Below are 143,205 nucleotides of genomic sequence, written 5' to 3'. Positions count from 1 at the left end.
GAACCCGTGTCCCCTGCATCGGCAGGCGGACTCTCAACCACTGCGCCACCAGGGAAGCCCCCACACTCCCTTTAAACCACCAAAAAATTTCAGAAACTGAAGTTCATGTACAACTTTCAAAGGACTACTACTCAGACCAGCATGTAGCACCTGTTAAGTTTTATTTTACTCACAGTTCTAAGTAGTTTGACAATATATTTTCCAGCCAGTTAGGAAAGAGATGAACTAACATGTACCAGGTACTGTGTTTATGGTTTACAGTTACTGTAGACCATTTGCATCCAACAAAACTCCTCTGATTTAAAATGTTTATTCCAACGTTTATGATAAGTTGTATCTAAGAAGAGACAGGGATTCCAAGAAAAATAGTACCCCAGAGTAAATAAAGGGAAAATCTTACGTACATAAACATATCCTCAGGGGACTACGCATTTCAATGCAACTTAAGGGTACATATGATGATTGTACAAATATCATGAACATGAAAATAACTTTCAAGGAAAAAAGTTTTTCCATCTAAGAGCACAGGAAAATGTGCTCCATTGCTATGAAAGAATCCATCAAGAATAGTATCATTCTAAATGTAAAAGTTTAAAGGAACCAAGTTTTACCGATTCCAAGAAAATGATTCACTCTAGAAAACGTAGTTTCCTGAGATTCAAGAAGGTAAGCATTGTGTGAACTCACATTACCATGTTCTCTCCTGCAGTATTACTTAGGCATAATCACCTGGAGAACAAGGCAAAAGAACTAACGTTACAGTGGTGTAAACAGTGTTCCCAGGAAGGTCTCACGCTCCTAGGTCTCCAAGATACCAGAAAGGACATCTCCTCCAGTCCACCATGGTATTTGGAAATAAAACATAACCCCTGTAGTCATCTTTCACAAATGTTCCCTATTTGATGAGTTATCAGGAACCAAGTACAAAATAAAACAACAAAGACCCAAGAGAGTGTCCTGAAGAGAGACTAGGATGAAACAACACAAGATGGGAACAACTTTTCTCAGGACATAAACTTGGGTGCAAAATAGGCAAGTCTATTTTTCTAGAAATCAGCTACATCTTTATACCTTTGCACCTGGTGGCTGAAAACTCCAGCTAGGCACTTCCAGGTAAACATTGTTGTGTTAGTTTTCTGTGGCTGCTGTCAAAGTACCGCAAGTTCCTTTCATTTTCTCATAGTTCTGGAGGCTAGAAGTCCAAGATCAAGGCATTGGCAGGGTTGACTCCTGGCTGTAAGGGAAGTATCTGCCACAAGCCTCCCTCCTTGGTTTGTAAATGGATGCTGTTTGGGTGTCAACTGTATCCCCCCCAAATTCACATGTTGAAGCCTTAAACCCCCAGTGCTCCAGAATGTGACTGTATTTGGAGATAAAGAGGTGATTAAGTTAAAATCAGGTCCTATGGGTGGGCCCTCATCCAATAATATGACTGAAAGAGGAGAGTAAGAGACAGACACAAACCGGGAGACTGTGTGAAGACACAGGAAGAAGACAGCCTTTGACAAGCCAAGGAGAGAGTCCTCAGAAGAAATCCACCCTGCTGACGTTTTGATCTCAGACTTCTAAAACAGAATCATGAGAAAATACACGTCTGTTTTTCAAGCCGCCCAGTCTGTGGCACTTTGTTATTGCAGCCCAAGCAGACTAACAGAGTCATCTTCTCCCTCTGTCCCTTTAACATTGTCTTCCTTTCACATGTGTCTGTCTCTGTGTTAAGAATCCTTCTTTTTACTGGGATAACAGCCATATTGTATCAGCGGCCACACTGATGGTCTGATTACCTCTGTAAAGACTCTGCCTCCAAACAAGTTCGCATTAAGGGATATTGGGCGTTAGGACTTTAACACGTGCCTTTTGAGGTCACACTTCAACCCATAACAGTTATTTCAGCTTTAAACGCTGTTGAACGATTCTTTTTCCCAAACTACACAACTTGGCCAGTAAACATCATAAGAGAGAGGGCTTTAGTTTCTTCATCTATGAGGAAATGAGGGGAGTGAACGCGTGACACCGAGCTCTGAATTTCTATGACCCGAAGCCACCGTGACTTTCCTTAAGTGCTTGCACTGTTTCTCTTCAAGACAATGAACCTGATTGATTCCAGCTAGATTTAAGGAAATGGCCTCTGGGTTTCCCTTAACTTTAATTTAGAGTGATTCCAGTGTGGTAAAGGCCCCGTTCATATTAGTGCTTGGCTGAGGGCTACGTACAGTATGCTTGCTCACGAGAGGAGGACAGGAAAAGTGCCAAGAACAGTATCACAGGAGGCAGGTTAGGGCAGTGAGTCAGTGAACAGAGGCTAACGCCTGCAGGAGGGATTTGTTGGAGAGTTTGGCTGACATCCTGCCATCAGTTAGGGCAGTTACCAGTGTTAATATCTCCGCTTGGCAGGGTGTAAGTGAAGGAAACCCAGGCTTCAGAATCAGACAGCCCTTAGTCACGTTCCTGCTCTGAGATGCTTGAGGTCTGTAACTCTGTCCAGGCCAACTCCAACCAAAATGGGTTAGTGATTCCTAACCCATTAAATTAAATTAAATGAGGTATGCTCATTGACTTTTAGTAAATGTCAAAAAACGTACCAAAAAACAAATACTGTGTCCTTTCCCTGTCGTGCAACTTACGTGAGTCTTCACTGAAGAATCAGTACAACTTTAGGACAGTTATAAAGACAAGGAAAACACACTAGCTATACCTTCCCTGCCTCCGTGTTCACTGCTCCCGTATTAAAAGTCTTCAATGAGGAAAGATCAATATAATAAGCCATTCAATTATGAATTCATTTTTAAAGCAGGGAAAGCTGATTAATTTGTTAATGGATGAGTGTACTCACTGGTTAATGAATTTTATGACTTGGTTAAATTCTGTACCTGTTCAACGAGGTTTTATTTTATGCATATTCACTTAGCACAGACATTCATTTTGTAAATGGCATTTAATGAATATTTATTTAGCAGAGTTTCACTTTTCAGCATAGCAATGTATTTAGTGCCCCTGTATGAATTTTGCCATTCTATGGAAGCAGTAAGAACGGGAGCTGTGAGGCCTGTTCTGTGCCTCTACCCTCAAATTGAGGGGTCTGCTTTTCAGAACATTGCCTGTGTCGTAAAAACAGAAACAAAAACAAAACACAGTGCAAGCTGACTATTATAGGAATGAAGGAAGGAACGTCAGCAGCTGGGCACAAAGGTGGGATTCTTAAGAGAGCAGACCCAATATACTGTGGGTTCAAAGATTTATGTAACTCAGTTTTGCATACATTTTGATATAAATTATTGAGTAGCAATGCTGCCGGGAAATTTTATTAAACGCTTAACCTGAATTAGCTCACGTAATCTTTGCACTGCCACTAATGATGGTATGATACCCCTTTTACAGATGAGGTAAGTAAGCTGCAGATGAAATAAATTTCCAAAGTCACTAAAAGTGGTGAGGTTCAGCATGACCGCATGAACTCTGAGCCAGTGGGTCAGTCATTCTTTGCACAAGAATGGGGACAGGCTTGAAGCAGAGTAGATGGATTGTGACACAGTAGCAGGGGCCACCTGGAGGGAGAGAAAAAAACAATAATGATGAGAGTTTACATTTATTGAGGGATTATTATGTATCAGGCACTTTACATGTAATATCCTGGTTAGTGCTCAAAGTAAACCACTGAAATGGGCGTTATATTCTCATTTTACAGAAGAGGAAACTGAGGCACAGAGAAGTTAAGTAATCTGCCTAAGTTCAAAGAGCTTACAAGTGATGGAGCCAGGATTCCAGGGTCGCTTCCACTCTGCTAGACTCCCACTGGAGTCTGGGGCTGAGGCTGCAGACACGTTTCCTGTCCTGAGCAGACATAGCTCAGACACAGGGACAAGTCTTGTTCTTAAAGGATGCCCTGGGGTCCATTCAGGAGCTGGAGTGTCACAGACTCAAAGGTAGGGCTTACAGATTCTTCTCAGGAGCTGAAAATAAATATTTTATTTGCTTTTAGTTTATTTCTCACTGGAAGACGCATGTGGGAAGAATGTCTAAAATGGCATACTATAGTATAGAATAGTATTGAAAAGCAATTAAGGGCTTCCCTGGTGGCGCAGTGGTTGCGCGTCCGCCTGCCGATGCAGGGGAACCGGGTTCGCGCCCCGGTCTGGGAGGATCCCACGTGCCGCGGAGCAGCTGGGCCCGCGAGCCATGGGCGCTGAGCCTGCGCGTCCGGAGCCTGTGCTCCTTAACGGGAGAGGCCACAGCAGAGGGAGGCCCGCATACCACAAAAAAAAAAAAAAAAAAAAGAAAAGCAATTAACGCAATCGTATGGTTCATGAAAGCCACCAATTATCATAAGAGCACAGAGCCCTTGCACCCCAGCCATAAGTCCGTCTCACTGTGATGCAGTCACCTACTCAAGGGCCAAAAATTCCCATACACTTAGTATTATGAAGGAATCGTGGCACATCACGTGCATATACCTATGCTTGTCAACATCAGAGTTTGTCATGCAGAGAGACACATTAAGAAGTAAGCTAGAGAACAAAAAAAATTTTTAAGGTTTTTAGAAATCATGACATATTCAACAAAATCCCTTTTAAGAACATAATTCAGTAAGATGCATTGTTCTTCAGAGAATGGTATAATTCTTCCAGAACTTATAGGAACAGGAAAGAGTACCTGCTGTCTGTATTTCACAGTGCAGGTAATACCTGAGGGACCATCCAGTGGGACTTTCCAGGGGTTCTAGTATATTCCAAAGGAGCCCTTTAAAGACCAGATAAGCAAAGAAATGAACACATCCAAAGGAGTACTGTGTGGGACCTAAAATTTGATTTCTCAACAGAACCTATATTTGATAGAGATAATTAATAATTATTTTAATTTAAAATAAACAACCAAGGGAACAAAAACCTATAACAGTCTATTAATTATATAAAACACGAGTGGAACTTCCAAGTTCGAACAGGCCATCCTAGACTTTCTTGGAAATTAAAACAGTGGAAATTCTTTGTTAGAAGTTCTTGCAAACCCTGAAGAGCTCTGAACACTTAACAATATGGAAAGAGAAGAAATGGGTACCAAATTAATGAAAATATCACGGACAGTACCAACAACCATTTATTTAGGTGTTCTGCCTGTCAGCAAGGAGGGACTTCATTCACAATTTCATTTAATCCTCCCAAGAAGAAATCCCAAGAAAGGGAACGTTATTATCCTTCTCCAGTGGCAGGAAACAGACACGGAGAAGTTAAGGAAACTGTCTAAGGTCACACCGCTCATGACCAGTACAGCCAAGTTCTCACCTATGTTTTACTCTAAAGGTCAGTCCAGCCCCCAGGATAGCACACTGCTTCTCATTTTCGATTTTCAAAATGGCCTAAAAATTGTTTTATTTATTTTTAACTTTTTAAGATGGATTCAAGTAAAGCATGATTAGAAATCGTTGAAAGTACAGTACTTTGTTGAAGATCAGATCATAATAAGAAAAAATTACCTCCATGACTCACTTTTTTCCCTTAGAAAAAGCAACTTCTGCCATAAGCTGGGACTGTAACTCAAGTGCTTGTATGAACTTGATTATCAAGTTCATAAGATGTTCTGGGAATGAGATAAACAAGTTGGGAAATCAAAATGAATTCTCTTGAATCCCAGGAATACAAGGGAAAATGTCAAATCTAGACAGAGCTTCTGAGTAGGGTGTCCTGAGTGTATTCATTGGCAATTTCATGAGGGGAGGAGTATTGCAAACGATAATATCTTATGCACTTGTGGGCAATAGATTCAAGAGCAATCAATTTAAATAAATCAAAAAGTGGGTCCAAATAGAGGAGAACCGTATTATTTATAAATGGCTTTGTGGATCAGCTAGTGTCCTAGACCCTTAAATGTTCACTGAATCCTCCAAGGAACCCATGAGTTGGGAATGGAGATTCTCATTTTTTTTTTTTTTTCATATAATTAAACAAAGCCTCAGGGCAGTCAGTGTGTCTGAGGTTTCACAGCTGGGAAATGTTAGAGCTGGTTACATTCACATCTGTCTAAGTTGCCTCAGGAGAATGAGAGTGAAGAGGCATCTGAACACTGCTCCATCATGAGGAATGAAAGGAAGTACCAGAGGTGTTTTCCTGAAGTGTAGAAGTCTCGGATCAGATACAAGAGATGTCTGATTTCAAGTCAGGCGAAATAGATAAAGAAAGCAGAAATGCTTTGGTTAAATGAGGATAGAAGGGGTTCCAAAAAGGTGTTCCTAGGCAGGTTAAGCTAGTCAGTAACACAAGAGGCAGAGTAGTAAACAGGTAGTTGAGTCCAACTGCCTGGGTTTGAGCCCCAGCCTAGGTCTGTGAACTTAGGCAAACACCTGAAACTCCCAATGGCGCATGCATTAGTTTGGGTCCACTGAGAACCAGATGTCAAGATGGGATTGTAGGTGTAAGACATTTATTGGAGGAGTGGATTTGTATCAGCACAGGCTGCCATAACAAAATACCATAGACCGGGTGGCTTAAACAACAGAAATTTATTTTCTCACCGTTCTGGAGGCTGGGAAGTCCAAGATCAAGGTGCTGGGCAACTGGGTTTCTAGTGAGAGCTTGCTTCCTGGCTTTCAGATGGCCACCTTCTCGCTGTGTCCTCACATGGGAGAGAGAGCGAGAGAGAGAGAGAGAGATTAGGAAAAGGGGAAGGGGATACAGCACAGTCCATAGCATGGAGGGAGCAGAAAGTAGGCAGAGCCTTCCCCCTATGTGGATCTGATATCTGTGAAAGAAGAAAACAGAGGAAGATTTGAGTAGGAAGGATCTTTTACTACAGCCCACTTTCGAGAAAGGTTTGGCCAGGCCAATAAGTATTTATTTTGTTCTTTTTTTAGCTTTATTGAGTTAAAATTGACATATAAAACTGTAAGATGTCTAAAGTATACAATTTGATGATTTGACATACATAGACACTGTGACAGTGCCCCCATTAAGTTAATTCGCACATTCATCACCTCACATATATACCTTTTTAAAATTTTTCTTTATTTTATACTGGAGTATAGTTGATTTACAATGGTGTGTTAGTTTCAGGTGTACAGCAAAGTGATTCAGTTATACCTATACATACATCTATTCTTTTTCAGATTCTTTTCCCCTTTAGGTTATTAGAAAACATTGAGCAGATTTCCCTGTGCTATATACTAGGTCCTTGTTGATTATCTATTTTACATATCAATATAATAGTGTGTATATGTTAATCCCCAACCCCTAATTTATCCCTCCCCCGCAACCTTTCCCCTTTGGTAACCGTAAGTTTGTTTTCTAAGTCTGTGAGCCTGTTTCTGTTTTGTAAATACGTTCATTTGTGTCCTTTTTTTTTAGATTCTACATATAAGTGGTATCATATGATATTTGTCTTTCTCTGTCTGACTTACTTCAGTTAGTATGATAATCTCCATGACCATCCATGTTGCTGCAAATGGCATTATTTCCTTCTTTTTTTTATTGCTGAATAGTATTCCATTGTATATATGTGCCACATCTTCTTTATCCATTCATCTGTTGATGGACATTTAGGTTGCTTCCATGTCCTGGCTATTGTAAATAGTGCAGCTATGAATATTGGGGTGAATGTATCTTTTTGAATTATGGTTTTCTCCAGATATATGCCCAGGTGTGGGATTGCTGGATCATATGGTAGCTCTAATAGGTGTTCTTGAGATAGTCACTCTCTGGAGGAGTCTTGCATCTCACTATGCAGTAGAGTGTCCTGTCATTGGGTTGGGAGTAGCCCAAGGGAAGTGTGCTTTTGGCACACATGGTAATGAAAGCAAAGGGGCAGCAGCTGGGACCATCAGCAAATTGTGCTCTTACAGAAGAAATCTTAGTGGTACATTTCCTTGGCTGCTTCTGGGCACAGATTGGAAGATACCAACAATAGTGCATAGTTCAAACAACACTTGGCAGGATGAAATGAGTTAATATGAAGTACATGGCTCAATGCCTAGTGCATGGTGGCCATTTAATATTCATCAGCTCTTATTAAAATGTGCTTCTCATACACCCTGGTCTTTGGGTGACAAATGTAAAGAGGTTCAGTTACATATTCATCCCAAGTTGTGTTTGTTGATCCTCAACACCCACACTTCAATTAAATATATCATTGGTTTTATTGCTTTGTAAAAATCTTCCAAAGATAATCAGTGTGAATGCTGAAGATTGTTATTGCACTGTAAAAGGAATAAAGAGCTCAATTTTCCTGACTTAAGGCTGGTGATCATAATACACAATTGCAGCTGCATTGGTTATTTATATGTTTCTAGGTCAGTGGAGGTACCTTAGAATTACAAAATCTCAGAATTAAATGGAAAATTTTAAGCCATCTGGTCCAAACACCATGCTCTGCTTGGATTTCCCAAAGAAATGCTCCTTCAGCCTCTCTTCACCAACAGCAATGATGAAACACATACTCTTTTATATGGTTGGCTATTCCTTTGTTGACATGCTTTTCTCCATGAGGATGATCTCTATGGACCATATTCTTGTTTCCAGTTAGATTGAGCCAATAGGTTTAGCCAACATCCAGCAGGATATTGGTAGGTGAGAGGAGAGGAGTCAGGCTACTTCTCTCCTTGGGTCCTGTCCTAAGGGTGATGTAGGACAAGCGAGTCCCCGAATGAAGTCACCGCTCCTCTCAAGCTAGTGGGTGCTGATAGCCATCTCATCATGCTCTTTTACTAGCCGTGGTTATCACATTATCTTTTGTGGTTCTTCCATACCTTTGTAGTTAGCTCCATTTGTAAGCCCATTTCAAATAACCCCAGTTTGAATTTGCCATCTGTTTCTCATTGGTACCCTGACTACCACAGACTGTTCCTTACTAATAGAAAGGTCTCCCTTACCAAGGTGATGGGACCCCTTGTTCCATTCCTTGGAGTCAGGCAGAAAGGGTCCCATGTACCTTTCCAAATAAAAGTTCTTCAAGTCCACAAGGCAGATCTTAATAGAAACCTAAAAATCTGGACATGTTCAGTCTGAGGCTTTTGTGATAAAGATTTCGAAAGCATTTCAGGAAAAATCCAATTTGAAGCTAAGTACTTTCCTTAAATATCCTGCTGAGCTCAACAATCCTTTGTACACCTTCCATTCAAAAAATGTCTAAGACTTTTAATAGTCTACTTATATTTTCAGTCTTCACATCTTAGGAAAACACATTCCCTTTGCTCATTCTTTTGTGATGCTAGATGCTTCCTCTGTGTTGAATAAAGTATTATAGCCTTTAATTTGCCCTCAGTTGACTATGCAAAAGCTTCCCCTGAAGACAAACTCTACATCTTTAATATTATTATATGTTTTCATTTTAAGAGACCAGTAAAAATCGGGGTTGGGGAGAAAAGGAGAAAATGGAAAAAAAAAAAAAAAAAAGAAAGAAAGACAACAACTTCACTATGCAAACCACCCAGTTAATAGTTTCCTGAATAATTTATAGTCCTCTGAATGTACAGAGGAGTATTTTTTACATATAGTAATCATATATTTATTTTTAGCCTGCATTTTCTATTTAACTTTACGAGCATTTTCCCATATTTTCATGTAGCTTTCTGAACAGCTGCTTAAAGACAACATAATACACCATTGCGTGTCTAGGTCACAAGTTACTTGACCATATCCCACCATTTGATAGGTAGGTTGTTCTTATTTGATTTTTTAGAAGCTTTGAGTATTATAATATTTGTTACAATGAATATTTTTGTAAATAAGACTTTCCGTTGTTGTTGCCCTTGTTTTTAGTTTTCTTCCTCAGGTTTCATTCTCAGGATTAACCCTAAGTACCAAAATGTTTAACCAATCATCCATCTCTCCCTGGAATGTGTAAGAATTTCTGTACAACCACATCTTGGCCAGCAAGATGTTGCTATCAATGCAAACTCTGCTAGTGTTTCAATTCCAATATTTCTGGAATTGTTGTGGTCTTGGCTAATAGTGAATCAATTACACAAATGATTACTGACCCAGAGGCTTGAAAAATTAATGGTTAGAGAGTGTTTTCTTCACATCAGGATTTATTCAGACCTTATGCCAGCTGGGCTGATGTTTGTAAAATATTCAAGCAAGACCTCTCATTTTATATATTTTGTAATAAATACATTTTAGATTGATAGATAGCACATGTGTGTCTTAATAGACACACTTAGTTGCTTTCAATATAACTTTTACAATATCTGTATTACAATATCACTTCAATGCAATCTTTGTTCATAAGTCTTTGCTTCAGGTATTGCTATTTTCTTCAAAGAGATTTATTGCAGCAGAATAGTGAGCAGAGGACTCTACTCATTATTAAGGACCTTGATATATATTGTTCAATTGCTTTCTGGAATGTTTTCACCATTTGAACTTGAGATTGTATGAGCATGTCCTAATCTATCCATAGATCTCTATCAGTGTTAAACATTACATACATATAAATTATATATGCACATATATATTTAAATATTTAATAATTTGGTGGGTGAAATCGTCATTCACTTTTATTACAATTAATTTAAAAAATATTCCTGGAGTGTTGGAGCAATTATCTATATTTTTGTTTAGTAAGTATTTTACCTCTAGGGAGTATACATTTTTCCCTCCTGCTCCTGGAATTATAGGTGGACCTTGATAGAAAGTCTCCTTATTCTACATATACATTTCTTAAATTTGGCTACACAGCCCCTCAGTTTCTCACTTTTCAAAATGAAGAGAACAAATAGCATAGGAGCCCCAGGAGAATGTCCAGCTTGCAGCTGGCTGGTGGTTATCAATGCATGTCTTGCTAATATTCTAATTCCTCCCTCTCTGGTGCTGTTTGTGGTTTTAGCTAATGCTTGTTCACTTACACAAATGGTTACTGACCCAGAGGTTCAGGGTATCAAGTTTTGAAGTGTAGCCTATTGTGGGCTTGGGATGCCCCTGGATTCAAAAGCAGGTCCTTCTCTCAAAGTGGAGAAAGAAAATATTAAATGAAGGCAGGTAGAAGAACACCAGTATCTATGAACTGGTGTTCATAGATATCTATGAACAAGAATATCTATTCAAGAATATCTATCAGATATTCTTTCACCAAACCTTTTTTTAGCACTTCTGCTATGAGGTCGTTGCTGTGTAAAGTGCAAGGGAGACAAGGTAACACAGGAATATTGATGGACTTTGTACCTGGTCAGGGACTCTGGCTCAGAATTGACCATGACACTGAATGGTCAGGCCCGCCCCATGGACGATATTCTTAGAAAGTGCTTTGAGGATGCCATGGAGGTGCTAAGTCCTTCCACCAGTGAGGACCAGGGGAAGTTAAATCCAAGAGGTGGCATATCAGCAGGGCTCTGAAAGCCATGGAGGCCACTGCTGGGTAGCAAAGGGAGGAACATGTTTTGAACAAGGCATAGAGGCATGAAAAATTGTGGCCTGTTTGGGAATCTAGGCTAGGGTGTCTGGAACTCTTGTGTCTTAAAATATGGCCAGGTAAGTAGACAGGTAGAGAAAGAGGACAAGAAGGTGAAGTTGGACCAATCTTGCAAAAGGCTTTAAATGTCACATTTAAAAAGCAAAAAGCAAACTTACCTTCCATCAATGGGCAGCCATCAAGGTTTGTGAGTGGGAAATAATTAATACCCCTCCAAAGATCACAGTCAACCATAGATAACTTGAACTCCATGCAAATGCCAGCCAGCTACAGAAATGGAGCTCCCAACACCATCCACCTGCTTTCTGCATAGAGGTTCCCATCCCTTTATTTACTGACTTTTATCTAAACCTCAAAAACACATTCATGTTTATTAATGACTGTCTATAGTTTATCACAATTGTGACATTTGGAAATCTGAAGTCATTTGAATTATGAGATTGCCAAGGAAACAACAAATTCCTCTACATTTGAAAGCTTCCCAATTCTATCAGCCCCCATGGTGCTGGAACAAGAGCTTAAGGGTTTTCAAACTCCAAGAATGTTTCATAGGAAGAGGAACCAAGCATGAAGTATTTCAAACATTAGCTGTTGTTGTTGTTTTTTACACTATGAATATGTCAAGGTCTTTAACAGGAAAGGTCCATTGTCTCTAGTGTAGTGATAGTAAAATACATAATGTGATATGATTATGCATACATTAAAATGATGCATATGCAGGACAGGGATGAGAACAGAGCAAAAGGGAAGACAGACTCAGTGCTGTGTGATGGGGAGAGTTGGCTGCAGGGTGAGGCAGACCTGGCTCAAACTCCAGCCTCAGTGTCCTCTCCTCTAAGGAATCATTGTCAAGGTTCAAGGGGACAGAATATACCAAAGACATTAATGCTGAATCCAAGCAAGATCTCATTTACATGCAATCTAAAACCATGGTGTCATGAACCCTACTGACTTGATTACAGGGTCTCATTTCCTCTCATCAGCATCTTCCAATTCTTTATTGGATCCCCAAAAGGAGTATATCATACACTCACAATTATCAACTAGTTACCACAGCCTGGTGGGTTGTTTGTCTGGTTAAGCTTAGCTTGTATCATATAATGTAAGGTTTCTACAATAGTGACAGCCCTGAATCTCAAGGGCTTGACACCCACTGTCTGTATGGCTGAGGAGGAAAGGGTTGGGATGTGGACACTGGCCTCCCCCCCATTCAGAGTCACGTTTTCACTGGATCCTAAGAAAACCTTGCTCCACCCAGAATTCCACAAAATCTCCCATGAAATCAACTCCTTCAGCTACCCTCTTCCATGTCTCCTCTCCTGCATGCAAGTCTCAGAAAACAAACTTTCAAACACCACCTCCATCTCTCCAATGATAAGGTATGGTTTGCAGAACATTCTAAATCCATTTCCTCTCACTAGTCCCTTGCCAGGCTCCAGCTCTAGACCAAGACAGCCTAACTTAGCCACTCACACCTCACCAGTGACTGACCAACATAACATGTGAAATGGAAAATTTGCATTTCTAAACCCATGCTGAAATCCTTTCTCTAAATCCTATCAGGATGGAAGGGTGACTTTTCAAGAAATAAGATTTGTAAAAAGATGCTCTCAGGACAGAGGCAGCAAAGTTGTCCTCCAGTTTCCTCCTCTAAGAGCATAACAAAATGGTTATGGTTTTTAAGTGATTATTTTTCTGGCTTCTACCCAAGACAATTTCAAAAATTTAAGGTACTAATTTCAGCCAGAGCAGCCTGTTACTTAAAATCTTGGCACAAAGAAGAAGAAGAAAAGACAGAAAAAAGAAAAAGAAAGAAAGGGAAATGAAGGAAGGAAGGGAGGGTGAGAAGACAAACCTTTCTTCTTTTTCTTACCTAGGAGAAATTATAGCATTCTAGAACTTGTCAGGAACATAAAGGTCATCTAGTTCTATGACCTTTTTCAAAGAAGGAAATCTGAGGCTCAGAGAGGTGAAGATATGTATGTAAAACCACAGAACCAGTGAATGGATGAACTGAAATTTTGTACAGCAATTTCCACAGCCCCCTGTTGCCTAGATAAACAACAGCTTAGGTAAGAGGTGATTTTCTGGCCCAAATTTGAATTGCAGAATCCAGCCGCCCATTTGTATAATGGTACTTTATTTTTATGCTCAGAGAACAGTGCTTGTTTGAGCTCCTGGCCACCCGCCAGAGGAGCTGGGCTCTGGACAGGCATCACGGGACTGCAGTGAATGGGAGGGAGGCGCCCAGCTGGGAGGAGAATCTTGGCTCTCTACTGAGGAGTGTGTAGGAATACTGCACAAGAAACTATTGAGAAATCCCTTTAGGATGGTAAACAGCATCAAGTGCAGAATTGCAGGCCAGGATGAAATACCGATGTGAGCAAATAGTCAATTAAATGCCCTACTTTGTTACTCTCTTTGTTCTTCCTTCTCTTCTTCCTCCTCCTCCATCTCCTCCCCACCCTCCTCCTTCTTCTTCTTCTTCTTTTTCTCTTTCTTTCATAAACACTGAGGTGATTTATACTTTCAGGTATCTAAACCTTAGCTCTTTAGATGTCTACTTTACATGGAATGTGTGGTGGTAGAGTGTAGAGAAACTGTGTGTGTAACTGAGGTCTTTGCCAATCCTTCACTCTTTCTTTTAGTCACTAATCGGTAAGCTTGTGCTGCTCTGAACAGATACAGTATATAGAGCATGGAACTGGGGGTCAAATAGACTCTGTCCCAGTCTAGCTATGTGTCATTGAGGAAGTGATTGGATGTCTCTGATTCCCACTTTCCACAGCTGACCATAGGGACAAACACAGACCACAGGAAATCATGAGGGTGAAGTATGAGATGCATTCCATCCCTTCATTCTCTACCTGTCAGAGATCTTCAAAATTTGTCCCCCTTTTCTCCCTGGGGTAAATTTCGATGTGACAGATTTGAAAGATCATTTGTTCATTCATTCACTAAGTGTTAACAGTAGGGCTCAGGCACTGTCTGGCTCTGAGGGTTCAGGAATAAACAGAAGATGCAAAGTCCCTACTCTCATGGTGCTGGGATTCTAGCAGGGAAGGGCGGTAAACCAACACCAAAAGAAAGCTTCATGATGGAAGAAACTTTACTTTTTTGTTGTTGTTGTTTGTTTTGTTTTGTTTTATTTTTGTGGTACGCGGGCCTCTCACTGCTGTGGCCTCTCCCGTTGCAGAGCACAGGCTCCGGAAGCGCAGGCTCAGCGGCCATGGCTCACGGGCCCAGCCGCTCTGCGGCATGTGGGATCTTCCCGGACGGGGGCACGAACCCGTGTCCCCTGCATCGGCAGGCGGATTCTCAACCACTGCGCCACCAGGGAAGCCCGAAACTTTACTTTTTATCTACTGTGGCATTCCCTGTCCTGTGAACAGTGCCTGGCCCACTAGGTGCTCAGCTAATATCCATGGAATAATTGAGCAAATTACATTTGGCACAAGAAAACTGAAATAAGAGAGATGAGTAAAATATATATATTTTGGGGGGCTTCCCTGGTGGCGCAGTGGTTGAGAATCCGCCTGCCGATGCAGGGGACACGGGTTCGTGTCGCGGTCCGGGAAGACCCCACATGCCGCAGAGCGGCTGGGCCCGTGAGCCATGGCCGCTGAGCCTGTGCGTCCGCAACGGGAGAGGCCACAACAGTGAGATGCCCGCGTACCCCAAAAAAGAAAAAAATATATATATATATATTTAACCTACAAATAAATGTATATCATCTCCAGTAATGATCAGTTCTATGACAGACTTCTAGAGCCCTGTAGTAAGCTGAATAATGACCCCCAAAGATGTCCACACCCTAATCCTCCAGAGTCTGTGAATAGGTCACCTTCCTCAGCAAAGTGACTTTGTGGATGTGATTGAGTTAAAAATCTTGAGATGAGGAGATTATCCTGGGTTATCTGGGTGGACCCATTATCTGGGTGGACCCAATGTCATCACAAGGACCCTTGTAAGAAGGAAGCAGAGATCACCTGAATAAAAGGTGAGGTGATATGGGCCTGCTCGTCAGGGAATGAGGACAGTCTCTAGAAGCTATAAAAGACAATTAAATGGATTTTCCCCTCAAAGCTTCAGAAGGAACAGGTCCTTGACAACAGTTTGATTTTAGCTCACTGAGACTGATTTTGGACTTCTGAGTTCCAGAAATTTGAGATAATAAATACACATTGTCTTAAACCATTAATGAAGTTTACACTAATTTGTTATAGCTTCCATAGGAAGCAAATATAAGCACCTTGATGGGTCTTCTGGCTTAAATCCACATGTAGGTGAACAACCCGTTCGTACACAAGGCAGACACTGATTACATATATTATCTGTTTTTGCTTGCTAAGGAGCTTTTTTTTTTTTTTTTATCATTCATTTCCAACTGTTTGGTCAGTTAGGCTCAACTCATGATGGGAAATTTTTGTCAAACAGAACTGACAGAGTCATGGGTTAATTTTCACTCCAGAGAGATCTGACTGATGATGCTGAGACCCCAAGTTTGTGATGTTGCACGTTTCACAGGTAGATTGGGTACAATACAATTTAGAGAGGCAGTAATGTACTTCTCAGGATGGGAGGAATTGAAAACTGTGTACAGTAGCTTAAATTATAACTGTAAATAGTTTATTTTGTCTGAAGATAAGTCATAAGTTAGGTACATGAAAAGTGGGGCTAATTAGGTCTGCTTTACATTAAGTATCATGTTTATTTTCCATCTATAAACTGATAAATAATGCAGTAATTGGAAACTAGAATTGTCATGCAATTGTTGGTGACTCGTGAAGTTAAACACTTTATGAAGGTCCTTCTGCATAAACTGCAGATGAATTAAGAACACAGCTGACTTGCTTGCAATTAAGTAAAAAGTTAATATAGAACCTAAGGTTGGATTTGTGTCCTTTTCTATACGTATCTCTCTCTCTCTCTCTCTCTCTCTCTCTCTCTCTCTCTCTCTATATATATATATATATATATATATATGTGGTGAGAAATACAACAAAACATAAATTTTAACCATCTTAAGTATACAATTCAGGAGCTTTAATTAAATTCAAAATGTACATCAGCCACCACTGTCTATTTCCAAAACTTTGTCATTACCCCACCAGAAATTTTATGTTTATTAAATAACAATTCTTCATTTCTCCCTCTCTCTTCAGCCCCTGATCACCTCTAATTTACTTTCTGTCTCTCTGAATTTGGCCATTCTAGTTATTTCATATAACTGGAATCATACAATATTTGTTCTTTTGTGTCTGGTTTATTTCAGTCAGCATAAAGCTTTCAAGGTTCATCCATGTTGTAGCATTCATCAGGATTCATTTGTTTCCATGGCTGAATAAATTTTCATTGTATGGATAGACCACATTCATTTATCCAGTAATCTGTTTATGGACACTTGAGTTGTTTCTACCATTTGGTGATAGTGAACGAGAGTAAGACTGGATTTTAATAAATAGATGGTCATGGCTAAAATGCCCCTTGAAATTTAAAACTCTTTCAAGTTTCCTTTTCAAATTTGCCATACCCCCTGGGTCAGGGGGGAAGGGGGGAATTAAGCAGGACATTGTACATTGGGAGATGGAAGAAACTGAATTTTTTTTTTTTTTTTTTTTTTTGTGGTACGCGGGCCTCCCCCTGCTGTGGCCTCTCCCGCTGCGGAGCACAGGCTCCTGACGCACAGGCTCACCTATATTTTCTTTTTAAATTACCTTTAATCTGCATCTGTCATGTTTGGAAAAGAAAGGAACAAAGAGGCCATTCAAACTTATCTTCTTCATTATTTGAATATTTCAGGAAAACAAATAGACTTTTATTATTCAGATAATTGTCTCAAAAGCTGTGTTTGCTTGTCAATGGCCTGGATTTATGTGAATGTTTATGTTTAGAGGCACAACAAGATCTCACTGATTTTGGATGTGTTGCCCTTGATGTTCATAATGGGCAGTGCTACCTCAAGGGCTGTTCTATTCCAAAAGCCAGTTCTTTATCTCAGACCCTTTGGAGGGGTCCATAAAGAGGGTATTAAAAGAACAGTGAATGCACAGGTGTTGAATGCCTACTACGCACCTGGCTGTGCTCTTGGCCTTTAAGATAAATAAATAAAAAGCTGTGCTCTTGGCCTTTTACTTAAGAATTCCTTAAATAAAATCTTATTCCTATTTAACATATGAGCAAACTGAGCCTCTAAAATAGGTAATCGAATCTGTCGAGTATTACTCACAACTAAAGTCAAGATTTGAAACCTAGTTTTCTTACTGGGAAGCAGGTAAACAGATAAACAGAGGGAAAAAAATGTAAATCACAGCTGAGGTAGAGTCTTTAATTGTGTGGAAAATGTAAATTGTTACTAAAAATAGAACTTCCAAATTAAAGAAAGTAGAAATGGAATCTGCCATGCATTCTTTTCTGAATGTTATACACAGTTTCTAATATGCAGTGTTAAATGTCTCAGCAACTTTCTTTTCTGTTTGACAGATTTTCTAAGAGGTTCTGTAGGTCTGCCTACATTAGAGGACAAAATTTTCCCTGCTGACCAGAGTCCACAATTTGTTCTAAGTATAACTTTTTCTCATATGGTTTCATTGGGCTATAATAAAAATACAGTGTAAGCAACATGGAACAAATGATTCATGCAAAATCACTTAACACCATCACATGTGATCAAAAGATTGGACTGAAAATAGGCAAATGCTTTAGGTCAAATTTGCTGAAATTATATAGTAGGCCCAAGGACTTGTAATAATGATAGCTTACATTTGTATAACGGACTCTAAGGTTCATGAAAGCTCATACCTATATTAATCTCCCTTTTAAATATGACCAAAAATCCACTAAGTAGGTGTTCTGTCCATTTTATTGTCAAGGAACAACCAAGCATGGCAGCCAGTCCCCCCCAGTGAACTATACCTCCTATTATTCAGCTCTTTATGTAGTACTTTCCTACAGAATCTGGGCTGGCCCCATTGGAACAATACAATGTAGCAGTAGTTTCACTATGTAACACTTGCAACTTTTGCTTCGTTCTTCTAGAACAACCACTCTCATGGGAAAGTCAGGTACCATATAAAACATTCCACCAATGACATTAAGAACATGTAATAGGAAGCCCAAGTTGGCCACATGGTGTGTGTGGGGGACGGGGGCGGGGAGGATGCCCAGCCAGCCCCCAGGCATTTTAGTCATTCCAGCTGAGGCATCAAACATGTAATTGAAGAAGCCATCTTGGGCCTCCAACACAGTCCAGCCTTCAGGCAACTTCAGTCCTAGCCACCATCTGACCACAACTGGGTGAGCACCCAAAGAAGAACTGGCCACCCACAGAGCTATGAGTGATAATAAATTGTTGCATTAGGCCACTGAGTTTTAGAGTAGTTTGCTACACAGCCACGGGTAACTGTAATACCACATCTACCTAGCTTTTATTGTTTTTCCCATTGCTCTAAAAACACTGCTAAATGAGGACCATAACTCTAATCAGCCACTCTCACCTAGATATCAGCTTCCTGCAAGACACTGTGAGGCACTGGTTTCATAGGAAGCGCAGGCCTTCACCTGGGGAGCAAACTGTCTGGTGGGGGAGTTAGACAAGTGATTAGACATCAAAAATACAGTGTGGAAGGTATCAGGAAGTAGCTCTGAGTTCTCATATAGATTCAGCATGAACAGTGACTTGACTCCTCCAAACCTCACATCCTTCTTCCATAAAACAAGAAGATTAGCTTAAAGGACTTCTAAGATCCATTTCAACTCTATCAATGGATAGGTACCAGCTGATGTTTACTCTCAGGTTGCTGAGTTATCAAAAAGATGTCATTTATTTTTTAATACACACACACACATTCAAGTGTTGGAAAAATCTGAAACTATACAAATCAAAATGTTGACAGTGATGATTTCTGAATAATCTTACTTGAAGAATGGTTTTCATATAATGGACATGTATTGCTTGGGTAGCAAAAAGTCACGCATTTTGTTTGTTTTCAAGAGAGAGTGATAGAAAAGTGAGTATAAACTGAGAGGATGGCTAAAAAGTAGATTTAAGTCTCTGTATTAGTTTCCTAGTACATTAAAAAATTACTACAAACTCAGCAGCTTAAACCAACATACTTCTACTATCTCAGTTTCCATAAAACAGGAGTCCAAGCAGGCCCTCACTGGGCGACAGTCAAGGTCTCAGCCAGAAGTGTTTTCTTTTTTTTTTTTGTTATGCGGGCCTCTCACTGTTGTGGCCTCTCCCGTTGGGGAGCACAGGCTCCGGACGCGCAGGCTCAGCGGCCATGGCTCACGGGCCCAGCCGCTCCGCGGCATGCGGGATCTTCCCGGACCGGGGCACGAACCTGTGTCCCCTGCATCGGCAGGCGGATTCTCAACCACTGCGCCACCAGGGAAGCCCCAGAAGTGTTTTCATCTGGAATTTGGGGCCCTCTTCCAAGCTCACAGCTTGTTGGAACACTTGAGTTCTTTGCAACTGTAGTACTATGGCTTTTGTTTCCTTGCTGGATGCTGGCTAAGGGACACGGTATTGGGGGCCACTGCAATCCCTTTGCTAGTGCTCTCACATAGCAGGTGAGTTCTTCAAAACTAGTAGGAGGGGGCTTCCCTGGTGGCGCAGTGGTTGAGAGTCCGCCTGCCGATGCAGGGGACACGGGTTCGTGCCCCGGTCCGGGAAGGTCTCACACGCGGCTGGGCCCGTGAGCCATGGCCGCTGAGCCTGCGCGTCCGGAGCCTGTGCTCCGCAACGGGAGAGGCCACAACAGGGAGAGGCCCACGTACCGCAAAACAAACAAACAAAAAAACAAAAAAACAAAAAAAACTAGTAGGAGAGTCTCTCTCCCTCCCCAGTCTGCTAGGTTGGAGTCTTAGATAACCTGATAGGTCACATCCCATCATCCTTGCTATGTAATATAACCTAATCAGGAGGGTAAACATCCCATCTTATTTACAAGTCCTGCTCACATTTAAGAGGAGAAGATTACATGGAGTGTGTACACCAGGGGCTAGAAATCTTGGGAAGACATTCTTGAATTCTGCCTACTACGTCTTTTTGCTGATTTTTATCTTAAGTTCCTAATCTCTATTTTTTTTCTTCTTTGTGCTCTAGCTCTTTTCATAGGCAGATATGTTGGAGAAAGGGTTCTCTTTTGCACTGAAAGGTAGGATAGCCAGGAGGTTAAGTATGCTAGCCATGAAGACAGACAGCCCAGGGAACAGATCTGGCTCTGCTATTTACTAGCTATGTGACTTCGGGAAAATTACTCAATATCTCTGTGCTTTGGATTCCCCATCCATAGAATGAAATTAATAGACATTGACCTAAAGATAAAGTGAGATAATACACACCCAGCTTTCATTAATACTCAGTAATTATCCCATTACCCTCTATAGGGGATGACACCAGTCATAAGATCAGAATTACTTTTCAATATTAGATGAATTTTTATAGAATTATGATCTCTTATATTTATACATTGGTCAGTAACCATGCAATACTCACAGAACCTCTGTGAAGAAGGCAAGATTTATCCTGTTTTGCAGAAAGTTACCAGAATTTCAGAGAAGCTAGGGAAATTGCCCAAGCTCACATAGCTATGAAAAATCTCTTAAGTTCAGGACTTCAGAATCCAAGGCCAGTGTTTTATCCAGTGTGCCAATATGAAAAAGTGGAATGAGACTTGTTCTTCATGATGCCCTGTGGTAGAACTCATTTCTATTGGAGGAAGCTATGGGAATAGAGATTTAGTTACAGGAAGTGTGAATTTTAGTAGCCAATTTGGAGATGTAATGGGTTGCCTTAGAGAATACTGGATTCTCCACTAGTGCTATATTCAGGAAGTAGTTGTATAGTACTGCAGAGTGGAGAGAGCTTGGGCATTAGAATGATTCATTTAGTTAATAAATATTTGCAACTCCTATGTCAAGCATTGTTCTATTTGCTGCGGATATGATGGTAAGAAAAAAACAATGAGCTTGGATTGATTATTTCCCTAGGGTTTTCTAAGGATTAAATAAAGCAGTATATTGTGAAGTGCTAGCAGTGCCCGGCCCAGAGAAGCTGCTCCCAGGAGGTCAGATCATGAAGCTGGGATATAGTAGAGGGGATTTTCACATCAGATTGACAACTGGGCTAGAATTACAATTCAATCCACAAACAAGTACTTTCTGTCTACCATGTGCCAGGCACTGTGCTAGGTGCCAAGTTGTTGCAACCAAGAGCAGAAAACATTCATGCACAAGCTCGAAATGAAATACTTATCGAACAATAGAGATACGATATCCTGTAACATAAGATAGCGTGATGCCCTTATATTTGTGAGAACCAGAAATCTTTCATGAAGTTAAAGTTTGATGTTGATGCATGAATACTATGTTGATAGTCTGATAAGACAAAGAAGAGACAACTATTGTACTTGGTAACAATTGTGTCTATTATTGTAGTTAGCTCTTTTATGTGTCAGAGAATAAAACGGACTCATTCCTTATTGTCTGTTATTTAACTGGAAAAATTATAATAACCCCGTGAGCTGGTCATATTACTCATATGAAATATAGAGAGAATAAGACATGTATGCAAGTTTACTATCTTAGGTTGTATGCCCTGGAAGCAAACCTGAGATGGGGATTCCTGTATTCTTGGGCAAGTCATTTACTAAGAATGGGATTACAGAAGAAATGGGTAACAAGGGACACAGGATACAGTAGAAGAAACTAAGCAAAATTGTGGTTTCAGAAGTCTAGCCTCAGCCTGATCCCAGGAGGAGTTCTGGAGCATAGGTTGTACCATAGAGGTTGCCCTGCCCAGAGACCAGGAATCTGGGCTGCTTCCCCAAGACCCAACTCCACATCCCACATCAATCAAGTGTTACTCACAGGCAACCCCAAAGAGAGTAGAAAAGAAGGGTGGGGATAACTTCCCAGGTACCTCCAGGGAAGGCAGCAGCTGACAACTGAGAGAAATGCTCCAGAACACAGTAGAGGGTGAGTTTTTAGTAGCCAACTCTTCTGATGGTGGGGAATGGGGACACTTCCCTGGTAAATGGGTTCTGGATGGTGCACCAACAGCAAAGGCTACAGTCCCGAAGCTGGGAAATGGATGGAGAAACCAAGGCAGTGGGTGCCTGCTGACTGTTTCAAAACCAGTTTTGGTCTACTTCCCAAAGTTCTAAATGCTCTTAACCACTAAGCCACATACCCACAGATTTTACAGTTTTTACTTATCTCATTGAATTCTCCCCAAAACAGAGTTAAGCCCATTTACATTGAGAAAGAAATTGAGCTTCTGAGAATTTGAACCTAAAAATTAGTAGAGGTGGGATTCACATCCAGGTCTCCTGGCTCTACTTGATTTTTCTCTCAGGTCACCTAACTTGGAAGTTGGAGGAAAATGGAGTAAAGATATTGATATCAGGGTGAACTGAAGAACCAAGGCCATTTCTTACATCAAAATACTTCAGTCAACCATCTCAATCAGAGACAGTCTGTAGCTTTGGTCCTCACCCCTTGCTTGCCATTTGGAGAGCTCCATTGTGTTGCTTTGGTCTTTAGCTCAAGCTTAGACTTTCTAAATGAATATCTGCCGGTGAGGAACATGCTTTATCATGTGTCCCTTGTATCAGGTCCCAGCCACTCTTGGCTTGAAGATGATCTGATCTAACTCTCTCTGTGCATATCCTGGCATTCTGGATGCCCATCATTCTTCCAGGCTCTGCCTAATAGACAGATGCCTATGCTTTGTTTCTTCCTCCCCTGTCCCACAATTGCATAGACTGAAAAGCAGCAGAGCATGGACATTAGACCCTAAATTCCAGTTGTGGCAATCAATGGCTCTGGCATCGTGGGCAAGCCCTTTAGTGTCTGAGTTTGAGTTTCCTCCTTTGTAAAATTAGTACTATGCCACTTCCTGCCTCTCAGAATTGTCACATGGATTAGAAGCAACATATTTAAACTGCCACGCACATAGCAGGTATGCAAAAAATGGGAGTTATTTTTATATGACAGATATACGTGCACAGGAGACAGAGACACATGGGTGCCTTCTAAGCAAGCTTCCACCACTTGGAAAGCAGATGTCAAGGCCACAGAGCGAGTTCCCAGTGTGCTTAACTCACTCCCATGACCAGTAGACAGTCTCTTGCCTGCATCTCTCTATTTCCTTCCCCTTCCTCATCACCGCTGTCTTGATTCCTCAAGCTGCCCTTGTTCAGAATGCCCTGCTCTGGTTATATCCTTTGCCTCCTGTGCTCCAGCTCTATGGCAATTTCACCAAGACTTCCTGTGGAAAGAACAGGGTCCTGTGGCCCACAAGATAAGTGATCTGGTTCACAGCTTTGCCATGCGACCTTTGGGAAGATTTCCCATCTCTTCCTACTCCTGAGTAATGGTGTAATGAAACATGTCTCTGTCATCTCTCACTTTCTGTGTATGATCCTTAATTCCAACATTCCCCATCTCTGGGACAACCATCCCCCTACTGTGAGTAGGATTCCTCTATTTATTCTAAAACAATGAGTGCAGGTCCATTTCTTATGCCCAGTTTAGTCCTCTCTATCACAGGGCTAGCTGATTTGTCCCAGGGATGATCTTGAATTCAATGAGAATGGACTGCACTGGTCAGTCTACACACAGTTAATACTACCTGCCTTTCTAGACTTTCCATCCTTTCCATGTGTGTCTTTTTGTTTGTTTTGTTTTTAATTTAAACACAGAACAGCCTTCCTAGCCCTTCCATATTGCTGTTGTTTTTAATTTAAACACAGAACAGTTAATGACTATTCGTTCTTGCATTAACAGTTTCATACTCCTGAGAGCTTAATACCATGCTAAGCACATAGTAGGGGCTCAAAAGAAAAATACAATTTTAATGAATACCTGAACTCTTGGCAGTGATCTCTGATTCCACCTCTGTAAGTAGCAGGCACCCTGAGCAATGGCCTCTTCCGCCTCACACCTCCCTTCTGCTAAGTACAGCCTCCCAGGATAGAAAGAGCAAGGCACTCTGTTCAGAGGCACATCATGATTTTTGCTAAAATGACAAATTTTCAGGCTGTGAGCTGATAACCAAATAGTGTTACCAGGGTTTCAGCACTATCCAATTCCTGGAGGATGGGAGGGGGCTGTCCTGACTCAGAAGCATCAAGTGAAGTGAATATTCCAAATATAATAGCTGAGGCCCTGCTCAACTGCCCTCAGCCACCTCTCTGGGAGGCTGTCATCCGGAGGCCCCCAGGCTGCCCCTGAGCCTGGACCAGTCCAGGCAGCAACCTCACTCCCTCAGCATCTCTCTCTTTGTTAATAGCCTTAGTATTAAGTGTGTTTGGAGAGGGATCAGGTGCCCATCTGACTCCTGAGTCATTGCATTTGGCTCTCTGTGCAGGTGGTCTACTGCAGGACCTCCTCTGAATTTGACAGAGCTCAGATGAGATCTAAGGTGCTTAGGCTAGGTCTGGAGCGATAGGCTCATACTGCTTATCTCTTCCAAATGGCTGGCTCGGGTTGTACCATAAATAGATGAATAGAAATAGCTACTAGGGCCCCTGACCCCCTGCCAATGGTGGACCCCATGAATGCATTTTTAGTCAAGACCCATACCTCCAAACCAACAATGATTGAATTTATACCTTCGGATCACTTTAAACTGGATCATCCCCTACCATCAGCTGTGTGAGCCACAGCAGCTAGATGTGTCACCAGTGCTGGGTCCTCCCCTCCCCTCCTCCCTCCCCACTCACCACCTTTTACCCCAACAGTGCAGGCTTTAAGCACACCATCCTTATCAGGGCACAGGCATGCATAGGTATTTTGCAAAGAGCACCCTCTTAGGAGTCAGAAAACACACATTGGAGTCTCCACTCTGTCACCCAATTCCTGGACAAACTTGATAACTCAATTTCACCTTTGTTAGTCTCTCATTTTTTCAGTCTTGAATGAGTGTGATAAAAGTTAAGACCCAATGATGGGCTACAGAGAGAAACACTCTGCAGACGGCAAAGTACCATGTCAACAGGAAACCTGCTATGTTTCTGCCACACCCTCTGGGGAGTTGGTTGTTTAATGACAACCTTCATAAAGGAGGAGGGAAGACACTCTCTGCTGTCTGTGCAAGGCCCAGGCTGGGGCATGGGCCATGCTAAAGTCAAGCCAGGGTGCAGCTGCAAAGCATAACCAAGGTGACTCATTTCCCTGATAGCACTGCTGAGAGAACCTCAGGCCCATGCTTGCCCTTTTCCTCTGGCTCAGGCTCACCTCTTGGGATGGAAGACATTTGGCACCAGGGAAGGAATATGTCAGGAAGAACTGTCTCTGGGTCTGGGCCTTCCCATTTGAATTTTGAAAAAATGGGGTAGAAAAAACAAACAAACCAAAAACCCTGTGCTTTGGCTCTAAGTGGACTCTGAGCTCTGGCTTATAGCCAGCGTGAACTCGGGCAAGTTCCTTATCTTTCTCATGCCTATTTCTTCCTCTTTGAACTTGCTGCAATAATTCCTTCTTCCTGGGGTTGCTTGGGGGAAATTTCAATGAGTTCCTATATATAATGTCTATTTCATTCATAATAAGAAAAAAAATCCGATTTATTGAATTCTGTAAAAGGCTGACTGAATGAAGAATGCATGAGAAAACTGAGGCACAGAAGGGCTTATTCTGTCACTTCTAACAACCCAGTTGTTCAGGGCAGAAGTGAAACTGAAATTGGGCCTCTCGCCTCTCGAGGCAGGTGCAAGGGATTCTTTACCTTTTACCATTTGCTTTGCACTTTTCTCTTTTCAATTTCAACCCTTGGGAGTTTAAATTTCCTTTCACCTTCAGGACTCCAGAGTTGATTTTTAAACATACATACACCTATGTCTCAAAGTATATGGAATATAATATTTATATTTCAGGAAATAGATTAATAGGCTCCCAACTCAAGGAAACAGTTACCCTTTTAGTCAGCTTTTTACAAATGGGGACATGCATACTTTTTGCAATTCCTCTTTTCTATTCTAAGTGGCTTTCCAGAGACCCACTGCCACCTGGGGCAAAGTACACAGCCCCAAGATCCTTCTGAAGGCCAATGGTTTAATTCCCTTTATTGTAGTTTCATATATTGCTGCAGTCAGAAGTAAGTGCAAGCACTCTCTGAGGCAAGCCTCTTGCTGGTTAGTAACTACTTCTCCAGCTTAATTTCTTTGTCCACTTGGAGTTTACATGGGGTTAAAATCCACATTCAGGTACTTGCTGAAGTTGGAAATAGATTAGACGATCACCTCCAAAAATAACAGGGGATCTCAATGAAGAGAAATCTCACCATGCATGACCACAGCGAGCCATTAAAATTTTTAAAAGGTAATGAAGAAGGGAGAGAAGGGGAGAGGAGTATAACAGCTATGAAAAACTTTTTTTTTTTAAAGTAATAAAGGAATATGTGCAGTGAGTGAACACAGACAGCTATCTTGAGTTGGGGGCAAGTTAATTACATTCAAAAAAGACAGCGTCTCCAGAATTTTTTTTTTCTTTTTTGCAGTGAAATATTTTAGTTCCTTCATATAGAGACATATTACACATGTTAACAACCATGAAAAACAATACAAAATGCCCTCAATTTAACAAGTAGAAAAATATAACTAGTATATATGGCAATTGTGAATCTAATACTGTACAGAAGTAATTTATGGATTTTACAAATAAATTATAGCTTAAATGCCCTTTTAAAATTCTTTTTCCCCCCTAGATGTACACTAGAACTTACAATAGGAAAGGTTCCGAGCCTAGCTTATCGCAAATCAGTGCCAGTCAAATGTTCTGCCGACAAGCTCGAAGAATTTCTTATTTGGCTCGTGAAAATATTCATGCAGTTTATTGAGGAGCTTGGGGTCGACTTGGGGGTGCGCCCGGCCTTTGGACTCGTGTAAGCAGCGGTCCCGGCCGCTGTCCCGCAGGCAGTAAAAGCCCTTGGTTTTGTTAAAGTAGAAGTTCGAGGCATTGATCTGCGGCGACAGCCTCAGGAACCTCTCGACCTTTTGGATCTCGGGGAAGGGGTCCCTGATGAGGCGGTCGCCGTCCACGATGTGGATGCGGCGCAGGGAGAAGAAGCGAAGCCAGTTCTGCATGTGCACGTGGTACAGGCTGCGGTTGAGAGCCTTGTAGCCCACGTTGAGCCGGCCATCACGCACCAGGAACTCCTCGATGGACGGGTAGGGCTTGTGCTTCTGCACGTGGTTGTAGAACACTTGGGTGTAGTCGGACAGCACGCGCTCTGACGGGTCCCGCAGGATGAGCAGCAGCCGGATGGACGGATTCATGCTGTGGACCCGCTCAGGCACTTTGGGCGACGTGAAGTACGCGGGGGTCTTTTCCACCGTGAGCTGGTGCGGGGAGGAGAAGGGCATCTGGCTGAGGTACCAGCCCAGGCCTTGGCTGTAATGCTCCTCCCAGTCGAAGAAGTGCACCTCGTTCTCGGCGGCCGCCACGTCGGGATGCAGGCTGAGCATCTCCAGCAGCGCGCGCGTGCCGCCCTTGCGCACACCGATGATGATGGTCTGCGGCAGCTGCTGGGCGGAGCCGTTGGGGGCCGCGCCTTCCCGGATCTCGCCCTGCAAGGTCGCCGCTTTCCTCACAAGCTCCGGCTGGCCCAGCTCGGCCCCGGGCACAGCGGGGCGGGAAGGCACTAGCTGGAGCTGGACCACCAGCATCACCGCGCCCAGGAGCAGCGCGGCCATGCTGGACACCACGGTGGCTTCACTGGGCGGGGCGCCGCTGGGTCATGAAGAGCTGCCGCGAGGGATGCCTCCAGATCAGTGACACATGGGTGTCGCAGGCTTCCGATTACTAGGAAACAAAGGGGAGAAGTATTAACCCCACAGAAATACTGGGCTTAATCAAGCTGACAACTCTGTCGTCTTGGGCACGACATTCACCTCCTGGGGTTTTCTCGGTTCCTTTATCCTATGAAGCAGGGGCGGCAAACAGTTTCTGTACAGGCAAGAGAGTAAATGTTTTAGGCTTTGGGGGACACATAGTCTCTATGGCAACTCCAACTATGCTATTTTGCTCTAAAGCACCCATAGACGATACACAGAGAAATGGGTGTGGTAGTGTTCCAATAAAACTTTATTTATGGACACTGACATTTGAATTTCATATAATTTTCACGGGTCATTAAATATTCTTCTTCTTTTAAGTTTTTTCAAACATTTGTATTTTTACTGCTCTGTTGGCAGTAAAACCAGGCCAAGCTTTGGCCTGCAGTCATAGATTGCCAACATCTGCTCTAAAGGAAAAGGTTGGGAAGGACTTTTGGACCTCGGCAAACATCAGGGAATATCTAATAGCTGCCAGCCCCAGGCAGAGGGGCAAGTGATATGGGAGCAGGCATTGTTTCTGTTCCCCAACCCACTAGGGGCTCCTGATCTAACAGGGCAGGTGAACCTGTTTGAAAGATTGAATGATTAACTCCAATTCTTTACTCTTCCCTGCATCCAATTCTTGCTATAGCCTATTTATAGGGGGAGTGTACTTCCCAGAAATTTGATTTTGGGTTTTTTTTTAATTTGCCACGAGAAGAATATGCCCTGGCCAGCCAGCTGCTGGTCCCAGGAGGAAGACGAGAGACATCTGCAGTAGAGCTGCCCCATCAGTCCCCTGTGTGCAGCCCAGCCATCTCCCTCAGGAGTGAGAATGCATGCTTGTGGTTTTAAGCCAGTAAGTTTTGGGGTAGTTTGTATTACAGCACCAATTTGGCAAAGGTTAATTGATACAACCGGACTGCAAGCATCAGTGCGATATACGTTACGATTATAATTTAGGCAGAGTACTGTGAGGGCCTATGTTCATTCATTTTGCCTGAAATGATTAGGGATGTCTTCCTAGTAAAGCAAATGTTTGAAGTGGGCCTACAGGGATAAACAGGCGAGGTTACTGGAAAGAGCAAAAAACCTGCATGCAAAGGTTTACTATTTATAAAGAACAGGTCTTGCAGTCTGCTCAGTGGTTTGTCATTTTAACACTACAGTGTAAGGTAGAAATGCAGGACAGTTATAGAAACACAAGGATACAAAAATTTAGTCCATTTCAAAATTCACAGTCCAAATTTAAAATTCGAAATTCAGGGCTCTTCCCGTGAACTCCCTGCTTTATACTTTTTTCTCTTTAACTGAGATTTATCACATTTGGGCATTAAAGTCCCTCAGGAACACGGGCACTGCTGGGCTAGATGGCATGGAGTTCCCAAAGACACACGAGCTATGGTTGTTGTTTTTAGGGGGCTGATAAGCAGCAATCCGTGTTCGACCCTCTCCCGGAAGGAGCAGATTGGAAACTCTCTTTTTTTTTTTTTAAAGTTTATTTATATTTATTTATTTATGGCTGTGTTGGATCTTCGTTGCTGCGCACGGGCTTTCTCTAGTTGCGGCGAGCGGGGGCTCCTCTTCGTTGTGGTGCGCGGGCTTCTCATTGCGGTGGCTTTTCTTGTTGTGGAACACGGGTTCTAGGTGCGCGGGCTTCAGTAGTTGTGGCGCACGGGGCTTAGTTGCTCTGCGAAATGTGGGATCTTCCCAGACCAGGGCTCGAACCCGTGTCCTCTGCATTGGCAGGTGGATTCTTAACCACTGCACCACCGGGGAAGTCCTGGAAACTCTTTTAAGTAATCTCTGTCTAAACACAGTTCAGGAAGAGTTGCAGAGAGGCCCAGTTTGGGGACTATGGGATTTACAGAGCCAGAAAAATGTTTTCTATCAAGAGGGTCCATCACCTTCTTTATGCCAGGTTTAAAATTCACTTTATCAGCTTAAAACTTGTCTAGAATGTGTAAATAAAGAACAACAGGCAGGACTTTCGTGTTTATGATCGGATCAATTGATCTACCTCCCTCAGATATTAACTGTGACAGCCACTTTGTAAAATGTATGTTAAAGATCAAGCAATTAAAAAGCTGAAACCTTTAGAAAAATCACAGAACGCTAGAAAAGGGACTTGCCAAATCGCCTGACATACTTATTTAGGAAAAAGAAAAAGATTTAAGGAGGGATGGCCAAACAAGATGGGGCTCAAGGCTGGTCTTACTGATTGGATGAGCCCAATTTAATGGGCCATTTGCTTCAGTCAAATGAACGTTTTAGTATGTTTCAGTGAAATTCTATTTCCTTCTCAACTGCCCATGTGGGTTGACCAAAGGGACCAGTGTGCTTGCCTTTTACGTGTTTGGGGTATGTGTGTGCATGTGCAAGTGTATGCTTGTGTGTGTTTATGTATGTATGTGTGTACACGCGTGTACACGCATGTACACGTGTGTGTGTGCGTGTGCAGGGGGTGGGGTGGGTGAAGTGATGGAGAGAGTAGCTTCTGCACACTAAACTGCTATACTCTCTGTGGTGGGTATTGTCATCCCCATCATACAGCTCTGCATCCAGACTTAGGAAACAACCTGATCCTGCAACATCTAAGGCTCTTTAGAGTCAGAGCCCAGATCTGAGATTCATATTATCTGACTATTCATGCTCTTTCCATTCTGTTATGAGGCATCTTGATTAGCACAGTGCACATCTGAGATCTTTTTCCTAAAGGGAAATTACCAGCAGACAGCAGAAACAAGAAACTAAATATAGTTTGTCCTTTACAAAAAAGCAAAAAACAAAAACAAAAACCCTCCAAAACAACCAAAAAACTGGGCAGTTTTTAGTTTAAAAGCTCCTCCTTTATAATGTAATAGTTTCTAAAATGTATATTTACTTATTCTAAGCCATCTACATTACATTCCAAAAATACTTGAGGTATATGGAAAAAAAAATCTTACCTAAATTCTCATATGTACACGTGTGTGTGTGTATGAAACTTTACCTAAGTTTTATGTATATATATATATATATATACACACACACACGTATATAATGTATGTATACACGCATATATTTGTACATCTAAATATATATAAAATGTAGTTACGCACAGTGGCCATTGAGAGCCAAGTTCTTCCTGTTGTAGTTTGCCAATGTGAATTTCTCAGTGGTACAGATAGAATTTTTGTGCCTTTTAGTAGCATCCTCAGAAAAGGAAAGATCCCCAAGCTCAGGTGAACCTGTAAGCCAGGACATCTGGGCCAGCTGATCTTGACAATGGAATTATGAGCATCAGAGCATCATGTCATTAAGTCCCTGCTTTTCATTTTATGGGTGAGGAGGCCCTGAGGTGACAGGCCCAAGGTCAGGTAGAAAATCAGAGCCTAGAACTTGTGGGTCCTGAGTTCCAGTTCTGTGCGCTCTCTGCTATTATTGCTCTCTCCCTAGCATGTGGTCTTAAAATAATGGCAGTGTTTTGGGGATCCTAAAGAAGAAAGCCCCCCCGCCAAAAAACCTACCTAGCAGTGACAAGCCCTGGCTGCCAACTCCAGAATCAGCCGGTACACAGGGGATATACATAATAGCACGTGGGTGAAACTCATTCACTTGTTCTACTCAGTAGAAGAGTTAAAGGAATCACACAGGCTATGGAGTCAGGAATCCTGTCTCCAGTTTTGACTTTGGTCCAAGTGCCTTAACCTCTCTTAGCCTCAGTTTCCTCATCTGCAAAGTGGTAATAATTCCACTTGCCTCAAATGGCTACTTTGGGACTGAAGTGAGATGGGTTATCAGCACTGTCAAATAGAAATGTAACGTGAAACACATATGCACTTTTTTTCCCATTTACCAAACAAATATTTATTGAATTCATGCTACATAGCTAGCATTTTAGCTAAGCTATGAGATGAATTCCCCACTTTCACCAATACTTTCTCCCCTCCATTATGCCAACCACGGTGCCTTCCCCATAGGAGTTATTCAGCAGATGAGGTGTGTAAATAAAGAGTGTAACACACAGTTTTACTACATTCTGCGAAAAAACTCAAATCTCCATAGGTGATCAAGAGATGCTCAGGAAAGAAACAGCAACCCCCCTCAAAGGTAACAGAGCAGCCACTATTTATGTAAGTCTCTGACACTCAGTCATATCTTACCCAAAGGCAGATCATGTCTTATTGTTACTTTTATTACAGGTGTTAAAATGACCCATATATGCACTTGTACATTTTCCAGGAGCTCCTTTTTAAAAAGGCATCTTTTATGTAAGTCAGTATTTCCAAAATGTTATCACTCCAACACATAATCACTATATAAAATTAAGGAGATATTTTGCATTTTTTTTTGTCTTCAAAATCCAGTGTGTATACATTTACTCTTACAGGAAGGACATCTCAAGGCCACATGTAGCTACTGGCAACTGAGGTGGACAGCAGAGAGATATTAGAACACTGAGCAGTGTTGCAATTCTTACTCTGAAATCTCCTTAATTGTGGAAAGTGCTTTCTTAATAAGTAAGATACTCTACCCCATTCACAAATTAGGAGCTTCCCAAACAGAAAAAGGACCAGGAAGGCAAGTTTGAACTTGCAAGCAGCACAAAGATAAATGGATTATTCTCCCTCTGGGAGTAAACTAGGTATATCAAAGGAATCTTCTGAAAGTCTGGAGCCCTGAGCTGGCATAGGCACAGACAAAGACTGTTCAACAGAACCTGGAGCCCGAGCCACATTCCTCCCAAAAGCAATGATGGCAGCTGCCATCTGCGGCCCTCGCTACTAAGCGGACACTACGCTGGCAACTTTGCACACAGGACCCCTGTGATGCTCACTGCATTCTCGATAGAACGGATATCATTATAAGACAGTGAGTTTCAGAGAAACAGAGTGGTTTGTCTAGAAAGTTAGAGACAGTACTAGGACTCAAACTCAGTCTGAGCAGGCAAAGCCAGGAACCTCACCACCCCCTACACTAGGTGGCAACACTCAGAGTTAGTTAGTGTATAAGTAGTTACTGGGCTCCTTGGTTTGTCTTTGGTCTTGTTGAACCATCATGCCAGGCACTGATTCTCTGATGAAGAACAGGATTCCTTGGAATGACCCAGACTTGCTAGAATGAGCATAAAGTGAACCCCATCCTTCCCTTTGTAGATGGGTTAAAAGGTCCCCAAAAGAGATGGGAGAAGGACACAGGGTTTTCCAGATGGAGATTCCCTTGAATTAAGAATTAAATAGAAACTCCTCTTCAGGTCAGGGAAGAACCTAGGATGGGACCTGCCTGCCCCTCCCGCCTCACTGCCCCTTTAAGCCAAGCCCTGATTTTTCTGTTCATCTGAACACACCACGCTCACACCAGCTCTGGGCCTTGGCATTTACTGCTCCCTCTTTCCAGGATGCTAGCCCCAGGCTTTGCGAGGCTGGCTCTCTCTTGTCATTCAGATTTTATTTCAAATGTTGGCTTTCCGGCAATGTCAGCCCACCCACTCTCCTTTAATCACTTTCTTTGCCATCATCTTGTTTTATATTCCTCATATACTATCCAAAATTGTTTGCTTGTTTTACTGTCAGCCTCTCCACCCGACAATGTTAATCCAGAGCTTCCTTATCGGTGTCCTGTCTCTTTTTGCTGCATCCTCTGGGGCTGGCATGATTGCTTGTACACAGTGGGTGCTAGAGATGCTATTTGCTGAATGAACACACTGAATGTTGTGGAAAGTCAGGCAAATGACTGAAGGCACTGAGAAAGGCTTTTAATTCAGCAGAAAGAGAAACTTAGCAGTCTGTCCATTTATGAAAAAGACTGTGTCAAAAAGTGCTGAGTTTTCCCTCCCTTGAGGGTCAAGCAGAAACCAGATGTTAAGAGGGGGACTCAAAATTTCTCATGGCGATTGGACAAGATCACCTGAGAGTCTAAAAACATACTTTCATTACAGAAGGAGGGGAAGCAGTGAAATAACCCTTCAAAAATATTTTAATTTTCTCCTTGAGTCTTCTTACTACATAATTCACATCATGACCTAGATTTCAAATGTAACTAATAAAATATATTTGCTCTCAGTCCCACCACTGGAGTATATTCGTGGGTAAAATGAAATAACTAGAATATTTAACGGGAGGGAAATTCAGTGCATCGGGAAGTGACGCCTTCCGTCCCTGTGTCTGCAGGTAAAACATCCCAGCCTCTCAACAAAAGACGGTGACCCAGCTGGCACAGGTGAGAATCTCCTCGGATAACAGGGATGATCAAAACATGGGGACCCAAGTCGTCCAAGGGATCTGGCCCAGCTGGCACAGGTGAGAATCTCCTCGGGTAACAGGGACGATCAAAACATGGGGACCCAAGTCGTCTAAGGGATCTGACAAAAGGGTTGGAAAGAAATAGATTCCTCCCTGGGTGCCCACTGTGTTTCAGGCGGTAGGCACTCGTGTATAAATTATCTCCTCTAACACTTGTAACGATGGTAAGAGGTGGTTAGTCTCCTTTTATTTTATATATATTTTTAAGCAATGAAAAGGCAGTGTGCAGTAGTAGAAAAGCAAAGAACCTTTTGTACTTGGACAGACCCAGGCTAGAATTCTTTTTTTTTTTTTTGTGCTTTTTATAAATTTATTTATTTATTTAATTTTTGGCTGTGTGCGGGCTTTCTCTAGTTGTGGCGAGCGGGGGCTGCTCTTTGTTAAGGTGCACGGCTTCTCACTGCGGTGGCTGCTCTTGTTGCGGAGCACGGGCTCTAGGTGTGCGGGCTTCAGTAGCTGTGGCACGTGGACTCAGTAGTTGTGGTGCCTGGGCTTAGTTGCTCCGCGGCATGTGGGATCTTCCCGGACCAGGGCTCGAACCCGTGTCCCCTGCATTGGCAGGCGGATTCTTAACCACTGCGCCACCAGGGAAGTCCCTAGAATTCTTATACCTACTTGACCTCAGGTAAGTTTCTCACCTCTCTGGGGCTCAATGTGCCGTTCTGCAAAATGGGCTAAAATCTACTTCACAGGGATGTCATCGTGACTCAGTAAGATCACCCTCGCCAAAGAGATAGTGCAGTGCCTGGCACTCAGTGGGCATCCAACGAATGTTAATGGCCCGTCTCTCTCCCCAAGGCAGACATGGAAACATGCTATTAAGGTTAAATGACCTTCTCAAGGTCACAGAACCAGGAAGTGTGATGACTAAAATTCCGCAGGCCATCTGTAAAGCCCACTGTGCTGCTTTGCCTTTGAATGGAGATGCCTTCTGTGGGCAGCGCAAGTGCATTCCAGGCAGAGGGGAGAGCTTACTCCAAAGAATGATAACATAGCAGGAAGGACAAGAGCTCTTGTGTGGCTCTACAAGAATTGTTTCTCTCCAAGCATCCCCGAGTACTGAGTGATTTAATTTTCTGGAATGCACTGATACCTGAGCCAAGACAGTTTGATCAGAACTGTCATTTCCATATCCAACCAAACTTCTGCGCAATCAACAGTATACGATCTTTTGTTCATCTTTAGGAGAAAAAAATGTCTTCACTTTTACCTTTGCACTGCTAACTTAACAGCGCATGGCAGAGCTGTCAAATTTCCATCCTTGGCAGATCATCTTGGAAACCAAGAAAGAGGAAACAGATTTAGCTCACGCCTGTCAGTCTACAGAAGGACAGTGAGATCTCAAGACTAGCATTAATATTTATTTTCTTGAAATTGCCTACACATGACACTTGTCATCCAGTGTTGACATTCACTTTGGTTTGGATTTACTTACGGTAATTGCTGTGAGGTAGGATGGGGTAGAAGGAGTCCAGGGTAGAAAAGACCCCAGGTCAGTCCACATAATGTTAATAAGTTTCTCTGGGCCACACTGGCTACCAGGGAAAAGGAGGAGTAATTGGCCCTGTTTTCCCCTTGAAAAAGATCAGGACTCTTCCAACACTCCCGCTTCCAGACTTTCTATGCTCTGTTGCTTCCATGGCACGGCTGGGAGGTTCCATATATACAAAAGGTTACCTGCATAATGAATGTAATTCTTCAGGACTGAAGGAAGGAGGGACCTGGGTCAACCAGGGAGGGCAGCATGGTGGGGGCAAGGCTTTAGGGCCAGAAGATTTCAGTCACAGTGTTTTGCCGAGCTTCTGAGAATTCCATGATACCATGAGGATGATAAAGGCAAACTGCCCTAGAGGTAGTCTGAAGTCAACCCATACAACGTTGTTTTCCCAATTAGTGAGAGATTAGGGTTGAAGCATCTAGAAAGGAGTTGCTAGTGGGAGGTGACTAAAGCATCCCCCCAGGAGCTCTGTCTGCCTCAGGACAATCACCAGGAACAGTGCTTTGAAAACTTATACGTGCACACCGATCCGCTAGAGATGTAGTTCAAAATGCAGATTCTGATCCAAGAGTTCTGGGGAGAGGCCTGGGAGTCTGTGTTTCAATAAGCTCCCAGGAGAACTGGTCTGCCCACCCATAGCCCTCGGAATGGCAAGAACTCAGTGAGCTTGGAACAACTGTGTTCATTCACATTCAGATGATGATGCCCTGGGCCTTGGGCTGTGAAGGCTGACGCGCCTTTGGATTTTGTTTCTTATGATTGTTGGGGCAGTTTGTTTTTAAATCCAGGTTTGGAACCACCTGCGGTAGACAAAATAGAGAGGGATCAGTCCGGTCACAGAGGTGATGTTATCTGTGGAGGGGGGCAGAGGGGAGATGTTGGAATTCAGAGGATTAGAGCCAAGAACCCAGGCTCAAATCTCAGCTCTCTAACTTAAAATCCACAAGACAGTATTGAAATCTCAGAGCCTTAGATTGAATGCCTTGGCCCAACGTATACCAATTTTGAGGATTAAATAGAACAGTCTGTGTGGTGCTTACGAAGTTGCCATATTGCCTGGCCCAAGGCAAGCCCTTCAATCGTGGTAGCTATTTCTGTCCCTAAAAAAGGAAGGCTGTGTGGTATAAATGGGAATCAAGGATGATAATTAGTCAAACGCATTTGTTCATGATCCAAAGTACTGCAGTGACTCAACCAGACAGAGGCTTACGGAAGAAAGGAGAGTGACACAGAGGAGCAATCCAGGCTCTCTATCTGGGGAGGGGGCACACAGAGGGTCCGCTATGAACACCCCCTGCCTGAGTGATGTGCAGCCATATGTGTGCAGTGGGGAGGCCCCCAGGGGGGCTGAGGAGGAGGGGCTACTTCTCCTCAACATGTTTAATCTGCGGTGCTGTGCACAGAAGGCAGCAGTGACCTAAATAAATCCTTCATTAGAAGCAGAAACACACTGGCACAGGCAGAGTTCTGTGACAGGAGGGCGGACAGGGCCTCTCTTATTACTCAGTGCGGCTGAGTGGAAAAGAGGGCTGTGCTAGCAGACAGGAGGCAGGAGCTGGGCTGCCTCAGTGCACTTGGATATGCACGGCTCGATCCCTGCTCCAGGTGTGACCCAACCTCCCAACAGGTACCATCTGACTGTGGGAACCTCCCTGGCTGAGGTGGATGGTCATCATCACCCCACAGATGGCCAGCAGCCATGAAATCCATACATTTCCCCAGAAATGGCAAGGAAAGACACACACAGCATCAGAGGCCAAAGAACCCTGCGCTGTCATCTTGTCCTGTCCGTATCCCTGTTGATGGGGAAACAGGTGGGCACAGAACGGGAACCCCAAGGTCAAGTGTGTAGGGGCTGAAATGAATCAGAAAGCAAGGTCTCCTGATTCCCATGCCACCGGGGCCCAAACACATGGGAATCTGTGTTTCTTTTATGTTGGGACAGGGAACAGTAGAATACTTTGCAGCTGAAAATACATATACAGAAGCCAAAGTAAATTCTTCCCCTGGGTGGGCAAAGGTAGAGGGCGGATTTGTCTCATTTCTTGAGCCAGACTGTACAGAGTGAATTTTGTTTCCCCCCAAAATTCAGAGGTTGAAGCCCTTATCCCCAGTGTGGTGGATATTTGGAGATGGGGCCTTTGGGAGGTAATTAAATGTAGATGGAGTCCTGAGGATAAGACCCACAATGGGATGAGTGTCCTTGTGAAAAGAGGAAGAGAGATTGGTACTCTGTCTGTCACTTGAGCACACTAGGAGACAGCAACCATCTGCATCCAGGAGAGAGCTCTCACCAGGAACTGAATCTGTTGGCATCTTGGTCTTGGACTGCCCAGACTGGAGAGCTGGGAAAAATACATTTTTGTTGTTGTTTAAGCCACCCGGTCCATGGCATTTTGTTACAGCTACCTGAGCAGACTCATACATAGCCCTTAGAAGAAACAGTAAGGAAAAAGAGTCTGCTTGGGACTGCTTCCACTGTGTAAGTTTTCCCAGGGGTAGCACACAGCCGTCTCCTGGATCAGGCAAGTGGTATCAACCTAGGAAGCCTGCTGGCCAGTGGGGACTGCAGACCGTGTGTGTACGTGGTCTGTCTAAGGAGCCAGCCGCTGCCAACTCCGGCAGATGTGGTTGGAGACAAGAGACCCATGTGGGCTGGTCTTTGGATTTTTCAAGATTGAACTATGGATATTTATGTGAAAACTCATGAGTATTATTATTTATGAATGTAATAAATGGCTATCAGTTGCCAAGACAGGTGAAGATGAAAAAAAGAAAAGATTAGAAAGCCAGTCTGCAAAGACCGATGCCTCAGGTCTATACTTGGCCCACAGGTGCCCCCCTCAAACTTTTACAAGGCACCTATGATGTTTCTAAGATTGTACTAAGCTCCCGGGGACACAGAAATAACCCAGTCACCGTCCTCAGAGCACCCTGTAAAGCAGAAGATACAGGTGGAAGGGGACCTATTACCGTGTTCAGTGTGGGCAGGGATCAGGCACAATTGCATCAGAGCCCAGGGGAGAGAGGCCACACAGGTAGAAGACCAGCGAGGGCCTGGTGCCATTCTACAGAAAGGTGATCAGTGGCCGGGTATGACCCAGGAGGAGGCTTGGGGTCTGCTCAGCAGGCAGTACCCCCAGGGAAAATCATGCCACATGGCGTTTGTAGCAGAATCAGGGCAGGGCAAGGCAGGTTGCGGGGACTCGGCCCGTGCTGGGGTTGGCTGTGGAGGTACAGTCTATGGGGGAGGGTGACAGATATGAGGCTGAGGGAGCCAGCAGGGGTCACAACTTGAGATTCGGAAACACAGTGGAGGGAAAAGAGCCATGGCAATGGAACAAAGCAAAAAGTGCTGAGCTTGAACCCCAGCAATGACGCTCACAGACTCCAAGATGGGGCAAGTTAATGGAAAATCTTGGAAACTACTGCTCACTTTTGGTCCAAGAGCTTGATTTTGTCTTTGCTTTGGATATGCATGTTCTTGGCTTAATACGATCATTTAAAGGCAGACATTTAAGTGAGAGCTTAGTACTGACCTTGAAACACACCGGGGGTGCAGTGAGGACTAAGACATCCCTGCTTGCAAGTCTCTGAGGGGGAAACAGGCATGGACAGAATTAAAGCATGGTGCCATGGCTGGTTTTGATTTTACACTGTATTTTTTTTTTTCCTTTTTTGAATTAAATTGCTGCCGTTCCTGTAACAGCACTGAATACAGCAATGGTGGTGCATGGCTTTTTCCTCCATCCCCCCGCATACACATAGGGCTGTGATTTCTGTTCATCCCTTACTTAAAAATTTTTTAAAAACACTATTCAAGTTAAATATTCCTTTATTCTTAAGCTTCAGGTTTTACAAAATGAATTAAGTGTCTCATTTGCCTCTGATTTGAGCTTGAACTTATCTATAATGAATTTACTTTAAACAGGAAACACCTACCTTATTATCTCAGTCATCTTGAAATCTTTAAATGCCATTTAATCTATTGAAAAGATCTTGCACTTGACACAAGCTTCTCTGTGATCTCTTGTTATCTCTCGTTATAATTTCAGTATCTTCAGATTGAATATAACACTCTACAATAAGTTCAATCATCGTCGGCCTGGTCATTTATTCTTTCTGAATGTTGCTGCAAAGTGATTTATGGTTTCTTCTTTTAAAATATTGTCAATTTCTTATTACTTAAATAACATATTTGAAACGATCTGGCATCTGAGGGAGACATTCAGGAATCCTAAGATGAATTACAAGAGCTCAGAGGGGGCAGGTTGGTGGTTAAGAGTGTGGGTTTGAATCCCATCTCCATCCCTTACTCCCTCTGTGTGACCAAGAGCAAGTTATGTGTTCTCTGTGTGCTTTGTTTTTGTTTGTTTGTTTTACCTGAAACGTAGGGATGGTTACAGTATTAATTTTGTAGGATTGTCATGAGGCTTAAAGGAGATATTTACTACATGAGTGCTAAGAAGAGGGCCTGGCATATAGAAAACCCTCACCAAATGTCATCATCAGCCCTGGCAGGACTCTGTTTTCCACTGTAGTGGCTGATAAAGGTCTTATTCAGGTAGTCAATATTGCTAACATTTCGGGCACATAAAATGCATCTCCACAAAGTCACCTTTGCTTGAAAGGACCAGTGCACAAGAGTGAGCATGGTGCTGAGCTGGGGTCAGGAGCTGGGGTCTAGTCCCAAGTTCTGTCCTGACTTCTGTGTGACCTTGGCCAAGACAAAGAAATACTCTAAGCCTCTTTTACAAAAGGAAACAATCGGACCACAAATGCTAAGAACATCCGCCCTCTTATATCTATCTACAACGCAAAGGCTTTAGAGAATTAAGAAACATTTTTGACTATCAAAGCAAGATACTACTATCCAAAATTCCAAACAAAACAATTACTGTTAAAAATAAATCATAAAGTTTTGTCACTTGGCATCAGTCTAACATTTCATGGGTTAAAGGTAGCAACATGTCTTGAATTTCTACACTGCTAAAGTCCTTTTGATACAAGGGAAAATAATACAGCTTCTAGCAGGAAAGACTGTCCCCTTGGGTAGGGTCTCCCAAACTACCTGCTGCTCTGGTTCTATTCAGATCGTATTCAGCATTCATTCAACAAATATTAATTGAACGTAGCACCTGATTAAGAGGTGGATCAGCTAGATTAGAGAACCATCTCCAAAGGATGCTTAGTCACCACCAGAACAAAACAAGATGAAGAAAAATAGCATTATATAAAACGCTTGTCAGTGATAAGAAGATATACAATTAAACCAAGCCCTTCAGGCTGGGGTAGGGGCTGAGGGGTTGTGTGTGGTGAGATAAGCCTTCCCCACACCCAACTCCAAAGGGTCAGCTTCAGGACCTTCTAGGCTGGATAGAAGCAGTGAACTCTAGGGCTTTTGCTTGTGTAAGAGAGGGATGTAAGTTTGGGAGTGAGCAAAATTGCTTAAGACAACAGAAAAGGGCCGAGGGCTGTCACAGGGGTCCATTTTCTTGGTTCTGACCACACATAACACTCAGTCTCTCCCTAAATAAATGAAGATGCAACCTCTGAAGAATAGTAGGACGTGCAAAAACCCAATTATCAGCCTGCTCAGGGTAGCCACAATTCAGCCAAGCCCTAAATAGACTTGTTGTGTATCAGGCACTGGGGAATTGGAGATACAGCTTGCATCCTGTTCCCTCCCTTGAATAACTCAGGTACACGCAGCAGTGTAGGGTGTACTGGGAGGCAAATGGAGGGAGAGGGGGCAAAATATGTGATGACTGCACTAAGGTTAGGGCTGAGAAATGGCTACAGATATGCTGCTTATTAGCAGAAAGATTCATAGATAACAGAATAATGGGTAGACATACATCATACATCAAATTATTCTGGTCTTATTAATGTGTCAAGAGACGAGAAGAATTGTAACAGAGTTACATTTAGAAATAGTTTGTTTTGTGTTTCAAAATCAAAGATGGAAAATGGGGTGGGAATGAGTTATCATGTCCCAATAACTGTATTTCTTTCTCCAATTCTTAGTGAACAAGCAGGAAAAAGCAAAGGCATTGGAAGAGGGAGGGAACAAACAAGAGTCTTCATGTGATTTTCTACATTGCTCTTTGTTTTCTGGTGTTGATTAGATTTGATGGAACTTCAGTAGGGCTCATCCATGGGATTCCCCATTCCAGTTCCTTCTGAAAGGAATTTGCTACATAAAATTGTGTGTGTGTGTGTGTGTGTATGAGAGAGAGATAGCTCCAATGATGAACTAAGTTTTCAAGACTTCCTGCAACTTTCACACCCTCTCAAGGCCATCAATGCACTAATGAAGCTAACACGTGTCTTGAGGTCCTGCCCATGTGATGCTTCCATGACAATGAGTTTCCAAAGTTGTCAAAGAAAAAATATGACTGTGTCCCCCTTGATCATTGAGCCACATTGCTTTCCCACTTTGACAACTACCTTCATTCCCCCATCAGCTGGTAGGAACATGCAGGCCTGGCTTTATACTTCAGATTAGGACCAAACTCAAACTAGCACTGGTGTCCAACAAGTCAGGGAAAAGGAGGGGCTTGGCCAAAGCACAAGGGTTCAAATTAAATGAGGTTTTGAAGATTGTGCTGAAATTCATGGTTTGGCTTTCCACAAGTCTTCTTCAAATGTTTAAGAGTCATAGGGAGAAAGACATTTAGTGTGAGTCACTAAATTAGGTTTCAAGAAGATTTCTTCTTACACATATTACTCTCCCTTCTTCCCTCAGACACCACCCAGGAGTCTATGTGATTTGCTCAGGACACAGACACCAGGCCTCCTGAGGGCGGGTCCCTTCCGGGCATTGCCCAGGGATACAGGAAGGAGACAGGTCCCCCCTCAGCCTCCAGGAGACCACTGTGGAAGGGGAAAGATGGATGTGGAAATATATACTTACTGCCCAATGAGATGGAAGACGCTCTGGGGTAGACACTATTTTAGCAAGTTAAAGGAGGCCAGGAAGAGGAAGTTTGTGACACGCTTCATGAAAAAATACCTAAGGAACATTCAGAGGTCTGATGAGGACAAAAACCAAGCTCAACGGTTTTAACTGACATCCAGGGTAAAGTATATAAACAGAAAAATAGAGAAATAAATAGAACGGTGTGGGAAGATCAAAGCAAGTGAGTTGATATCTGCCGGGGTTTAAATCCTGGCTTAGTTATTTGATCACGGAAAAGCTACATGCCTCCCTGGGTCTTATTTTTTCCCATCCAAAGATAGGGTATGCTTCCTACCATGTTGAGTGGCTGTAAGAATTAAATGAGATATTGCAGAAAAATACCTTAATCCACCTGACACAGAGTTAGACCCTCAATACATAGGAGTCCAATAAAATTAGTTCAATCAACAGTAGTATGATGAACTAGCTTGAAGAGAAAAATAAAAGGACAATAATAGCAATTAAAATTCAGATTTTTATAACAACTAGGCTGCTAAATAATTGTTGTAAGTAAAGAAAGGAATTGCAACATCCCAAAACTTGACAAGGAAAAGCATTCTTCAGAAAAAGTGGAAAATTTTGAGTATTGAGAGCTATGCAGAGAGAGATAGATGGCACAGAAAACAGCAGAATGAAAAGCACAAAGTGGCTCAATCTAATGTTTTTAAAGGACAACAATTATGAGATAATTACCCTTTGCACCATCTTTGCAGAGGACCGTAAAGAACTATTTAAGCAAGAAAAGGCGGCAGGTGAAGGCAATTCTGAACACATGAGGTTTGTTTAAATCAGCAGGGCCCGGTGGCTTGTGTAATCAGAACCCTCACTAAGGGCTCCATGCCAACCCCAAGCCCTTCTGCTGCATCTGAGGGAATTTGTGTGATGGAGGAAGCTTGGCTGGGATCAGAGCAAGGCCAAGGCCGGCTCCACTTTCAAGACTAAACAGTGTAGAGCCGTCCCTGGGACAGGGGCCTCCCAGGCTTATGAACACAGGGCTGCCTGCAGTGAGAGGGCTCGGGAAAGGACAGAGAGCCGGGTGGCACTGACTTCACCCAGAGGACATTTTCTGGGGTCACTTTCATTCCTTGGTGGGTCACTAAGGACAGCTGCCCACGTGAGCTCAAAAAATCTGAACTAAAACATCAGGCTTCTCTCAAAGACTGATGTTTCTGTTTATGATAACGGTACTTTCACTTCCCAGCGGTACATTCTGTTAAGCAATCCTGCACTGAGATCGGGGAGCAGGTGGGAGCGGATGCAAAGCTCTAAGAGCAGTGGTTTATCCGGCTCTCTGGGGGCAGCTGTTTCCTGAGGGATGCGTTTAAGCCCACAGCAATCACAGCAACGTCACGGCGCCAGAAGGAGCCAGGAGAACTGAGAATCGACCCCACATCTCAGTGCCTCCTCCCTCGGCGGCTTGTCCCAACTCAGGTTGGTGGCAGGACTCTGCCTTGAGGCTCTCAGAGACCTAGAAAGACAGTGCAGGCCATCACGCCAGAGTGGGGAGAAAATGCACAGAACCTCAGCTGGCCCTTCAAGCTCCAGGAAGTGACACTTCGCTTCCTCTTACTTTCACTGCCCACAGCAAGTCACAAGGCCATCTGATCTTCAGATAGGAAAAATGCAACCCTACTCTGTGCCTGGAAGAGAGAGAGCCGCAGAGCTGCCACATGCACGTTATTTATTATGGATGGAGCTGGGGAGGGGGGGTGGTTGGAGAGCATCCAGGACAGATCTAAGGGAAGGACAGAGTCTGGAGCTAATAAAAAAGGGGGAAGGGCTTCCCTGGTGGCACGGTGGTTAAGAATCCGCCTGCCAATGCAGGGGACATGGGTTTGAGCCCCAGTCCGGGAAGATCCCACATGCTGCGGAGCAACTAAGCCCACGTGCCACTACTACTGAGCCTGCGCTCTAGAGCATGCGATCCACAACTACTGAGCCCGTGTGCCACAACTACTAAAGCCCACGTGCCTAGAGACCATGTTCCGCAAGGAGAGAAGCCACCGCAATGAGAAGCCCGCGCACCACAACCAAGAGTAGCCCACGCTCGCCGCAACTAGAGAAAGCCCGCGCGTGGCAACAGCAACGTGCACAGCAACGAAGACCCAACGCAGCCAAAAACAAATAAATAAATAAATTTTTAAAAAAGCGGGGAGGCTGTCAGAGGGAACAGCATGGGCAAAGGGTGGGATGTCCACGTTCCTGATTTTTCTGGGGAAACAATGGACAATCCTGTGGTCAGAACACAAGGTGTGTGTCAGAACAGAGGATGGTGAGGGACGAGGCTTGAAACATTAGAATGTGAATGCCATGCTGCAGGACTTGAACTGCATCATTACTTGTATTATATTTTTTAAAAAACCAAAACAGCAAAAGAAAAGCTAGGTTGTGAGCACCCACTCTGGGCATTAAATGTTCCCTATGCACCACCACATTTAATCCTGACAAATCAGAATTAAAAACAGAATATATTGGGCTTAGGTTTTTTTAGTCAACAGTTATTTCCTGGGTGCCAACTGCCTACCAGGCATTGGTTCAAAATTGATCCAGGGTTGAAGCCTCCATCCTCCTATGATTTAATCTACTGGAACAGATTAAACATTAAATAAGTGTATGAAAAAATCCATAATTAAGAATCACAGAGTATGTGAGGTTTAGAGAGACGATTACCTTGCCCAAAAGAATATTGTGATGTAGCAACATGGCTGAGCCGAGATCTCATCTATGTTTAAGTGTCCTGCACTCAAACACTAATACTGTAAATCAAGGGGATCCATGGGACATTCTTCATCAAGGGACAGGGCAGGGACCTGATTATATTTGTGTTTTGCAAAGATTGTTCGGATCAGGGCTGGAGAAATTAACATAGAGAAATACTGCAGATGCAAATGGTTGTAAAACTTATGGAGCTGGGGAGAGAAAGAAAAGCATAACCAGAAGAATACAAGATTTGTATTTCAGCTGAAGACAGAAATAAAAGATGTTATGAAGTGGAGCAGGACCCATTGCCAATTGCAAGATACAAACATAAATGTAACAGTTGCTCAAAGGCAAGGGGGGGGCTTCCCTGGTGGCGCAGTGGTTGAGAGTCCGCCTGCCGATGCGGGGGACGCGGGTTCGTGCCCCGGTCCGGGAGGATCCCACGTGCCGCGGAGCGGCTGGGACCGTGAGCCATGGCCGCTGAGCCTGCGTGTCCGGAGCCTGGCGGAGCGGCTGGGCCCGTGAGCCATGGCCGCTGAGCCTGCGTGTCCGGAGCCTGTGCTCCAGAGGGATCAATTCGGGATGACCATATTCGATTAATTGGCCTCTTCCACAGTTTCAAATGCCTGTGCCTTAGTTTCTCCTTCTGTAATTCTGGCCTGTGGGCAAATTTTTGGCTAATGGGACCTACCGGGGAACCTTCTGCAGGCTTTTGAGAAAGGTTTCCTTCCCCGATTAAAAGAGTTCCCCAACCTTGCTCCCTTCCTACGTTAGAGCAAAGGGATGAGGGCGGCTGCTGGGGACACCATGGGCTTCGCACCACCTGGACAGGGAATCAGCGGAAGGAGGAGGTGATCTGGAAGGCAATACACAGCTAGAGTCTTAATAACATTCTTGATCTGCTTTTCACACAAAATCAGGCTTACCAGCAAGAAAAGCTAATGATCACTACTAAATGCAGCATTATACACACTTCCTTGGTACCAGACTCTCAAATCAGTGTTTCACATATGTTATCAAATGTGATTCTAGCAGCAAAAGGTCCATGAAGAAGTGTAATTCCATTTAACAAGGCAACCAAGGTTGGGAAAAACAAAATCATTTTCCCCAATGTCAAACACCTCAGATAGTACACTACCTTCTGGAGCAGGGGCAGTTCTTTTTTGTGACCTCCAAAGTGCTCTGGCCCCAAGGATGCTCCCACCCTGCTGAACAACTGAGGAGGACCGAGCTATCCCCGCCAGAAAAGGTCAGTTCCTCTGATGTGTGGTGTGGAAAGTGCTTGAAGATCGGAAGGGAGGGAACCATTTCACAGGGAGAAATAGGGGCAGGAGAGATGCCACCCTGAAACTCTAATAAGAGTCCATGTTTAATGAATGGCAATGTAAAACTAAACCCAAAATAACAGACCCACCCCTCGCAGCAAGAGGAGGACCAAGATGGGCACGGTGGCTGTTCTCTCCACACAACGTCACTGGGTTCCCTTGTGTTCAGCTGTCATCTAGGACTTTATGCTGTTACAGAGGAGGGGGGGAAAGGTTCTCAGTTTCTCAGTTTCCATCACGTTCCACATTCCTTCCAGTTTCACCTTTACAGTTCTCGCGTCCTTCCCTCAAGGTCATAGGTATTAAGTTGGGGTCCTGAGAAGCCTTGGGAGAGGGAGAAGGAGTGGCATTTACTTAAATGACTGCATCGGGATGGGATTTAACCAGGGACTTACTGTTATAAGACGTCACTGCACTTCCCTGGGCTTCAAATCCTCTGTCTTCTTACAATCCTTTTCTGCCCTGCTTCTCTCCCTTCTCTTCCCTTCCCTCCCTCTTCCCCAGGTTCTTCCTCCCTCCCTTTCACTCTCTGTACTTTGTGTCTTCCCCTAACAGTAATACCTTTTCTACATTACTGCTTCTAAGCTACTGGCTCAGAAAATGAAATAATAAGATTTGTATGGATTATATAAATAAAGACTAAAGAAACAAAGGGCAAAAGACTCAGAGAGTCTCCCATGAATATGATGCATGAGATTCAGTCCATCGTCTCTGTGACATGACACTGAGTTTGCAATCTCAAGGTCTACACTGCTTTCTTTTGTCGTCTTACTAATAACATTTTTTTAAAAGCTGACTATGAGCCAGGCACCATGTAAATGCTTGACATTACTTATTTGGTTTAATGTGCGCTAAGCAATCCTCTGCTATAATTTTAATTGTGCCCAATTTGAAGATGTGGAGACTGAGGCTTAGGGAGGGGAAGTAACACCTCCTACTGCATGGCTGAGAAGTAGCAAAGTAGATCTAACCAGATCTCTCTGGCTGATTAAGACTACATCCTCACCACCATGCCACTTTGCCTTCTTTCTGGTCCATATTCCGTATAAACATAATGCTAGTAAGCAGCTCAGGTTAAATGAGGAGTTAGTAATATAAGATGCAACAGAAACTGATTATTTTGGCATGAGCAGTATCTCACTATAGAAGAAAGCATTAAATTCTGCTTGGGAAAAATCTACCGGCAGCCAAAGTCTTGCTTATTGAATTTCCCAGCAGGTTATTACTTGAAATGGAAACACATTTTCATGGCCATCCTCAGAACAACATATTCCAGCAGTCCTGGGGAGATCTCGGACTCAATTCATAACCTGAGTTCATCTACTTGGGAGGAGCGGGTCTGAAAGGCCCTCTCACTGTTTTATGAGCTTTGGATTCATCTGATGAGGGAGAAATTGCAGGTGTGAGTTTTCAAAGCACAAAGTATTCCTTCAGTGTACTCAGTGGAACCCTTGTGTGTGCCTCTTAGTTCCAACTCCAGCCCTGCAGTAAATGAGCTCGGAGCAATATTGTTGAATGATGTGCTGCGTTAGCGGACTGAATGCTCCCCTGGTAGCCTCACGGGATTAAAATACCTGCTTCCCAAAGGGTATTGGGAATAATCTGGTGCATGCATGGGAGATATCTGACTAACTTATTAAATGCACTCAGAGATCTGACTTGTCCACAATTCTGCTTCTTTTAGCAAACAAGTAAGCTTGCCTTGGTTTAATCTGTTGCTAAGCTCATCAGAGAAAACAGCCCTTCCTGCTCTCCTTGGATCCCTGGCTAAGTCATTTTACCTCCAAATTACTCTATTCTCCCCCCTGTAACTGCCTACAGCTCTGGAACTTTCACCAAAGGCATCACCCAGAACTGTCACTGCAAGAATAGAGATGCTTAATAAAATATAGGACTTCTTGGGCTTCCCTGGTGGCGCAGTTGTTGAGAGTCCGCCTGCCGATGCAGGGGACACAGGTTCGTGCCCTGGTCCGGGAAGATCCCACATGCCACGGAGCGGCTGGGCCCGTGAGCCATGGCCGCTAAGCCTGCGCGTCCGGAGCCTGTGCTCCACAATGGGAGAGGCCACAGCAGTGAGAGGCACGCGTACCGCAAAAAAAAAAAAAAAAAAAAAGGACTTCCGGTTAAATTTAAATTTCAGAAAAAAACAATCAATCATGTCTTAATATTGAGTATCTGGGATATACCTATGCTAAAACAGTATATGCTGTTTATCTGAAATTAAAATTTAACTGGGTGTCCTGTATTTTTATTTGTTAAATCGGGCAACTCTGCACAAGATGAATGTAAGTTTTCTTGAGCATTACGCTAGGCATTTGATATGGGCAATCTCTTTTAATCCTCATCAGAATGTTGAAAAATCTGAGACCCAGAAAAACTGTCTATTTCTCAGGGTGATACAATCAGTAAGGAGGGGATCAGAAATGCCAACAGACATGACTTCAAAAGCCATGCTGTTTCCACCTCAAGAATAACTCCGAAATCTAATACCAGAAATCTGTAATTGACACCTTTTCTGTCCTTCCTATCCGGGACACTGGGAAAAATCTGGTTGAAGACGTAGTTTACATCAAGTGCAAGTGAGTTTTCCAGAGACAGTGCCAGCCTGCTTTTACTCCATGCCACTTGAGTATGTATTTTTCTGAGCACAGCTAGAAGAGGATGCCTTTTCATTTCAGCTGCATCTGCAATCACCTTTCTCCCACTGTATTTTAACTGCTGATGCAGGACTCTGATTTACTCTCCTAAACTAAAGAGTGAAGACATTTACATAAAGCAACCCTATTGCAGGGTGTACCTAATCTGCAGAATTCTAGGGGAAATTCAGCAAGACACAAAACGCATCTCAGAAAGTGCTGAAATGGAAGTTCTTAAAGAATCAAAGGAGACGTGAATGTTTGAAATCTAAATATATTTCTTCGCTTATAGAAAACTCAGTCCTCCAGGGATTTAACCAGTCTCCACCTTGAGCGATCTGCTCACTGCAGGCGGAGAAGCACAGCCCTGGATCCAGGGTCTGCTGCCTTCATTCTGAGGATCTAAGAAAAGTAGCTTCACTTCTGGACCTTTGTTTCCTTAAATACAAAATGAAGATGCTAAGAGCTCCCTGTCTGCCTTGAAGGACTGGGTACAGAAGAAAAAGGAGACAGTGGGTATTAACGTACTAGATGGAAGTAAAGAGTTATCATTTTCACTCTTTTCTTTTTTTTTTTTCCTTTTTCTTCAGCCTTTTTTAATCATTTTCATTCTTTTCATGCCAGACTGCTTTGGAGCTGCCAGGATCTAATCAGGGAAGGGTTTGTGTTTAGCATGTCAGCTCTTCACCTGGGCTGACCACACTAGGAATCCCTAAAACCCACAAATGAGATCGCACCTGGGCTTGGGGCCATATTTGGATTATCTTGTATCACCATCGTTCTTTGGCTTTTCTCTGCAAGCCTCTCTCTTTCCCCCATGAAGCCTTTCCTAATTCCCCCAGGCAGAAATGTTGCCTCTTGTTTCTTTTCTGAGCAACTACTTGGAACCAGACACACTGTTCTGGAAGCTGGTGGGAGAAACAAGCCTGCACCTCCAGATGCCTCTCACACAGGGTGCATATTCTGATGGGGGCGTGAGAGATAGTGAGCAAGTGAAGCAATGAAGTAATGAGAGGACTCCAGATAAACATTATGGCTACAAAACCATGCTGTGGGAGAGAGTACTGAAATGAAAGAAATAAATAGGGTGATCGTAAAGAAGGTGTTCTCAAGGACAGGCTTACCTGATGACACAGGCAAAGGCTCAAACAGGATGCATTTCTCCGCTCATATGCGAAAAAAAAAAAATTGCTAATTTATCTGACTGCCATACTAAACTGTAAGTTCCTCAAGAACAAGAAATATTTTTTAAATTTTCTGCACAACTGCCCTGGCAACAACAGTCACTATCAATGGCTGGGCCTACTGGGGAGAGGGTGTACTAGAGTTTCAAAAATCCTAATTAGAACAGATTTTTTAAATACTTTGTTTTCTTGACACAAAATGAAATTTGGTAATAACACAAAATGTCATGGCCAGGTAAAAAAAGCTTTAAAAAACTCTTCACTGATGATGGGGTCCAGGATTCAAATAGGTTGAGAAGCACAGACCTAAACTGTTCCTGACACATATCAGATGCTCCGTTAAAAAAATGCTGAATGCCAGCATTCTGAATGTCAAAACTCAATAGTTATGACACCCTTTCCACCCTCCTTGCTCACTTTAGCCATCTACTCTTTTGCTATCATTTATTCATGTCTTCTATGCTGGTCTACAATTTCCCTGAGGACTGTCCCTTGATTGGTTTCGTCTGTTAGTGGATTCTAGCACCTAATCCAGTGCCTGGTACCTGCTGGACACTCAATGAATGGGCTCAATAGTTGATTTCATTAAAATTAAGATAACAGTCTGTTATTAGGGGTTTACCCACAATAGCAACTCCCAGAATATAATCCAGGGTCCAAATTCCCACACCCCAAAATCTTTTATTTCCGACAGTGAAACCTGACTTTGGTTATGCTGAGTCAGAGACTGAACTTGGAGATTCCTGCCCCGCCTGCCACGGGTCTTACCCCAGCACCCTGACACTTCCTCTTGATTTATTTTTATTCTTAGCACATCTCGATGTAATCTAGTATAGATTGTCCTCACCCATCTTGCTTTTTACCTGTCTCTTCCACTAGAAGCCAAGCAGAAGGACAAGGCTTTCCCTCTGTTTTATTCCCTACTGCGTCACCAGTGAGAAGAACAACTCTCGGTACATGACTGGAACTCAATAAACAAATATTAAAGGGATAAATGCAATTGGTGTAACTGCTTACAGGACAAGGAAAAGGAATACCGCAAACACAAATCCTGTAGACATGAAATTTAACTCACTGGAGCACTGTCTACACTACACTCCCAACATACCCTTGCCTCAATACTCCCAAGAACTGATCTTACTTAGCCTCATATTCCAACCAATTTCTTTTCTATCCCCGGAACCCAGAGGCCATAAATTGGAGGCCTGTGGGATATAGATGAGGAGGCCTACTTATAGAATTGTTTTGAATTAGCGGCTGGCACTTAAAAGTCAGTAGATTCTACATAAAATTGTGAACTTGCAGCCTCTCTTGGGAAAAAAAAAAAAAAAAAATCAGATGTGGCAAGACAGGGCCTGAGGTCCCAACTTGTGTGCTGGGTCAGAGCTGCAGCCCCCCACCGCCCTTACCCTGATTGTTCCCAGGCCTGTTTTGCTCAGGCTGTTCCTTGCCTGGCTGCTGAAGGCATTTGAGTGAGCGACCCCTGCTGGAAAGTTACCAAAAAGCATGTAACATGAAGAAAAAAAAAAAAAAAGAAAGAAAAGAAAAGATGCCCACTGGGATCTATTTCCGTGATGTTTACGCTCTTTCTTGGAAGAATAATGTATTCATTTTTCTAGAACTCTGGTGGTATCACATAACAACTGACAAACTATGGCCCAGTAAATATTATTCTAACGGCCTGAAAAAGCTATGAGCTTAATTCCCTGTGGGTAGAGGAAGCTGAGAACGCTTCATGCCAGAGGCAGGCCTGAAGACAAACTGTGAACGGCTGAGCATCAGCTGGTTACAATTCTGGCTAAATCAAACAGAGAAAGAATTTACTTGAAGACTATGCGTTACCTCTAGGAATTAATGAGAAGCTGAAAAGCCAGGCTTGGAAATGAAAAGGAATGGAAGGAACCTGGCACCAGGGAGCGTCAGGATAATGCCATAGGAATGGCATCCCTGGGACATCCAGTGACGTTGAGGCTGCTGCTGACACCACCTGATTCATGACCCATGGTCATAAATAAATGCTCAATTGACTTTTTGTCCTTTAGTTAGTCCCTTGAGATTCCAAGTCTCAGGTGGTATCATCCAGCTGAGCCCCAGTTCAAGGCCCGGAGATGTGGACACACAGAAAGAGCCCCACCCCCCCATGGAAAAGTCCCTCCATGAGGGGAGGGTGGTACCCCCTGAATAAGAAGGGTGTTTGGTTGTTGGGAACCTTCCAAAATGCATTAGTCCAATATGGATTAGGAGGAGATTTTAAGTGGTGATGGGAGAGAGAGGGCAACACAGGCAGTACAGCGGAATGGAATGAGAACAGACAGACCTGAACTCCAATCTGGAATCCTCTGTACCCTCAGAAAATTAATTAACTTTTCTAATCAGCAGATTCCAAATTTTTAAAACAGAAATGATGCCATCTGCCTGGATACAGCACAGGGTTGCTGTGAAGATTCAGTTCAATCGTTCATTCACTCACTTCAAAAATACTTATCGAGCATGTATTAGCCACTTAGCTAGGTCCAGGGGACAAATTTTGAACACCAAAATGCAACAGAGAGACACTTTATGTTGATGACAGAGGTAGACAAGGGAAACCCAGGTCATCTCCTGAAACTGATCATGTATCCCTTTTCCCCAACTGATACACTCATCTGCAAGTTCCTCCTTTTTTTGGTTAATCAATGTCAGAGCCCTTCCTGAAACATACATTTCCTGAAGACAAACGAAATGCATTAAGCTAAAAATAACAAAAAACACTCAAAAATTTAACTCTGGTTCTACAAACAAGAAACTAATAGTTCTCAAAAGCCAGGAGCCCTGATGCTGGTGAATTTCAGGTGGCATAATCACAAGGAGATACTGGTCCATTATATGGAATCCTCTCCCTCATTTAATGTTTGGCATATGTAATTCACAAAGACATTCACAAACTATAATGAAATTTAGCATTAAAATAGACCAAATGAAATTGGCAGGAAAAGCAAATTAAGTAACCTTGTACATTTCTCACCAGTGTTTGAGAACTGCCCAAATGCTCTTCACATACATTTCTCACTTTCTCGTAATCTTTCAGTCTCTATTTTGCAGAGGAAAAATCTGAGGCTTGGAGAGTAAAAAATAATTTGCTTAGGGTCCTGGGGCAAGAAGCTGGCTCCAAATTCAGCTAGCACTCTTGCCATTCCCCACTGGAAAATGTTGGCCTTGCTAAGAAGCACTGGATCATTAGTGAGGTTGAAGGAAGATACTTATATCAAAGTGATGGGGAAAAACACAGATCTTTTCCAACACCAGCTGGAAAGTTACTGCACTTCCCACAGAGCAGCTAGAAGGTTGCTACTCTCCAAAGCTGCTACAGGCCTTTACTCCTCCAAGACTGTCTCTCACACAAGGACCCTGGCTTAGAAGCATGCCCTGGAACCTGGATTCTCAGCTGTGACCCTGAATACAGGCTCAGTTCCATCAGGACATCACTACCTTTTACTGTTCCTCTCTCCAAACTGGCCTCAATAGAGAAAACATGAATCTGTACTCCCTGTGGGTATAGGCCACCCTGGGTAGATGCCCTGTTCTGGGAAAGGCACTGTTTACCCATCAAGCAATTTTACATCAGCCAGTCCACATCCCTAGCCCATTTCTATTCGCCATCAAATTTTAGTTCAAGATAAGAAAAGCTTCCACTTTGTGTTTCCCTTCAAGGAGCACTCCAGACTTCTCCAGTAAAAGGATTTCTTCTTTTCACAACAAAAGTGCATCTCCAATTATATTGTGGAGTCCAAGGGTTCCTGAACATCTACAAAGTGGAGGACTTGAAATTTCACACAAAGCACACCACAACACAGCTAAGAACCACGGGCTTTTTCTGATGCCCTTTGCAAGTTCAAGGTAGCACTTTCTCACCAGTTTCCCAAGCAAGGAATTTCCCATCTTAAAGCTACGGTGCCCTGAACAGCCCGCAGCTTCAGCCTGGATCTCTAGCCCGGAAACACCGCTCAAGATGCCTCCGTAAGGGATCCTCACTGGATGTTACCTCCATAATTAATTGCTTCGACTTAAGAGTGCTTAGTCACGAAGTTGCTGATCCCAGTCAAACTCGGCTGAAAGAGTTAGAAAGGACCCACTGAAGCCCTGAAAAGCTCCTTGAGAAGCTGATCTTTCTCTGCCTAGCGCTGGAGAAACCTTATGTAACACAATGGTCCATTTCAATGTTATTTCTGCTATCCTATGCGAGGGAAAAAAGACAAAAATCTAAGCACTGGAAACACAAAGAGTAACTCGGGGATTTGTAGCAGAAGCGTCCATCTCCTGGGATTTCACTGGGTCACGCTTATTCGAATCGCACTCAATCATTACTGAGAAAGCAGAAGGCAACAATAATTCTGAAAGCCGAAGGATGGGCGTTGGGTTTTAGAAACACATTTCGAAGTGCAGAGAGGCAGAAGCTGGGTTATCTCCCCCTCCTTTTTTTTTTAACATGAAATTCCTGAAATTAACACTTGAGTGGAAGTTGGTAATTACATTTCAACAAAATAAGGTAAGATTTTGCAGCAAGGCGAGAACGCCCGTGTAGGACCCAAAGGATCCTGCGTGTAAAAGGGCTGTGGCCACTAAAGTCGGTCAAGCACCTGCGCCCGGGCCCTAAGGAACCCTCCGGGGATCGGCTCCCGCAGCGAGAGGCGGGCAGAGCAGCCGAGCCGGTGGCGCCGGGGCTTCGGGAGCTCAGGCTGCAGAAAGCGGAGTGGGCGCACTCCATCCTCATCCCTTGGCTGCTCCTCGCGGCTGCTCCCTGCTAGCAGGGGACCGCTTCGGGGAGCGCAGCGAGAAGACAGTAGATTTGGAGTCGCCTCCCTAGAATCCCCCCCAAAGCATCTCTGTACAAGTAGTGGATAAAAATAGCCGGCGGACAACGCTGGGGGGAGGAGCGAGACTCGCGCAAGACAAGGAACGGATACAACTGGTCCTGCAAAGTGGAGGGCGGAGGAAGAGGGATGCAATCCCCTCCCGAGAGAGGGGACTGGGAGTGCGAGGAAGCGTGGACTCCCGCCCGGCGGAGGGGATGAGACTCAAGACTCACAGAGCCGGCAAACGTCCGCGGAGCAGAGCACACCTCACACCCCGCGCCCTGCATCCCAGCTCTTGCCCCAGCTCACTTCTCCGTCCCATTTTTTTTTTGCCGGCTCTGGAAGCGGCCCTCCGGCTCCCGGCACAGGCAGGGGCCAGAAGGGGGAGCAGCGCGCAGTCGGCCGCCTGGCTCGGAGGGCGCACCTGGAGACACCAGGCTCCGTGAGTGTGCCCCAGGTTCTGAGCCGGGTTCTACGCGTTCCCACCGCGGGTTGGCGCCCCTCCTCCCCTCACCTTCATCTGCCGTCACCACCCAAGGTGCTCGAAATAGAAACAGATGCAGGAAAAAAAAAAAAAAAGAGTAGAAAGTAACACGACAAATCAGAACCGTGCATAACTGGCATTAGGGGAAACGGGTACTTACTGTCTGTCGCCTCGATCTCTCTCCTCCCGAGCATCCCCGCCCCTCGGGAAATGCCCCATCTCTGCTCCGCTCCAAAAGCAAACCAGACCAAGGTTTCCCCACCCTGCATGCTCCCTCAATAGACTGACTTTTTGCTGACTGTATCCGCGCCCCAAGTTCTCAGCCAGAGTGGTACCCGGGCTCCGCTGCGCTTTGAGCTCCTGCTATACCCCTCACGGTCGGTCCTAGAGAGAAGCCTCGGGCAGGAGCAAACCTCCTGACTCTGCTAGGGGGTAAGGGAAAACAAGAATCCAATCCACCAAACCAGAAACCCGGATACCTGCCTGTAAAAACCAGTCCCTGAAGACTTGCACAGCTGAGAGACCAAGTCAGGTTAGGAGGATGGGAAAACCTCTGGCCTCTCCTTCCTTTTTCCCCCAATGTACACTCCACTTGCTCCAGCCTCAACTCACCTTGGGCTCTGCTCTTGCCCTAAGTCCGGGCTGCCAGGTCAGGGCACCTCGACGGCCCCTGGTCTTGCCACTCCCCAGACTGACGGCCCTCGCCTCGCGCGCTCCTCACTCACCTGAGCCGCGCCACCTTCCAGCCGGTCTGGCGCCCGAAGTCGGCTCTCGGGCTTGGCCATGGGCAGCGCCGTGGAGCACCGGCGGCCGGCGGGGCGAGCCTCGGGACGACCTGGGCAGGCGGGTGAGGCACGGGCGCAGGCACCCACTGAGACCAGGCAGTGGCGGAGGTTCGTGGCTGCCTGCGAGCCGGGGACTTTGCAGGCGCGAGGCTAGGCTATCAGACCCGAGGAGGGGAGGAGCAGGAGGAGGAGCAAGGAGAGGGAGGAGGGGACGGAGGAGGCGGGCGCTGAGGGAGAGCGCGCTGGGCAGAGGAGGATCGCGAGCGCCCACTGCTGCCTGGCCCGCTCTGGTGCTGCCCCGAGTCGGGTCCGCTCGGTGACCGGCTAGCTACGTAGCGCTCGGGGCGGCGGGGCTGGGCTGAGGACGCCCGCCGACAGGTATTGCAAGAGTCAGTCCCGCCCACCTGACACGGCAGTTCCTCGGGTTTTAGTCCCGGGAGGCTTGGGGGGGTGGGGATGGGGGCTTGGGGAGGGGACCAGCGCTACCGGGAGGGTGGGGCCTGTTGTGGGTTGGGTGACTCTGCCGTCGCTGCAAACCTGGGAAGTCCTGTCTACTCCGTCACTCTTGCTAGGGAAAGGTAGGTCCGAACCCCGAGCCCACCTCTTCCTCCACTTTCCAGCCTTGCAAGGTCCCCGGCACCTGCGCTCCTCCCACGTGCGTCAGCACCGCCGGTTTGCTTCCCGGCAGGTGCCCACTTTAGGCGTCGGTGCTCTCTGCGCCGCCCAGGAAGCAGGGGGAGCCATCCTCACACACCGCAGCCCAACCGGGACGCCAGTGGCTGGGCATGCCGGGCCGGGATCAGCGCGAGGAGTCGGCTCCCAGGCGCTCCGTGTCGCCATGAACACGCCCTCCAGGTTCGGTTTCGCGTCCGCGAGCGGATGCCGGTTCACCAGGGGAGCGCAGAGCGTTGAGCTCTGCCTTTGCTAGTGCACCGGGATTGCAAATGTCAGCTCTGAAATTAAGCAGGTCTCCCTGCCCCCTACCCCGCGTTCCTGTAGCTGGGAAGTTTTGTGTGAGAACTAGACCGGCCTTCAGTTCAATTTCAGATTTAAGATTTCCAGGGGCCTGGAGTTGGAATCTCCTTGGGGAAGCTGGGCTTCCTGCCTAGCCGAGCCAAAGCAAATCGCCCTCAAAGGCAGATCAGCAAACACGTAAAAAAAAAAAAAAAAAAAAAAAAAGAAGGAAAGAAAAATGCCAGATGAGCGTCAAAGTAATTTATTTTAGATGAAATTTCAGGAGCTCTTCCATATCTTAAGTATTGGAAGATAAATACTTGGAAGAATTCGAATTTGTCCTTTAAGTTAAAAAAACATCATTAACTTTGCTTAGATTAAAAATACTCTCCCATCTAAGTAATTAATGCTGTAGGAAATTGACTCCTTTCTCACGTACTGTTGTTACCCAGTGCCTTTTTAGAATAGAAAACAAGATAATGACCAACATTATCTGGCTGTCTAATAAAGCTAGTAGCATTTGGGAGGCCAAGGCCAAGTCTTATTTTGGAAAATAAGCTTTTAGGGGTTTTAATGACCCTGGTTACTTCTTTGAGCCAGACTAATTTTAACATGCCTATTTTAGGTTGAAAAAAAAAAGGAAAAGAATATATATATATATATGTATTTATGTTTTAAAAAATCACTTTAATCAGACTTGTGGTTAGGGGCTGGGATTGGAGGAAGGTGGTCAAAAAGTACAAACTTCCATTTATAAAATAAATAAGTACCAGAGGTATAATGTACAACATAATGACTATAGTTAACACTGCTGTATGGCACATAGGAAAGTTGTGAATAGAGGTAAATCCTAAGAGTTCTCATCACAAAGTGAATTTTTTCTTATATTCGTTTCTTCTTTCCTTTTTATCGTGTGTATATGAGAAAATGGATATTAGCTGAACCTATTGTCGTAATCATTTCACAATATATGTAAATCAAACCATCAGGCTGTATGTCTTAAACTTACACAGTGATGTATGTCAAACTTATACAATGATGTATGTCAGTTATTAATCAGTAAAACTGGAAAAAGCGAAGTCAGTTTAAAGCCCCACTTTGAAAAGCCTTAACATTCAAATTTATATTAGCTTTAAAAGAAGTGCTTTTTTCCCCCTATTCTATGAAACCGTGTAAAATCACGTATGAGGCTGTGCGGGTCAAATGGTAGTTTAAGATCTACCCTTGCCAATTACTGGTGTCCTTAAGCTCCTACCAGAGGCTAAGCCCAGCACAGACCATGAGTTCTTCAAATTAGGGAGTGGCTTTATGTTCTAAGTTGGCATGATTACTTTTCCTTAAGAGTTCAAAGTGCTTTTGTGCCCATAGTCTGAATTTCACAACTCATTTGTAAGATGCGAAGGGAGGCTATCAGTGATTCCATCTGTACCCTGGGAGCCAAAGTCGGGTTAACTGCTTAGTTCCCCACTACAAGTCCAAAAAGGGAACTAGAACCTCAGGCCCCAGCCCTGAGTCTCTGTTACAAGCTTCACTTGCACCAAGTGACTCAGGCAGATCTGGCAACTGGCAAGAATTTGAGGACTGGAATTTTAGCTTCTTTCATTTTTTGATTTTAGCCAACATTCACTGATCGATGGTGAGAATTCTTGTGCTTAGATAACTAAGAAAGAGTTAATTGGTTATTTTGTTATTTAGCATTTTTGTCTTTGCTAAAACATTTGTCATTTCTCCTGAACAGCCTTCCCTGACCTCTTCTGGGCCTGAGTTAGGTTTCCTATCCAGGTGTTTATGTATCACCAGAACTCAGCTCTGCTATAACAACACAAACACTGTACTGAAAATATCTGCTTAGAGATCTGTCTTCCCCACTAGATTAGAAGTGCTTTGAACATGGGGAGTACAATTTAGTTATCTCTTCCAGAACCTTGCATGGTGTCTGAAACACAGTATACTCTCAAAAAAGATTGTAAACTGAACTTCCCTGAAGGAGCCAGGGTTTAGGTCAGATGTGGTTCCGTTTTTCCATTTCAAAGCTATCAGTGTAAGAATGGATGGTCATAGGAGACACAGTAACAGTCAGCTAGAAAAGTGGGTGTCACTCTCAGATGGGTGTCATCAACTAGAAAATGAGAGGGTGTTAGTAGGTGATCTCTCAGCTGCTCATATTCTAAGATACTAAAGTCTTTATAGAGCACCCAGTAGGTATGTGTTTACTATTATGCCAGGTACGTATGTGTTTACTATTATGCCAGGTACTCAGGAAGAGATGGAAAAGTAAGACATCAACACTGCCCTAAGGGAGCAGAAAATCTTATCTCAAGGAGAAACAAGACTGACACAACCCATTTTTACCGGGACTCACTGCCATCAGTTAAGTTTCAGACTGTGTCCTGCAGAAGATAAAGGCTGCAGGAAAGAAATGGAAGCAAAAGTAACTGGCCTATGTGTTGGTTCAAGAATCAGGAATAACCCTAGCTGAGATTCATCCAAGGCTTTTGTGCCAGGTTCTGTGCAAGGTGAATGATATGAACCTCACCATTTGTTCTTTCATAGACCTTCTTAGAAACCATGATGTCCACATTTTACAAAAAAAAAAAAAGGCACAGAAGTTTGAAGTCATGACATGAGTGAGTGAGAGTAATGAGGACCCCAAGAGGAGGAAGTGATTTATCCAAGGCAGCTACCCTTCCAGTAAAACTTAGACTCCTAGCCCATGCTCTCTACACTTGAATAGTTTGCTTATGTTTGGTTTTGGTATTTTTGGTTGTTTACTTTTCCCCAAATATGTGATGGAAGAGAGAGATCAGGAGAAGGGGAGTTGGAGAGAGAGAGAAAGAGAGAGCTTGCTTCCTCGGAACACCTCCAGGACCCACGGTCACTCTACCTTCCTGGGCTCAACCTGATTTTATCTGTAAGGCTACCCTGTACAGCCTCAGCCTTTCCTCCCTTAATGGCCATTTGACTCTTTCAGGTTAATAGCATGAATATTAAGGAGTCCAGTGGGATTCTTTATAAGCAGAGGAAATTGGGATCAGGTTAAAAATCAAATTTTAATAAACTTTTCAAGTCTTGATTTAGATGGGGCTCTAATGGCTCTCAGTGCTGAATCACCTTAAAAGTCAATGTATTTTTTAAAAGGTCCTTGCTGTATAAAAAGTTTGATGGGTATTGTTTAATTGTAGATTGTGCGTTCCTGTCTTCATAGGAAAGACCACATGTAAAACTGATGAGAGCAGATATGAAATGCCACCATCCACAGAGCTGGTTGGGTAGAGGAGAGGGAGTTGGGTTTGAAAGATAATTTTCACTCATTTGACCAAAACAAAGAGAGTATGATTACACTGTGTGGAAATGGTATCCTCAAATAACTCCTCTAATTTGATTGTGCTGAGGTCTAGAATTGTTTCTATTTCTTTTGACTTGCTAATTAGCTGGAGCAGACGGCTTGTGAGAGAGAAAATGGGGCTCATATCTAGAAAACATGTAGGATTGTGGTTCCTTCCAATCAACACACCCATCACATGCCTTCCCCAACAGCCCATCCAAGTCCCAGCTTTATCTATATGTCCTTGAAAACGTTTCACACCTCTGTGATTATAGATTATTGGATGTTTTTCTGAAAACAGCACTTTCATCCCCTTCCCGATATCAGATGTATTCTTGGCACATGTGGTTACAGGGTTTAGTTCTAACTTTTGTCTTTATAGGACCTATCCTTCACCAAAATGAATTACTTAATTAATTAAAAATTAAAATTATATTGCATGACTACATTGGTGTAAAGACGAGTATATTATTCTTATTTATTTAAATATTTTCTGAGATATAAAGCTTGTTATTTCTTCTGATTTTAAAAGAAATTAAAACTTTTTTGAGAAGCACTGAAAGTACCTTGGGCTCTCATGACTTCTAATGAAGAGCTTGGCCCTGTGTAGATGTGATATTGCAAAGGGATGAATGCTTGATTCTGGTGAAGAATGTGTGATAAACCCAATTTCATACTCATACCTTATGGTGCATTTGTTGTGTTGGGTAAACAACTCTAGACAACATACTGCTTTTATTTCTGATCCTGTGTCAAACTTTGCCCCAAATTACACACATCAGTGCTACAAAAATTGCAATATTGCAGGTCCAAAGTGGTCCCCTTGTTCAAATTATTAGACCCTGCTGAGTTCTGGAAAGCCTTCAGAGCAATGGGAAATTTTGGCACTCTCTTTGATTTCAGCTTTGCTGGGACCAAAGCTGACTGATGCTTTTTTTTTTTTTGTGGTACACGGGCCTCTCACTGTTGTGGCCTCTCCCGTTGGGGAGCACAGGCTCCGGACGCGCAGGCTCAGCGGCCATGGCTCACGGGCCCAGCCGCTCCGCGGCATGTGGGATCTTCCCGGACCGGGGCACGAACCCGTGTCCCCTGCATCGGCAGGCGGATTCTCAACCACTGCGCCACCAGGGAAGCCCTGACTGATGCTTTGATGAGCAGGTCTTGCTGATTCTCTCTTTTAGGTCTTATTCAAGGATCCTGGGAGGTTCAAACTCTCCAGGGGAAGAAAAAAAAAAAAATGGACCTTTTCCTCTCTCTTCAGCCCTATCGGTTCAGTGGAAACATTTACTGGGTACATCCTATATAGCATCCCTGTGGTAGGTACCTGGGCTGAGATTTATAGAGAAGAATAAAATGTAATCCCTTACCCAAAAGGGCTCACAGATGAGCAGAACAGAAAAATTACAATTCAGTCTGACGATTCTCATGTGCTCCTGTTCTCTGTGTACTAGGAAGGTCAAAGGAACATTTGGGCTGCGATTCTCACACCCTTACATCCTACCCTGAACTCTCAGTTTCAAGCAGCACATGCTATTTCTAGCAGCTCTCTCCTCTCGGAGTCCCCGCTGAAGTCCTCCAGAATGTGGCCTATTGTCCGTGAAAACCGGCAGGGCTGCCTTCTCACTTCTAAGCCTTGTTTTGATTCTATATTTAAAATAGAGCCAGAGCTATGAGAAGAGTCTTGAAAGATGCTCAAGTTCTCTTTCTGACTTTTGCTATACTTTTCTTATAAAGAGTTTGCAATGACACTCAGAAGAGCTAGCGATATTTATATATTTTTTCTCCTTTATGGTAGCAATATGTATTTCAAAGAACACTTTGAAGCTCAGACAACTTAGCTCTAAATGAAAAAAAAAAGCATTTTATATTTAAAATGATCAAGCTGACATCTCAATATATTAGTAACAATATTTATTATAAAATGTAAAAATGACTAACCTGCAAGTATGATACCTCAGTTCCTTTTTGTAACTGTCCTGTGACCATGAGAGACCTCAGCAGGGAAACAAACTCTGACCTCTGGTACACAGAAGATATAAAAACAAGTGGATCAGAGAAGAATCAAGACAGAGCCCTGATCAAACCATGCTTGAATTCCATGTTAAAAAAAAATGGTTAACTTGTACAAAGTTAGGAAAATATATTAGACAACATGGGAAATGAGGAGGTATGTAGAGGTAAATAAAAATCATGACATTTATTGATATGCGTTATGCTAGGAGATTCGAATACATTCTCCTTTTATTCCCATTTTGCACGTGGACATAGAGAAGTTAAGTATGTTCTTAAAGGGCATACAACTAGCAATGCTGAATTTAGGACCAGGTGAACATCAAGTCCTTCTATGTTTTTTTCATGTCTTATGATGTAATTCTCTCTTTCCTCTCTTACCTGCAAGTATGCACTTTAAAAAAGTAGAGAGAAGAGTCCAGTGGATTTTATGTCCTGTCTCCAAATGAAGAAGAGGAGATCTGGGGTTCTCTTCATGCCTAGAAAATGTACTTACATTCTAGGAATTATCCATAAGGTATTTAATTCCAATATTCATGCTGTAATTGCATTCAGTAAACTCACTCTGGGCTTAAAAGCTCAGTTCTCAGTGTAATTGTTTTTCTCAACCCACATACAATCAGCCCTTTAATATAGTAGCTGTTATGGAGATGTATTTCCTGCAAACTTTATCTCACATTGGGGCCCTTGACTTCATGTTGTGCTTCAGATCTCATCTCTAGTGTCTTATGGTCACTAGTTCATTTATTCCAGCATCAGGTAGTTTTCTAGCTCTTACTCTCTGCCAGGCACAGGGGTGGGCCCTGGAGATACAGGGTGAAGTGGAGACAGCACCTGCTGTCGTCTTAGAGCTGAAAATCAGGAAGGTGTCAGTACATCCTTTGGAGGATTGAATGCGCTTGCCAGCTCTTTCTCTTTATTTGGAGTCAGCTTGCCTTTCTGAATTTATTTCTTCCTGGAAGCTGTTTTGGTTGGTAGGGACACTCTGCCTGTCTAGGGAAATGGATGGACTGATTTGTGAGCAAATTGCAAAGAAGAATAACTTCAGATGCTCCATCAGCTCTTCCCGTCTTCCTCATGGGAGCAGGATGCCTGCAGGAAGCATCCAACCTGCTCGACTCCTCTGCTGCTTCTCCGGGGTCCTCCCCTGTGGGAGAGAGGTCTGTTCTGGCCTGGGGCTGTCTCTTCCTCCCTACGTAACTGTACCCAGTTCTGGGGTTCAGCTAGCAGCCCTTTTGGCTCTCATGTGGTTCATTCTCCAGTGTAACTTTCCTCAGTAGTGAAGGACTTATTTAGCTTTCATCTGTCTTGGTCTTTATTGCACAGGCATGGAAGAGGGGTGCCACTTATGGAGGCAGATTTAAAATCTCCCAACTGATTAACCCTCTTTCTTTCCTGGTCCTAATTCATTTATCCCTTGCCCACAATTAGCACTCATTATGTACTGCCCTGTTCTCTAATTGTTAACATGGCCAAGGTCATTTCCTGGTGTTATTGTAAGTCTATTGGGCTCATAGTCTATGCCTTTTAGGCCCTACTCATACTTAGAAAGAGAACATGAAGTGAACTCCTCCAAAGTAAACATTCAGGAGATATCGCATACCCCAGGAGGGCAGGTTCCAGAACCAGATTGCTGGGGTTCAGATCCCAGCTCTGCAGAATGAGCTCTGTGACTTCACCCAAGTTATTTAGCCTCAGTTTCTTCTTCTCTAAAGTGGTGAAAATAAAAATGGCCCCCTTCTCTTCTTATTACATGTAAAGCATATAGTACACGCTGAATGCAAGCACATTATTATAAAAGGGAATTAAATCAGATGGTCCCGCCTTTCTTAAAAAAAGTACAACAAAACCCATCTGCCTTCTTAAGCACCCTAAATGGCCTCTGGATTACAGACCCTTTAAGGGAACAGTTCTTCTTGTGAACTGACAGCGTCTACCCCAGAGGTCATTGCTGCTTGAAAATCATAGCAGTGAAGGGAAGGAGAGTTCTCAAAGAGCAAAAGCTTGGGAGTCAGACAAAGCTAAGTATGATTTTCTGCCTTTCAAGTCTATTCACATTTTCGCTCTGAACCTCATTTTTTCTTCTATAAGATACACACAATGGTACTTAGAAGACAATATTTTGAGATTTAGGTAAGATGACGTAGCTGACAGCCACTGACAGTGCGTGGCACATATATTTTGGTTTTACTGAATACAAGGAATATTCCTTCTGTCACTGATTTCAAGTAGTGCCATTAACCAGAGCTGATGTTGCTTCCTGAGTGGACTTGTATTCACTTGAAAGGAAGGGGTGGAACAGAGCAAGAGGAAAAGACCCCAACCCCATGGGAAATCAAACTGGGCCATTATCCTCTGAATAAGCGAGAATGGGAGGTGTTTCTTTTGCAGAGAACATCATTCTAAGTTTGCTAGTTGTACTCCACTCACAGGTGTGGCATGTTGAAGCATAAAGGAAACTCTCTTTCATCATCCACCCTTGATATATGCAGAATAATGGCCTCCTAAGATGTCCACATCCTAACACCCAGAACCTGTGAACATACGATCTTATGTTATGAGTTGAGTTGTGTACCCTGACGCTCAAATCCGTATGTTGATGTCCTAACTCCCAGGACTTTAGAAGGTGACTGTTTTTGGAGATCAGGTCTTTATAGAGGGAATTAAGAGAAAATGAGGTCATTAGAGTGAACCCTAATTTGACTAGTATATTTATATGAAGAGGAGACTAGGCCAGAGAAGGACAGTCATACAAGGTCACAGGGAGAAGGTGGTCATCTACAAGCCAGGGAGAAAGACCCTTAGAAGAAACCAACTCTTCCAACACCTTGATCTTGGACTTCTACCTTCCAGAACTGCGAGGAAATAAGTTTCTGTTGTTTAAGCCATTCAGTGTGTGGTGCTGAATTAACGGCAGCCCAAAAAAATGAACACAGTCCCATAAACACTTTGTTGTTGGTTTGCAAGAGAATAGAGAATTCCTGGTCATTACTACAAATAAGGACATTGACTTTGTGAAGTCACATTTATACCACAATGCCCTGTTTCTGTTCTCTTTGCATATATACTATCTTTAAAAAAAAATTATTGGAGTATAGTTGCTTTACAATGTTGCATAGTTTCTACTGTACAGCAAGGTGAATTAGCTATACATATACATATATCCCCTCTTGTTTGGATTTCCTTCCCATTTAGGTCACCACAGAGCACTGAGTAGAGTTCCCTGAGCTATACAGTAGGTTCTCATTAGTTATCTATTTTATGCATGTATCAATAGTGTATATATGTCAATCCCAATCTCCCAATTCATCCCACCCACCTCTTTCCCCCTTGGTATCCATACATTTGTTCTCTACGTCTGTGTCTCTATTTCTGCTTTGTAAATCAGATCATATATACCATTTTTTTTTCGGATTCCACATATATGCATTAATATACAATATTTGTTTTTCTCTTTCTGACTTACTTCATTCCAATGAAAATTCTTAGTGTATTTCTAAAAGACATTTTAAAACAATTATACTCACCACATGTACTTCAAATAATAATAACATTGAAGTGATGGCAGTTGGGTGTATTAGTTATATATTGCTGTGTAACAAATTAACCCTAATGTTAGTGCCTTAACACAACACAGTTTTCTATTGGTTTCTGTGGGTCAGGATGGCTAAGCTGGGTCCTCTGGCTCAGAGTAGCTCAGAGTAGCTCAGGTTCTAATCAAGGTGTCTGTCTGAGCTGCAGTCATGCCTAGGCTCAGAGTTGGAAGATCTGCTTCTAAGCTCACTCACTTGGCTGTTGCCAGGATTTAGTTCCCCACAGGTCATTGAACTGAGGACCTGGTTCCTCGCTGGCCATTCTGAGGTTTCCCTCAGTTCCCTGCCATATGGCCCCCCCACAGGGCAGTGGGCTTCATCTGAGATAGCAAAAAGCACACCCCAGATGGAAGGCAGAATCTTTTTATAACCTAACCTCAGAAGTGACATCCTGTCACGTGTGTCACATGCAATTTGTTATAAATAAGTAGCTAGGTCTAGCCTATACTGTAGAGGGTGAGGTTACTGGAAAGTATGAAGTCCAGGAGGCAGGGATCATGACAAGTTTCAAAACTGACTGCAGCAACAAGCAAGTCCATCAACAAGCAGGCAGCGACATCAGCCTCATGACACTGCTTGGCTGACCACAATGGCAAGATGCCATCAACTGTGGGATAATCCCAATTTCACAAATATTAAAATGTAAAAAACAAACACCTTAAAGTCAGTGAAATACAGTATGTTATTTCTTAAAATCTTTGAAACGGCACCCTTAAGTGATGTATTATAACATTTTTTCCTGTAATTTTTCCCATTACCTTTGTAATTACATGTTATAATAAGAATAAAGAAAGCCAAAACCATTGAATCAAATTTTGAGGTACTTAATTAGTAAATCATTCAGTCAGTGAAGAGATGGATACTACTGTGTTCTATGCATGTGAACTAATCCTCAAAATGTTTGATGTACTCAGAGAAAAAGATCATTTTAACTTGACCATCAAGGGTCCTGCTTGACCATCAAGGGTCCTGCTTCCAAATGACTGGTCAGAGAATGGAAAGCCTCACAAAGAGGTGGGATCTGGGCCACATCCAGGAATCATGGGCTTGGTTTCTATAGAGGAGTTTCAAATGGCAAAACTCTCTGCTGAATTTACTGAAAACGTCAGAGGAGGAAGAAGCATTTACAGGCCCCAAGTGATACATGAATAAGAACTACATGCTACTTTTAAACTTCCACATCTCAGTATTAAGGGTTCAGCCAAATTTTAAAGTTTACTTTTGCATTTGTTTGATTATAAAGTAATACTTGTTCATGATAGCTAATTTGGAAAATCACAGAAAATTAGAGGAAAAAACAAAACAAAATAATAACACCACTACCCAAAGGCAATTCCTGGATTAAGACTGGGTAGATAATAGCTGAAATGAAAAATGAAATTGAAATTGCCAGTTTGTCCTACTAGGGTATTTCTAAGTCTGTAGCATTTAAAGTTGTTTAGTTTTAACTTTATTTAACATAACATTTATTGTATATTTGGATTTCTAATTTCTTAGGAACAGGCACAAACAGGGGCCAGGTCTTTGCTTTAAAAAATTAAATTAGTGTGTAATACTTCAACATTCACTTCATATAGAAAATGAACAAATATTGTCTGATGATGCATGGAAGTCTGAAGAAGGGAAAGTAGTGAAACAAACTCGCTTTCACCCAATTCATGAACCAGGAATGAAGAACTGGGTTCAAGACGTAGGGATAGGTCTTGTTTACCTCCGCAAGGCTCGCATGCCTCTTCCTCTTTGCACCACCCTCCCTCCTTCCCCAAAGCACCCACTCTCCTGACTTTTAAAATTAGAGATTAAATTTGCAAACTGGAACGTTATTTACATACCATCATCCAGTATTCTTCTGTTTCTCAGTCCTTTCTTTCAACATCATTTATGCAATTCATCTACACCATTGCTTGGAGATGAAGTTCATCGTTACTGCTGAATTGTATTATATCGTGTGAGTATCGGAATTTCTTAGTCCTACTGTTGATGGTATTCAGGTTGTTTCCAGTTTAGGACTTTCCCAAATCCCACATCTGTGAATATCCTGGTGCAAGTGTTTTTGGTGCACAAGTGCAAACATTTATGTTGTTCTACACTTGGGAGTGGGATTGCTACATCGTAGGACTTGCAAAAGTCCAACTGAGTGGTTAATACCAGACTGTTTTCCAGAGAATGTGGGCTGACTCATTCCCCACCCATAGTGTGTGAGTTTTCATGGCTCTGCTTCTTCTCCAGCACTTGGTAGCACCAGTCTGTTTACTGTCAGGAACTCTACTGAGTATGTAATGCTGTGCCGTTTTGGCTTTAATTTGGACTTTTGTGATTGCCAATGAAATTGAGCAGTTTTTTTCTATGTTTAATGGCTATTTGGATATCCTCTTTTTTCCCCCAGTTTTACTGAGATATTATTCACATATAGCATAAATAGGTTTAAGGTGTACAACATGATAATTTCATATATGTATATATTGCAAAATGATTATCACAGTAAGGTTAACACCTCCATTCCCTGACATAATTACTGTTTGTTTGGTTTTTTGGGGGGGTGGTGATAACATTGAAGATCAACTTTCACTTTTTTTAAAAAAATTAAAGTATAGTTGATTTTCAGTATTATATTAGTTTCAGGTGTACAGCATAGTGATTCAGATTCAGATTTTTGCAACTTGATTACAGGTTATTATATGAAAGCGGGTGTAATTCCCTGTGCTGTACCATATAATCCTGTTGCTTATCTATTTTATATATAATAGTTTATATCTGTTAATACCATACCCTTAATTTGTCCCTCTTTTACGAAGTGCCTATTTATGTCTTTTGCCCATTTTTCTGTTGTGTTTTTGTCTTTTTGTTATTGATTTGTAGAACATCTTTATATGTTTGGGGCAAGTTACTATGCCTCCGTTTCCTTGTCTACAAAATGGCAATAATAATAATACCTACTTCACGTGATGTTGTCACAAGGATTATATGAGTTAATGCATGTAAACACTTAGAACCATATGTGGCACACAGTAAGTGCTCCCCTAAGTGTTTCCTGTTGTTATCAGCCAGGTTCCCATGACTAGCAGGTTGTGGACACAGAACTCCGAAGAAGCTTCTAACTTCCATTCACCAGACATTGTCTTGCCAACAGCAACTTTACACATCCAGAAAGATTGAAACTCACCATAGTCACCCCTAATTGGGCCCACCCAGGGCCCCAGTGGTAGCTTTAGAGGAAAATGCTGGTTGTGATTTTATTATCATCACCACACTATTTTTAAAATATTAAAATTGTGTTTTTCCTCTGAAGAGAACAAGGTAGCTTTTTAATTGAAAATTACTGAAGAAGCATTTGTCTCACAGCCACTGTATGGTGCAGTTGGCATTTGGCATGTTGGTTCCAAAAGTTTTAACAAAATGATTTTGCACCATGAGGGTAAAAAAAAAAAAAAAAGAAAAACTCCCCAAACACAGGAATTAAATGTATTAAAAATGAAAGGACATGCAATGTGAGCAATGAAGTATTTTAGGCTAAGTGCCCTTCCCGGCCTCAGACAACTTCCCTTGGTTCACAAGCCACACTTTGGAAAAAAGGGATATTTTTTTCTTTTCTACTCTATTGCTCCCAGGGGCCATGGCAATCGAATTTCTTAGAAACAAACAAATCAACAGACTATAATCAGCCTGCCTTGGCTCCTTCCATTTGTGAAATTTTCACAGATAGATTAAATAAATTATTTTTTGAGGAGGGAAGTGTGCAGAGGACCATAATTTAGGCCTTTACAACCAAAACTGACAATCTTTCATTTATTATTCCTCATGGAGAACAGCTACTAATATCTTCCTTCTAGGTCCCTTAATTAAATTCAGCTTCTTATATTTTTTTCTTGATTCACTCCCTTTCATTCCTGGATTAACCTAGTTCTTCATAGTTGTAATTTCTCTCGGCTGTTAAATTTCATTTACCTCATTTAAATTTCTGGAGATTTCTTTCCCAAGTGGAAAGTGTTTATTTTTTCACTTCTCTCCCTAGGCAAGAAAACCATCCCACTTAGACCAGAGTTAACTAAATTATAAACATTCACACTGAAATGTATTATCCTATATGGTAAGTACATGTGTGAATATAGAGTGATTTTGGAAAGGGAGAGTGATTGGCCCAAGACTGTCAAGAAAACAGTCTTCTCCGTCCTTGAAGTCCCTTCAAAGGGTTACGTCTTCCACAAAATCTTGTCCTCTCAACTTCCATAGAATGACTGTGCGGGTACTATAGTAAACTGTGTGGTTATTCCTGATATTTGCTCCCACCTTCCTGTATAGGGTTATACATACTTGCCTGTTGCTGTGTCTTACAAGGCCCCCTGTGGCAAGACTGTACTATTTTGCCCATGGGCTTTGGCGTTGAGCATGTGACATGCTTCAGCCAATGGGATGTGAGCAGATTAGTCTCCTCTGAGGGGAAACTTTCAAAGGCGTCACAAGTTTCCACCAACACTCTTGTTCTTCTCCTGTCCCAAGTTCCTTCATTCTGGTTCTAGAATGAACAGGCACATGGAACCCCAGGAACCGAGCTGTGGCCTCCTACATGGGACATGAGCAAGAACTGAATGTCTGAGGCTTGGAGGTTATTGGTTACTTCCTGCCATTGAAACTGTTTATTGACTTGTCTTATTCAAGGTATGTTCCTTGAAGACAGGGAATGCATCTTCTTTGTTGAATATCTGCATAGTTTGGTGCTTGCCCATCGGTAGGAACTAATAAAAGTTTGTTGAATAACTGAACGACTTGATGAAGATCTCCAGCAATAAGCATCTACCCTCTTCTATGGCAGCTATGCCTTTTGGAAAATGTTTCTCACCCTCAGCAGAACTCTGATTCTCTAGGACTTCCACTAAGCGTATCAGTTCTCTCCCCTGAGCTCACATAAAACCACCTGATACCTCGTCCATAAGACAGGCCTCTAGTGTTTGAAAACAGTGCTATTCTCCATTCGGGAGTTTGTTCCTTTTGTTTTGTTATCTTCCATGCTTTCCAACTCCTCAACCTCCTGGGGGCTCTCCTTTCCAGGTTCAGGGATGTCCCCATGTCCCCACTAGAACATGAGATCTGGAATCAGCACCAGCCTCTGTGTGTGGTCAGAGTAGCACAAAGTGAGAAAAGGTCATCTCGTCTGGGGTAATCCTCCATCTGGACTGATTACACTGCGTCTAACACAGCCTTTGCTGTTTTTGGCGGCCACATCACACTGCTGACTCGTATTGAATCAATCAAATCCCTTAAGCCTTATTCACGAGTCTTTATGACCAAGTTCTGCCCCAACTTATGAGGTAGGTTTCGGGGACCCAAATACTTTTCCTTGTTAAATTCTTTACCACATTTCATCTGGTTCGTGGTTTCTGTCTACTTGGGAAAAGGAAAGCTTTGATTTCTGGGAATGGAAACTCAGCTATTAGCCAAGAGAGAGGAGAAACAACCGTGTCCAATCAACTATGGAATGATTAGAGAGCCCCACTGTCTGGTCCAGCAGTCTGCAGTTAACTATGTGATGCAGTTCATTGCCAAGCCTATGGTGTCTTCGCTGAATTTCTCAAGGAGAATGGAAGAATATTGAGATCCAGCACCGACAAGCAGCTCTACTTACATGTGACAGACTCAAAAGTGGCGCCTGTGATTCCCACCTCCTAGTAGCCCCACCTTTGCATAATTCCCTCTGCTTGAGCGCGAGTGCATCCTCTAATTTGCTTCAAACCACTGGAATATGGCAAAGGTGACGGGATACAAGTGACTGCATGTACACTGTTATATTACATGAGATTGTAATATTATCTTTCTAGGAGACTCTCCCCACTGGCTGTGAAGAAGCCATGAATGTTGTGAGCTGCCCTGTGGAGGAAGCCACATGGCAAGGAACTGAGAATAGCAGTTTCTAACTGACAGTCAGTAAGAAACTGAGGTCTTCCCTCCTACAGCTTGTAAGAAAGGGATGCTTCCAACAGTCACGTGGCCCTGGAAGAGGATCTTTCCCCGGGTCAAAACTTGAAGTGAGACTGCAGCCCTGGCCAGCACCTCCATTGCAGCTTTCAAATGAGACTCTGAAATGGAGAACCTAACAAAGTGAAGCCTGGACTCCTGATCCGCAGAAACTGTGATATAATAAATGTGTGTTGTTTTAAGGTGCTACGTTTCTTGTAAATTGTTACTCAGGGATATGTAACTAATATACCATGAACTTAGGTGATAGAAACCAAATTCAGCTGGAAGCCAAGGATATCACGAAGCCCAGAAAACACACACCCATTGTCTTTCTTTGGTAGGGTGGATTGACTTACAGAATCTTTGATGAGCCCCGTGTACCATACCACCAGGATGTTAAAAGGCCACCTTAATAGCCAACCTCAGACAATAGAGATTTTTTTCTAGTATTTGTCCAAAGGACCTCTGCTCTTTCATCTCGTTCAATGGTCTACTCTTCTCTTTGACTACCTTTGGATTCCTTGGTACTGTACCTGAGTCTGGAAGTTTTCTTCCTGCTCTCTGGTCTCTTAACTTTGATTCTCCACTGAAGCAGAGTTCCTAGTTTTGATGGCTCCTGTACTTTTCTTGAGAGGAATCTCCATCGTGGTTCTGTTATATCTATGTCTTCCTGGTCTGGTTCTCCCAGACCTCCTCCCACCAAAGGAGAAGCATCTAATGTTCTAGACTGCTTAATGGTGAAAATCCTCCAGGCAATAGTATAACCTTCAATACAATCTTAGATATTGCTGATGTCAGTGGGGTCACCTCAAGCCATTTTGTTATTTCCACTGGGGTTCTTTTCCTCTTTGAGCATAAACCTGATCATTATCATCATCATATGAAAATTCTGTGTATATCTTCACATATAAAAAGGAACTTGTGAGTACCAGTGGTTGGCTAAGAGTCATTTGTATATACGTGCTGATGGCCCATTGGTATGACCCAGCCGTGGCTTTTAGTTCCTGGGAAAGTGCTTGAATCCTGCTTGTCATCTCAGAGACTGGACGCTGCAGCCTGAGAGAGAAGCTGATGAATGGGCCTTTGTGTTTATATCAGCCATGCTGTTTTTACATGCAATTGAGCTTACCAGAGATAGAAAGGGCTCCTGGATTTCTTTAGACCTAACGTACTTTAAATACTATGTATATAGAGATAGAGAATCCAAGAGCCCACGTTCTACTCACCCAATCTTGTTCTTTAAAAGCAAAGCAGTCTTTGAGCTTAGGGACACAGGCCCTCCTCATAGACTTGACCTTTCAGGTTCAGGCAATTTCCCGTAATGTATTACTGCTGAGGAAAAACATATGCTACGAGCAACTTGAGTCATGTCCACGGATGGCCTTAGAATAATAGAGAGATCAGAGATGGAACTGAGCTAACCACTCATTCCAGCCCTTAATTTTTCCAACAGAAAAACAGAACCTCAGAAAGGTCAAATGCCTGGATCAAATTTATGCAGTTAATTCATGGCAGTGTCCAGACTTGATTTCAGACAAGGTAGCCATGGTGTTCTTTAAAAGCCCATAAAGAAATGAAAGTCCAGAGGAGAAGGTCAATCACTTCTAATTACTCAGAGGAGAGGTGAGTTAGAACATACAAGGCCAGACCTGAAAGGACAGGCACCAGATCCAGGGAAGACTATTCTCCCTCTCCTGTCTAGACTTTGAGGAGTCCAGATAACAGGTGGGGATGAAAATAGATATCCACTATCTCAAGGGAGACTAGGGTCTAAGAAGAGAAGGCATCAGGCATGATGCCCTTTCCCCAGGGATCCTGTGTGCAAGGAGCAGCCCTCTTAGACAAAGTTTTGATATTATAGGACTGTTTATTTCCTTGTTTCTGCTCCTGAGCATTTAGTAAAAGGCTTATTGATTTCCATTATTTTTAATTCCAGCCTGGCCTCAGCTGTACAGTGGGGAGTTAATAGAAAGGTCTTTTCTTTCTGGTCCAGACTATTTGAAGATTACTACCCTCTAAGGCCAGCGGGATGGTGATAGTTGGAACCAGAAAGGGATGCAAAGCAAAGGAGAATCTGAAAAATGAGGTCAGGGCCTCAGAATCAGGTGCTTCTTTCTCCAAGATATTCTCTTTTAAGTACCCACCTTGCAAGGACTTTTTTTTTTTTTTTTTTTGGCTTATAATACATTTAAGGCCTAGATTAAAGGCTTCCTCTATCACCAGGTCTCCAAGATTTACCATTTACTCCTTCAATACTCTCTTCTGCATCCCCATAGCCTTTAAGTGGATGTAGATGCCTTGCTAGCTGTAAGTATGTCTGTCCATCCTACCAGAGGGTAATCTTTCTCAAAGAAGGGAAAGTATCTTTTTTATTTTATATCCCCCTCCTCTAACCCCCACCCAAAGTGGCTAAAATATGAACTGAAAGGTGGCAGATAATCACAAAATACGTCTTCTGTTAGGAGAAGTAGCAGCACATTGAGGTTGAGCCTAGAGTCACTGAAGTCACATGGCCTGGATTGGATATATGGCTCCAGTGAGCGCTCATCTTGTGACTTCCGTCAGTATCCTTGGCTTTTCTGTGCCCTGTTTTCTTAATCAGCAGAGGGCCATGTTAATAGTACCTGTTCACTGGGATTAGTGTGTGTTAAGGGAGTTTGTTTCATGAAAAGTTCTTAGAACATTGCATTGTCTGGCATTTACAAAGCCCTCCAAAGGTAGATTGTATGCACTGGGTTCCATGGTCCAACTCTACACGTGGTGGCATCCCACCAGTGTACGGCAGAGTCATTCTGGGAGCTTCGGCCTGGTTCTTTCAGCTGTGCCCGGTCCCCACCCCAGCACGACCTCCCCTTCATCTCAGCTGTCTTCTCCCTGACCCACTAGGGATGTGTCCCAAGGCCCAGATGTTTTTCTCAGTTTCCTTGCTTTGACTCTGCCATGGGTCTCCCAAGGCTGTACTGTAGAAACATTGCCTCTGTACAAGCATCCATCTCCCTCCAACCTCCTACTTATTCAGTTTCAAAAGGGTTAGGATTTGGGTTGCATCTCTGAGTCTACTTGATGACCACATGGGGATTCTAGATTTTATTGTCTGATGTATTGTGCGGGATGGGGAATCTTGGCCTCTGGTGCCTCAGGTTATGTAATTCTGGATTGAGGATCTCCTGTGCTTTTCTAATAGTTCATTGATTGGGGGAGGGCTTTCCTCTGGGAGAATAGGAGAGTGATAATTACCATGGCCTGACCTCCAACATGAACACCTGTGGACATTATGTTCCTTCCAGGTCAGTCATTCTCAAAGTGTGGTCCAGGACCAGCAGCTTCCGCATCACCTGAGAACTTGTTAGAAATACAAATTCTCAGACCCCAACCAAGACCTTCTGAGTCAGAAACTCTGGGAGGAGAACCAGCAATCTATATTGTCACAAGCCCTCCAGGAGATGCTGGTATGTACAATATCAAGAACCACTATTCTTGGCCTTCAAACCACCTTTTTCTGTGATGATACCGCAGATGGCCAGGGAAATCCCTCTTAGGCGTCTATGTTATACCTTTATCAGGTAAGAGACTTTACAGAGGTGTTTCCCAAACTTCCATGATGACAAGAATCATATGGCAGAACATGGTAAAAAATCATTCTCAGCTTTTATCCCGACCCTCTGAATTGTGATCTCTGGGGGCAGCACCTGGGAAGCTACATTTTTAACCAGAGTTGCAGGTGAATCTTACCCATGAAGTTTAGGAAACTCTTCTTGAAGGTGGGCGTGGTGGCTATAGGCTGGGTGGACTTTTCGCACCTGACATATTGGAGATGAGCATTGACGGGTCAGGAGCTGTCAGAAGAACAGATTATTATCAATTTTTCATTCCTTCTGGCTCCACAAAGTGGACAAAACACAGCACTGGAGTCTACACAAGCTGCAGGAAATGTCTCTCCTGGCGTCCTCATTTGTCCCTGGATTTCCCAGACAGGTATACTTGCAGCCTCTGTGTCCCTTGTCTTTACTTCCCTGGTGTCCTGAGGCTCTGTATGATGGGAAGATGAGAAGGTCCTTGCTCCCGGGGTATCAGCCACTCTGAGCAGCCTTCTTTCTGCTCCTTACCATCCAGGAGCATTCACTCCTGTGTGTCCTTTTGTTCTGATTGCCACTATTTTTCAGGGAGGTCTCCATCATCCCTGGATAATGAGTGCTGTGCTGAAAGAATTTTTACCCATTAGTAGCTCTAAAGTCCAAAATCCTAAATGCAGTCTGGCCCTGCCCACTGGTCTCAGACAGAGACATCTTTACAAGCACCAAAGACTGACTTGTAGCAATTTAGTTGAAACGGGTGATTATTGAAGGGTTTTCAGGGCTCATAGAAACAACAGGAGGAGGAAGAGCAGATGTAGAAACAGGTAATCACCAGGGAGAGCTGACCATCAAAGGCTGCAGCAAAGGTCATTACAGAAGCATGGGCTGGCCCTCTCAGGGCACCACGGTGATGAAAGTGACCTCTGTTCCCACATTATTGCATCATTCTCTCAAGATCCAAACCCTGGAATTGATTGCCAACTTGCAGAACCCAACTCACGAGCCAGCTTGCTGACCCAAGACAGGGAGAGAAGAATTGTATTGCTTCTTCTTCTCTAGTGAGGGGTCGGTGTTTCTCACCAGGACTCCAGCTAATAGGAGTTTCCCAAATGGGAGACTGGGGATGGTAGGAAGAGGAGGCTGGTTGTCCCAGAAGCTAAAACTTCTGATAAGTGTCTACTATGCGGATGCTCGAGCTTTTGACAGTGCAGATATTTAGAGAAAAATATAACTTACACAACTTCAAGTGCTTTCTTGAAATTAAAGGTAGCAAATGGCCTTCCCTTCCCTTCCCTTCCCTTCCTTTCCCTTCCTGTTTCTCTCTCTCCCCCGGCCCACCTCCCTCTCCTTTTACTGGCAGCAATGTTCTACTGCTCAGTATTAGACAAGTTCTATATCCTTGGAGGTAAAGGTAGAAAAGTAATATTCTGAATTGTGAGAAAAGAAATTAGAACTTGTGTTCATGGAAATTGCTGAACTAAAACTGCCAGGAGTTTATTTATCTTGTTTATGGGTTGATCTGGGGTCCTTTCTGTCATTCCACAGCATACTAATATTCATTTTAAAAAGAGGTCCTTAGCAAGTACCTAATAGTAGAATCTAGGTTTGGGTATATGGGTGTTTACTGTAAAATTCTTTCAAATTTGTTGTATGTTTGAAATTTTTACTCTAAAGTTATAGATAACCAACAAGGAACTATACTCAATATCTTGTAATAACCTATAATGGAAGAGAATGTAAAAAAAGAATGTATATATGTATATATATATACATATATGTATAACTGAGTCACTTTTCTGTATACCTGAAACTAATGTAACATTGTAAATCAACTATATTTCCAAAAAACTGTTTTACAGTTAAAAAAAAATAGGTCTTTAGAGTTTGTCATCTTAACATTTCACTTAGAAATTTCCTCATTTAAAAAAAATTTTTTTAATTACAAAATGTTGGGGAGAAGTCTTATACAGAAAGATGCTCATTTTAGCATTATTTGCAACAGCTTTCAAATTGGAAACAATCTAAATGGGATGAGTATCTATATGATGTACACACTTTGTGGTTTACTATGCTGACAAACCATTTAAAGTTTGTTTGTTAAAAAGTGAAGTGAAGGGCTTCCCTGGTGGCGCAGCGGTTGAGAGTCCGCCTGCCGATGCAGGGGACGCGGGTTCGCGCCCCGGTCCGGGAAGATCCCACGTGCCGCGGAGCGGCTGGGCCCGTGAGCCGTGGCCGCTGAGCCTGCGCGTCCGGAGCCTGTGCTCCGCAACGGGAGAGGCCGCAGCAGTGAGAGGCCCGCGTACCGCAAAAAAAAAAAAAGGGAAGTGAAAAAAGCAGTGCATAAAACCTAATCACAATTATGTGGAGCAAATTAAAGGAACAAAACCTACCAACTGAGGGAACAGAGGAGTTGGACACAACATTATTACAGAGCTCGCCTTTGGCTGATAGGATTATCAGTGATTAATTTAGAACATGTTTTTCTGGTCACCTCTTGCATTTCTTTAATTCCCTCAAATTTCAGTCAGAACATACATGTATTTCTTTATACCAAAATAAAGTTGACTTCTGTTAACAACGGCAAGAAAGTGTCCTTCCTTGGGCATGGATCCTGTGTGCTTCCACTTTGCATTGGGGTCTTTTGAGATGGCCACCCTCTTGCTGAGATCACCAGTCATCCCTGGAACCAGTCATGTTCTGCCCTCATTTCATGAAACCCGCCAGCAACGTTTAATATGGTTAATCAATCTTTCTTGACACTCTGTCAACTACTTTCTGAAACATTATTTTCTCCTGGGAACAAGCTTGCTTCTCTCCACACTCTTTACTCTTTTGCCTCCTCAATTTTCTTTGATTGTTTTTCCTCCTCTGCTTAAGCTCTAAATGTTAGAATTACCTCCTATTTACACCTTCTTCTGTTACTGAAGGGATCCCATTCACTTCCCTCTCTGTTCTGACACCTTGTTGGTTTGTGGCTCCAACACGTCTTCTCTTGTGATTGCTGGTCTAACTGCTTACTTGACATCTCCACTCACATCTCTCTCAGATATTTCAAACTTATGTCCAAAATGGAATTCTTTATCTTCCATTCTATGACATGGAGATGAAATGAAGTTCAATGTGCCGATTGATATAGTCAACACTGATCACATGTGATTTTCTTATTCTTTTAAATTTACAAATGAATTAAAATAGAAGTTCTAAAAGTTTTTTCCTGAATCTCAGTGGCTCATCTTGGTTACCCTCTAAAGTATACACAACCCCTTTATAAACAAGTATTTGCATTTGCCAAAATTATAGATGATTTCCTTTTCTGGGCTAGCTAGTCGGATTCTGATTCTCTTAAACCAAGAAATGAAACAGAAATTCCAGGCCTCAAAGAGACTTGGACAATAAAAGAGTTTTTCTACTATCATTTTATTTTATATCCAAAGCAATATTAAATAACATTTAGATAGTACCTACAATAATTCCTGTAGGTACCATCTAAATGTTAAAAAAAAAAAAAGCCTGTGTTTGTGAGGCTTTTTAAATAACGTCCTAGGCTATCTGGATACTACTCACCCACTCCCACATCACTGGTAATGGGGGGAAAAACACAGCAAGTTTTTACTTCAATCAGAAACTATTTCAAAGTATTTTGGGGTCAAAAAATAATTGATTCCAGTAAGGTACAAATGTAACTATTTCTTCATTGGAATGACTTCAGTGGGGGGATCCCTCTTTGTTCTTTAGTAGCAAAATTAAAAAAAATAAAACAGGATAAGATAATTTTGGACAAACATTTGTTACGGTGACTCTGTGACATAACAGTTCAAGGTCTAGCAATATGTGTTATGACCCGTGGAAGAGATATAATTATCTTAAGGTATTTATTAATTCCATGTTTTTCTTCTAAAAGAAAAGGAAGATTTGATTACATGATGAGTGTTGGTCAGCTTTGGGGTAGAAAAGGGAACTTAACCAGGACCTTTTAGACTCTTGTTAGTTCAAATTTTTTTTTTTTTTTTTTTTTTTTTTTTTTGTGGTATGCGGGCCTCCCTCTGTTGTGGCCTCTCCCGCTGCGGAGCACAGGCTCCGGACGCGCAGGCTCAGCGGCCATGGCTCACGGGCCCAGCCGCTCCGCGGCATGTGGGGTCCTCCCGGACCGGGGCGCGAACCCGGTTCCCCTGCATTGGCAGGCGGACGCGCAACCACTGCGCCACCAGGGAAGCCCAGTTCAAATTTGATATAGGCACCAGCAGCACCAGCAGCACCTGGGAGCTTATTAGAAACACAGATTCTCAGGCTCCTTCCCAGACCTACTGAGTCAGAATCTACATTTTTAACAAGATGTTCAGATGATTCATTTGTACACTGAACTTTGAGAAGTACTGTTCTATAACTAAATATTTGGACTTCTTAAAATCTAGGTTTCTGTTGTTACCATTGATTCAAATTCTATTTATAATAATCTTGGGTATTTGGATTTTTCTTGGTGAACAAAAAATTGTAAGCTTAAAAATAGTTATTGAACTCAGGAATGAGAAAACAACTCACTTAAAATCAGGCAAAAGGTTTGTGTATACACTTCACTGAAGAAAATTTACCACGGCAAGTAAGCACATGAATAGATATCTGCTCAACATCATTTCTCACAAGGAGAATGCAAATTAAAACCACAATGAGATGCCACTACATGCCTATTAGAATTGCTATAATAATAATAGTGCTACTACTAATACTAACATCTGACAATACTAAGGGTTGGTAAGGTTGGAGATTGACTAGTACTCTCATGCATTGCTAGTGGGAATGCAAAATGGTATAGTCACTTTGGAAAACTGTTTGGCAGTTTCTTATAAAGTTAAACACACACTCGCCATATGATTCAGCAATTCAACTCCCAGGTATTTACTCAAGGAAGTGAAAACTTATGTTATACAAAAACATGTATGTAAATGTTTATAGCAGTTTCACTGGTAATCATCAAAGCCTGGAAACAACCCAAATGTCCTTTAACTAATGAATGGATGAACAAACACTGGTGTATCCATACACCATAGAACATTACCAGGCCATAAAAAACACAAATTACAAGACAACATGGATATATCTAAAATATATGATACAGTATGTAAGGGAATGAAGCCAGATTTCCACTTATATGACACTGCGTAAAAGGTAAAACTATAAGGATGAAGAACTGATAGTGGTTACCAGGGTTTTAGGGCAGGTGGAGTACTTGAATACAAAAGGACAGCAGTTGTGTGTTGATGGAGCTGTCCTGCATTCTGAATGTGGTGATGGTTATACTACTCTAGGCATTTGTCAAAACTCAAAAAAAAAAAAAAGTATACGTTAGGTGGCTTTCATGTCTTGGCTATTGTAAACAGTGCTGCAATGAACACTGGGGTGCATGTATCTTTTCTAATTATGGTTTTCTCTGGATATATGCCCAGGAGTGGGATTGCAGGATCATACAGCAACCTAAATGTTCATCAGCAGATGAATGGATAAAGAAGATATGGTCTATATGGACAATGGAGTATTACTCAGTCATAAAAAAGAATGAAATAATGCTATTTGCAACAATATGGATGGACCTGGAGATTATCATACTAAGTGAAGTAAGCCAGACAGAGAAAGACAATATCATATGATATCACTTGTATGTGGAATCTAAAAAAAAAAGATACAAATAAACTTATTTACAAAACAGAAATAGGCTCAGAAAAAAACTTATAGTTACCAAAGGGGGAAGAAGGGGGAGGGATAAATTAGGAGTTTGGGATTAACATATACACAGTACTATATATAAAATAGATAACCAACAAGGACCAAGTGTATAGAGCAGAGAACTATATTCAATATTTTGTAATAACCTACAAGGGAAAAGAATCTGAAAAAGAATACATATATCTATATGTATAACTGAATCACTTTGCTGTACATCTGAAACTCACAAAAATTGTAAATCAATTATATTTCAATAATAAAACAGTATACTTTAGTGTATGTATATTAAAAATAAATTTACAGAAATCATGTATTGTTTACAATGCATGCACTTCACTTTTCAGCCATGCTGAAGAGACATGGTATACCCAAACTCATCTCACATTCCAGGTATCCCTGAGACCTGGAATGAAAAAAATAGCCCGGGAAGGCTTGCGTGGCTTACAACCTTAATGCAGCTGGTGTGCTGTAATGCTCAAGAGCAGAGCACCCGATGTCCCAGTCCTTAGTGGACTGGCCTTTATCTCAGGCAAGTGGGGCCTTTCCAGTTGGATCTCTTCCTGACAGGTGTGCAGAGAAAGATGAGAGCCTGGCCCATGGGTGAATGATTGCTTCTCATCCATGGAATTCGTTTTCATATTTGAAATGCTGCATAATCTGGTGGATAGAGCACTGAATTGGAAATCCAGGGTATGTGGACTTTGTAAGGACTTTGCTGCCGACACCTAGGTGAGAGCTTTAACAGCTTAATGCTTGAATTAACTCAATCATTATCATGATTGGTAATTTGTAATAAAAATAAAGAAAATTTACACACGGTTTAAGTTTATAAAGTGCTTTCACACAGGTTAACCCTTTTAATCTTTGGGTTCACATCGGGAAAGAACAGCTGAGTGGTATTCAGTGTCTGGTTTTATAGGACGGGGGAGCTCTCAGCTCTTTTGTCCTTCCCTCTGTATTCATTCTGTAAAGATCCTTTAGTTAATGAAACAGATTTGGTTCCGGACCGGATGCATTCCTGAATCACAGAAGTTGAAACCTGGCCTTTTCTTTTTCTTTTCTTAGTTAAAGAAAAACAAAACAAAACGAAACAAAACATTATAGATGAGTTAGTGAGGTCCGGAGAGGGGAACAAAACGGGTAAAGGTCGTTCAGCCTGTAAATTACATCCTTAGAAAATTAGGCCTCAAGCCTGTGAAATATCACCTTATGGGACCTAAATGTGTTCACATGTGTGAAAGGGGCTAGATTGCTTTGTATCTGTCCTGACAGTGAGGGAGGATACATAGAGGCAATTTATGAGGTACTTTGGATTCTTTAGGGTCAATAAAGTGACTGCAAAATGGTGGTTGATGAGACATAAAAAGAAAGTAAAAAAGGAGACATGATTGCAACTGGGATGATGGATTAAAAGTTAAGTTAAGCATAGTGAAATGGAAATAAATTAAAATAACATATTAATCTTTTTTTTAATAACTTGTTAATCTTAGAGCTAAATTAGAGATTAATTGTGAGCTTCCTGACCTTGACGAGAAATAGATGTTCTCAGTTCTATCCCCAGGGTGGTCCAGCACTGGTGGTCCAGCACTGATGTCTCCCTGTCCCCCATCACTCAAATGCAAAGCAAGGTCATGGACACTGAGTGGCCACATCTCCTCCTCCAACACTAGGTAGTTCTTGAGCTAGAGAGAACCAGGGCTCCTTGGAGATCAACTGACTCCATGTCTTGGTATGGAGAAAAATTAGGATGAACTTTGAGCTACAGTGAGTGCCAGAAGTCAAGGACACTTTTAAAAATGTGTAGGGTCATCCTGCAAGGACAGAGGAGATAGTTTTAAGAAACTCCTACTTGCCAAGTTATAATAATTTGACCATCAAACAAGAATATTAACTATATCTAACTGGAATGAATTGAGTCTATAAGAAAGCTATGAAATTCAAAGATGAAATAAGTTCATTAAAATGTATAAGATGACAATTATAATACAAAAGAAGGGTGAATAAAAATTTTAAATGAACTAAAATTGGTAAGGAACTATTGACATATATGACATACATGACATTCTGTTTTTCCAAGTACATGTTTATAAGTATTATGGTTTTTTGTTTTTGTTTTACCTAGGAGATCGAAATTATACCCAGAGCAGCAAAGGCCTGTCAGCTCAAGAAACCATGGGCAAAAACTAAGTGGAAAGCATACCAGTGTGTTGCCACATGATAAGTGGGTCAAATTTAAGAAGAAGTACTGATAGGTCAACTCAGCCTCTTATCTCTTAGAAAATGAAACTTCTGGATGACTCAACCAATTTTCCTGAGATGCAAAAACTGTAAATTGAGTTAAATTGTAAATTGAGGCTAAATATTATATATTAGTTTGCTAGGACTGCTGGAACAAAGTACTACAGACTGAGTGGCATAAACAAAACTTACCTTCTCACAGTTCTAGAGGCTAGAAGTCCGAGATCAAGGTGTCAGCAGGATTGGTTCCTTCTGAGGGCCATGAAGGAAGAATCTGTTCCAGGCCTCTCTAGTTGGCCTGTTGAGGGCTGTCTTCTCTCTGTTTATATCATCTTCCCTCTGTATTTGTCTGTGTCCCAGTGTACTCTTCTTGTAAGGACACCAGTCATATTGGATTAGAGTTCACCCATATGACCTTGCTTTAATTAAATTACCTCCTTAAAGATACAGTCTCCAAATATAGTTTCATTCTGAGGTATTGAGGGTTAGGACTTCAAAATATGAATTTGGGGAGGACGTAAGTCACATCCCATGATACAGATATAATGAAGGAAGAAAGCAGAGACACCAAGTTGCAGGAGAAGACGTGGCTGTGGACATTCTCATTGACACAATAAAACAATCTTGATAAAAAATATCTGCTAGGGTTTGACTCACTTTGGAAATTCAAACAGTGGCCTTGGTGTGATCAATAATCAATTCACTGATAACTCAACAATCTCTGCTGACCAACCATAATCTTTTGGTTTTATGTTCAATTGGTCACTGTAACCCGGAAAGAAGAATTAAAATATATTAAAGTATGTGAATAATGGAGAAATTTAGCTAAACCTATAGAATCACTAATTTTCTCATAGGCTGAGTATGAATATAACAATATATTTTATAGGCATTATGATACTTTGTGAATATCACACATTTGTGAATATGTTTTTAAGGTGTTTGATGCACTTAAAGGAATGCGGCACATTAGGCTTATGCTTTTATTGAGATAGAGAATTTGACTAAGGTTTATTATTAACTTTTTTTTTCATTAAAAATTGTTTTAATTGAAGTATAATTTTTTTTAACATCTTTATTGGAGTATAACTGTTTTACAATAGTGTGTTAGTTTCTCCTTTACAACAAAGTGAATCAGTTATACATATACATGTGTTCCCATATCTCTTCCCTCTCACAGCTTACCCTTCCCCCTCCCCATGTCCTCAAGTCCATGCTCTAGTAGGTCTGTGTTTTATTCCCGTCCTACCACTAATCTCTTCATGACATTTTTTTTTCTTAGATTCCATATATATGTGTTAGCATACGGTATTTGTTTCTCTCCTTCTGACTTACTTCACTCTGTATGACAGACTCCAGGTCTATCCACCTCATTACAAATAACTCAGTTTCATTTCTTTTTATGGCTGAGTAATATTCCATTTATTATTAACTTTTAAATGTGTAAGAGGTTTCATAAAGTTTAAATTTTGATTTATAAGTTGTGTAAATTTATGTTTAAATGTTTAGAGAAAATTTACTTAATATAAGTATAATTACATTGAACATTAAAGAAAGAGCAAGTAGTAAATTTGATTGTTTATACACACAAAAGCCCCTTCAGAAGTAAAGCTCCATGCAGGACTGCGAAGGTGGTTGGAGTTGGAAATAGGTGTGATGGCAACACTCCTCGGCACCAATGTGTGGCATGAACTCATGGCCCTTACATTCAGCCCTCCCCCTTCCCACCTCCCAGGGCCCTTGGCTGTTAATTCCAGTGTAAAAGAGGAAGGCTGAGGAGTTCCCTGGTGGTCCAGTGGTTAGGACTCCACATTTCCACTGCAGGGGGCACAGGTTCGATCCCTGGCCAGGAAACTAAGATCCCACAAGCCGTGTGACTCAAACTAATAAAAGGTTTTTTTTTTTTTTTTCTTTTAAAAGAGAGGGGTTTAAGGGCTTCCCTGGTGGCGCAGTGGTTGAGAGTCCGCCTGCCGATGCAGGGGGCGCGGGTTCGTGCCCCGGTCCGGGAAGATCCCACATGCCGCGGAGCGGCTGGGCCCGTGAGCCATGGCCGCTGAGCCTGTGCGTCCGGAGCCTGTGCTCCACAATGGTAGAGGCCACAGCAGTGAGAGGTCCGCATACCACAAAAAAGAAAAAAAAAAAAAAAAAAAAAAAGGAGAGGGGTTTATTTTCACTCAAATATATATTTCACTAACTTTATTCATTTGCAAGATTAAGATCCCTGATGGCAAATAACATTGATCTGCTTCACTGGAAAATACTATGGCTGTTGTACATCTTTTTTTTTTTTTTTAATAAATTTATTTATTTATTTTTGGCTGCATTGGGTCTTCATTGCTGCACGCAGACTTTCTCTAGCTGTGACAAGCGGGGGCTACTCTTTGTTGTGGTGCGCGGGCTTCTCATTGCAGCAGATTTTCTCTAGCTGTGACAAGCGGGGGCTACTCTTTGTTGTGGTGCGCGGGCTTCTCATTGCAGTGGCTTCTCTTGTTGTGGAGCACGGGCTCTACATGCGTGGGCTTCAGTAGTTGTAGCACGTGGGCTCAGTAATTGTGACTCGCAGGCTGTAGAGCGCAGGCTCAGTAGTTGTGGCGCACGGCCTTAGTTGCTCCGTGGCATGTAGGATCTTCCTGGACCAGGGCTTGAACCCGTGTCCCCTGCATTAGCAGGTTGATTCTTAACCACTGCACCACCAGGGAAGTCCCTGTTGTTGTACATCTTAAAGAGGTGGGAATAATGGAAGATAATCTGCCACCAAGGAGATATGCATCAAAATAGTTCCTATAAACAATCACTGATCTTCACTATCCCTCTTTGTGTTCCAGATTTCCCCACATCCTTGTCTTTACCTGTTTTGTTACCCCCTCTTGTAGTACTCTCTCCACTCACCTTTTCTCAGAGATGAGAAATGAATGGGTCTGCTCCTCAGGAAGAACCTTATAGTATAGCCAGAATATGTCCCTGGCCAGAGTCTGCTGTTGATGGGAAATCGATTCAATAAATTTAATTCATTAAAAGCTTCCATGATTCAAGATATACATTACAATTTGCATTTAAAAATAAGGCTGTAGGAGAGACCAATGCTTAATTTGAAGAAATTATCTGAGTACTAGACATGAATTCAAATCTGCTTTTAATGGTTTTCAGTAATTGTTCTGTTGTCATCATTTCAAAATAAGTATAATTGGTACTCTCTTCAGGGATTGAACAGGAAAAAATGGTATTGTTTTGGCCAGAGAGAGAGAGAGAGAGGTTACTGGAAGGAAGGAGGAAAGAAGGAAGGAAGGAAGGAAGGAAGGAAGGAAGGAAGGAAGGAAAGAACAGACAGTATGCAAACCATTGCAAGAAATTACAGGTAAGGAAGCTATAAGCAAACATATTTTTCTTTACAGAAGGTAAAAGTATCTTTAAAAGTGTTCTGAATATGCTGAAAACTTGGGAAGAACTGTCCCTTTGCCCTCCTGGAGCTGCTAATTCAGTTGCAGCCACTGCCTTGGTCTCCCCCTACTTTCCCAGTACCTCTAGGTGGCACAAAGAGTGTCACTTTGGTGGCCGTGACACCAGGGAGCATCTTCACTGCTGCCATTCCTTCACAGGAAGAAGCTAAAATAGATCTGAGTTTGCCTTCTCAAAGGAACTTCATGCAGCTTGGAGACCTTCTCCCTTCTGTGGTTTTTGCAAGTTGTGGTAGAGACTTGATTCTCTTACCTGGAAGCTGGTTGTCTTTCTGTGCCGCTACAAGGAGGCTTGGAGCAACTTCATCATTATAAAGCCTTATTGTTTTACATTAGAAAGAAAGCGTTCCCATCCTTGATTTCAGTTGAGCCTCAGATCCAAACTTTTAGTTAGTCTGGAGAAGGGTAATCCTTGCTAGTTATTTCCTACCTGGAAGAACATTCCAGAGCCCAAAGAGATGGTGGTGAGTGACCAACCCAGATCAGTTTCTGGAGGTGAAAGTGAGGTTCCAGGAGGGAGAGGTAGCTGCACCAGGCCTTCTATAACCTCTTAAGTTTCAGGGAACTCAGATCCCCCAGCTACACAGGAGGGTGATGGGGCAGGCTGGAAACTTCAACTTTCAGGATTTTTTATTATTATTATTATTTCTCCCCTCTCGGTCCAAATTACTGGTCCTTTTCACTCATTGTGATTGGTTTAGCCAGATGCAGCAATAAAACATGTTCTAGAGTAGAAATCAGAATGATACCTAGGATGAGGGATTAGTTCCTGCTCTGCCACTAATTAGCTTTGTGATTTTAGGCAAATGATTTCCCTTTCTGGGCCTGTATTTCTTTAGCAACACTATGATGATATGCAACTTTGCCACTGGTTACTAATCTCCAACCTTTTTAAAATTTTTTCCCCTGCTATGAGATCTATGTATCAGGTGAAATGTGAAATGTACGTTACCTGGAACTTGGGACTCCAGTATATGGAACATGCACAAGCAAGCAGCCGAGTTGGCTGGTGTGACTGGCTGAGGCAAGAGCAGAGAAATAAGTCAGCAGAGCATCCTGCCCTTAGGGGGCCCCCTCCCCACTAGGCTCCTACACAGGTTTCTGGGGCATCACCAAAACGAATGTGGAAATCCCTAAGCATTTTGTCTACAAGTGTTGTACATATTTTCCTAAATGTACTCTATACATGAAAAGAGATCATGGAAGGAAAAGCACTGAGCAAAATTGAAAGGATATTGTTTTGTTACTATCATGATTATGATCTTTGGACGGAGCCGAAGGGCCCTTGTTTCTGACCTACAGAGGCACGTGGGCTTCTGGCTTTGCACGACCTTGGCAAGAACAAAACCTGAGGCACAGCTTCGGGAAAGCAGCTTGGTTTTCCTCTGTGAAAATAAGAGCTTGAAAAAGTATTGAGCAAGTCAGGAAAAAAAAAAAAGAGTGAGAAAGAGAGATCTGAATGTCTTTTCTTAATAAAGCATTTCCTCTAATAGAAAAGCAAAACACAGAAGCCAGGGCAATAAGAAACCGCCCCCCCACCCCAACACACACACACACGCACACACGCAGACTAGGGTTAATCACCAGCTGCCATCCCCAAATTCTTCTCAATGTTCGATCACTGTAGGAAAGCCTGCTGAGACTGGTCCATTCCCTCTGGTGACCTGGAAGGATGACAGAGAGGCTCACCTGCTGGGAGAGCTCATCCCACTGGGTTCCCTGCAGGTGAGGATTTATTCACTCACTCAGTCATTCACTCTCTCATTCATTCATTCATTTAATCAGGAATAGTGCAGTCTGTACACAGTGGAGAACACCTCTATTTCTTTTTCCAAGTTCACCAATTAGTGAGTTCCCTATACGTGCCAGGCTTTAGAACACAGGGGTGAGCAAGATTTCACAGGTTCATCCATCTCTAAAAATCCATTAAGGCAGCATCCCCTCTGAGAAGCCTCCCAGTCTGGATATGAGACCCATCCTTCCCAGGTGCTCCCATAGCGCTTGTGTTCACAAGCATCATCATATCCACTGCAGCTGAAGGTCTGGAAGAACAGAGCCCAGGGCTCTGCTGTCCACAGCTCTTGGTCCCAGAGAGCTTAGCATAACACCTGGCACCTAGTAGGTGTTCAATAAACAGTGGTTGGAAGACTTTAACAGTACTTATCACAGCACTCTATGGTATCCAGTTACTTTTCTTTTTTTTTCAGTTTAATTTTTTTAATTTATTTCTTTTTTTAAAAACTGAAGTATAGTTGATTTACAATGTCTTGTTAGATTCAGGTGTACAGCAAAGTGATTCAGTTATACATATACATATATCTATTCTTTTTCAGATTCTTTTCTCTTATAGGTTATTGCAAAATATTGAGTAGAGTTCTCTGTGCTATACAGTAGGTGCTTGTTTGTTATTTTGTATATACTAGTGTGTACATGTTAATCTCATCTTCTTAATTTATCCCTCGCCCCTTAACCATAAGTTTGTTTTCTATGTCTGTGAGTCTTTTTCTGTTTTGTAAATAAGTTCAATTTGCATCTTTTGTTTTTTTCAGATTCAACATATAAGAGATATTGTATGATATTTGTCTTTTCTATTTTCCTTCTCTACCCTCCCTATAGGCTCTGAGCTCCTGAAGGGTGAAGCCTCACCTCTTCCCACCTGACCTCACATGAACTGTCCCTTCTAGTGATAGGAAATGAGCCCAACCTGAATTCAAATCCAGGAACCTGCCAAGTCCTGCAGTGAGTATCCTGTTTCAACTTCCTCATATCGAAAAAATGATTTCCACATCCAGAGCTATTTAAAAAGTTTAGAAAGAATGCCTGTGACCTGCCTAGGACATTCCATAGCAAATGATGGGCACACAGTAAGTACTCCCCATTAATAGAAATTTCAATTTGTTTAAACTTCTAAAGCTCATTGAATTGCTGGAAAAACAGTCTCTCTCTCTCTCTCTCTCTCTCTCTCTCTCTCTTTCTCTCTCTCTCACACTTCTGGATATACTTCTGCCAGATTCACTGGTTTTTAACATTTTGCCACATTTGCTTTATCATCTTCTCTCTATATATATGTAGATAGATAGATAAGTATACAATTATATGTATACACACATGTATCTGCATGTACATGCACATATGTATGTGTAAATTATAAATTCTAAAATATTTATTTGTTTTTCTGAGCCATCTGAAAGTAGATTACATACATTCTGCCCTTTTACTTATTAATATTTCAGTGTGTAATTCCTAAGAATAAGAATATTCTCTTAAATAAATACCCACAATACTGTTCCATTTAGGAAATTTAACATTATTACAGTACTTTCATCAAATCTACCTTCCAATATCCATAGTTGTCAGTTGTCCCAATAATGTCCTTTCAGCACTTTCCCCTTCAGTATAGGATCTGGTCCATTTAGTGGCCATGTCTATTTAGTCTCCTTTAATCTGAAAAGTTTCTCAGTCCCTCCCCCTTTCATACATTGACATTTTAAAAGAATCCAGACCAGTTATAGACAGTTCTTCTGTGTGGGTTTGTCTGGCTTTTCCTTATGATTAGATACACGTTACTTATAAGAGATGGTGTTTCCTCCTCAATGTATCACATCCAGAGACATGGGATGGCCATCTGCTCCTCATTACTAAGGTTAATTTTGATGACACAGCCTAAGTGTCATCTGTTTTCACCAGTGTATAATGAACGTTCTTCCTTTTTCAACTAAGAAGCAATCTGTGGGGAGACCCTTTGAGACCATGCACTATTCTTCTCCTCATCACATTTTCCCCAAGATTTGGCATCCCTTGATGATCCATGCCTAACGGATCCATCCTAGGATGGATCAGCCACGGTGATTTCACTACTCTACCACTCTCTCCATTTTCATCATAAGGCTTTCCACGATAAGAAAGAACTCTTTTTGAGTAGGCAAGGCAATGCATTTAAGGATATTTATCCTATTGTCAGAAGGGAATGAGGGTCTGGTGTGCTGGTGAGTGATCAGGCTGGAGATGGATGTTTATACGTTAACCATGGAGAAGCCCCAAGAAAGTCTGGGAACAAAGAGAAATAAGGCCAAGGAAACATGGGGTATTCAGCATGGGAACCATAAAAAAGATGCAGTTGCAGGAGACTCAGTGGTACAGGGAGAACGTGGGCAGGAGCTGAGGGCAAAGAATGGGTCAGATCCCACATTCTAAATGGTTAAGGAAAGTCTCTCTACCTTTGGTCCTGTTTGTTCTTCCATAAGACTGTGACCATCATACGGATGTCATAGCATTTCCTTCTGTTTTAGACAAGTACTGGATCTAAAGCACACTACTTAATGTCATGTTAAGTGCTCATTAAATGCCCCCCTTCCCTTCTTCTCTTCCCTGTGTGTTGTTCAGATATTGCCACGGAAACTCACCTCTCTGCTTACACCGAGGTCTCTTTAAAAATTTTGCAATTACTTTAAAAGCTTGATGTTTTAAAAAAAGTCTGAAATGAGAAATTCTAAAGGTAATAATATGCTATATTTCCTGCTAACAGTAAATTAAACACACGGTCAAAGCCACCTCTGAACCCAACTAGGAAATCTCAGGGATGCTTACATTTCAAAATTGTTTTAATTATTTTTGGTAAATTAAATATAATAAACTAATTAATTTGCATGATAATATCACCATTTTATTAGTATCAATAAAATACAGTAATAATAATGACTGCTTTAAAAATTGGATATGTAGTTTTTGCTACACCCTTTTTCAGATGCTTTAGAGACATTAAGTCTCATCCTCATAACTACTTTGTCACGATTCTTTCCATTTTACAGATGAAGACACCGAGACTCAGAGTGTCCATGAGACCTGCCAAAAGTCTTATTGCTGGAAAGGGGTAAGCATGGCAGTAAATATACTCTGTCTCCAGAAGTGTATACTTTGCACTCCAGGTTACTTCTGGACAGTGATTTCATTTCAATGTATTGAAAATATCATGTTTCCCATTTGCTTCTTCTGAACTTGTCTTAGAGTAGAACCAAATGTTATCAATCATCAGACTGAGGCAGAGATGGTTATTTCTATGCATTCTTCATTTCCCACTTGCATTTGCAATTAGGTTGAAGCCAAGTGACTGCTTCCATCCAAAGCATCTGGAACAGAATGACACGTATTACTTCCAGGTGGAGGCAGTTACAAGCCAGTGTGCTTCTTCCCCCTTTCTCTCCCTATGACAAAGTGACCTTAGAAGTGACATGACAAGGAGGCTATATTATACGATGAAGAGAGTTTGACCCCCTGAATCACTGGATGGAGGAGCATCCCAGGCAAACCACATTATACTTTCTGTGTGGAAGAGATCAACTTCTCTTGTGCTGAGCCACCATGATCATAAAGTTTATTTGTTACTGCAGCACAACTTAGCCTACCCTGACTGACATGCTAGGGAATCCTTTTTGGCAGCCAGTTATCATGGGATGCATAAGAATCTCATAATTTTGGGTGGCAATGGGGCTAGGAGACTCCACTTACCATCATCAGAATCAAAATTGAATGGCATAGCCTCTATATATATACATTTTTTTAGACAAATCTAGCATGGTCTTGTTCTTTTGAACTGGGTGTGGAGGTGTAAAGAAAAAGGAACTCCTTCTTTTTCTGTACTGGGTTTTGGGTTAAGCTGAATAGAAAAAAATGATCTCCTCCAACCCAGAAGGACAGAGGAAAAACGATCTGCAGGAAGAGGCAGGTGCACACTTGGGAGAACATGTTTTAAACGTTGTTCCCACAAAAAGCATCTGCAAACATCAGAATCTAAAAGAAAGGAATCAAAACTAATGAGATACAGCCTGATTAGAGAAAATCAGATTTAAATCACTGTGGGTTTTCACTTTTGCACTGGAAGGCTAAGATTTGCCTGAATCTTATTAATAAGAGAGTGATGCCAAGATAACTAGGACTGATAAGGAATAAATACAATTTGGCTTGATTCAGCTGCAAACATCACATATTTTGAAAGATTATTATAAGTGACTTTCAAATTTGTGTAATTCTTTTATAGAGTAAGTTTTTTTTGGACTATAAAAAATATTTTTCAATTTCCCTAGATGAGAAATGGCAAAAGAGGTTAATTAAAAGTCAACTGAAGAGTACTTAGGCACTTAAACATGTAATTTCTTGAGCTTCAAACTTAAATAGCTCAAACTTAAATAGCTTAAATAGTAAAATAGCTGACTCTTATGATCCATGCCTTTACTCTTTTTTAAAACTATTTATTTATTTATTATTTTTATTTTTGGCTGCATTGTGTCTTTGTTGCTGCACGCGGGCTTTCTCTAGTTGTGGCGAGCAGGGGCCCCTCTTCCTTGTGGCGTGCGGGCTTCTCATTGCCGTGGCTTCTCTTGTTGCAGAGCACAGGCTCTAGGCACGTGGGCTTCCGTAGTTGTGGCACACGGGCTTCAGTAGTTGTGGCTTGCTGGCTCTAGAGCGCAGGCTCAGTAGTTGTGGCGCACAGGCTTAGTTGCTCAGCGGCATGTGGGATCTTCCCGGACTGGGGCTCGAACCCATGTCCCCTGCATTGGCAGACGGATTCTTAACCTGTGCACCACCAGGGAAGCCATGCCTTTACTCTTTAACATTGTTTTTTTATTTCCTTGGTTTGACTTAAAATCCTCTCCTAAAACTTTGCAGAATCCAAGTTTTTTAAATAACCACATCCCCATTTTGATGAATGAATGAGTCTAAGTTTGCAAGCAAAGAGATCACTAATTTCAAGAGAGTCTCTTTGGAACCTCAGAACGCTGACTGCAGGTTTCTACAGAACTTCTTTACTTATGCTCTCTCCCCTGTCTCTCTGCCCCCGACCCCACCACCTTCCCTCTCCCTGTGTTGCATTATCCAGCTGATACCTGTCTTTCAGAATCTTACTAATTCTTCAGGATCCAGTTCAAACTGTTATTGCTTTGCAATACCTGTCCTGATTGTGATGGTCTTTCCTTCTCTTGATTTTCTATTATACTCTTTGGGTAAACCACTCATCATTTCACAAAGTTTGCATTGTATTGTTAACTGTCTTTTTATGCTTACATGCCCTATCTCCTTATTTACACTGTAAATAAGGGATCAGCCAGTCTACCCAGTGCCCTGTAGAGCAACTCTACAGGGCCTGGTAGTGGAAGGAATTGCCAAGGCTCCCAGGTGGTGCCTACTTTCAGGATCTATGTCCGGCTCTGTCGCCAATACTAAGTTACTCTTTTCATGAAAAGGAGGGGGAATAGTAAGCATATACTCCAGCCCTGAAAGAAGGTCAATGTCCAAAGCCCAAGGCCAGCTGTGTACTCTTGCAACTGAGTGAGACAGAGAATTGCAGGTCCATGATAACAGAGAAAGAATCCTGGCCAGAGTTTAAATGTGATCAGGAGACATTTTTGGACTATACCATATTAAAAATGAAATCTTATTTATTAATATTTAATGTTAACTTTGAACATGTATTAAAGAAAGATTAAGAATTTCCTATACTTACTAATAGAATCTGAGAAACTCTACTCATTATGGGCAAGTCATTCATGTGACACAGCAGGTAAGCCTTGTTTTACCTTTAAAAACACCTTTCAGAACTTTTAAGGCTTGGAGGTCTTATGTTGTCTCCAGGCTTCAAGCCATTGTATGTATTTCCCATCTGCCTGGAAGCGTCCTTTACTTTACCAGGATAACTTCTTTGCCAGGAGGTTTTTTGTTTGATTTTGTTTTGTGTTTGAATCTTTACCAGGATAACTTCACACATCTTCTTAAATATCTCCTCTTCTGAGAATTAAAGAGTTCCCTTTTCCCATCTTTCTTCCCTACCCCAAGTTAAGTTACTTGCTTCTATCATATGCATTCTGTACTTCCACTATTCCAGCATGTTCCTGCTGTCATTTCTTATTGAACTATCCCTCTTTTCTGATAGAGTAAGCTCTATGAAGACAGAAACCAAGCTTGTCTTGTTAGCTGCTGAATACCTCTTCCCTTGCACAGTACCTTGATACATCAGGCACTCCAAAAACATTTGTTGCAAAAAAATGAACACAGTCCCCAAACTTGGGCAATGAAAGAGGAGAAATCCAGGTAAACCAAACTAGAGTCTTATCTTTCAGTTATACCTGGCTTAAAATTGTTCACGTTATTGAAGAAAAGATTGACTTTTTTTTCTAGAAATCTATGGTGCAGTCTGTATAGTACAATAGTACAATATATTTATCAGGAAGACAGTAAACTATTTAGAGTTACCCAGTCATTCTGTGGGTTAATTGTACTCATTTTCACCTACATGGGACGTGTTACCCTAAAGCTTCCTGCTAAAGGAACTGAACAAATCGTTTTGTAGAGATATGTCTAGATTCTGTCTCCCCCACCTGATTACTGCTGTCAAATTTTGTCCCCAGAGTGGAGACTACATTTAAGCGTCCACCTTACACAAGAATTGACTAAGAGTCGTTAATATTAGTTGTCGAGTACTTATTATGTGTCAGGCACTGTACTAAGGTATTTACATCAATTATTGGAGACTACAACCCCTGTCTGAGGTCAGCACTATTATTATCCCAGTTCATTAATTTATACACCAGGCACGTATTGGGTTCCTGCCACACACAAGGCATTGAAATAGGCCTCAGGGAATACGGCAGGGATTGAAATAAGTGTAACATTTTGCTCCCTTGGAATTTACATCTAAGTGGAGCAGAAGGGAGCAATAAGACAAGCATCAATTATGTTAAATGTTAAGAGTGTCATAAACAAGTGTAGCAAGGAAGGGAAAAGGGAGTGCTGGGCTATGCAATTTTGCAGAGAGAGCTCAGAGAAGGCTTCACTGATAAGGGACATGTGAGCAGAAATGAGAAGCAGGGAAGACAGGGAGCCATTCAGATACTGGGGGGAAGAACATTGCAGGCAAAGGGAATAGCATGCACAAAATCCCGAGGTAGATGCATATGGGGTCAAGAGTGAAGTTAGTGTAGTTAGAATACAAGAAGTGAGCGAACAAGAAGGAAACTGTGAAGGAGGGGACAGATAACACGAGGTCTCCTGTCATTCTGAGTGACAGGAGATGTTGTTGGGGGTTTTGAGATGAAAATGACATGAGCTGGTTTACATTTCAAAAGGGTATTCTGGTTGCAGTGTTGAGAATAGATTGGATAGGTTAAGAGTAGGAATAGGGAGTCCAAATAGGAGGCCATGGAAGTATTCCAGAGAGGAGGACATGCTGGCTGAGACTGTATTGTACTGGTGCAGGTGATGAGAACTGGTTGGGTTCAGTGTGGTTTTTTTAGGTGGAATCCACAGGATTTGCTGTTGGATTAGATGTGGGCTATGAGAGAATAAGAGAAATCAAGGATGGCACCAAAGTGTTTGCCCAACTATAAATGTCAAGCTGCTATTTACTGAGGTGGGAAAGACTGAAGAAAGGACAAGTTTAGGAGAAAAGATGACGAGTTGGAACTTGGACAATTTTGTCCTAGGTTCCTATTGGATAGCCACTGGAGCTGTTAAATAGGGATTGGAGATATGAGCCTGAAGATCAGAAGACTGTTTGGGTCTGGAGTCACAAATTTGAGAGTTTTTAACATACAAATGGATTAAAACCCTAAAAATGAAGTGGGCTCATCTAGGAAATGAGAAGGAGTAGCAGTTCAAGAACTGAAACCTGGGACAGCCCAACATTTGGGTATTGTGTCCATTCAGGGAAACAGATGCTCAGGCAGTGCAAGAGACTTCTTGGCCATTTTGCCTATGGAAGATAAAGAGGGAAGAAGCAGGATAGGGTGGGGAAAGCCTCCAGGTGGCAAAGCGGATTTGACACCTCTGAAAGGGAGGAGTCTGGAGGAAGCAGAGCTAGGTAGAGTGAGACTCTGACACTGAGGCAGCTTTGACAAAGTCTTGGCAATCCCAAGGGGGAGATCCGAAGCAAAGCTTACTCTTTAGCAGAATCCCACATTGGACAAATATGGCTGGGGCCTAGTATCTGTCCATGCTCTGTCATTGACTATGGACTTCTGGAAAGAGTGTGCCCTCAGCTTGAATTCTGCAGTGGAAACCAGTGGTGCTGTGGCTGAAGGCTGATAGCTAATGACACTACTTTCAGCTGACTGTCAAGTTCTTTCTTGAAGATCTGAGCAGAATACAGTTATCAGTTTCACCCAAGAGAACTCCAAAGCACAGAATGACGAGTTAACTAGACCAATGTCACACAGATCTTAGAATTTTAACTAAGATGAAAGACTGCCTCCCTCCAATGAGCATATCTGAGAGTGTCAAATAATGAATTAGATTTTATTTGGCATTGTACAAAGAACTCAAACGATGACCACCGTTGGTTTGAGGGAGCCTCAGTGCAAGGGTGTGCCTACTCAGTCTCCCCTTTCTTTTTGGCTCTGAAATTTTCTTGGAATGTTTTCTACTCCTTCCTCCTCACCCAACTCCCCACACTCAAGCACTCAAGCACCATACATTTGATCCCTGGTCCAAGCTTGAGAAATATTCATAGATAACTCAAAAATGCTTCCTCCTTCAGGAAGGTTTCTTGGGTTCTTAAGCAAAAGTGATCTTTGACACTCTAAATTTTTATAATATTTTCATCTGATTCTCATCCATCACTTTGTGCCTTCTGTGATAAGTATGTTCCCCGTCTCCTCATTTCTTCATTCTCAGCTCTTGGTCACGTGACGGTAGCTTGAGGGATCAAACTACAGTGCATGACCCACTGTAGGTCCACAACTGCTACTCTTCAGCCACAAGACTTTTTCAGTCTGCTCTGCTTTCTCAGTCCTCTGTGCTTTTTTCACAAGCTACCCTTTCTCTTGGAATTACTGCCTTTTCTCCGAGGTTCGGATGAAGAGTTCTCTTCTTCAGAAACCTTTTTCCTCTTCCAACTTCTACGAGTCTCATCTAGATATCTCTTCTCTGTGTTCCTACTCACACCATATTAGTGTCTTTTAAAGATTCTTGACAATGACCTAAAGTAAGAAATATATTTTATATCATGACTTAGTACACAAACCGACACATACACAGCCTCCCTCACAATTGAAATACAATTGTTTCACCAGATTCTTGCATCTTTACTGCAGTGCAAAGCACACTGATATACTCTGGTTTGTTTTATTTCTTTTTTAAAAATGCTGTCTGCAGCCTACTAAATTGATTTAATGACCTGCCAATGGGTCCCAACATACAGCATGAAAAACACTGCCCTCTACGGACCTCCATTAATACACTCTGCTCACAGTACTGACATCATTAGTATACTTGTCTGTTTCCCCCAGCAGGCAGTAAACTCTGAGGGTAGGGATCATATCTTATTCTTATTTTCTCTTCTATTTTAGCACCAGTATATGTCAGAGGATGAATAAGAGAGTGCAGGCATACTCTAAAGTCTTGACAACCACCTACTTGGAGTTTGAAAATGTAACAGAGTTTCCAACGCATTGAAATGTTTACATTAGACTTGGTAGAAACTTCTCCCTTGTCCCATGGCTGTTTGCCTCCATTGTGTCCTGGATGCTAATGGTATGGTCACCCCAGTAAGCTTACTGTTCTGGAAAGTTCTCTTTTCCACTTCGTTTGTATTGTCAGTTCAGGAGCTACCATGAACATACAGAGCTACTTCTCTGGCCTTAGGTGATGGTCTACCGGTGGGCACCCAACATGAGGTGAGCTAATTTCTAAATCTGTGACCAGGATGTATATGAGTCAGTCCTTCCCAGGACTTGGGAGATAAGTTTCCTGCTACTTGGAGCAAGCCCAACTATAGCAAGAGAGTAAGGCTGATGCAGTGACTATGGACACAAATCAAGATAGGGATAGAGAAATAATGTATCCTGGCAGCATTCTGAGCCCCTGGTTCCAGTTTTCTAAAAAACCAATAGATCCCTATGTTTCTGCTATTAAGATATTTATTCCCTCTGTTCAAATGCCCCAATATTTGGTGGACACCAAATTCCTGTTTTTCTTTTGCCAATTTTATGTTGGTTTCTGTCACTGGGGAAACAAAATTCCCAAACCACACGTATGACTTGTCAAGAGTCCCAGACAAGCTTCTGGTTGGGTGCACAGTGACTGGTGGGTATGACTAAGGCTCTGTTCTAGACACCAGCATCACCTCAACTCCACCAGGAAGAAGGTCACAGAATATTTTGCACGGGAGTGCAAAGGTTCTTCAGTTTAAACAAAGAGACACATCCAGGTTGTGCTAGAAAAGGCAGAAGGAGGGTTTTTCTTCCCACTTATACACCAGGACAATGAATTCTGGTGTTTTGTTCCTCAATATTTTCATCTATAAGATCACCACAGTTCTAAGTCTAGTTGTGAAGATTAAATAAGGCTGTGAATTGGAAGGAGGTAACACAGTTTTTGACATAAAGTAATCACTCCATATAGGTCTTTTGACCCCTCTTTTTCTTGTAAAAACCATGATGTAGTCTTTTCATTTTTAAATCTTGCTTCCTTTTAAAAGTTAATGTCTTTGGGCTTCCCTGGTGGTGCAGTGGTTAAGAATCCATCTGCCAATGCAGGGGACACGGGTTTGAGCCCTGGTCTGAGATCCCACATGCCGTGGAGCAACTTAGCCCATGCGCCACAACTACTGAGCCTGCTCTCTAGAGCCCACGTGCCACAACTACTGAGCCCGTGCGCCTAGAGCCCGTGCTCCGCAACAAGAGAAACCACCACAATGAAAAGCCGGCATGCCACAACAAAGAGTAGCCCCCGCTCATTGCAACTACAGAAAAACCCGTGCACAGCAACGAAGACCCAATGCAACCAAAAATAAAATAAATTAATTTTTAAAAAGTTAATGTCTTTGATAAAGCAGAGACGTCCTATGGCCCAATGGTTCTTTTTATTTTCCTAGTCTCTTCTCATTTGCTGAATTGCTCTATCATATCCTCATGATCTGAATGTTTGATTTGAGTCATAAGTAGTGGTAATGGCACCACATCAAGTAAGGATGGTTTTATTTTTTTAGAGCAGTCCTGGAAAGGACTTGTGAGTGGCCCAGCATGGCCCTAGATAACAAACATTTCCCTGGATAGCGCATCTATCCCCATTGACCATTACTGACTAGACAAAATTGTTTGTTCCTCTTTCCCAGACAGATGATGAAAAAGCTTGTCTTGTCAAAGCCAATGCTGAATTGTCAAGAAAAATTGAGTTTCTGAACCTTCCATATTGTGTAATGGACAGAATCCCACTGTGGGTGACAGACTGTTGTGTTTGCCACATTTGACTTCTTGCTTGTGTGTATTTGTCTGAGAAACTCAAGATTCTACCTTTGAGGCCTGGGACAGCCTCTGTCACCTAAAACTGTCAGGTAGAGGTTGCTTTGGGCTGGGCTAGTGCCCTGAATTCTGAACATTCTGGCATAAAACCCTGTCTGCGCCCTGGCCCAGAAAAAGGCAACAGGTGGAAAATAAGATGATGGTGATAGTTCCATGTCTTTCTCCAGTGTCTACTGAGTTCCTACACAGGGAGAAGCAGTGCATAGAATGGTAAGTTAGAATTAAGACAGACAACTACAAAAGACATTAAATATAATCTAAACCCTGGTAGTCAACAGGGCTGGGGTAGATTGGGGAATGAAGATGTGTCAAAACCACCTGTGAGACTTTTGTCACATTACCCAAGACCTTCCACATTGAATACTGACATTTAAGGACACTCTCAGAATTAATTTGGTTGAGGGGGGTTTCCTGTGATTGATCCATTTGCAATTAAAAAAAAAAATCTCCCAGATGGTTTCAGTATACTGCTATCATTACCACTTTCAGAAAAATAAGTTTTCCCCAGCCCATCTCCTCACTGAAAACCTTCTCCACTATCCTGGCCATGGATTCAATTACATCTTTCTTATATTACACAGGAAAGAAAACTGGTGGTGGTGGAGTTGGCCCTGGAATTTAATGCCTCTGGCCTTTTGATCAGCTTTCTTTTTAATATCATCCCAAGATTTCCAAACTCAGACCCCTTCCCCCTCCCCATCCCACAATCTCCTTGTGCCCCAAAAAGACTGTGCTTCCTTTATAATCAATTCCACTAGTGTGGAGTGACTTATAGAACCATAAAACCAGAAGATGGCTTTGAGCTCACTTTGTTCATTCAACTCCCAATAATCTGTAGACTGGGTCAAGACCCAAGGAAGGAAAGTGAGGACTTAAGATGAACAAGGCTCTTAGTGAAAGAAGAAGGCCTAGCACTTACGTTTCCAGAACTGAGTTTGTTTTGCAATTGTCCAATCATGGTTATAACTACCATTAGATACCTTTCGTCATGTGATCAACACTAATAGGAAAATAACCTGCCAACTTGCTACACAGATCACCCCACCTTATTGTTATTTCAACATCATGTGTGTCCAGGATGAACAAAGAAAAATACCTCCTTTCAAGGATCCAACATACAAGTATAGAAGATGAAGTAAGTATACTATGGCAAAGCTACTCAAAAATGTAGTCAGCTATGGTACTGCTGTTTGTGCAGAATGTTTTAAAAAAGAATATCAACAGCAAAAAGCTGCAGCAGCAAGGACAACGTTGATACACGGACTTGTGGACTTTACCCCCATACTCATTCATTTCTGATAACAGAACCTCTGTTTTCCTTCTGGAGAATTAGTCCTCCTCCATTCTTATCCATGTGATCTGAGTACACAGGGAGTGAAGATTGTGACCCAAGACTGGCCTATTGGGTTCTCTTGGTGCAGCTGTAACAAATGATCACAAACTTAGAGGGTTACAATTCTGGAGGTCAGAAGTCCAAAATGGTTCTCATGGGGCTAAAATCATGGTGTCAGAAGGCAGGGCTGGTTCTTTTCAGAGGTACCAGGGAGAGAATATGTTTCCTGTCTCTTTCAGTTTATACAGCCTGCCAGCATTCCTTGGCTTGTGGTTACTTTACTCTAATTTCTGATTCCATCCTCATGTTGCCTGACCACTGCTCCTTCTGCTTCCCTCCTATAAATGCCCTTGTGATTCCACTGGGCGCACCCAGATCATCCAGGGTAATCTTTTCACCTCAAGATCCTTAATTTCACCACATCTGAACAGTCCCTTTTGCCATGTAAGGTATCATATTCATAGGTTCCTGGGATCAGTGAACATATTTGGGGGACTATAAATTGACCTCCCACAATTAGTTAATCAGAGCTTGAAATTCTCCCAGCAATTGTCATTGTTTGGGATGAGCAAGTGACCCAGAATTGTCCAGTCAGAGGGACTCCTAGGACCTGTGCACGTGCTAACAGGAAGAGGCTCCCCTCTGCTGACCTTGGGGTTGTGGGGAATGGGACCAGCGCCGGCTCCACTGTAGCCAACCTGCCACGCCACGGGAAGGGCTTGTCTCTGAGTAACAGCCACTCCGTTGATTGACTCTCTGGCCAGGTCTCCATCTGGACTTTCCATTTTGGAAGTAAATGTGATTCCATTTACTGAAGTCAGTTGATTTTTTTGGTGTCATTTGCAATAAAAAAAAAAAGTCCTCCTAGATGTAAGCAATAATAATTTTATTGAGTTCTTACTTTCTATGCAGTATTCTCCAAAGAGTTTTACATGGATCTGAGACAGGCTGGGACCTGGGACCTGGACCCCTTTGCTGCAGTGCTTGTAACTGGACAAATGTCTCCTCAAGCAACAAAATACAAAGAGATTATAAGGGACTAAAAATAACTGTGTGCATGTGCGGTTGGTGTAAATTAGGGACAACAAGATACAAAAAGATCAGAAAAAAACCCCAACTGCCACTTCTGAAGAGCCAGGAGCAAAAACAGAATATTGCATATGCCCCCTGCACTCAACACCACCAAAGGGGTGGGCAAACCGCCTAAGCCATCCTTCTGGTCCAAGGACACACCTCTACCCTCACCCCATATAAGGAACAAGCTCACCATCCCCTCAGGGAGCGGCCAAGGGAAACTGTTGCTTGTTCTTTCTCCCTACGGCTGCAGCAGGGGTCCCAGTAAAGCCTTGCCTAAATTTCTTGTCTGGCCTCTGATCAATTTCTATTGATTGGGGAAGACCAAGAACACTGGTAGGTATCAGATCATCTCACTTTACCCTTACACAGCCCTGTAATAAGTTGATGGCTGTTATTATCCTCACTTTGTATGTGACACTTTGAGGCTTACAGAGTTTTAGTGCCCAGATCAAGGATACAGAGCAGGTTACAGGGATATCCTGGATATCACAGTTTGTTTTCAGAGATTTAACCACTCTGCTAAAAATAATCTTTGCGATATTGAAGGAAAAGCCTGGGTAAAATGGTAGGGTCTCTATGATAAAATTATAAAAATGAAATCAAACTCTGCATAACAACCATTACAGGAAGAGACAATATCTCTTGGGAGCACTAAGATACTTTTCTGGGGGAGGAGTATATTCAATTTTTTTTAAATAATTGGTGTTTATCACTTTTTAAAAATGGAAAATAGTTTTTATTTAATCAGAGATAAGCTCCTTCCTTGCAAAACTGTGTTTGAGTGTCGATTCTGTGATCATAAGTACTGCAGATAAGGTTTTGAAGCCTGGAATAAGAGTCTGCTAATTGCTGCATTTACACTCATTCTTTCTGGGAGTTGGGCTGGAAATGTACAAGTATGCATCACGCATCATGCTGGTGACACTAATAGGAAATTTACATTTTTTTCTGGCAGAGCACTGGGAAAACAGGTCTCTGATAGAACAATAGCACAGTTTTGAAATGAGCTTGTTTTCTAGCAAACATAAAACTTAAATGTGCATGTATGTGTGTGTACATATACATGAGTCTACACATAATTTTATCATAGGCACTCTTTCAACTTGCCGTGCAGATATTAACTTGGTTAATGAATTTTTCTTCAACTTTTCTTCCTGGGTGTCACTAGCTTGAGGTGACAAGAAGTTGACATTTTGGGGGCAGATACTGTGGACCAGGCATACTGTCAAGTAATTTAGTCATATCATCTCATTTAATTCTCACAAAAACTCTATGATATGGGGAAAATTTTATTTTTTTTAGATAAGCAACCTGCAGCTATGAGGTTATGCAATTTGTTCAAGGTCACAGAGCAAGTAAGGGTGAGAGCCGAGACTCAACTGTTACCGAACACAAGTTCGTGTTCCCAATGCACCATGAGGCCAAACAATACCAAAACGTCAGAATTTGGAGAAGAGAAAGGTTTATTGCAGGGTCATGCAAGGAGATGGCTGCCTCATGCCTCCCGAAAACCCTGAACTCCCTGAAATCTTTCAGCAAAGCATTTTTAAAGGCAAGGTAAGGGAGGGGCATTGTTGGTTGTTGCAAAGTTCTTGGTGCAGGAATCTTTTGTTCAGTAGGTCTGGTCACGATGTTCCTATAAACCTCCAATAGAACAAGTGTTATTCTCTGTTCTGCAACTTTTTATCTCTGTATGAATGGAAAAGTGTAATACCCTTAGAGGTCAGAGCCTTGAGAATAGGCTATCCTGTATATTTCAGGCTATAGGCAACATTCTTAACTCAAAGCAAAAGCAATAGAATACAAAGGTTAAAGTAAAAGAGACAGATCTAATATGGAGTCAGATTTGTTCTCCCCCATTACAGAACTAGGGTCTTTTTGATCCCAAAGATCATATTCCTTTCACTACACATTCCTGGGTTTTCATCTTTGAAATCTTGTAGCTTTACACTAAGCGTCACATGGCTTAATATTCAAATGTGAGCCATCTTCTTGTATTCTTGTATTGTTTTATTTATATTTATTGTAGCCATACAGCTTTGTATTTTATACAGCACCTACTGCTGAAAAGGAGTGAGATTTAGGCAACCCCATGAGCTTCAGAATTAGATTTGGATTTTGGTCCTGGCCATACTAAAGCTTGACTATGTGATGCTGGGCAAGTTATGTAACTTTGCCAAACTCTGGTTTCCTCATCTGAAAATGGGGAAAATAATTGCATCCTCACAAGATTGCTGAGAGCAGTAGTAAAGACATTTGTCCGAAGTTTGTGACAGTGGAAGCTGGGTAAGTGTTCATTTTTCTTTATCTTTTTAGAAGGGTGGAACAACTCAGTGAATGTGGCCTGAAGTATTAGCTAAATTAAATGAAATGTAAAATCCTTCTTTCCTGTTCCCTAATTCCATGCCTCTTTCACAAGAAAGCATACCAGAACAAGGAATAGCTGGCTTTCTGATGAAAATACTCCGTCTTTCAGGCAAAGACAGAATTCATGTGCTAGACCAGAGCCGTGTGGCAGTTTTCATTTTTATAGACTGGTGAGTGGCACATTTTGCTTCTCTTGTTTGCTTTTATCTTGAGGTCAAAGAAAGGATGCAATACATTATCACAAGTGTCCACCCTTCATTTCCCAAACATCTGTGTTCAGAGCATAAGCCTGCTGAGACAAGAGGATTCATCTTGCTGCTATCTGGTCTCTTATGTGCTTGCTCCTTTGAAGCATGGTACATTTATTTTGACTACTTCTGCCAAATAACGATAAGTTTAAGGGAAATTTGAAAAAGAAAATGTTTGTTTTCCATCTGGAAAAAACTCCGAAATGTTTATTAACCACCTTCCCCCTTAAATCATCAAGGTTTAAATATGTTCAAGAGTCACTAGGCCTGATGTTAAGTTATTACTGCTGGCTTATCTTGAGCAAATTTTGGCTTGTAGCAAACACCCATGTAGTCTGAATTTCTTCCATAATAGGCTTAAAATATGAAAGTGTAATTAGCGAGTCTTGAATGAATTTAGGAACATGCAAGCTCTTGAGATAAGCCAAGTGCCTGTGGCAATACCCCATCCTAATGAGAGGCTTTTCAGGGATTTCCTGAAAAAAGATTTCCCCAGTACCCCAACAGGATGGTTGTTGGAAGCTCTCCTTAGAACATCATTTGGGTAAGAAGTTTGACACTTAGGAGGTGACCTCAATACATCCTTCTTTCCCTCCCTCAGCATCATGTCTTGTGGGTTATCTGCCAATTAGGCATCCAATCTCCTTCTACTCTCAGCTCTTTTTACTCTTTAACCTGTTTACCCTGAAGCCAACTAAGTTTTTCTTTTTCCCAGACACAAATCTTATTACATAACAATCTGCTCACCATTGTACCCCCACGATGCAGCACCATGCCTGGTAGTATTAGGTACTAAATAACTAATCATCACATGAAGGATGAATGGCTGAATAAGGGAACTATGGCATTTTAGGTAAATCCCACCTTCATTTTCCTTACTTGAGATAACTATTGGGATATACACAATTCAAGTGGATTGAGGAACATAATATCCGTGATTTAGATACCTGTGAACAGTAACATAGACCAGCAAGGCTGCTTAATTCAGTAAGATTTTTATTTTCCAATAGAAAAGATCTCTTTGAAAGAATTTAATAAAGAAAAAGAACCTTCCTCTGGTCTTAAAATAATCTTCATTCTGGTGAGCCAATATGATACCTTGAGACTCAGCTAGAGATTTTTGAAAAAAGAACATGTGTACTCACAGAATCAGTGCCAGCTGGCAATGACTGAAGTCAGTAAATGAAGATCATGTTAAGACAAGTTCTCAAACTCTGTTACACCAAGAGGCACAGTGCTGTGTGCTGAGGTAGGGAGGCCCAGGGAACATGATATACAAAGGTTCACGGATAAACTTGGCACCCTTTCTGTATAACAGTTTAACTTGAATGATGGGGGAAGTGGGGAAACATGTAATGTTTATGCTTTCCAAAATTTATGTCACATACACCAAATCCTTGTTTTAATTTTGCATAATTTCATATTTAATTTATTTTACATGCCTCGTTTGTTGCGATAATAAAAGAGAAAACATTAACTCCTACACATCAGATCAATTTTCTACAGCAATTACTCAAATTTGATTTTTGTTTTACAAACATGTAATTCAGCTAAGTTTCATTTCCTACCTCAGCTAGTTTTTTGAGTGAGTTTTGACATTTGTTTTGTGTGATTTCAGCATTAAACTCTTTAAATTGACACATCTTCAATCTTCCCTTATTTCCTCATGTTGTGTATGGCAATTTGTGGGGAGGGGTGCTTAGAATCCACTTGAATGTTCCTCTCAAAGCCTACTTTCTGTTCCAAAATTACAGGTTTGCTTCAAGTAAAGATTATGATGCCCTTATGCCATTTTGTTTTTCTGAAAGTTTCCAGTAGACTTTCTTTTGTTTTTTAAAAATTTTCTTGAAAATTATGCCCTGGTCTTATGCCCATTCTTTCTCAGTCTCTGTGGTGCAGGGAGTGCCTCAGCCTCACCACCAAATTCTAGAATTTTCTCAGTGGTGTCTTGTCCATTAATAGTTGTTAGTTGTTCTTCTTGTGGGGTGTGGGGGAGCAAAGGTGGGAATAAACTATGTCACCATCTTAGTGATGTCACTCTTCCCACTCTACATTTTCAAGCATTTTTCTTCTTACTCTGCTTAATTCTTTTTTCCCTTTGCATCCTTCTTTCTATGTCCTGATTGAATCTGGACTGTATATTCCCTAAAATGGTTTCATAGCACCCTCTTCTCTGGTCTTCCTTTTACTGCTGTCTTGATTTAAATTCACTATTTTTTTTTGAAGCCATGTCTTTCTCTTAGTTTTAATTTTCATTCTCAAGTAACTCCTTAAGAGTGGGTATTTAGGTTATACACTTCATTAATTCTTATCTGTCCTGACAGTTGGGCTGCATATACAATTCTGGATTGGAAAATTATTTAATTATTATTAAATAAATTATTTAAATTATTTAATAAATTATTATTAAATAAATTATTTAATAAATTATTAATAATTTAAAAATATTTCTCCCTTAAAACTTTTATATCCTCTCCTTATTGTTTTCTGGCATCCTGTGTTCTTGATGTGTCTCAAGATATTCTGTCCTTTATTTCTTTGTAGGTAACCTATTTTTCTCTATATAAGATTGTTAATACTTTGGTTACTCATTAGTGTTTTGAAATTTCTTTTTTTAAATTTTATTTTATTGTAGTAAGATCACAAAGTGAGGTCTAGCCTATTAACAAAATTTTAAGTGTATAATACATTATTGTTGACTATAGTTACAATGTTGTAGAGTGTATTTCTAGAGCTTATTCATCTTATTTGACTGATATGTTATGCCTGTTCATGAGTAATTATCTATTTTCCCCTCCCTCCAGCCCTGGACAATGACCACTCCACTCTCTGATCTATGAACTTGAATATTTTAGATACCTTCTGTAAGTGAAATCGTGCAGTATTTGTTTTTCTGTGGCTGGCTTTTTAAATGTAGCACAATGTCTTCATGGTTCATTCATGTTATTCAGTATTGCAAAATGTCCTTTTTAAAGGCTAAATAATATTCTGTTGTATGTATATACCATAGTCTCCTTATCCATTTATCTATAATTGGGCCTTTAGGTTGTTTCTAGATATTGACTATTGTAAGTAGTGCGGCAATGAACATAGGAGTGCTAATATCTCTTCAAGATCTTGATTTCCATTCTTTTGGATAAATATCAAAAGTGTGACTGCTGGATCATATGATAGTTCTATTTTTAATTTTTTGAAGAACCTCCATACTATTTTCCATAGAAGTAGTAGAATTTTGCATTTCCATCAACTGTTTAAAAGGGTTCCAATTTCTCCACATTCTCACCAATACTTGCTGTCTTTTTGTTTTTTTGATGATAGCCATTCTGACAGGTATGAGGTGATACCTCATGGTGGCTTTTATTTGTATTGCCCTGGTGATTAGTGATGTTTAACAATTTTTTTTCATTTACTTATTGGCTATTTGTATGACTTCTCTGGATAAATGTTCATTTAAGTCCTTAGCCCATTTTAAATCAGGTTAAGTGTTTGTTTTTCACTATTGAATTGTAGGAGTTCCTTATATATTTCGGAGATTAACTCATTATCAGATGTGTGTGATGTGGTCTGACTGTTGGTAATCCCTTAAAATTCATATGTTGAAACCTTAATTCCCAATATGATGGTATTAGGAGGTGGAACTTTTGGGAGGACTGAGGACCCCACATGAATGGAATTAGTGCTCTTATAAAAGAGATCCCACAGAGCTCCCTAATGCCTCCTGCTACATGAAGATACAAGGAAAAACCTGCAACAGGGAAGGGGAGCGCTCATCTGACTATGCTGACACCCAGATCTCAGATTTCCAGCCTATAAAATTATGAGAAGTAAATTTCTCTTATTCATAAGCTACCCAGTCTATGGTATTTTGTTATAGCATAATAAGCAGTTTAAGACATATGGTTTGCAAATATTTTTCTCCCATCCATTCCATAGGTTTCCTTTTTACTGAGTTGATTGTTTCCCTGATTATGCAGTTTTTAATTTGATATAATCCCACTTGTTTATTTCTGTTGCTGTTGCTTGTGTTTTGGTGTCATATCAATGCAATCATTTTTAATATAAATATTGTGAAGTTTTCCCTATGTTTTCTTCTAGAAAAATTTCAGTTTATTTCAAGTCTTTAATCTATCTTCAGTTGATTTTTATGTATTGTAGAAAATGAGCCAAATTTATTCTTTTGCATGTGGATATCCAATTTTTTCAAAATCATTTGTTGAAGAGATTATCCTTTTCTCATTGTGTATTCTTGGCACCCTTGTATAAAAGATCAGTTGACAATTAATGCATAGATCTATTTTGGGCTTTCTATTCTGTTCCATTGTTCCATATGTCTGTCCTTATTCCAGTACCATCCTGTTTAGATTATTGTAGTTTTGTAATACATTTTGAAATCAGGAAGTGTAATCCCTCTAACTTTGTTCTTCTTTTTCAGGGTCAGTTTAGTTATTCATGGTCTTTTGTGGTACCATAGGAATTATTTTCCATTCTATTCTAGAATTTTTTTTCTATTTCTGTAAAAAATGCTATTGTAATTTTGATAGTCATTGCATTAAATCTGTAAATCGCTTTGGGTACTATCGATATTTTAACAATATTAAGTCTTTAAATCCATGAACACAGAATATCTCTCTATTTGTTGTGTCTTGTTTAATTTCTTTCATCAATTTTTTCCAGTTTTTGGTGTACAATTCTTTCACCTCCTTAACTAAGTTTATTTCTAAGTATTTTATCCTTTTTTGGTGCCAGTGTAAGTTGGGTTGTCTCCCTAATTTTATTTTCAGATAACTTGTTTTGTTAGTGTATAGAAATACAACTGATTTTTTCCATTTTGCTTTTGTATCCTGCAAATTTACTGTATTTGTTTATTAGTTCTAAAGTTTTTGTTGTTTTTGTTTTTTAATGGAGTCTTTATAGTTTTCTATATATAAGATCAGGGCATTTGCAAATGGGAACAGTTTTACTTCTTTCTTTCTAATTTGTGTGCCTTTTATTTCTTCTTCTTGTCTAATTACTCCAGCTAATACTTACAGTAGAATGTTGAATAGAAGTGGTGAGAGTGAGCATCCTTGCTTCATTCCTCTTCTCAGAGGAAAAGCTTTCAGTCTTTTGCTGTTGAGTATGATGTTACCTGTGGGCTTGTCATATATGGCCTTTATTATGTTGAAGTAATTTCCTTGTATTTCTAGTTTGTTGGTGTTTATTATAAAAGGAGATTGAATTTTGTCAAACACTTTTTCTGCATCTATTGGCACTATGACGTGGTTTTTATCCATTGCTTTGTCTCATGTATTGTGTCACATTAATTAACTTTTTTATGTTGAACCATCCCTGCATCCCAGTGATAAATTTCACTTGGTCATGGTGTATGATTTTTTAAATGTGCTGTTGAATCCAGTTTGCTAGTATTTTGTTGAGAATTTTTGCATCTATATTCATCAGGGATATTGGCCTGTAGTTTTCTTTTCTGATTGTATCTTTGTTTGGCTATGGTATCAGGGTATTGCTGGGCTCATAAAATGATTTTAGAAATGTTTCATTCCCTTCAGTTTTTTGGAAGAATTTGAGAAGGATTAGCTTTAACTCTTCTTTAAATGTTTGATAGAATTTTCCTGTGAAGCCATCTGATCCTGGGATTTTTGTTGTTGCTGGGAGGTTCTGATTACTGAATCAATCTTCATACTAGTGATAAGCCTGTTCAGACCTTCTATTTCTTCATGATCTTTTTTAATAGGTTGTATGTTTCTAGGAATTTATCCATTTCTTACAGGTTATCCCATTGGTTGGCTTATAATTGTTCATAGTAGTTTCTTGTGATCCATTTTATTTCTGTAGTATTAGTTGTAATGTCTCTTTCATTTCTGATTTCATTTATTTGAGTCTTCTCCCATTTTTCTTAGTTAAGCTAAGGGTTTGTCAATTTTGCTTATCTTTTTTGAAAACCAACTCTCAGTTTTGTTGATTTTTTTCTATTGTTTTTCTATTCTTTATTTTATTAATTTCTGCTCTAATATTTGTTATTTCTTTCCTTTTGCTAACTTTAGGTTTCCTTTTCTAGCTCTTTTTGATGTAAATTTAGGTAGTTTATTTGAGGTCTTGCTTCTTTTTTAATATAGGCATTTATTGCTATGAACTTTTAATACTGTATTTGCTGCATCCCTTAAGTTTTTGGTATGTTGTGTTTTCATTTTCCTGGCTCTCAAAGCATTTTCTGTTTCCTTTTTGATTTCTTCTTTGATTCAGTGGTTGTTCAAGAGTATGTTGTTTAAGTCCCATACATTTGTGAATTTTTCAATTTTACTCCTGCTATTAATTCTTATTTTCAATCCATTGTGGTCAGAAAAAAAATACTTGGTATGATTTCAATCTTCTTAAATGTTTTAAGACTTGTTTTGTGACCTAACATGTTATCTATCCTGGAGAAAGATCTGATCATTTGATGCTGTGCCAGGGGCAGGTCCTCTGGTGAGAAGGTGGTCTGAACCTCCCTACTGTCTTCTGTGAGTCTGATTTCACATTCTCCTGGGTTACAGGAGTCTTTCACCTAATTTCTGGATTTCTCACAAATATAATTTGTCCATGAATTGTTGCTGAATTGGTGTGTTTGTAGGGGCAAGAAGATTCTAAAACTTCCTACTCTACCATCTTGTTGACATCACTCTTGAAATTTCTTAATGACATATCCAGTGTGGGTCTTAAAAATTTTCTTGCTTGTTACTCAGTAGGCCTTTTTATTTTTATTGAATTCATATTTATTAAAGGGGAATTCACATACAAGTTTATCCATTTTTGAAGAACATTTTGATAAGCTTTCACAAACACATATCATTATAAATTTACCACTGTATCAAGGTACAGGATATTTCCAGCACTTCATGCCTCTTCTTAATCCCCAATCTTTCATCTCCCATGCCTAGAAAAGACTAATCTTATTTCTGTCTCTATTGATTTGCCTTTTTGAGAATGTCATACAAATGCAATCAAACTGTATGTAGGTTTTTGTGTCTTTTTTTTTTTTTTTTTTTCTTTTTTGCGTTACACGGGCCTCTCACTGTTGTGGCCTCTCCCGTTGCAGAGCACAGGCTCCGGACGCGCAGGCTCCACGGCATGTGGGATCTTCCCGGACCGGGGCACGAACCCACGTCCCCTGCATTGGCAGGCAGGCCCCCAACCACTGCGCCACCAGGGAAGCCCTTTGTGTCTTCTTTAATTCATTAAAATACTTTTCAGATTTATTCACATTGTTGAATATGTCAGTAGTTTGTCCCTTTTGGTTTCTGTAATATTCTGTTGTTTGGATGTACCATAATTTGTTTATCCAATCACCAACTGATGAACTGATGATCACTTGGGTTGCTTTTTTTTTTGATATCATATAAATAAAGCTACCATGAACACTTATTTACAGACTTTTGTGTGGGCATCTGTTTTGACTTCTCTTGTGTGAATAACTGAAAGTAAGATTTCTTGGGTCACAACATAATTACATGCTTAACTTTATATGATATTGCCACTTGTTTTCCAAAGTGGATATACCTTTCTGTTTTCCCACCAGCAGTGTATGAGAGCACTTGTTGATCTGCATCAACCCCAGCACTTAGTATTTTCCATTTTAATTTTATTTATTTTCTATTGTTAGACATTTCAGTGTATATGTAGTTATATCTTATGATTTAGAGCCTTTCCTTTCAAGGATTCACATTTCCTTCAGTTCAGAAAACTTTTCTTGTATTATTTATTTGGCAATATCCTCCCCACTCACCGCCCCCCACCCCCTCCATCATCACCGTTACTCCTTTCTAGAATTCCTTTGAGTCCAATGCTGGGCCCATTGGACTGTCTTCCATCTTTTCTCTCAAATTCTTCTCTATCTTTTTAGCTCTAGGTTCTGAGCCAGTTATTTGACTTAATCTTCAACCCATGTATATGTTTTTCCTTTAATTTTATCTGTCATATATATTTTTCAGCTCCAAAGAAACTCTTCTTTGTTGTTTTATGCTTTGCTTCTCATGGCAACTGATTCTTATTTTTTGATAGCAACGTGTCCTTAGATTTGTCAGGGTACTAATTAGAATCTGTTTCCTGTTAGAACAATCTATTTCTCCTAGAGTCTTTATTCTTCAGCCAATTCATCGCAGTCTTTATCATGGTTTCTTCACATTTCAGGTGTTTCTGTGTTGTCTAGTCATATTTAGGAATTAGACAAAAGGATGAATTTTTGAAGTTTTGTGTACAAAAGGGTAAGGCATGCAGACCAACAATCTTTCCTTCTATTTTCCTCCTTAACAGCTCATTGCTCCATAGGAAGCAAAGGCAAGGCCTACAGCTACTGAATTACTGTAGAAGGGAGAGTGGTGCAGTTAATATTTACTAAGAATTAACTCTGTGCCTGAACACTTTCAAATTATAGCAGTAAAAACAATTAACGGTTATATTATGCTTATAATCTGTCTGGCCCTCTTCTAAGAACTTTTCATGTGTTCATTTCATTCCACTCTAACCCTGTCATGGATGCCTATTACTATTATCCCTCTTTAAAGAGGACATTGAGGAACAGAGAGGTTAACTAATGTGTCCAAGTTTGCACAGCTAATAAGTGGCAAAGCTGTGTTTGAAACACAGAAGTTGGATTCAGTGTCTTTGCTCCTAAACAGTATGCTGCGCTGACTCTCCGATACTGACTTTCTCCCTGAATCCTTTCAATAAACCTGTGATGTGGGTATTAAAAATGCCACTTTGCAAAAGAGAATGATGAGGTCCAGACAGGTGAAATGAAAAACCTCATTCAACAAATCTCAGGCATGGAAACTGACAAGAAAGCTCAGATTTGTCCAAAGGATGATCATTTTAAACACTTACAAATAAAGATTGCTTGACAATTAAATCAATGTTTATTTGAATGGGAGTAACATTTGAACTCCATATTTTGGTTTAAATGGTAAAAACAATAAAAAAAGACTGTTACTAATGATCTGTACAAACTGTCTCTTTTACTTTGGAACCAACAATTAAGATCTGAAATATCAATTATATTGTTTCTCAATAACACAACGGATCAATAACCTTCATTTGGTGTTCTTAATTACCGCATGGGGGTTTCCACAGAAACACTCTGAAACAGATCTTGTTTATTAGTCTCTGCACACGGTTCTTGTTCCTCACAATGGAGCAATCAGACCCTGATTAATGTTAGCATTAAACTAACTGCTATCTAATCAGTTGACAAAATGCTCCTTTTGACTCTAGTTTCTGGGGTCTGTTTGTTTCAGATGCTTCTGATTGGTGTTTGCTATAGGAAAGAATAAAGAAATAAGACATATATTATTCACTGAAGTGAATAAAAGGATTTTTGTGATATCCCCTCTGGCTTTGACAGAATGACAGAGCATTCAGTCAAAGCCAGAGGGAACTCAAGGCTTAAATGTAAACCACTGTGCTCCCCATCCTGCTATTTTTTGAGGACTAGAGAATTTAAACCAATCATCCAATAAGTAAAATATCACCCTAGAATTCCACATTATGAAAAATGATACCACCAGCCAGCAAATTGCCCAAGGTGGAAAAATGGGAGCGGGTCTGTTTCTTCTCTTCCTTGTATTCTAGATTCCTTCAGATCCTCAGACCATTCTTTCTGCCCTAGTTAAAAATGCTGTTTACCATCTTTTTCTTCATCTATTTCCATGCCTTTGTAGTCATCCATCCCGGCATCCATTTTACCTGCACCCACCAGTCCTCCACACTGTACAGGGTGATAATCCCAATACATAGTATCCTATCATCCACTTCATGTTCAAAATTGTCCAGTGGATCTCTGATGTGTCCACTAGCTCTGCAGAGCCCCAGAGTTCATTCAGTTCAGTGAGGATGTCTTAGGGGTCCAGGTATGCCTGAGAGGAAAGCCTTCCACACGACTTTTAAAAGAGCAGTTCTATTTTTATCTGCCTTCTGTCAAGGGATTCTGAATCATATTTTATTTGAAAAGTAAAAAGGCCTGTAACTGAAAAGATTTGAAAACTACTGACCCACAGGAGGAAATTCACATTCCATCCCACAACATACATGTATAACATACATATACAACATTCATCCTGCAACCTACATTCCATCCTCTATTATACTATGTTATATGATAACATAGAAGATTACCTGTGGAGAGGTCCCTGCCTTCCAGTCAATCCATATTAATGCTCACTATTCCAGGGCATCTTTTAAACATTTAGGTTTATTCTGATTTACTTGCATCTCACTAGATGATCTATGTCTTCTCATGTCAGATCCCTACCTTGGCACATTCTGTTTCCTCTGCCTGAAATCTCTTGCCTCTGCTGGTTTGCTTGAAAGCTCCTATTTAGTCTTCATGTCTCAGCCAAGAGCTACTTTGGGCGAAGAGTTTCTGATCCTCTAGCGTAACGCTGTCCAAAAGAATGTGGTACAAGATGGGAGTTTTCTATATCTGCACTGCCTTGTTCAGTAGACACTAGCCACGCATGACTGTCAAACCCTTGAAATGTGACTAGTGCAAGTAAGGAACTGAATTCTAACTTTACATATAAAATCGTTTTAATCATTTAAACAACCATACATGAGTAGTCACTACTGCTTTGGAAGAGCAGCTCTAGATAGACCTACATTGAGACTTACTTCCGTTACAGAACTTTTAATAAAAACTGCATCATAATTATTTATATGAACATTTTTTCTGCTGACCTACCAGCATCTGTGGGACAGGACTGTGTGTTTGCCTGTACAAACCTTTGTCACTAGCACCTTCTCTGGGACGTAGTAGGGATTCTTCGCATGTTGAATGAATAGGTAAAAGAAAGCAGCATTATCAAGTAGGAAATGCAACATATAAAGGGAAAATTACAAGGCCTTTAAATCAGACACTCCTGATTTGGAGTTCAGGATTTTGAAGGCAGTTGGTGAATGACATAGGCAGGTTGTTCCTCCCGAGTCTTACATTCTCGCCTATTTATAAGGATGATGCATAATTTCCCTTCATTAGATTTGTTGGGAGAATTAAAGGAGCTATGGTATATGAATTAAATACAAGTTAATTAGGTAACATTAATCCCCTTTCAAGATTACCCACTATGTGTTTAACTACTTATATATTTTGTCCTGAAGCATATTTACATCACCTGAAATTCAAAATTCTAATGATAGAAGTGTTTGAAAAATCCATACCAAGAAATAGCAGATTGTAATATATACAAACAGCCAAAAAAAAAAAAAATGCTTTTAAGAGAACTACAGCTGGTGAGTTGCAGACCAAGTCAGCACAGGTGTGTTCCTAACTTCAATGAAAACAAATCCACCTCTATTGGGGTAAAAGTATCTGCAGAAATTTGCCAAGTGACAGGTGGTGAGCTACACGAGCATGACTAATGGTGGAAGAAAAGAGAAAGGAGGAGGGAGAGAGGCTGCTGGTGGAAACACAGTGATTTATTATTTACTGGGGAAAATGCAGTGTCAAGAAGTATAGGGTCTTGGCTGACATCAGGGCTCTGAATCAATTGAAACAGTTTTATTTGGGTGAGCTGCAGCCAGAAACAATCGTCCACCTTTGTCATCACTTTGTATGCCTAAACACAAAATGAAGTGAAGGCTGCAATCAGCAGAAGGGAAGGAGGCCATAAAAAAGCATTAGAGTTTTGGCATAAGTGTATGTAGAGAGACAGCAACCCTGAAAACACTGTGATGATGTACATAAACAAACACAAAAATACATGCATGAAAATAACCTCATTTCCAAATCAAAACCATGAATTCATCCTAGCACACTCTAGGGGCAGTCTAGTGATTCTCGCTTTCCTACGGCTCCAAACCAGATCCCTGTTTGAAGTTTAAGCAGATTCCAGTTTAGGAAACCTCCTGTCATTAATCAAATTGAGGCATTAACAATAAAGCAACTTTGGCAACTTATAATTATTATTTAATTATTGAGCTTGAAAGTTGATGGACTCAACCGCAAAATATGCAAAACTGCAAAACTACACATTCATTTCTCAGGAGGTTTTTCTTTCTTTCCATTTTGTGACGTTTCTCTTCCAGTTTTAATCTCGTCTATGGATCAATGTTCATCATGAAAGGACTGCAATCCATTTCTTTATTGTTATTTTAATTCTTTATTTGAGGTATTTTTTTCACTACGCATGCAACTAAAACGGAGCATTTAAAAGGATAATAATCAGTGAAACTGATGTCAGTTCAACCTAAAAATTAATACAAGGGGCTTCCCTGGTGGCGCAATGGTTGAGAATCTGCCTGCCAATGCAGGGGACACGGGTTCGAGCCCTGGTCTGGGAGGATCCCACATGCCGCGGAGCGACTAGGCCCGCGAGCCACAACTACTGAGCCTGCGCGTCTGGAGCCTGTGCTCCGCGACAAGAGAGGCCACAACAGTGAGAGGCCCGCGCACCGCGATGAAGAGTGGCCCCCGCTCGCCGCAACTAGAGAAAGCCCTCGCACAGAAACGAAGACCCAACACGCCCAATAAATAAATAAATAAATAAAATTTAAAAAAAAAATTAATACAAGGATCAATTATCTTTTACATCAGAAGCTCTGCTAGGTGCGGAGAAGGATACTCAATAAGATTTTCTTTCCATCTGCAGTAGGCAGAATTTCTAGGCAAGGCCACCAGAATCCACACTCTCTCTAATCCTTAGCACCTGTGAATGTGAGATATCACACCAATGATTGTGTTATGAGGCAAAGTTGACCATGAAAAAGGGATAATACAATATCTTGGTGGGCCTGATCTAATCACATGAGTCCTTAAAAGCAAAGAACTTTCTCTGGCTGGTGGCAGAAGAAGATAGAGGTAGAAGCCACAGAGTTTCAAAGCATAAGAAGAAGTTGAGTTGATGCACCATTGTTGGCTTTGAAGATGGAGAGAGCCATGTGAGAAGTCAAGGGGACAGCTTCTAGAAGCAGAGTGGCCCTAAGGTGACAGCCAGCATGGAAACAAGGAACCCAGTCCTATAACCATAAGGAACTGAATTCTGCCAACTTGCATAGTTGGAAATGGATTCTCCCCAAAGCCTCCAGTGAACACCCAGGCTGGCTGACATATTGATTTCAGTCTTACAAGACACTAAGCAGAGAACCTAATTGAGCTCATCTGGATTTCTGACCTACAGACTTGCCAGATAACAAAGAGGTGTTATTTCAAGCCACTAAGATTATAGCATTTTTTTGCACAGAAGTAGCTAATTACTACAGTATCCTTGCAGAACATAAAGTTAGCTTAGCAAGAAAGGAAAATGTCTGAGTAATAATTATAATGCAGTGCAATATGTGTTGATATAGAGAAAATTTGAAATGTGCATCTAGATGACATTTGACTTGGGATGTGAAGAATGCATAGAGTTTGGCAAGTGAAGATAGAACAGAAATACTATCCAGGCAGAGGACATGTATATACAAATAGCCAGTATCACAGACTGGTTCCTTGGGAAGCAGACTTGGAGATGGAGATTAGTGTGCAGGAGTTTTTTTTTTTCCCCAGGAGTGCCCTGGGATCTACAGCTGTGGAAGGGAGAGAGAGGAATCAGGACTTTACAAAGGGAGAAACTGAGCTGTGATTCAGCTCCAACAAAGTCTTCAGCCAGCCCTAAAGGGAGATAGCTCATCAGAGATGTCCTGAGTTGGGGAAAGGGAGCTGGGACTTTATACCCTTGTGATGATTAACAATGGATGTAGGCTGCCCTGTGGAAGCAGGTGTGACCTTGTGTAAAGCCATCTTCTGTAACTGAGACCATTCCCAGTGAAGGATGACAACTAAGAGCTTCTTCTTTCATACACATTTCTGAAGTGGGGTCTGAGAGGTGCACACGAAGGCACGGAGGAGTCTGCCCATTCAAAGATAAGTGAAACATTTAATGTAGGTGAGGATATGCAGAAAAACAGAGAAGATTAGTAGGAAATTAGTCTAGAGAGATGGATGGGTCTCAGCTCATGGATGGGGTACCTTTGGAAGGTTTAAGAAGAAGGGTAACTTGGATTGGTATTAGTTAAATGTTCTTGTGGCAGTGCAGATAGAATGTGTGTCTGCTTTAAGGCATAAGGAATGGAGAGAAAAAAGGTGAATCAAGGGATACATAGAAGAAATCAACAGAATTGGGTTTGGAATGCGGGGGCAAAGCTGGACTCAGGGATAATTTCATATATTTATAGTTTACATTTATAATGGGCTCCTGTGATATACTTTATTGTTTGTGCAACTGGGTATGTATGTTGGTGCCATCTACTAAGCTAAGTAATAGAGGTGGAGTAGATTTAAATGTAAAGATAATTTCTGCATTGAACATGTTTTTGAGGTGGTAAAGCTTGATGTAAGTTGTAGGAAGTAGAAAATTTAGAAATGGAATAAAGGAGGCAGGCCCACAGTAGAGACAGACATTTAGAAGTCATTGGCAGGACATGACACTTACTAAAGCTGAGAGAGGGTTAACATTTCCTAGATATAGCTCATTGAACAAGAAAAGAAAGTGACCAAGATAGAAACTCAAGGAAACCATATTTTAGAGGTGGTTAAAAAGCGAGAGGAGAGTGAAGAATTCTGAAGGAGTTTGAGGTGTAGGAAAAGATTGAAAGGAGATAGAAAGGTTGAGGTGTAGGAGGAGATAGAAAGGTGGTATCACAGAAATCAAAAGAAAGCAATTAAGAGAGTGGATGGTCAAGAGTGTCAAATGCTGAGCACTGGAGATATTAATGGTAAGCGGAGCTTTGACACGTCCATTGACCTGATGGAGTTTACAGTCTAATGGAGAGATAGACATGAATTGAATAATTACAAGCACACATGTAGAATATTACTGCCATGGTAAGGGCTGTGAATGGATACACAGTGTAGGATGCTATAATAGACCGTAGTGGGGAAGTCGGACTTCATTTGGCATATCAATAAAAACTTCTCCATCAAAGTGATATTTGAATTGAAATCTGAAGGATGGGTAGTATTATGGGCTGAATTTATTCCCCCAGAATACATATGTTGAAGTCCTAACCCTCAGTACCCCAGAATGTGACTGTATTTGGAGACAGTGTCTTTAAAGAAGTAACTGAGTTAAATTGAGGTCATTGAGGTGGGTCCTAATCCAATACAACTGGTATCCTTTTAAGAAGAAGAGATTAGGAGAGAGACACAGGCAGAGGGAAGACCATATGAAGATACAGGGAGAAGACGGCCATCTACAAGCCAAGGAGAGAGGCTGTAGAAGAAATCAACCCTCTGAACACTTTGATCTCAGACATCTAGCCTCCAAAACCGTGAGAAAATATATTTCTGTTGTTTATGCTACCCTGCCTGTTGTACTGGGCTATAGCAGCCCTAGCAGACTGATACAGGTAGGAATCCACCCACCAGAGTGGAATGATGGAGATGTGGAGGAAGTCAGTGGCTATGCAACGGGTACCATAAATCGGACATGATGGGAATGAATTGGATGTTGGGAAACAGCGTTTGTTGCATATGGTAACACGGATCATGAAAACAGTTTACAGGGAGTGGTGGGCTGAATCCAGGACGCAGGAAGTTGGGAAGTTGAAGAGTGGATGAGAGAAGTGAAGGCTCAGATGAGAGTGTGGTGCACACATTCAGGTGGTCAGTGGCACGTGTTCAGTATCTTCTAGCTCTCAGGCATGGGGGCTGCACTCTCCTTGTAGAATGGACAGAGGCTGCCCTCATGAAGCTTAGAGAGTATTGAGGAAGCCAGATGTTGTACAAGCAACTATGCTAATAACTATTGACTGATGGATTAAGTCTTCTGAAGGAGAAATATGTTATGAAAGCATATGACCATGCAAGGAAGTAGATTGGGCTATAGTATGGATGATTATTGCTAAGGAAGGGATTTTAGGATAGGGACAAATATGATCATTGAGCTAAAGAGAAGAAGGAAAACCAATAGGTGATGTCAGGGTGGAATGGGAGCAGGAATTTGTAACCATGAATCTACCACATCCAATGTCCCTGTGGGAAGGAAGGTCATCTGAGCAGGCAGCAAGAGCGTTGACATTTATCACCATGGAGCCCAACAGATACAGAGCCTGCTCTGACTGAGCAGCATTCACAAACTGTTCAACACAGCTTGCCTGGGGACAGCCATGCAGTCTTACTGCACTGCTCCAGCCAGGGGGCTAGCTTCGTGGATCTTCCATGATGGGAGAAGCAGTGAGCTGCTCAGACAGTCGAGAAGCTGCAGCTCTCCAAGTTGGAGGGTCCACCTGTCAAGGCTTTGGGATCAGACAGGGAATGTCTTAAAGTGACAGTGTTCATTCACTCAAAACATATTTAATGAAAGCCTGTTGGGGGAAAGGCATTATGCTGGGCTCAGGGACTCAGGTGGTCCCCAAGAGAGAGAAAGTGTTTGCTCTCTGTAGTAGGTTATATTATGCTCCTCCCTCAAAAGAGGATGTCCAAGTCCTAATTCCTGGTACCATGAAGATGAAGTTATGTATAAATAGCATCTTTGCAGATGTAATTTAGCTAAAAGTCTCAGAATGAGATCTTGGATTTAGGGTAGGCTGTAAATTCAATGGCTGGTGTCCCTGCAAGAGAAAGGAGAGGGGGATTTGAGACACAGACACACAGACACAGAGGAGAAAGTCATGTGAGGCAGAGAGTGGTGTGGTGCGTCTACAAGCCAAGGATCACCAAGGACAGCCTGGAGCCACCAGACACTGGAGAGAAACCAGGTAAAGCGTCTCCCTCAGAGCCTCCAGAAGGAAACAACGCTACTGACACTTCGACCTCAGACTCCCGGCCACCAGAAAAGGGAGATAATATATTTCTGTTATTTGAAGCCACTGAGTTTGTGTTACTTTTTCTAGCAGCCGTAGCATAGTAACACACTCTCTAAGCTCACTTTACTGGTGACAACAATGAACAAGTAAATAAATATCAACTTAGGTACAGATCTTTTATATGCAGATTTAAAAGCTAACCTAGGGAAGGTGGTAAAGGACCAAGTAGGAGGGAGGCATACTAAGAATGAGATACTCAGGGAAGTGTCACCTCTAAGGAGGTGACGTCTGAGCAGACACCTGCAAGGGTGAAAGTAGCAGTTCTGGGGAAGACATTCTAGGAGAAGGTGAGAGCGTGGACAAATGTTCTGAGTGTGAGAGGAACAGAAAGGAGTGTGGGGCCAGAGCCTGGGAGGAGGCTGGAGACAGGTGCCAGGCCCCTAAAGGCCATGGTACGGAGCTTGCGTTTTATTCTTAAGAACAAAGGGAATAGTCCTGAAAGGAAGAGGGGAAGAAGAAAGGCTCCGAGATAAGTTTGGGGAAAGTCCTGACAACACAGAATCAGCATTGGTAGAGCTAACAGGAATCGCAGAGAAACAGCAGTTTTATCTTTCCAGATGTGCTTACGACTGGTAAGATTTCCAACCGCCAGCGATGTCACGAACGGATGTTTCTGGTCACTTTCTCCAGGCCCCGCATAAGCACAATGCCTTATGCCAGGACTCTAATTAAACTGCGCTTAATGAAAGTGGAGACAAATCCAGCAGTGGTGGCCGAACAATAATAGTGAGAAGGTGAACATTTAACACTTTTGGGAGATATATATATATTTACAAACATAGATACGCTGATTGCATGGCTCCATGCTTATCCTATGGGGTCAATGACAATCTTATGATTTTCTTTGGTGTGGGGTACAGTTGGAGAGAGAATTAGGAAAGACTGGTTGTGGCCTTCCATGGAATGACAGTAACTACTCAGAGGAAGAAAGCAATGAATATTTTCGGTTTTAACTACTACGTACCAGGCATTATACTGAGTATTTTATATGCAATATGCCACTTACCTTTTATAATCCTAGGAAGTTGGCATTATTATCCATATTCTTCATCCAAAGAACCTGACACTAGAGGGATTAGGTGATTTGTCCTAAGGCACCCAGAATGGAGCCAGCAAGCTGAGGCCAGGAACCCAGAGCTCATGTCTTTCTCTGATACCAAGCTTTATTTCTCTCCCTGCCAAGGAGAAGATCCCGACTCAGTGGACCCCAAATCAGACACTCTCACACATGCCTCAGTTTCCTTCCCTGTTAAAGAGATTGGACTAGATGGCTGAAGAGAGGATTTGCTGAGGTTCCTGGAGTCCCAGAGCTTTCCTATTTACCCTGCCTGCGCAAGTACATTTTTAGCATTCCGTATGCAGAGTGAAACGTATTCATTCCCTCTCTAGCTGCTCTTAGGGTTGTAATTCTTATCTTTATTGCTACCCCTGCAAGGAGGAGTAAATCATTATGTGGGTATTTTTCTTGGCTTTTTTCTCTTTCAAAGTTAGTCGAGTTACTTCCATATAATTTTTTACAAAGGAAATTTCCAACTACCTTTAACTACATATTAGTCATCACATTGGGCTTTTCGGGGTTATATTAAGTCATCCGTCATAGATGCTGCCAATAATAGCTTAGGCTAAACGTTTCCTTGTTCAGAGTATTTATCACATCCTGTACTTGCCATGCCTGTGAAACTAAAAGGCAGTGAGGCGGGAGTGAACCAGTTCATAGCAAGCACACAGTAATAAATGTGAAAGAGCTGGAAAAACTGCAAAGTCTTCTGTAGTTGGGAAGTGGTTATCATTGTCATTAAATCACTCTTCGGCATATTGTACCTCTGAATGATGAAAGGGGCCAAGAGGAAGTGTATACATGTTCACGAATACATAGGGGGCTGTGTAGGAAGAAGATGGGCTTTCATGCCTGGAAACCAAAGCTAACTTTGACCTTGGGCAAATCACTTACATCCCCCCGATGTCAGGCTCCTCACTTGTAAAGTGTGAATTGGAACCTCTACCCCATAGGGCTGCTGTGAGATTTAAATGAAATTGTGTTTGTGAAACATGAGCCGGATGCCTGACCCCTGGCATTCTGTAGCTTTCGTCTTCCTCTCACTCGAGGCACCTGCCTAGAAGGGAATCTTGGAAGCAACAGCTGGATTCATCTGCATTGATTGTGTCACACCTCATGTACAGTATGTATACTATAGACATCTGCTGAATGAGTATGTGGGTTCATGTATGTATAATATTCGTTGAATAAAAGAATACATGAACACACTGACCTTTATAAATAACTCTGTCTTGGTACTTGGACTAACGGGGATGGGGCAAACATTTAGTGGGCTAGGGGCTGGTCCTTTCAATGCATTTTTCTTTTTGAATGATAACCACTTCAATCTATCAGGTTGGGACTGTTATTCCCATTTGAGAGATGAGAGAGAAAAGAGGCTCAGAGATTAGGAATTTTAGGTAAAAGGATGGTAATAAGGTGCCTTAGTTTCTCTGACAAAGAGTAAATCCTCAGTAAGGGCTTTCAAATAAATAAACACTTAATTGGTTACATAATCTAGGTTAGAAAATTATGTTTAATCTTCCAATTGTTGTGTTTACTATTATTATTATCATCACTGTCACCAGTTTAACACTCGCATTCTCGTTTAGGCAAATGAATTTGAATTTGTTCAAGGACACCTGACTCTCCATAAGAATTCACACCACTCAGTGTCCTTTTTGTTTGTTTGTTTTGTTTGTTTGTTTGTTATGCAGTACGCGGGCCTCCCGTTGCGGAGCACAGGCTCTGGACGCGCAGGCTCAGCGGCCATGGCTCACGGGCCCAGCCACTGCGAGGCATGTGGGATCCTCCCGGACCGGGGCACGAGCCCACGTCCCCTGCATCGGCAGGCGGACTCTCAACCACTGCGCCACCAGGGAAGCCCCGCTCAGATTCCTTTAACCAGAGGCATGTGATCATGCTGCCCCTGAGTTTCTCCATGGCCATGTGGTCCCTTGTTCTGTCTAGGATATGGCAGAAGTCAGAGGGTGAACGGAGCACACGTGATGACTGTCTCTAACAGAGGCACCACTGAGTCCCATAGTGAAAGCCCCTGGGCACATGGTGATCAGGTAGGGCTGGGACTGTCCCTAGCCAACTTGGGCATGTGGTCAGCCTGGGTAGAGAGGCATGAGGTGGAGAGCCCAAAGCCTGGGCTTTGTAGTCAAGGAATATCTAGGTCACTCCTTGAACTTGAGACAGTGGGCAAATATCATAATCTCTCCAAAGCTATATTAACAATGAGGATATAACACATACTTTGTACATCTGTGGTGAGGATTAAATTAAATCACACATATAGAGAACTCATTGAAGTGTCAGACTCACGGCTCATCCCAAGTCTGCTGTAGCTACTATTGTTAAGTAGTCCTATGCTTCCCTTGTTCCTTCCTATGAAGGGGCTGAGACTCCAAGGGTGTTGTGTGTCGATCTCAGCCTACTGATAACCAATGCTGTGGTTCTTGTTAGGATTGCAAGACACCCTCAGAAATAACCAGCAGGAAACTTGGAAAGAAATGAGGTTTATTACTTTCAGGTCCTGGAAATTACACAGCACACCTGGGGCCACACAGCCGGGTTGCAGTTAGAGGAGGAACACTGGGCTGGGATTCTACTTTCTTTGGGGTCGAGGGTAGGGGCTACAGTTTCAGAGATTCACTCTTTTTTTGTTGTTTGTTTTTTTGCTAAGTTTGCTTTTTTTTTTTTTTTTTTTGCGGTACACGGGCCTCTCACTGTTGTGGCCTCTCCCGCTGCGGAGCACAGGCTCCGGACGCGCAGGCTCAGCGGCCATGGCTCACGGGCCCAACCGCTCCGCGGCATGTGGAATCCTCCCGGACCGGGGCACGAACCCGTGTCCCCTGCATCGGCAGGCGGACTCTCAACCACCGCGCCACCAGGGAAAAAAAATAAAGTATAGTTGATTTACAATGTTGTGTTAATTTCAGGTGTACAGCAAAGTGATTCAGTTTTATAATACATATATATATGTATATTCTTTTTCAGATTCTTTTCCTTTATAGCTTATTACAAAATATTGAGCATAGTTCCCTGTGCTATACAGTAGGTCCTTGTTTGTTATCTATTTTATATGTAGTAGTGTGTATATGTTAATCCCAGTCTCCTATTGGAGAATTTAATGTATGAGAGGGGCAATTTAAAGCAAGGAAAAAGAAAAACAAGTGGCCCGAAATGTCAGTTATTTAAATCAGTGGAGATCTCTAAAACAAAGAGGCCTGGTGGTGGGGAAGGGGCGACCAGCTCTTTATCTAGTCCTGCGACTGGCAGTGTGTTTTTTGGATACCCTTCTTTGAAATAGATGCTTAAGTAAAAGCCTCAGCAGTCAAAGCTGAAGTCGGGGCTTACATTACAAGGGGTCATGGGACTTGTCCAAAGTTACCCAGAGGCAGAACTCACATAAGGGACAAGGTGTACAAAGTCCCTCATGTTCTCTGTCCATCATGATGTGATGCTCTGTTATTGCTTTCTTTATCACTAGCCACTAACACAGTGCTTGTGAAATGAATGACTCCATGCTAACAACCCTAATAGTATCCTTCATAATGGGGTTCCACTTTATTTATTCATTCATTCAAGATTTATTAGACCCTGACTATTTTCCAAGCCCTGAGGTATAGCCAGGGGTAAAATAATGGTGAATACAGACCGGTGCCCTTGTCTTCATGAAGCTTACACTCCATTCTCAGATTAGTATGATACAGATTGTTTCAAAGGCTAGTTTCTCTACACTGGCTCTGGGAAATAGAAAACGAGACCACCTTTTATTTACTATTTTTTTGATTTGATTTTTTTTTTTTGATTTACTATTTTTCACTTTACCACTTTTATTCTGAGGACAATTTTCATTCCAGTTCTCTGGCCTTACCAGAGTCACTAAGCAGAGATAATTCTTAAAGCAGAGATAATTTCTCTCTTTTGATGAATACATAACAATGTTTTTAAAAATCTATTTTGGGATACAACATTTTAGTTCAAATTTTATATATAATGGTTTAAAGAAAACAACAACTAAGGCATGTAAACAAGAAGCTTTGTATTCATATTTCAAATGGTTCATAAAAAACATTAGCTGTTTTTAAAAAAGCCACAGAGCTCCCTAATTATCATCAAGTGTTATTTTTTAAACTGACCACACAGGGCAGCTGCTTTAAGATATAAAACAGCATAAATATAGAAGGCTGAGCCTGCACCTTCAAAATGAGATCAACTGGTCAACAGGTGTATAGTAAGTACTTACCATGTGCAAGACAATGTTCTAGGTATTGGTGCAAACAAGAGAGACATAATCATTGCCCTTAAAGAAATTATATTCTAGAGGAAGAAACAGAAAAATGAATATGTAAATAAAAATGTTATGAGGATAAGGTTGGGTCCTGATAAGTTCTATGAAAAAGAGAAAATTGATCTGTGTGTTAAAGAGGAACTGACGGTGCTGCCATAGCTGGAGGTGGGAGGCTCTGACATGACTTTTGTGGTGGGACAGAATGATAAGATCATCATGGGAAGGTCCGAACGAAAGTATCACAAATAGAAGGAATGGCAGACACAAAGGTCCTGAAATGAATGTACTTGATGTGCTGTTCTTGGGAAAGCAAGAAGGTCAGTGTGGTTGGAGCCTAGAGATGAAGAAGAATGTGACCAGAGATGAAGTTCATGAAAGCAGCAGGGACTACATCATGAAGGGCCTTGAAGGACATAGTAAAGAACTTGGGGCATAGCTTTATGCAGGGAGATTACACTGACTGTTTATAAAGCTCCTCTGCTTCTGTGTGGAGAGGAGACTTCAGGCCACAGGCATGGAGGTGGGGATAACAGGAAGGATGATGACTCTGGAAGCTGGGTGATGGACAATGCTGACCTGGATTCAGGTTTCTATGGTAGAGATGATAAAAAAAAGACAGGATTTAGGATGCATTTTGGCTAAAAAGCTCATAGAACTTGTTGATGGATCAGGTTGGGGTAAGGGTAAAGGAAGAAAATCAAGAATTGTTCCTAGTTTGGGGCTTTAGAAATTGGGTTGATGCTGGTTCCATTTGCTGAGATCCACAGGCTTAAGGGAGAGTGCCTTTTGGTAGGGGCAGGGGTGATGTGGGGAAACAAGTGTTCTGTTCTGTTCTGAGCCAAGCTAAGTTGCAGGTTGTTAAGTGCACATACTGAGTAGGAAGTTATGCACACGAGCTTAGGACTCAGAGAAGTTATCAGGTCTAGAAATGCAAATTTGGAAACATTCCTGTATCTATATATTTAAAGGCAGGAGACCGTATACAATTACCTGAGAAAGAGTATAGCTAGAGAAGATAAGCCATTTCGGAACAGAACCCTAGGCACTCCAAAATTGAAGGATCTGGCAGAGGGGTAAGAGAGCATAAAAAAGATAAAGAGAAGGAAGGAAAACAAGGTAGGGGGCATATTCTTCTTGTCCTGCTCTACCCTCAGTACTTCAATTCAGCATGTCCAGTTCCTCTGTTTCTGGTGAGTTTCCATCTTGATTGACAGTCCTATAAGTTTCTGGATCCAGTTCTGGCTTGGGATCTACGTCCTAAATACTCATTTTGAAGATACATGAGCTTAAGATCCGTGAGGGTGTATTGTCAGGGCCAGAATCACAGGCGTTCCAATATAGAAGAGGTAACAAAGAAAACAACACAAAAGACTGTGAAGAGTGAAAATTCTCCGGTTGTACTCATTCATTTTTTTATCCAACAGATAGCTTCCGTGTATACTTTGGGATAAGTAGGGACTGTGGTTTTAATCTTAGGCTCTGCTTGGATTCTGGTGCCTGGATGGGAGAGATGATGTTTCATAGGTGAAAGGTCATGGATCTCTGGGAGAAAGATCTGGAACAAAGTGTCTTATGGTGCCTGTAATAGATTGGTATGCTGATTTGTCCCCATGTTTCTCCATCTTCTAGGCTATTAGTTTCTCATAGAATAGGAGCCATATGCTAATAATAATAATAACAACAAAACTGATAAAACACCTAATATTAATTGAGGGTTACCTCTATGCTAGGCACCGTGCAATACAGAGTTCTATTTCATCCTCAGAACAAACTTAAGAGGCAGGTGTAATTATCGTCTCCTTTTCTCAGATGAGTAAACTTAGGCTTATAAAATTGATTACCGGGCTTCCCTGGTGGCGCAGTGGTTGAGAGTCCGCCTGCCGATGCAGGGGACACGGGTTCGCGCCCCGGTCCGGGAAGATCCCACATGCCGCAGACCGGCTGGGCCCGTGGGCCATGGCCGCTGAGCCTGCGCGCCCGGAGCCTGTGCTCCGCAACGGGCCACAACAGAGGGAGGCCCGCAAACCGCAAAAAAAAATAAAAAAAAAAAAAAAAAAAGATACAGAGTTTATATCCAATATCCTACTTGCATGTGTATTTGGAAGTAATGCATTTCTGTTTAGCAATAAAAAACTCTATTTAATATATTATATATTCCTAGTCAAAATATAAATTAAAAAAAATAAAAATCAAATCCATAGCCAGAAAGAGACACGATAACCTCATATTAACCTTCTCAAGATCATAGAGCAAGAAAGTGGCCAAATTGCAAAGCGAACTTAGATTTCTTGACTCCAAGCCTCCCAGTGACTTAAGCACTGGCTTAAAATACAGGCTTAGAGTCAAACAAACCTTGGGATCTTGTTGAAAATGCACGTTCTGATTCAGCAGGTCTAAGCTGGTGCCTGAGAGTCTGCATTTCTACCTACCTCACCGGTGGTGCTGATGCTGCTGGTCCACGGACCGCTCTTTGAGAAGCCACTTGAAGAGTCTATGCTAGACTCCCTCTCATAGCATGTTTGCCATTTTATGGGTGTTGAGCAAATGTATATGGAGAGAATCAACACAGGAAGATGGGACAATGGGTAAGTCGTCTGATCGGCTCAGGGAAACTCAGATCAAAAGATTCAGTCTGACCTCTACACTTCTTAACTCCCAAGTAAGGAAGGAGAGATTTCAGTTTGTGATTGGGTTATTATATAAGGCTGAGTAAAAATACATTTCAACCACATTTTGGCTAAAACTTAAATCAAGAAATGAAAGAAATCCTGAACTGGGTCAAGCGTCTTCCGGTTTGTACCTTTGTGTATAAGATCAAGGGGAACTTCACCCAGCTTTCTCGGGCTTAACCATAAATTACACTTTGTGTGTGTGTGCATGGTAATTTTTTCCCTGCAGTACTTTTCTCCCTGCTAAACCCGAAGTGCTTACGGCCTTATCTCCCTTTCCTTCATGCTGCTCATAACATAGGCTAAGTTTTCTCTACTATGCAAAGGAAGGTAGAGGAAGCACAGATAACTTAAGGGATTTGCCTAAGGTCACTCTGGGAATCAGGGGTGAAAGAAGAAAGTAGATCCTGTGCTCCAGACTGTTGGGGCACGACAGTGTCTCCTTCTCCACCCTTTGTTCTGTGCGATGTGCATTCTTTCTCAAGGAAACAGAATGCTGATCAAAGAGATGGACTTAACCTCAAAAACTTGAAAAAAGGGTTTCTGAAAAACTGGTACTAGGAAATCTCTACTATACTCTTCTCAGGAATTCACGAGGGATGCTCAACTCTCTACCCTGTCATTGTGTCTGGACTTCAAAGTGACCTTTCAGCTTTCACCTGCCCATTGACCTATGGGTAGAAGTCACTGTTCTCATCCTTCTAACCACTACCATAAATTTTAGAAAAGGCTGAACAGACAATATGGTGGACACATGATAGACTGTTTAAGAGGACACTCCCTCTAAGTTGGAGGTGTATATCTGTCCCTTTAAAGATATCCAGAGACGCTAAGACAATCTGTTAGAGAAGTTAGACTCTGCTATGCTCTGTGTTGAATTCTTCTTTATTACTTTCTCCTTTCTTTGCTTTTTTGTTGGAGGGATCTAATTTGTTGTTTTTATTATATGTAATATATATTATATAGTAAACTATATAGATATAGTTTACTGTACTACATATACTATAGTCTACTATAGTGTACGGTAACTATACTATATATATGGTATATACACTATATGCCATACCTGTGTACCTAGTATGTTGATTTACTTATCTCTTCTTCACTCTCTCCTGGCCCCTTTGATTTTGTTTGATTTTTACCCACAGTTTCCCGTTATAAGCTTCTTGTTCTTGGCCCACAATCTCACTTCGTAATTGGCTCAAGAAAGAATATTCAAATATGGAGGCTTGAGGCTGGCTCATTGAAGTTAGTCTGACTGTAGTACTTTACCTACTCGACCCACCTCTTCCTTGCTTTGCTCCCTGGCACTCTTCATGAGTGGATGGGTTTGAAGCTGTCTGGTTGGTGGACACTGAGGGGCAGATTTCCTTCCCAGGCTGATAAGCATCAAAGACTGAACACACAAATCGGTTACACAGGACACCCAGGAGCAGGCAAATCTGGAGATCATGGGCAGAATTAGGCCCAAGGGAGACTGTCAAGGATCTTAGCAGATTTGCCAAACCTACTGTCAGAATCGTGGAACCAGAAATAAAGATTGAAGCAAACTATAAGAAGCCAGGTTAACACAAGCATAAAGTAGGAGACATGAATGAAAGAGGGTTCAAGGCAAGGGCGTTTGGGACCTTGTGTGCAGAGTGTTATAGGGATAGGGCTCCATTATTCTGGGGCTGGCCAGATGGTACCAGGCCGGGTTAGCCTGAGATGGAAACACAGCAGCTCAGCAGAGACCGGGTCAGCTTTCTCCACTAGGCTGTAAACACTTGAGAAAGGGAAATATGTTGTAATTATCTTGTATCTGCCACATAAATTATCAAAGTTCTTAGAACACAGAGAGTGTTCAGGGTATGCTCACTGCCTGTATTTTGTAATCTGTCTCATACAGATTCTGCTTCACTTATGAAACCTACTTTTCTTTTGAGAAAAGATTACAAGATATGGTGCCCAGTGGGAAGATGGGTTCTATTAGTTAACTTGCCATGAGATGATTTCAGGCGGCAGTTAATGTGTGGTTCACCTTTCTGGGTTTGAATTTAGTCCTGCCACTTGCTAGCTATGTGAGTTGGAAATTAGTTAACCTCTCTGTGCTTCCATTTCCTTGTGGTGAAATGGGGAAAATGATAGTTTCTGCCCCCCTGGGCTATGATGAGATATAGATGGCTGTGAAACATTCAGAGCAGAGCCCAGTGCTTAGGAGGTGGCTCAACAAATCTTAGCTATAATTATTATTAATTATAACTTCATAATGACTATCAGTCAGGGTTGACCCTTTAACAACATGGGTTTGATCTGCATGGGTCCACTTATATTTGGATTTTTTCGATAGTAAATACTACAGTACTCCATGATCCGGTTCATTGAATCCACAGATGCTGATAGGGAGGAACCTTGCATTGGACGAACTGGGGATACTGTTCTCCCCTCTCCACTCCACTCGTGTGTGTGTGTGTGTGTGTGTGTGTGTGTGTGTGTGTGTGTGTGTGTGTACAGAGAGACAGCAATTATGATAATGCAAATGTAATAAAATTGGTGAATCTGGAAGAAGGATATACATGTTTTCTATACATGTCTTGCAACCTTTCTGTACGTTTGAAATTATTTTGAAATAAAAGGTAAAGAGAGGGAGAGAGATTTGTATGCAATTTATATGCCATTGTACACCTGGTTAAGGAGTGTCTACAAGGCTCTCTCCACATCTGATGCTGAAGTTTGAACTTTACAGGGACCATAGTCAGTAAGGAAAGATCAGGAGCAGCCTGGAGATGGAGCCCACGGGTTCACGTTGGGGTTAGGAGGCCATGAAATTATCTTGTATTTATTCTCCCTTCTTCTTTCATGGAGGCAAATTAAACTTGCACTTCCTAAGCAGCCCAGGGCTTATGCAGCTGCTCAATGAAGTCATGAAAGACCCAGACTGGTCTAGTTTCTAATTCACCATCTATAGCACATCCTTCTCATCATCAGGGTTACAAGATGGCTGTTCTGCCCCTGGACATTGATTCCATATTCCAATCAGAAAGAAGGAGGTAACAAGGGAGAATGGAAGCTTCCATGGCTGGAGGAAAAAGGTTTTCTTAGGAATCGGCAAGAGAACACAGTTTATGTCTCATTGCTCAAAAGAGTATCAAACGTCTACCTTTACCGTCAAGGAAAGCTGTGGATTGGGGCTTTGGGATTTTGTTTTCCTATGGACATGTTACTGCCTCAAACAAAATTAGGGTCCTGTGGGTAGAGAAGGAGAAAGAAAAGGTAGGTATTGGACAGGTCAGTGGCTTTGACAGCCAGAGGGAGATTAGGCAGGAACTTTCAGAAGAAGAGTCTGGTGACTTGGAACATGGTGGTCATGAGTGGACCTGGTTGCAAGTGGTGGAGTCAGGATGCATTTTGAAAGCAAAGCAATCAGGATTTGCAGGAAGATTTTATGTGGAGTGGTATGAAAAAAGGGGAAATAAAAAACCTCATGAACCATTCTTGATTTAGGATAAGGTTTGGATATTGAACTTCCTGGATTTAGTGACAACGTCACAGGCTCAGGACTCCATGCTTCACCCTTACTTCTCAGAGATGCAGCTAGATGCAAGGAAATCCTGACAAAAGCAAGGAAGGAATAGCTGGTGTTTTAGATGATTGAATCCTAAAGGCTGAAAGAATGAGGCCAAACCTAGGTAGGTGTCTTGGCTGTACAACGAATGAAGAAAGTTGTAAAACTAAAAAGTAGGAAAACCAGGGTTGAGTAAATACCCAGCATCCTCTCTTAACCACCTGTGTATGCAAATGACCTACCTTCTCTGAGCCTCAGCTTCCTACTATGCAAAAGTAGGAGATTGTCATTTGAGGGTTGTTCTGAGAATTACTTGGGAATCTTATATAAGAATAATTTAGCTTTCTCTGTTTGTTCCTGGCCTGGGAAAGTACCCTCTTTTTTGAAACCCCAGGCAACTCTGATATCAGATTTAGTGTTCTAGAGACAATCTGATATTGTGGAAAGGACTAGATTTCTGCATCAGACGGATATGGTCTCAAAACCTGCTTCTTATCAGCAATGTGACCATGCGTGACTTAACTTTTCCCAACCGCAGTCTGACAAATGCAAAACAGAGAGAATGATGCTGACATCGTGGGATTACTGAGAATCGTTGGGAGAATTAAGTAAACTTAAATATAAAATATAGCACATAAAATTTGTAGCCCAGGACGTGGCATGTGGCAGATAGGTTCTTATTCAATGTTCATTCTCCTCCATCAAGATAAATAGGGAGATATAAGCAAGACAGATTATTCAGCTTAAAGCTATTAGGTTTTCTGTGATACTGGCTTCTTAACCCAGGCCTGGTTGACAAATTTTTGCTAATTTTATTTTTTTTTTGAGACACCTTGTGTCTCATTCTGGAAGCTTTCCTTACTAATTCCATAACCCTCTGGAATTAGGGGATCTGGAGACTTTTGGTGGAGAATAACCCGTGGTGCAATGCAGTCAATGTGTCCTTCAGCACCCTACAAATACAATGAGTCCTGGGATGATGCAAGCAAGGGACTGTTTAAAAAAAGAAAAAAGAAAAAAGGATACAGGGATTAGCTAGGAAGGAAGAGATGGATTTCCCTTGAACCAGTGGTGAAATAATGAATCATGAAAATAGAGACCTTGTATTTTAAATGACACACAAGGGACACCTCCCCGTTCAACCTGCTTCCCACTTAGGGTTGTCAGCACAAATCAGAACTGGGACAGTCTGCCAAGGCAACAGGCTGGTTCAACGTGTGACAGGAAGGCTGTCAGGGAGTTGGGTCGTGCCTTACATGTAGAAAGCCTCCTGTCATCAGACTAATCACAGAGCCTTTTCCTTGTAACTAATGGGTAGTTTTCTTTAATCTCCAGAAATCTCTGATCAATTAACTGCTATTTAAGCCAATCAAGGAAATTGAGATATGGGGTTAATTAGCTTTCTGAAGGTTACGCACAGTATCAGTCAGCAGAGAAGCCTGAAGTGGAACTCAGGGCAGAACAGGTAGATGTGCACGGCGTGAAAACGAGGTGACATCCAGGTGGTAATGAAGATGTGAACGGGCACCAGGAGATGAGACGTTCTCCGCCCACCACGGGAAACCCGAGGGTCCTCTACTGCAGCTCCTTCAAGGAAACTAACTTCTCCATTGAACAATTAATTGTGTTTGTGTTCTTAAAGCACATTTGACTTCACACTTATTTCTTCCTAGGTCAGCCCACGGCCTCATCAGCCCTTAACTTCTCTGGGCAATTGTGAGGAATTAATGGTACAGAACATGTGATGATTTGATAGTGAAGATTTAAGGCTGTAACGCCCATGAAAGTTTTAGCCAGAGCCAAGCCCACGACGGCCAATGATTAGCCATTATTATCACTGTTATCTGCCCCCAAGTTCTATCAGTGCAAACTCCCTGAGAAAGTTCTATCAGTGCAAACTCCCTGAAAAATTATATTTTCTTTTCTCTCTCCCTCTTATTCTGGCTAACTGCTTTCTCCTTTTTCAGTTTTAGGTGGCTTTACCACATGGTTAGTGGGAAGCCCTGCCCTGTCTCCCCAGTGCCCCCATATCATCCTGGTTTGGCATCTCTTCCCCAGATTTTTTTTGCGTTCTGTCAAGCTCATGACTCTGTCAGTTTATCTGAATACAATTTGTTTTTCTGTGACAAAGTATGACTTTTACTCAAAGGGATATCTGGCCGTGTTTTTTGGTCAGTCTAAGCATGGGATGTATTTGTTTCTCCAGGTGTGACATTGCAGAAGTCCTGGGATAGATTGATAGTCTTGATTTCTTTGGTTGTTGCATGAGTTTCTTGTTGCTGCTGTAACAAAATTTCATAAATCTAGTAGTTTGCAGCAACACACGTTTATCAGTTTTCTTCCTCTCTCCCTCTCTCTGCCATACTTCCTTTCTTCCCAAGAGATTTCACAGACAAAGGATTATAATTTAGATAGGGGCTGTAGAACAAACATTTATAGAAAGCTATATAATTTCAAAGATTTCATTGCATGCATTACCTCAGCAGATCCTTACAAGTCCCCATGGAGGTGTTTATGTTAATTACCCTTATTTGCGGATGAGAAGACTAAAGCTCTACAGCCTAAGGTCACATACTCATTCCATGAAATCGCATCCCACTTCTTCCAGCTCTTATCCTCTTTGCACTAGGCCACCACATCTCCCTGGTCCCCATTCCATCCTTCATATAGTTTCCTTCTGAAATTCCCAGTATGTTGTATTATCTCTGAAAATATCTTGGGAAGTTTTTAGTTTTTGCCTGGAAGATTAACAGGCAAAATTCACTTTCTTGAAACTATTATGGGTGGCATTTCCATAACTAGGGTCATAGGTTGGTGCTACTTATTACTGAGAATGTGAGGTTCGCTTTTCCCCTTCGGCAAAAATAAATGGAACAAAAGGAAAGTGGATAATCTGGGATCTGTGAGAGTTCACACTCTAAACCCTGGGAATCCACCTTCCAACCTGCAGGCTAAGTGATAACCACTTGAACTGGACATGGGCTCCACCTGAGATTCATAGTACAATAAACATTTATCCTAACTAGCCAGTAGACATGAACTCAGAGGTCAGCAGGACTTAACCACCTGTCCGGATACCACGTCTCTCTGACACCTCAGACAAGAGGCCATGGATCAATGACTAATTTTCGTTGAAGCTGAATACATCATTTGGAACTACACAAATTGCATTCCATTACAATGAAAAGTCTTGAAACAGAAGCTTTAAGAAAGACACTGACAAGAGAGAGGCGGTGTAGTGGAGGAGAAGGAGTACAGGTGCTGTTAGAAGTGGATGGTCCATGGCTTTGGTCCTGATTACAGCATCCTCTGAGGCTTTGGCCGCAGATTATTATTTTTGTCTGCTATTGCCAAACTTTGTGCCATTTAATTTCACCACTCTGATTACAACTGAGTATGGTGTTGGAACAGTTTTCAGGCCTCCAGTGACCATGAATATGCTTGATATCATCAATAGTAATGACCTATGGGTTCACATACACATTAGAGATTTTCAGATTAAAGGGAATGAGTGAATAAATGAATAAAATAGACCTCTCAGAGAATATAAAGAGTACCTTCTCACAAGCACTCATTTTATTGCTAAACAAAATAATATGTAATACGGAAATTTGATTATGATAAAGGTGACATCACAGCCCACCAGAGATACAACAGAAAAAAATATGAATTCATGTATATACAAGATTATTTGTTTAAGTGTAATCAAATGGCCCTACATGGCAATGAAAAGTTCTTCAGAGATGAACTCAAGCTAAAATCCCACTACTGGGCATATACCCAGAGAAAACCATAATTCAAAAAGACACATGCACCCCAATGTTCATTGCAGCACTATTTACAATAACCAGGTCATGGAAACAACCTAAATGTCCAGCAACAGACGAATGGATAAAGAAGATGTGGTACATATATACTGTGGAATATTACTCAGCCATAAAAAGGACAGAAATTAGGTCATTTGTAGAGATGTGGTTGGACCCAGAGACTGTCATACAGAGTGAAGTAAGTCAGAATGACAAATATCATATATTAACGCATATATGTGGAATCTAGAAAAATGGTACAGATGAACCAGTTTGCAAAGCAGAAATAGAGACACAGATGTAGAGAACAAACGTATGGACACCAAGCGGGGAAAGGAGGGTTGGGATGAATTGGGAGATTGGGATTGACGTATATACACTAATATGTATAAAATAGATAACTAATGAGAACCTGCTGTCTAGCATGGCGAACCCCACTTCGCTGTACAGTAGAAACGAATACAACATTGTAAAACAACTATACCCCAATAAAAAAAAATTTTTAATAATATGTAGAGGAAATAATAAAATTAGAAAATCACTATTTGAAAACTCTGCTAAAATAATTGGTTCACAATGAAACCATTGGATGAAAGGTTGTTGAGGGAACTTCACAATGAAGGAATTGGGAATTAACACTTGAACCCACTGGTCCAATTTAGCAACACTGAACTTGGCACAACTAACTTATAAGAAAAAAGGAAGCTAAAAATACCAGTTGAATATCACAATAAGCAAAGAGATGAGTAAAGAATATGTGATAAGCATATTGCCCAAACGAGGATTTTCTTGAGTTAAAAGAGGTGTTACCTAGGGTGGAAAAAATGTATACATTAGAACGATCCCATGTAAAGTGTAGTTTTATTATTCAGAATATAAATATTCTAAGAGACAATTGACCTGTTTTTCACAAATCTATAAGAAAGGGAAAGAAAGGAGGGACTTAACAGATAAATGTAACAAATCGATATTGATTTTTGGTTCTGTGGATGTACTTTTTGGATATGCTTTACAAAAAAAAGTGTAAAAAGACATTATGGAGACAAAGAGAAATTTGATTATGCCCTGGGTATTTGATCATAATAAGGAACTAGTAATAATTTCATTAGGTCCTATAATGGCATTATAGTTTGTAAAATTTTGTTCATGTTTGATAGCAATATATACTAAAAAATGTAGGAATGAAATGGAGTCTTGATTTGCTTTCCTCTACTACAGCAATACATCTTTTAAAAGAACAGGTTAATCAGTTATGGAAAATAATTGACAACTCTTGAATCTGGGTAATAGATATGTAGATTTATCAGACAATTCACTCTACTTTTGTGTATTTAAATATTTTCTAACAAATCTTAAAATAACGAGTAATGTTAAACCTCGTCGCTGCTCCTACGTTCTAAAAGATGATGAACCATCGATCTCTTTTGCCATGAGCTCAGGAGTGTATTGTACTCTTAGAAGTGATAGGACCTCAAGGGACTATTTCCTGGCACTTTTTTGGATTTCTATATGTCTTCTTCATCAACTCCCAACATAAGAAACTGAGGACCATAACTCCCTTTCAACTAGTAAGAGTCTAAATATAATACCTGAATTTGAATTCTAGCTCTATTAATACCTGTGTGAACACTGGCAATTTTCTTTAAGCTTAGGATTCCTATAATATAAAATAATAAAATGAGCATAGTATAGGAATGCTGGGAGAATTTGAGGTGATGTGTATGAAACACTCATGCAGGGCTTGGCACGCATCAGGTGATCTTTCCTTGCTTCACTTCCGGCAGAGTCATGGCCAGCACATAGATTCTCCTGAGCCAAACTAGCTATTGGAAAAAGCAACATGACAAATGAATGACCATTGATTTTTGCATCACATGATTTTTGTTGAAAATGTATGTATCTACCCCCGCTTTTGACAATACATCCTCAAGTCCAATAAAGGTCATTGTGAGAACGAACTTGGTTCTATCGAATTAAAAGAAATACAACCTCCCAAAAATCAATGCTGTTTCCGAGTGGATTTAAAAAAAAAAAATGCGTGCATGGAGGGTTCCAATAGTACAGTATAGCAGAGTAAAAACGTAAACAGCATAAAGTATATCTCATGGGCTTTTCCTAATGCTATAAATATTATTTTCTTAATCAAACTGAAATTAAAAATAAATAAATAAAAAGAACCCAGAAAGAGCACATATTTTCTTTCTATTTAAGTTTAAAATAGACCTTTTGAGGAAATATCAACTCTATTTCTCCTAATTAATCAGAGGTTTGGTTGTGCTTGCCCGGTGGGCTTCCTTGTCTTTTACCTGGGCACCAAAAGCTGTTTCTTTTTAACTTGGCATCAAGAAAGATGTTGTTCTCAAACTTGGCTCTGAAACCAGCTCTTTAGGACACTGCATTATTTCCATAGCTGTTGTTATTTCTGAGAGTCAAACAGTCCCATTTCCTAAGAAACATCCCAGTGATACCCATTTGGATGAGGCAGATATTTATACGCAGTAGGTTTCCCCTCTTTCCCCAAGTTCCATTATAATGTCAGGGGTTATTTGTTCCCTTTTCAAGGAGAAACACTGGGTTCTTCTTAATTCTTCAGAAAGGTTTGGGCTTGTGAATTCCTCATCCTTTGGTAAATGAGCATGCTCGAACACCATGTGTTTAGAATAAACTTCAAACCCAGTATTCTGTAATAACCTATATACCTATATGTATATGTATAACTGAATTACTTTGCTCTACACCTGAAACTAATACAACACTGTAAATCAACTATATCCCAATATAAAATGAAAATTAAGTGTAAAAAACTGAAAAAATACAAACCTCAAAATAAGCCCTCAAGGAGTTTGATAATCTTTCTTTTACCTCTTCTCTAGCCTCATCTTCAGCAACTCTTCTAGTGATAATCTTCATTTCAGCTTTACAGAATTATGAGCTCAGAGCCTCTTTAGAAATGTTCCTTTTATGTACTAAACCTCTCCTCTCTTATTTGCTCACCTAATTTTTACTCATCCTGTGGTATACATCTCAAAAATCTCGTATTCCAGGAAGCCTTCTGTATTAGTTTCCTGTGACTGCTGTAGCAAATACCACAAACGTGATGGCTTAAAGCAGCACATTTATTGTTCTGGAAGCCTGATATCTTAAATCAATATCACTGAGCCCAAGTCCAGGTGTTAGCAAAGCCTCATTCTTCCCTGGAAGCTCTAGAGAAGAATCTGTTCCTTGTCTCTTTCAGCTTCTGGTGGCTGTCAGCATCCCTTGGCTTGTGATCACATGGCTTCAATCTTTAAGGCCAGCATCTTCAACTGTCCTTCTCTGTCCCATCTTCACATTGCCTTTTCTTCTGTGTATCTTTGTGTCAAATCTCCCCCTCTACCTCTCTCTTATAAGGATACTTGTGATTATATTTAGGGCATATCTGGATAATAGAGAATAATCTCTCCATCTAAAAATCCTAACTTCATTACATCTACAAAGCCCCTTTATCCAAATAAAGTAACATTTACAGGTTCCAGTGATTAGGACCTGATATATTTGGGGGGACATTATTCAGCATGACACATCTTCCTTGTTCTTTTCTTCCAACTATAGCTCTGCTTTACAGGCTGGATTATGAACCCCTTATCTGAATATTGATTTAAAACCTTGTATTTAACTTTATCATGGTACGTATAATGATGATGATGGCAATTTTGATGTTGATAGGTAAGATATATCAATTGCTTATAGTATATTGGGTACTACTCTAAGAATTTCACAGATATTATATCAATCTATTCATACAACAATTTTAAAATGTAGGTGCAATGCTCATCCCCATTTTTCAGATGATGTTACTCAGGTACCATGTCTAGCAAGTGGACTTTCTGAGATTTGAATCCAGGCAGTCCAATTCAGAGCCTGTGTAGTGTTGCGCCACGAGTATCGATTCACCCGCTGTCTCCCCAGTTCACTGTAAGGTCCTGGAAGCCAGCCAATATCCTCCGCTTCGAGTATACAGCTGATGCTCAGTGATGTTTGGGATATAAGTTTATAGGCAGAGTCTAAACTGGATCTGCCCTTAAATAGATATGGGGTCTCAGACATGTGTGTAAAACTTTCTGGACCTCAACTATTTAATCAGGATGTTGGACTTTGGATGACCACCATGATCCCTAATGTTTTATGAACAGACCATCTCAGACGTCCATTTGAGGTCTAAAATCTGTTGGATTAAGGTGACTGATTCACTTGGCCCAGTTTGTTGAGAATACTCAGCTCAGGGCACTGTTAATGATTTATCACACTGGGGAAGATAACTTTTGAAGTAGAAGTCATTTTAGAATGTCCATGTTCCCAAAGGTTTGAAGGAATGCCAGAATTATGAATAACATCTGTTTTCCCAAAATAGGCACATGACTTCTACTTCTGGTGGGAAAGACTATCCTTTTAGGATCCTCTCAAAAGACTGTGCTTTATTCACTATTGCCTGTCATTCCTGAAGCCGAATGACACAGAGTCATTCCACCTAGGTGACCTACCCACATAATAAATGAATACTAATATCTCAACCTTGGGTTGGAGGACCCAGGTCACACGTCTATATAACATTCTGCCAATGGGTTAATGAATAGTGAATCAAATAAATTCAGAAATTAACCTCAGATGTAAGAGCTGCATGCGCACACATTTAGTGCTTTCTACGCAAGTTACTTCATAAAGCATTTCTCGAATGCTAGAATGTGAACCTTCTAGACACTTATAAATATTAATTGACAATAAAGGGAAATACTGAAAAAGTTATTGAGAGCACTGTGTAGTGCAGACTTGGTCTTCGAGAGCCCTCAGAAACCCTCTTCAGGTGGAATAATAATCATGGAAACATGAACCAAATAAAAGACTTTAGGCTACACTCTGAATGACGTTGCATATGATTAACTTTCATTGTCATTAATGTGTATTATGGTCATATCCCCAGTGACATGTGGCTGGGAGAAGAGCTCCTTTAGTGGCAAAACTGTT

At 41.6% G+C, this 143,205-nt stretch overlaps 1 protein-coding gene and 1 long non-coding RNA gene across 15 annotated transcripts; one reads left to right on the top strand and one right to left on the bottom strand.

Annotated features, from left to right (window-relative positions):
• Positions 1 to 26,825: 26,825 nt before the first annotated feature.
• On the bottom strand, positions 26,826 to 57,151 carry HS3ST1 (heparan sulfate-glucosamine 3-sulfotransferase 1). 10 transcript variants are annotated; one of them, XM_055086140.1, is made up of 4 exons: positions 56,844 to 57,020; positions 47,246 to 47,306; positions 39,536 to 39,589; positions 26,826 to 28,200 (listed from the first exon to the last, which is right to left on the bottom strand). In XM_055086140.1, exon 4 carries the CDS (start codon positions 28,089 to 28,091, stop codon positions 27,156 to 27,158), a length of 936 nt encoding a protein of 311 aa, XP_054942115.1. In that variant the 5' UTR covers positions 28,092 to 28,200; positions 39,536 to 39,589; positions 47,246 to 47,306; positions 56,844 to 57,020; the 3' UTR covers positions 26,826 to 27,155. The 10 variants fall into 10 exon arrangements, 6 of the variants coding, with proteins under 6 accessions (XP_054942115.1, XP_054942112.1, XP_054942113.1 ...); XM_055086137.1 differs by lacking the exon at positions 47,246 to 47,306 and adding an exon at positions 39,939 to 40,128; XR_008617854.1 differs by lacking the exons at positions 26,826 to 28,200; positions 47,246 to 47,306 and adding exons at positions 34,502 to 36,796; positions 39,939 to 40,128.
• Positions 57,152 to 57,493: 342 nt separating this feature from the next.
• LOC102980905 (uncharacterized) lies at positions 57,494 to 113,429 on the top strand. 5 transcript variants are annotated; one of them, XR_008617850.1, is made up of 9 exons: positions 57,494 to 57,758; positions 59,474 to 59,493; positions 89,351 to 89,448; positions 90,340 to 90,462; positions 92,532 to 92,593; positions 102,048 to 102,147; positions 105,842 to 105,959; positions 108,842 to 108,901; positions 113,110 to 113,429. It is a non-coding gene; the product is annotated as an uncharacterized lncRNA (long non-coding RNA). The 5 variants fall into 5 exon arrangements; XR_008617852.1 differs by lacking the exon at positions 59,474 to 59,493 and having other exon boundaries at positions 102,090 to 102,147; XR_008617851.1 differs by lacking the exon at positions 59,474 to 59,493 and having other exon boundaries at positions 105,899 to 105,959.
• Positions 113,430 to 143,205: the final 29,776 nt, after the last annotated feature.

This window comes from Physeter macrocephalus, chromosome 7, assembly GCF_002837175.3.
Source record: "Physeter macrocephalus isolate SW-GA chromosome 7, ASM283717v5, whole genome shotgun sequence".
Taxonomy (NCBI): Eukaryota; Metazoa; Chordata; class Mammalia; order Artiodactyla; family Physeteridae; genus Physeter; species Physeter macrocephalus.
This window is presented reverse-complemented; position numbering and strand designations above follow the sequence as displayed.

Bases quoted from the DNA above. Each gene is read 5' to 3' on its own strand.
- HS3ST1 (XM_007106580.3), bottom strand. From the start codon at position 28,091: ATGGCCGCGCTGCTCCTGGGCGCGGTGATGCTGGTGGTCCAGCTCCAG.